The following is a 144179-nucleotide window of genomic DNA, read 5'->3' as shown; positions in this document are numbered from 1 at the left end:
CCAGTCCATGATGGAGAAGGCGGATCCGGAGTCTACCTCCATCTTGCACGGAGACCCCTCTGCTAGCAGCGTCACGTGGAACTTGGTGGTCCCCTCGTCGCTTGTGTGAGCAATGGTGGTGGTCTGGTGCACCGTTCTGTTTCGGGGATATTCCTCCTCCCCGCGCCGGGACTGGTTTGAGGACCGTTTGGATGTCCTCTGGTTATCTTTGCGATTTTCCCGGAATCGCGGTCTGGGCGGCTCCGGGGCTGGGTCTGTGGCTCTGCAGGCCTCGGCGATGTGGCCCCTCTTCAGGCATCGGCGGCAGGTCGCGTCCCTCCATCTGCAGGTCGCTCTGGGGTGGTCGCCTCTGCAGCTGCCGCATCGCTCTCCGCGGTCGCCATGCGGTGGGGTTTCCCGCCTGGGAGGGCGGGACACCTTGTGGACGGCCATTTCCTCATCAGACTCGGATTGAGTGGTTGCCTCGTCCGATGAGGTTGGGCCCGACTTGTGGATCTTATGGATCCCTCTTGCTTTTACCATTGCAGCGGCTGCTTGTTCGGACGTTTCCGCCGCTGTTGCCTCGTCGAGGACGTCTTTAAGCAGAATCTTCTTCCTGCTGAGGAATTTCTTCTGCAGCCCCACATCTCGCATTCCAAACACAATGCGGTCCCGGATGGCATTGTCCACATTGTCGAACTCACAGTTGGCAGCGAGTTGGCGGAGCGCTGCCACGAATTCTTTGATTGATTCACCTTCCCGCTGGTTTCTTTGCTGGAAGGTGAACCTGTTTGCGATGGGGGTGCCTGTAGGTGCATAGTGCTCCTGTAAGACGTCCTGCAGGTCATTCCAGGACATCTCCTCGATGTCCCTAGGTGCCACGAGGTCCATCGCCATCTCTAAGACGTCCGATCCGCAATGAGCCAGGAAGAGGGCTCTTTTCCTCTCATCATCGAGGTTCTGGTATCCATTGCCTCGCAGGAACTGCCGGAATCGGACCATGTATGACCTCCACTTCTCCCGGGATGAGTCGAACGGGTTCAGCGCGGTCATCGGGGCTTGCGGGGTAGCCATTCTGGAATTCGCTGTGGTGAGGTGACTTCAGCTCTTTGGGCGATCGTGCCGTGAGTCTTTCTCAGGTTCTCTTCTCTAGTCCTTCGTCGCCAGTGTTAGATCAGGCGCAGGAACAGAAGACGTGACCAGCTCGATACATGTAACAACTTTATTTACATAGTAACAAGTAAAAGAAGACTGCCGGCGCGCTGCCGGAGCTCTCCTTATATTCGCTCCCGGCAGACGCACCGCCCCTAGACAGGGATTCAAATCTCCCGCCCGATGGCTGGCAGCCAATCAGGGCGGATGCCCTTATATGGACATAACAGTGCTTATCTCCGTTTCAAAGCCAAAGAGCCAGCGTTGTCTGAAGACGTCTCCGTGATCATGTGGCTGGCATGACTCAATGCCAAAGGTGCACGGAATGCTGTTACCTTCCCACCAAAGGTGGTCCCTATTTTTCTACTTGGCAAGATAGGTGGGTGGCAAATAAATTTAACACATAAATAAAAATAAATAAATAAATACTGCATTGAAACAAAAGTAGGCAAATAGGAAGAGAAAAAAATGAACTTACATATTGACCTATGACCACAATTCAGCCCAACATTTATGTTGCTGAGTGAGACATTGGTTAAGTAAGTTTTGCCCCATTTTATGTTTTATGTTAAGTTTTGCCATAGTTGTTAAGTGAATCACTGAAGTTGTTGTTAGTAACATGGTTGTTATATAAATCTGGCTTCACCATTGACTTTGCTTGCTGAAAGGTCACATAAGGTGATCACATGACCCTGGGACGCTGCAACTGTCATAAATAGGAACCAGTTGTGAAGTATCCAAATTCTGATCATGTTGACCATAGGGATGCTGCAACAGTCATAAGTATGAAAAATCATCATAAGTCATTTTTTTCAGTGCTGTTGTAACTTTGAACAGTCACTAAATGAACTATTGTAAGTCGAGGACTACCTGTATAGGATCATATTTTAAACTGGCGGTATTCTGTCAGTTCTATTCAGTTCAGGCAAACCGGTAGCGGCAGCTTCAGGAGGCTCCGCCCACCCGCCCGGACGTCATCACATCCCATTTTTGACACACTGCGCATGCGTGCGCTCACATTTGCGAATGGGTAGCAAAGGTAAGTGAATAACAGCTCTGATTTTAAGACTGTTTACCTCACAGTTTTTTAAAAAAACTGATTTTTTTTTTTTACTAAAGGCAAGCTTTTATTGGATTATTTAATTGCCAAAGGCACATCTTTGAATACAGATTGTGGAAAATATGATCCAAAGTTCTTGTTCTTAAGGTAAAATATGCTACAATTGTCCCATTTTCTGCAAGGAAAGCAGAAAGCAAGGAATGCTTTCTCTTTCTGCCTATTGCATATTTATTCTGGATGCAGATATATAAATAACAGTAACTATGGGAAATAGAATTCACAGCTGGATTCTAAAGGTGGTCGTTACATGTTTACATGTAAGGTGGTCGTTACAATCTATTTTCAAGCTGGAGAGACAATTTCAGCATAGAATAAGAGAATAACAGAATTGGAAGGGATCTTGGAGGTCTTCTAGATCAACTCTCTGCTTGAATAGGAGACTTTATATTACTCCATGCAAATGGCTGTCCAATCTCTTCTTGAAAACATCCAGTGATGGAACACCCACAATTTCTGGAGGCAAGTTGTTCCACTGATTAATTGTTCTCACTGTTGTAAATTTCTCCTTAGGTTGGATCTCTCTTTAATAATCTTCCAGCCATTACTTCTTGTCCTCCCCTAAGGTTGTTTGGAAAATAACTCAACCGCCTCTTCTCTGTGAGAGCACCTTAAGCACTGGAAGACTGCTATCATGTCATCCCTAGTCCTCCTCTTCATTAGACTAGACATGCCTAACTTCTTCAACTGTTCATCATAAGGTTTATCCTCCAGACCTCTTATCATTTTGTTGCTCTTCTCTGCACTCTTTCTAAGGTCTCAGCATCCTTTTTGTATCATGAGCAGAACTGGACGCAGTATTCAGTTTAGTATTCAGGTGTGGTCTCATGAGTGCATTATAAAGTGGCACTATCAGTTCTTGTGATCTTGATACTATCCCTTCGTTGACGCAGCTAGGACTGTGTTTGTTGTTTTGGCAACAGCAGCATACTGCTGGCTCATACTTAAGTGGTGGTCTACTAGGACACCCAGATCCCTCTCTCAGTTAGGACTGTTGAGCAAGGCACTACCTATTCTATACTTGTGCATTTGGTTTTTCTTGACTAAGTATCGGACCTTACTTTTCTCACCAGTGAATTGCATTTTGTTGGATAAACCCCTGTGTTCAAATCCGTTGAGATTTTCTGAATCTTGAGTTTATCTTCCAAGTATTAGCCATCCCTCCTTAGCTTGGTATCAATTTGATGATATGGATAACATGGAGGAGAAATGTACCAAACCTAAAGAAGTAAATTTAGATTCAAGGTTTCTGCATGGGCGGGTCTAAGGAGCAAGATGGCAGAAGTGACTGAACAGTCAGATCCAGTGGTGAGTTGCCCCCGGTTCAGACCGGTTCTATAGAACCGGTAGTAAAACCGGTGGGAGGCTCCGCCCACTGACCCTGACATCATCAGAAGTGATCTGCGCATGCGCAGAAGCGCGATCCCGTTGCGAACCGGTAGTAAAGGTAAGTAGAACCCACCCCTAGTCAGATCCCTAACTCTTTTTATGCTCATTGGGCATGCAGTGGACATGAAAAGGGGGTGGGGCTTCTGTTGCACAGTCACAATTTTAGTTTTTTGGACCCCTCAAAGACACCTCTAGATAATTCTAGATTCTCTCCAGTAAAAATATTAAAATCTTTGTTATTTATTTGCTCATATGCCTTTGTCCTTTCATTTAGCAACAGTATCATAATAGTTGCAGATATGATAGAAAATTTCCATTTGCATGTAGAGGCTAAGACAGCAGGCCTCATTGTATGATTACTCCATTGTCTATGCTTTATAATGATACTGTATCAGACGTTCTAGAGAACTCATTGAATATACTTTTCAGAATTATGATGTAGAGAAAATCGTGATTTTTTTTCCAGTGAGGGCTCATCTACCAAGTTGTTAATTCAATTAATTTCACTGTCCCGCCCCCACACACAAAAAAGCAGCAGAGTTTATTGACTAAAATGAATAAAAGATGAGACAAATGCAAGATTCAAATCTGAGCTTTGTACTTAGATTAAATTAAATTAAATTAGATACTGATTTACATTTCTGCCCAGTCAAAAAAGTAACTGCATTGCCTTAAAAATACCCACCTACCCTCCTTTTCAAGGCAAATGTGAAAATGAGTTTGGACAAATCCATTTGATCCACCTAGTGATTCTTGGAGAAAGGCTGAGAGACAGGCGGGAGATAAAAGAGAGTTTTCACTCTATTCCTATTTCAACCTTGACTGGAGCATAATGGATGTTGTCAGCTGTGCCACTGACAGAGCTTGTGCTTAGCTACTGCCAGTTTTTTGTTTTAAATGCTTGTTAGCAAAGCATGTGCCTGGGAATAATCTTGAAGGTTTAAATAATGGTCAAATATCTGAAAGGGGGAAAAAAATGTATGGCTTGCCTTCCAATGCTGTCTATATGCTGGTTTTTAAAGTGCCATATTTTGGGCAGATTTAAATAGATCATCAACAAATTTGGTGAAGTTTGGAAGGACATGAGATAAATCAAGTTTCAGCAACCTCAAATTTTTCATTTTTACTATATGATTAACAGGATGTTTAGAAAAGAATGGCAGGATGTTAAAGCTATTATAATATACACATTGTGCACCTCACAACCTCATTTCAATGACAGCACAATTACTGTTAACGCTGGTTTTTCTTCTTCTGACAGAAAAGTAATTTTTTTGTTGCTGACATGATAAGAGTAGAGGAGCAGGATAATTGTCTACTTATCCAAGCTTCTATGTATTATAATCATTTTATAATTCATGGGAAAGCTTGCTGTTAATCCTTCTGGCAAGGCCATAAATGAAACAACAGAGCCATCTTCTGGTGAAAGATAAAATTGGGGGTGGAGATAATCCCTGTTTGCTAATGGTAGTAGGATATATTATACAAAAAAATAGCTCTCTGAAGAAGTCTATAGCAATGGCCCGCAAACTTTTTGGGCATCAGGGAGTGGCTCCGTGGGGAGAGTTTTTTCCGCGGACCGGTGGGGGCGTGGTTTTGTGTGCTGCCTGAATCCCATGGATGGGGCTTCACTTCTTTGCACAGCCCAGTTTCTGGCACACCACAGACCAGTGCTGGCATGGGCTGTGGGTTGGAGACCCCAGGCTTATAGAATTGTAAGCCACCCAGACCAATTAACTGAGATGGGCAGCTATAGAAATTGAATAAATAATAAATAAATAATGCTGAGAAGGGTTGGAGGAAAGAGAATAAGTCAACCCTAACAAGCGGATGGGCTGAATTATACAGCTGTCAGTTGGAGACAGTTGGAAGACTTGATGACCCAATTGTAAACAGATCTTCCTGAAGCTAATCTGTCTATGATGTGGTTGCTAATGGTCAACACCGACTAGAGCTGTGTTGGCGAACCTATGACACATGTGCCACAGGTGACACGCAGAGCCCTTTTTGCGAGGACATGAGCCATCACCGCAGCTCAGCTCCACCACACATGCATGTATGCCTCCTGCCAGCCAGCTGATTTTTGGGTCTCTGTGGTGCATGCATCGGGGTGGGGGTTGTGCACGCATGCACAGGGCTGTGCGTGCATGCGCATAGGTGGGGGAGCACAGGGGGTCGTGCATGCATGGGGATGGCAGGGGTCGCGTGCACGCGTGCACAAATGCATGCATGCACAGGGGGTTGGGCATGCAGGGGAGTTGGGTGCACATTGTATTATGGATATGGGTGCGGGCGCACGCTAGCACATGCACGCAGGCACACTTTTAGCATGCAACGACAAAAAGCTTAGCCATCACTGGACTAGAGGGTACATAATTAATCAAAAACAATGGAGTTAACAATTGTAAGTTGGCTTTGGTTCTACATTTTGCCTGACAGGGACTGGCACAGCTGATGCAAGTATGCTACTGTTATATTAAGGTTTGAGTAGGATCGACTTCAAGCTGGGTAACAAACCAAAAATATCTTTAATATCTGGGACATACTTTACATTTTTGTCAGGGTTAAAGAGAAAAATACATAGATAGTTTTTGAAAACTCAAGAGTTCCAAACAATTTTCTGGTAATCGGATAGTTGATGAAATCTATTAACAGGAGTATTTTTTTTGGCTTCAGCTTTCACAAGCAGATTTAAACTTGCATTTGCTCTTTACACAATGAAAATATAGTTCACTATCAGCACAAATAGAGGAAAATAGTAATTTACTCTTGCTTTTGAATTTGTGGCTTGCATATATTTGGGATTTACATATAACATTAAGGTTATATATACATCATCAATGGTGTCCTTTCTAATCTTTGTAATTAATGTGATACAAGTGACCTGGTGAAAGATGTTTTTAACATGTGAAAATTATTTTTTTTTATAATGGTTGCATACATTTGGAATCTTTAACTTCCAGGGATATCTACCAGGGAAGAGGTTAAAAATTTCAAGATGGCAGCCACTGCCATATAATCAAAGCCTTGCCTTTTTTAAAAATATCAAATATATAATATTTGTAAATAATAAATGATTTGAACTTCAATTGTGTGGCTGGGGCTTTCATCCTGGCTATCCCTGTTGACACCCCAATCAATTTGCATAGTGTTCCATAAGGTTCATTCCAGATCTAACCCATGATGTCCTTTCATGTTCTATCTCTGAATTCATCTTTATTATCCTGGGAATTATAACAACATCTGAAAATCCACAGATTCCCCAATCTGATCATATCTTCTCCTCCCTTTCTGTAGGCAGAGGCAACTTGTATCTCACAAATGGTCTGCCCTCATCCGGCACACATTGATTGTGCAGCAAGAATTCTGAAGCAAAACAGCTTGATTTTAGTGGCACAATTTTAAGCTTGATGGGGTATTTGGAGGTGTAGGGATGGAATTGTGGGAGCAGTTTACTTTCCAAAGACTCTTTCCCATCTTTCTTCTCCAAAATGGGCTGAAAATTTATCTCCATACTATCCTCATAATATCTTGAGACAGCTCCTGCGATCCTCTGGAAGAACATGAGGCCAAATTGTGGCATTCTTTCTTCAAATGTTGCCAACCCCTCCCAAATGCAATGAATCTTAAACAGCCCACAATAATGTTCCTCAGAAAGAAGTGCCTGCATATTCATTCCACTAAAGAGAGAAGGGGGGAAAAACTGCACGTCTGATGTATAAGCTTAGGCAAGTCACTTTCTCTATTTCTATTTAATCTGACTATCAATAACTGCTTAAAAGAAGGTGTTTATAGCATGCCTTGCTTCCGTAAGATACTAGACTGCCATTCTTGAAGTATCATTTGTGTGTGTGTGTGTGTGTGTGTGTGTGTGTGTGTGAGAGAGAGAGAGAGAGAGAGAGAGAGAGACAGAGACAGAGACAGAGACAGAGACAGAGACAGAGACAGAGACAGACAGAGAGGCAGAAAGACGGACAGAGAGACAGACAGAGAGCACGCATTCTTCTGGAATAGAAGCATCTATCCATCCATCTGTCTCTGCTTCTCTCACACGGATGCATAATATTATCAGATATGTTTTCTCAATTTTTTGTCTATTCTGGCATATTTTTTACTATATAGAAGTTCATTTAAATCCCAGAAGTAGGATTTGTAACAAAAAATCATAGAAATAAATCAACATATCAGACAATTTTGTCAGTTATTGGACACCAAAGTGGTTTTAATCATGGCAAGTCAACAAATTTAATATGTTTCTAAAATATGATGAGGATTTTTTGCTCTAATGCTTTTGGCCTGATTTGTTTAATTATCCAAATAACACTTTTAAAATATAAATTCAAAAGCAGTTAGAATCAAGCCAGCCTTTCCTGACACAATTTTCATTCTGGAAGGTATATAATTATATGATGTTTTGCTTGCAACTGAAATAGGTGGCAAATTTACAAGTGGAAACTAATTATTAGATAGAGTTAAATAATACCAACCTGAAATAAAGCTTTTTATGACTAATTGCACCTTTTTATATGAAAACAATGTTTTCATTGTTTTCATTGTAAAGGGCTGATAAATGTGGGATGGTAGGAACTAGAAAGAGTATACTACTTACCTTACAAGCTCTATGTTATGCAGAATTTTTCAAAGTCAAATTTTCATAGAATCTGAATATTAACAGTTTTAAGGAATCTTTCATGATTCCTTTATATCCATTAGTCACATCTTTCCCCAACTCAGATGCTATTTCTTGACAATTATTAACCCTGACTGAACTGAACTGAATTGCTGGGATAACAAGGGTTTTTGTCCAATAGCAGGTGGAAACCTGAAGATTTCTAGTGTTCTACATGTCCTTCAGAACACATCAGCTACATCTTTATGCAGTGCCATGACACAAATGCCAGTTAGTTTTTCTTAAACCACCTGAGAAAGTAGCATCAAATTCCTGCTAAATGAAAAACAAACTGTTAGATCAGGCGCAGGGAAAGAAGACGTGACCAGCTCGATACATTTAGTAACTTTATTGCAACAGTAACAAGACTGGGGCTGCGCTGCCGGAGCTCTCCTTATATTCGCTCCGGTAGACGCACCGCCCCTAAGACAGCTATTCAAACTTCCCGCCCGAGGCTTGCAGCCAATCCGGACGGATGTCCTTATAAGGACATAACACTCCTCCTCCTAGTTCTTAGTCTGCCCATCAATCACGTAATCGCGCAGGTACGTGGGACGTCGAGAAGTCCTAGATGACCTGCGCAGTCCCATTCTGGTTTGGCCGTCTTCTTGGACGGAGGGAGTTCCTGCGTCTCCCGGTCCCCTCCCGGGAACCGGGCAGGATCCGGCTGTCGAGTGCGTGGGCTGGGTCCCCGTGCCTCCGGCCGGGTCTTGAACCTCCGCCCGCTGGCGATGCTGGTCTTCTTCCCTGCCTGGGTTGTGGATTACTTGCCGCTGGCTGTCGTCACCGACCGGTACGGAACTACTGAACCCCGGTAAGTCTCTAATGTCCCATTTGTCTTTCACCGGTTCGGTGGTGGCTGGTTCCGGTCGGGGGTTCGGGTCTCGCGGCTTCATCTGGTTCTGGTCCCGGTGTCCCTCAGTTGAGGCCAGTGCCCTCCCATGGTGACTGCTGGGACGTGGTGTTCTTGTCCGACCTCGCCGGGGTGGTGCTGGCCTCCTCCTCAGGGGTGGTGTAGGCCCTCTCCACTGGGATGGCATCCCCCGGGTGGTTGATGATGTCTGCTGCCGTCGTATTGGAGTTGGTCGTCCCTGTCGGGTTGGTGCAGGCCTCCCTCGCGGGGGTGGTGTAGGCCCTCCTCGCAGGGTTGGTTTGTGTCTTGTCTGGGGTGTGGTTGGTCTGCCTGGTAGGGTCGCTGTAGGTCTCCCTCCCTGGTGGATTGGGCGCCGACCTTGCTGGGGTGACATGAAACTCCCGCTGTGGTCAGATACCGGTCTACTGGCTCTTTTTGGTGGAGGTCTCCCCTCTCTGGGTGTTGTTGACCGACCTCCCCGGGGCGTTGTGGGATGTGGCTGACCTCTGGGTTCCGGTCTACTGTCCCACGGTCGCAGGTTGAGAGGTCTCTGGTCCCGGAGTGTCGCCGGCCACCCTCCCTGAGGGGTTGTGTGGTGCCCCCCATGAATGGTCCCCGGTCTACTCGTGCTGTGTCTCGATCAAGGTTAACACTGGGTGGTGGTGTTCCTGCCTCGTCGGGGTGTGGTAGGCCTACCTCGTCGGGGTGTTTCAGTCCTAACCCATCTGGCTGGGGCAGGCCTACCTCTTCGGGGTGTTGCAGGCCTACCTCATCGGGCTGGTTTTCCCCCACTCCTTTCCACCTCTTCCGGAGCTGGTCGATGTGACGTCTACAGACCTGTCCATCTTCCAGCTCTACCCGTTAGGACTTTGGGCCGGTTGTGCTCTCGATCTTCCCCTTCAGCCATTTCGGAAAGCCGTGAAAATTCAAGGCAAAAACCGGATCTCCTATGGCGAAGGTGCGAAGTTGGCGGCTGGCGGTTGCAGGTACCTCTGAGTCGTATTGAGGGTGCAGTCTGTCCAGTGGTGACCGGAGTCTTCTGCCCATCAACAGCTCCGCCGGGCATTTTCTTGTGGTGGCATGCGGGGTGATGTATTGGGTGAGGAGGAAGTTGTCAATCTGCTCCTGCCAATCACCCGTGCCCATTTTGGTGAGTGCTTCCTTGGTGAGCCTTACCATCCATTCCGCCTGCCCATTTCCCGCCAGCCTGTAAGGTGCTGAAAGGGCATGGCGTATGCCCAGTCCAGCCAGGAATGCCTCCATGGCCAAGGACGTGAATTGGGGCCCGTTGTCGGAAACCAACATGTCCGGCAGCCCATGGGTAGCGAAGAGTCAGTGTAGAGCCCGGATCGTCGCTTCGGTTGTGATAGATGCCATGGGTACCACCTCGAGCCACTTGGAGAAGGCATCGACGACGATGAGTAGGTGGCGCCCCTGCATTGGACCCGCAAAGTCGATGTGGATCCTAGACCAGGGGCTGCTGGGGGTCTCCCACTTCGTCGGGGTGGCGCTGAACGTACTTCTTGGCACGGGTCACATCTGGAGACCCATTCCTCGATGTCTCTGTCCAGTGATGGCCACCAGACGTAACTCCGTGCCAGGGCTTTCATGCGGACGATGCCAGGGTGACCGTTGTGCAACATTTCTAGCATTCTTTGTTGCAGAGTGCTGGGAATCAGCACTCTGTCTACCCATAGTAAACAGCCTCTCATGGTGGACAGCTCCTTTTGCTTTCTAGCGAAGGGGCTGAATTTCTCTTCTGCCTTCTCCGTCGGCCACCCTCTGAGGATCCAGGACTTGACTTGGTGGAGTGTGGGGTCCTTTTGTGTGTGGACGGCCACGTCTGCAGATGTGACTGGGCAGCTGTTGTCGTTGTCGATGTGGAAGAGGTCAAGCGTGGGAGCTGGGTCTTCCACTGGGTCTTTGGATGGGCATCTGCTCAGCTCGTCGGCATTCCCAATGGACGTGCCTGGCTGGTGCACAAGCCTGTATGAGTAGCTGGCTAGGAAGATGGCCCATCTTGTCATTTGCGGGGACATGAAGGTCGGGGTTGGTTGGTCACCTGCGAGGAGCCCCAGCAGCGGTTTGTGGTTGGTCATTATGGTGAAGCTCCTCCCGTAGACGTACTCATGGAATCGTCTGACTCCTGCGACGATAGCCAGAGCCTCTTTGTCCAGCTGGCTGTAATTGCGTTCCGCGCTGGACATCGTCTTGGAGAAGTATGCTATAGGGGCTTCTGAGCCATTCAGTAGTTCATGGCTGAGTACTGCTCCAATCCCGTATGGTGATGCGTCGCAGGTGAGCTTGATTGTATTGTATGAGGACGCTTTTGGATGTTAAAAGTCCTTTGATGGCCCGGAATGCTGCTTCCTCCTCTTGGTCCCACTTCCAGGAAGCCGCTTTCCCCAGTAGGTGGTGAGTGGCTCAGCAATCGTGGTTTTCTGTTTGAGGAATATGGCATAGAAGTTGAGCAATCCAAGGAATGCCTGAAGCTCTGTTTTGTTTTTTGGGCTGGGAGCTTCATGGATAGCTTTAACTTTTGATTCGGTGGGGTGGATGCCTGTGCCATCTATGAGATAGCCCAGGAACTCGACCTCCTGGACCCCTAAGATGCATTTATCTCTCCTGACTCTCAAACCCTTGGCCTTAAAGCTCTGCAGGACAAACCTGAGTCTTTCAAGGAGTTGGGCTTTGGAATCTCTGGAAATTAGTACATCATCGAAGTACGGCACCACCCCTGGAACGCCTTGAAGAAGGCGTTCCATCATTGATTGAAAAATTCCTGGGGCAGCGCTGACTCCAAATTGGAGACAGTTACATTTGAATGCCCCCCTGTGAGTAACGATCGTTTGGGCCTCTGCCATTTTTTCGTCCACTGGCAGCTGCTGGTAAGCCTGGGCCAGGTCCAGTTTAGCAAAAATTGAGCCAGTTCCTAGGGAATGCAGCAGATGCTGCACCACTGGGACTGGGTATGCGCTCTGCAGCAATGCCTTATTGATGGTACACTTATAGTCGGCGCAGATGTGCACAGATCCATCATGCTTCATTGGGGTCACAATGGGGGTTTCCCATGAAGCATGATCGAAAGGTTCCAGAACGCCTTGGGTGATCAGCTTATCTAGCTGAGCATCTACTTTTGGCCACAAGGCAAATGGAACCCGGCGGGGCTTCAGCCTAATTGGGGTGATTCCCTTGTCCAGATTAAAGGATATTGGCTTTCCCACAAATCTACCAAGCTTACCATCGAAGACTTCCTGGAACTCTTCGATGAGGTTGTTGAGTTCGTCCTTCTGAATCTGGTGGATGCCTCCCATTGATAGCCCTAGTGGTTTGAACTACTCCACTCCCAGCAGGTTCGGGCGGCTGTGTTCCATGACAGTGATGGGAAGGTTGCCTTGGAATTGCTTGAACTTGATGCGGAGCGTGGTTCTGCCCAGGACACCGATGGGATTCCCGCTGAAGTCCATTAGCCTTGACCGCAAGGGCTTCAACTGGTTCTTCTCACAGGCTGGCTTCAGGCATTTCAGTTACTGCCAGTCCATAATGGAATAGATGGAGCCTGAATCTACTTCCATTGTGCACGGTGACCCCTCTGCCAGCAGTGTCACATTAACTTTAGTGGCACCGTCGTCACTTGTGTGAGCGATTGTGGTTTGGTGCACCGTTCCGCTGCGAGGGTATTCCTCGTCTCTGCGCCTGGACTAGTGCGAAGACCGTTTGGATGTCCTCTGGGTATCTTTGCAATTTTCGCGGAACCTTGGCCTGGGTGGTTCGGGAGCTGGATCTGCTGCTCTGCAGGCCTCGGCTATGTGTCCCCTCTTCAAGCAGCGACGGCAGGTTGCGTCCCTCCATCTGCAGTTTGCTCTGGGGTGGTCACCTTTGCAGCTGCCGCAGCGTTCCCCCCAGTCGCCATGTTGGGGATTTTCTCGCCTGGGGGGACAGGAAACCTTGTGTATGGCCATTTCCTCATCAGATTCGGATGGCGTGGCAGAGTCATCTGAGGAATTTGGGCCTGACTTGTGGATCTTGTGGATCCCCCTCGCCTTCACCATTGTGGCAGCTGCTTTCTCGGATGTCTCAGCGGCTGTGGCTTCTTCAAGGACTTCCTTGAGTGGGATAGTCTTGCGGCTCAGGAACTTCTTCTGGAGACCCACATCCCGCATCCCGAAGACAATGCGGTCTCGGATGGCGTTATCAATGTTGTCAAATTCGCAGTTGGCAGCGATTTGACGAAGTGCGGCCACGAACTCTTTGATGGATTCACCTTCCCGTTGATTCCTCTGCTGGAAGGTGAATCTGTTTGCAATCGGGGTGCCTGTGGGTGCATAGTGTTCCTGCAGGACTTCCTGCAGATCACTCCAGGACATCTCCTCAATATCTCTGGGCGCCACGAGGTTGATGGCCATCTCTAGAACGTCAGAACTGCAGTGGGCCAGGAACAGGGCTCTCTTGCGCTCGTCGTCGAGGTTTTGGGAGCCATTTCCTTGGAGGAATTGCCGGAATCTGACCATATACGACCTCCATTTCTCTCTTGCCGGGTCGAATGGGTTCAGTGAAGCGATCAGTGCTTGCGGGGTTGCCATTCTATAGGATGCCGCGGTTGGGTGACTTCAGCTCGGTTAAGGTGATCGTGCCACGCGGTCTTGCTCAGGTTCTCTTCTCTAGTCCTTCGTCACCAGTGTTAGATCAGGCGCAGGGAAAGAAGACGTGACCAGCTCGATACATTTAGTAACTTTATTGCAACAGTAACAAGACTGGGGCTGCGCTGCCGGAGCTCTCCTTATATTCGCTCCGGCAGACGCACCGCCCCTAAGACAGCTATTTAAACTTCCCGCCCGAGGCTTGCAGCCAATCCGGACGGATGTCCTTATAAGGACATAACACAAACATATGAAGGAAGACCAAATAAATTAAGAAGGGGGAAATCAAGAAACTTGTGATTGAATGGAGTTGATGAATTTCTCAAAAAGTCTTCTTTTATTTTAGTCAAGGATGAGACTTAAAAATACAACACAATTAGTAAAAACAGGAAAAAGACAAAAGAATTAGTGGAATAAATTATAATAATTTGTGCAGAGGTAGATCAAGCACTGGGTGCTCCTGGAGTTAAATCACAACTTTATGACAGTTACAATTGACTAAAATTTAGACATCTTCTAAATTTTTCTGTAAACGTAAAAAAAGGTAAATCTAACAAAACTTCTCATCAGCCCAACCTAAGTTAATAGCCTAAAAAGGACAACTCAGCTAGATGTGGAAACCTGTTTCAATTGTCCAGTCTGAACATGGACAATCTTCCTTCCAGTAGATACCAGAGCACTGGGTCTCACTAGCTGAAACATTGTGCATAAGACAAGAAAGATGCTATTTAGGTAAAAAAAAGATCCATTTAAAGACTGCCATTGCAATAATGGCTGTGCTCCCTTCTCTCTACAAGTTTAAGAGCAAGATTTGGTGCTTCATCTTTAGGATAGGTCCTTTAGACGTAATATCATTGCGTTAGGCATAATAGTTCAAATCTAAGACTTTTCTTTCTTTTAACAGAATAGAATAAAATTCTTTATTGGCCCAGTGTGATTTGACACACAAGGAATTTGTCTTTGGTGCATATGCTCTCAGTGTACATTAAAAAAAATACATTCATCAAGAATAATAAGATATAACACTTAGTGATAGTCATAGGTTACTAATAAGCAATCAAATCATACTAGGAAATAAAACAATATAAATAAGTGGTGGGCTTCAAATAATTTAACAACTGGTTCTCTGCCCTAATGACCGGCTGGGTAGGCGTGGCTGGGTGGTCATGTGACTGAGTGGGCGTGGCCAACTTGATGTCATTCATGTCGAGTGGTGCTTGGCCTCGCCCTGCCTCTCGTGACCATGGGGATGCTGCAACGGTCATAAGTGTGAAAAATAGTCATAAATCGCTTTTTTCAGTGCCATTGTAACTTTGAATGGTCACTAAATGAACTGTTATAAATCATGAATTACCTGTAGAAAAATACAAAAAGCTTCTTTGCTTGCAAAAAGCTGCCTAAATACCAATCATTAGATTAAAAATGGAGGAATACATACTGAAGATCAATGAGTCACAGCTGTCATGGAAAGCTAAACCATTCTGTCTGAATACCTTCCTTTTCCTCAGCAATACCTGCAAGCCAGAGTTACAAATCAGGCAGGTGCCAGAACACGATGAGGAATTAAAATACTTAAAATACAGCCAACTCTTGCTCATAGAGGTCATTTAAGCTCTCCAGAAAGTGGGTGGGCATATTTGGGCTACAAAATGCTGAGCTAAAGAGACAAATTAACAAATTGACATCTTGAGTGAGGGCTAACCACATTCTGCCTTTGTTCAGACCTTGCTGCAGGGAATTTTTGCCTATGAATATAGCTTATCTATTTCTTTATCTCTTAAGTGCTGACATCTTCTGTGGGCTATGAAGGAAGGTGGGGGCTGCTTTCTCCCTCTAATAAAAGATGTTTCTCCATTTCTCATTCAGGGAAATATATTCTTCCTTTTTAATATTTCTCAACATATTTCATTTTTCTGGGAGAGGGGTGAGTGCTAACTTTCTACAACTGGTGCCATGTTACTATTCCATATTATCATGAGAGCAAACTGTAACAAATTGGAAGGAGGATCCACTTATTATCAATGAGCAATCTTGTAGCTTGGCCACTCTGAAGCAATGCAAGAGATGCCTGTCCAAAAGGTGTTTTTTCAAGAGGCAAGTGGACTTTCTAAAACCAACCTGGAAGCCAAAATGGTCTGCAGGGGGCACCACACAAGCCCCCCCATGCCCCATTTTGGGTCTGGAAAGCCTTCTGCACCAACCTGCACCCCCGCACATGTGCCCTGCCCCCGCGCATGCGCGCACATGTCCCCTGCATACACCCTGCCCCCCACGCTTGCGTGGCAGAGACCCAAAGACCAGCTGGCCAGTGGGAGGTGCGCGTGTGCATGCGTGGTGAAGCTGGGCTGGGGTGATGGCTGGCATGTCCACAGAGAGGGCTCTGCGTGCCACCTGTGGCATGTGTGCTATAGGTTCGCCATCACGAACCTAAGGTAATCATCCAGATTTTTTAAAAAATCACATGCCCTCAGAAAGACAGTAAAAAATCAGATAGAATGCCAAGCTTGCATCTTGCAATCTGCCTCTCAGCCATTTCTTCTATGGCTATGTCAACGCTTCTGTAAATAGCTGTTCAAGCCCCAGGAATAAAAGTACTACAAAAAACTCCGTGTGTGTGTGTGTGTGTGTGTGTGTGTGTGTGTGTGTGTGTGTGTGCAAACTCCGGAGAACCTCAGCTACAGACAGTCTGGGCAGTTTCTGAAAACACTTAAAGCAACAGAGGCAGCAATTAAGAAATACAGGCACACTAGAATCTTTCCTTCCTGCATTCCTTGCAGGATTAGCCCTATAAAGTGGGAGAAGATTTCTTCCAACAATGGTTCTCTGAACTGCTCAGAAAATTAACATATGGTTCCAGAGAACCGGTGTGAACCAGCAGGAGCCCACCACTGATATAAATCATAAAGATACAAGCAACAAGGTTATAGTCATAAGTGGGACAAGATAGATAATAGGAAGGATGAGAAGAATAATAGTAATACAGTCTTAGTAAATAGTTTGACAGTGTTGTGGGAATTAGTTGTTTAGCAGAGTGATGGCATGTGGGGAAAAACTGTCTTTGTGTCTAGTTGTTCTGGTGTGCAATGCCCTATAGCATCGTTTTGAGGGTAGAAGTTGAAACAATTTACGTCCAGGATGTGAGGGGTCTGTAGGTATTTTCACAGCCCTCTTTTTGACTTGTGTAGTATACAGGTCCTGAATGGAAGGCAGGTTAGAAGAATGAAAGAGTGCATAGATTGAGAAGAAAAGTGTTGTGGTCCGCCAGCAGCCTGCGGACCTGGCAGCGGAGTCGGACAGTGAGGAGGCTGGGGAGGACAACGGGCCAGTCCTGGAGTTAGGGGAAGGCCCGGATGAGGGCTCTGCGTCGGAGACAGAGATGGGGCCAGGGCCATCTGGGAACGATGCATGAACTACAGAGCCTCCAGAGGCGGACAGCAGAGAGGCAGAGGAACAGGAGGAGCCTTTTCCTAGTGCACGCATGCTAAGAGCTGCCAGAAGGCAAGAGCAGCTGAAGAAAAAAGGACAACTCGGGAGTAAGGCCAGAAGATGATTGGCCACTCCCATAAGGCTTAAAAGAGCAGCAACGAGCTGTTGGGTTCTTTGTAGAAAAGCAATGTTGATTCCAGTGCTTCTTGTCAGCATCTCTTGAACTTTGTGGGGGGTTTACCAAGAAAAGCCTTTGGCAGGTTGCCAAAAACATCAAAGGTTGGTGATAAAGCCTACAGACTGATTATTAAGAATTTTGTTTTGGACTAAGCTGAGAATGAATTAATTCTCATCTGTTTTAATACAATAAGTTTGTTGAGGACTGAATTGTGTTTGGTAATCACTACTTAGGCCTTGGACACAACAAAAGGAGACGAAACTCATAGTTGAGAAGAGCTGATAAGATCCTCAAAAGAGGTGAGAAGTTTAAAGAATTAAAAGCAATGCAACAATATGTAGTCATGGTTGAAGTAAGAATGATTTGCATGAATAGAGGGGTATGGAAAGAAGCCTCAAAGCCATTGGTATAAACTAGATTTATATTTGTATTTCTTTTCCCATTTCTCATGCTTTAATTTCATTGGCTTACTAGTTCTTACTCCTTTTCTGAGATCTGCTTGGCACTGCATACCCTGAAAGGGAATACAGAAATGGGCATATATGTAGAGACTGTCTTTTAATGGACAACATTGTTCATATATTGACCGACAGCTGGAGGGAGAGAGCAGCCTGAATTCTTTTCATTTTAGCTATATTGTATAGTATCCCAATGGAACCCTGCATTTCTCTTTTTGGGGATCTCTCACACTTCTCAGACCTGAATGCCAAATTCCAAATTGTGTGGTTAGACTATTCATCCATGTGTACTTTATCAGATGCTGTACAGTTGTCCCTATGTCTCACAGTTAGACAGTGTTGTGATCCTGTGCATCAGAAGCAAAAGACAGACTCATTCATAATGTAAATTATTTGGAAAAGCTGTCACATTGCATCAGATCTTCATTCATTCATTTATTTATGAAATTTTCATAGTTGCCCATCTCAGCAAAGGCAACACTGGGCAGCACATAACAAATTGATAAAATCACATAAAAAATGACCAATATAAAAAATATAAAAATCACTTTAAAAAGTAACTATTTTTTTAAAAAAAAACAGACATACAAACCATAGGCAAAGAGAAGATAAAAATAGCCAGTTGGGCAATGGAGCAATCTAAGCATTTAATTTTATTTAGCACGAAGCAATCTATTTAATTTTGTAAATTAAGTGAAAGGATTTTAAAACCACTTGAGGTGTTTGCAAGGGATTATCATGATGCAAACTCAAAAATCCTTGCTAGAACTGTATGACAGGAATGACCCCAGAATGACCTCATATGATAAAGAACTGAATATTTGAAAAATTGATTCATGGTTCATACTCTTAACCATACTGTTAAACTTCTGTAGATGAGTTTTTTAAGGGTCAAGGGAAAAAGAAATGGAAATTGGCTTTAGAGGCTAAAAGATTTTAATAGTCTGAAATATATTCAAATCAGCATGGAAATACAAGCATTGGCAGTTTCCTACTAAGATTTTGAAATTATGGAAATGAATGGATTGGGAATCCAAAGTAAGCAAAATTCAATTGACCAATTTAAATAAGAAATTACACTGAAGTCAGCAATTTATTAATCATCAACAATCCAAGGTATTATATAGTATGGGAAGCTATCATGTAAATAGTATAACTAGGAAATAAATTAGCAACCCCTATGGATTAAAATAAACTCCCATTTAGTCTGCTTAAACACACTTCCAAGTTACATTCACAAAAGCATGATTCCATTAAATGGACTAGGATTAGCAGCATAGTATTGTTCAGATGGTTTAAAAGCAATTAAATGTCTTCAAAAGCAAAAATACAGGTAGTCCTTGACTTAGGACCACAACTGAGGCCAAAATTTCTGTGCTAAGCAAGATAGTTGTTAAGTGAATTTTGCCCCATTTTACAACCCTTTTTGCCACAATTGTTGAGTGAATCACTGCAGTTGTTTAGTTAGTAACACGGTTGTTAAATGAATCTGGCTTCCCCATTGACTTTGCTTATCAGAAATGTTGGAAGAGGTGATCACATGACCCTGGAACATTGCAACCGTCATAAATATGAGTCGGTTGTCAAGTGTCTGAATTTTGACCTCATGACCATGAGCATGTAAATGTATGCCTAGTATGCATATATTGGTTAAAGAGTCTTTTAAAAAATGAAAAAAATCTTTAAATACTGTTCATTATGGACAAACTAGCTTGAAAACAGTAAGGTTTTTACAATCCAAGATAAACTGGGGAAATTGGATAAAATAGCAATTAAATATTCTTCTATAAAAGGTAGGTAGAACATGTGGTGTTATTTAACTGCACTTTTATAAGCTAATTTCAGGAACTGAAGACCCTGGCCAAATTAGCTGTGACAATCTGTTGCAACTGAGAACTTATCTTCTTTTTTATTGCAGTCAAAGAAGTTATACAGGTTGCAAACTCCATGGCATGATATTGCTGCATCAATGTCAAACTGTATCAGTTGTCTTGTGGTAGTGGGGGATTACAATGGGGAATGACATTGAAATTGGCTTTAAATTTAAAATGGTTTATTAGTTTTAAAAAGGTTAATTAGTAACTGCACTATCCAATGCATAACAATCTGAAAGTAAGACTAGTTACATTCAACTGATTTTTTTCTAGCTGTCACTTAAAAAGCAGTGAAACTATATAGTACAAGCCAAGTAGTGTTGGCTTATCCAGCAATTTTCCAATAGGGCTTAGTACTTAATAACCACATTTATTCCAATTTACGGGAATAGGGAATTTCTGAGCAGACTTCTTGTGGATTGCACACTGCTGGTATACCATTATTCTTGGGCCCTTAAAGCAGAGTCTTGTCCTGGGATTCCTGCCAGATTTATCCACATTGCTGAAAAAGATAAAGTTACAAATATTTAAGAATAGGGTGTAGATGATTTGAAGCTTCTAAGGAATTAGGATTAACCATTCAAAGTTTGAACTGGACTCAACCAAAATAAAATATTTTTGGGCGAGAAAGCAATCTGGAAAGCATCTCTGATTGTAGTTGCAGAAATTCTTTATCTCCACCCATGCAAAACTGAAATAAATCCAAACTTTCTGTTGGATTCAGCAAAGATAGTTTAGTCCTAGCTAAGGTCAAAATCTATCCACTGAAACCTTGTGCAACTACCCCGACTTAGAAATATCACTGTCTTTCGGAAATGATTTGCTAGACAATAAAGGATTGAGAAGTATTGAGAAATGCTCAGTGCACCTTAAGAAATTTCTTATATTTTTTTAACATTACAACAATCATTGTTCCAAGGTCCTTTTTCAAAAGGCAACTGGACTGTCTTGGCTTTTCCTTTAAAAACTCACATCTCATCCAAGAAGCTTCTTCAGCTGTCTCAGTCTATGATCTTTTTGTTCAATAACTAAGATTCTGGTTTCAACTATAGTCATGAGACCAGAATCTCAGTTTTTGAACAAAACAATCATTGAGACAGCTGAAGAAGCTTCTTGGATGAGAAGTGAAACATCTTTAAGGAAAAAAACTAATAAAATTCAGTTGCCTTTTGAAAAAACACCTTTGGAACAACCAGGAGCTGCATGATTCAGAATCTCTATAGACAGTTATTACAACAATCATTCTTTCTCAGGCAAGTTTCCCTCACAGGGCTGTTGTGGAGGAAAATGGATGGCAAGAATACTAGGTATTAACTTCCTATAAAAAAGAAGGGGGGGGGATAATCCAACAAATAAATCCTGGCCTGTGGATTCAAATTCCCCAAATCCATTGCTGAGTAATATTTTGGTTAAACTATAATTCACAACAATGGATTTGTATTAACAGCCAATCTTAGGCAGTCTAGAACAGTGGTCCCCAACCCCCGGTCCGCGGACCGGTGCCGGGCCGTGGAGTACCTGGCACCGGGCCGCACAGCGGCCGGGGGACATAAACGCTGCAGCGCAAAGGCTCCTGGGCCGTGCGCAAAAGCTCCTGGGCCGTGCGCAATGGGCCGTGCGCAAAAGCTCCTGGGCCATGCCCCCACCCCTGCGCGCGCTCAGCGGGCCGCGGCGATAAAAAGGTTGGGGACCACTGGTCTAGAATGCCTAATTAGAAACAAATGGCTAATTATTCCCAGAGAAGCAGAGATGTGTTTTTAGTTTTAAACTTTTCTTGAAACTGCTTGATATTTTCTCCAAAGAAAAATATTCCAGCTGGCTTTCCCATTAAGCCAAATTATAGCAACACTATCTTTGGATATGTTTGGAATTCGTTGCAAGTTCTAGAATTAACTTGGCATAGAAAGACGCAAAAGAAAAAGTTTGTAATCTTTTTTTTCCCTTCTCCTTGGCAGCTGACGAGTTTTTTTCATGAGGTTTCCAAGTAGATTTCAGAAAACATTAATATACATGTGTTTTCTCTCTCTTTCTCTCTCTCTCTCTCTCACACACACACACACACACACAATGTATGGAGACTTTTTTATTGGTCATTGCACTCTCATTAACAGAACAATATTGGAAGCCCTGCTCAACCAGGAAAAACTATACCATTTCAGACAAATGGTTGTCCAATCTCTTCTTTTAAAAAACTCCATTATTGGAGCACCCACAACTTCTGGTAGCAAATCAGTCCACTGATTAATTGTTCTAACTCTCAGGAAATTTCTCCTTAGTTCTAATTCAATTCAAGCATAGTTAAGAATTAGTAATATTTCTTGCCCAGATCTGAAAATTTCCTCTCTTCTCTTCTTCCTCTCCCTCTCTCTTCAAGCAACATGATAAATTGTAAACCACTTTGCTTTCCATAAGGGCAATAGCTGTTGGAGTTTCTTGATTTCTATATGCTATTAAACCTGTGTGGATATATTCTAGCAGTATAAGAATAATATATAAGAAGCTTATATTCTTATAAACTAAGAAATGGAAAGCAGATTGGGGAAATGATTTACTTTTTGGAGAATGATTATTTATTATTCTTTTGGAAAAAATTGAACAATGAATTTTTTGAACCAAGTTTCAAAACTATAAATAAAGCAACATTATTTTTTCAAATTTTTATTAAGTTTATCAGATATAAAACACAAAGGAAAATGAAAATAGAGGGCAAATAGGGGAGGGAAAAGGGAAGAGGAGAAAGAAAAGGGAGAAAAAAGAAAGAAAAGAATTGACTTCCAATTTTTTAGTGCAGTAGAATAAGATAACGTTACAGTATCAGTATTTTACTTTTACATAGTAAGATACTGTATACTAGCCATCTCTATAACAAGAAAGCTATCTGATCAGCAAAACCCAAAGTCAAAATTTCATATATATTTTTCATCTCAAGCACAAAATCCAGCAGTGTTGAGGAATTCGCAGAGCAACCCTAGAATAGCAAGGGCGTGCACATGAAAGCAACTGAGAGTAGTTGCGAATAATCACAGCCAACACACAGATACATTGAGTTGTGTTTACTTTTAGGAAATAGTATTAAGACACAGTCCAATAAACAGTCCAGGTCATACACAGATAAAGTAGTAGATAGTTAAACAATAGTCCAGAGATATTCCAATAACAAAGTCTTTTTACCAGTCGTCGTAGTCATACACAATAAACAGTTGCAAACAGTAGCAAACACAGCAAATAGCAATAACGAGCAGTAACATTCAGCAAAGAGCAATAATGCTCAGCAAAGAGCAGCAGAGAGAAACAAACCATGTTTCAAGCTCCCTCTTAAGGACATTGGCTACAGAGCTAACCAATCAGGACACAGTATGATACAATACAGCAATACAGTCTTAAAGCTATATTGAGGTTTTATATATTGCCAACCCAACAAGTTAGGTAATTATCATTTCCTAACAAGCAGTTTCCAAGTGGAAACAAGATTGGACGTGTTATTTTCTTTTATAAAAGCAGCAATTTAGCTACCATGTTTCCCCAAAAATAAGACCCAGTTTTATTTTATTTTCAGCCCCAAAATAAACACCAGGTCTTACTGGTGAGATGTCTTACCCACTTACCTTAGGACCACTACATCCATGCCTCCCATGCCCCAACACCTGTTGCACTGCTGCCCAACTTCTGCGGCTGTTTGCAGCAGCTCACAGCCAGATGCTACATGGCTCGACACACCAATGCCATCACTTGCGGCAGGACATCGTGGGGCTCATCCTCATGGCAGGAAGCTGCATGGTGCATTGTGCCATTGCGTGCATGAGTGATAGCACTGGTGCAATAAGCCTCACAGTGTTCTGCTGCAAGCTGTAGCACCATTGTATTGAGGCTTGTGGCATTCTGCTGTGAGCGGCAGCACTGGTACAATGAGCCAGAGAGCATCCTGCCACACCCGTGCAATGCGCCATGTGGCATCTGGCCATGCAGAAGAAGTAGGGCAGCAGCACAATACGTCCTAAAGTAAGCCAGTGCGGGGTGCATGGGGCAGCTCCACTCCCACACCCCCACCCTAGCTTGATTCTTACATCTGCACTTCACCCCAACTTGTACAACCAGATGGTAGGCGGGGCTTAACTAGGGCTTATTTTTGGAGGAGGTCATATTTTCGGGGAAACACGGTATCTTTGCTAATTCCATCAGATTTTCCAACCAATCATCCATTGTGGGAATTAAAATATATTTCCATTTTTGTGTATAAAGCATTTTTGTTGCGGTCAACATATACAACAACAAAGTTCAATTTTTTAGGTTCTTTGTCCAGTAAGCATAAAAGAAAAATGCTAACAAAGCAACATTATTAACCTTGTCACAATTGGTCCAGGGGTGTTTGCAGGGAGGATTAAAATGAAAAACAAGATGGTGGTTATAACCAGGTGACTATTGTTGTCTTTGTAAAAAAACGTTTACAAAGGATGGGATTTGATTGCTTGGTCATAGTCACCATTAAATTTTTTACGACTTGGATTCTCTTGAATTTGCCTAAATAAAAAAGTTCAAAAATTATTTTACGTTTATGTATGGTATATGAAAACATGGAGGAGAAAACAACTTGGCTACTATGGCTATGGATATTCTTAGTCATCCATAAGAAAGTCCAGTTGCCTCTTGAAAAAACACCTTTGGGACAACTTGGCTACTATGATAACTTGCATAATAAAGAGAATAGTCCTGGGTTGATAGTAGATCAGTATGATCCTATCAGTTGCTGTTCTCTTTGTGTGTTTCTCAATGAAGAAGACAAACTCTAATATTAGTAAACTTGTATCTTTAAATTTCACATATATATAGTAGATTGAAATTCTCACACAAATTGTTATTTTTTGACTAAGTACCATGGTAAGTAGATTTCCAGTAAATCCTTTTTTATAGCTGTTGGATTTTTGTTTTGCAAGCATTTGTGGTCCTATTTCTGAACTGATAGCATCTGATTGTAATGCATCAGATGTAATTTAAATGCCTGGAAGTATTTCCTCTGGGAACAATCATTGTTGAAATAATGTGGATGTTGAGCAATGTTGTTTTTCCTGATAATGAAGCTCTTGGACGAGGAGAAAAATAAATGGAATGTCGCTCAAAACTGTATTCTTTCCTCACTTTTTTCATTCCAGTTAAACAGATTCATATTTTGGTTCTATCTAATGAATTATTTGCAAACAGAAGATTTTGAGTATGGCATAAAGTAAGGAACTCTGGTTTATTTGGATCTCTTTTCTTGCAATGTTGATGTTAGCCTGAGTTACTTTCATATAATGCATGGGTGTCAAACTTGCAGCATCACATTACTGTCATGTGACTTTTGCAATGTTTTTCCCATTCGCAGAGCTGGGGTGGGCATAGCCTGCGCATGACACATCTAATCTGCGGGCCACCAGTTTGCACCCCTGATATAATGGCTTATATGCCTTGTAATGTTTTCATCCATAATCTTCAAGTTTTGTTGGCACTTCAATTTTCAGAAATTATTCTATGTTTTGTTGGGGTTTGTCTAATTTATTATATCGTATTCAATCGTAATCACGTATTCAAATATACAGATAGATGGTTAAAAGTAGTATTGAAGTAAAAGTACTTCAATAAAATGGGAAATATTTAGCTCAATCTGTTTTTAAACTAATATAATCTTCACAGACACAGACAGAAGAAAATGTTTATATTACAAAAGAGTGCATGGCCTAATGTTTTAATAGTTCCAATTTGAAAACAGTGAACAGATACTAACTGAAAACAGACACTAACTTGTGGACTTTAACTCCCAGAATTCCTTGGCTGGCTGGGGAATTCTAGGAGGTTTAAGTCCACAAGTCTTAAAGTTGCCAAGTTTGGAGATCCCTGTTTTATACTTTATGTCTCATCAGCTATAGACATCCAAGTTAATAATAAAGGACTGTGAATGTATAGAGTAAAACATCTGGAGAACATCAAATCTATTCCTGCTTTCACATAGCTAATCTTAGATTAGTAAATTCCAGAAGTGGCATAGAAAGAAAAGATGAAGCAGTAGAGAAATGGTTTTAACTACCTATTCAAGCAAGGAAGAATTCCGAAAGACTTATACGTTGGGTACAGTTAGTAAGCGAAATACTCTGGGCACAAGTATCTTCTAGAATTCTGAAAGTCAGTCAATAAAAAAGGCCAAATGCCTCAAAGTGATTTAGGCATATTCAAGTACTATGCGGTACAGTAAAAGCCAAAACATTAATCGTTGTACAGCAAGTTCTTATGGAAAGACTGAATGGAGCCACAACAAGTTGATTTAAGGAGATATTTAAAATTGGCTCATCATCACACTTGGCCCAAGTTCTTTAGTAGCAGCTTTGTACAATTTCTAAACTCCATGCTTCAGTGCTATAACCACTGGCTTCAAAGACATCAACTTAACTAGTAAGACGTGACTAGTCTTACTGTGCACCAAAAAGGTTAGAAAAATCACTCCATGCATGGAATCAAAACAGTTTTTTTCTGTATATGGACAGAGGTAACATGATTACCTCTGTGGACAGGATCATGGGGAAGCTGAGTGCGACCACGTGTGTACTGGACCCGTGCCCCTCCTGGCTGGTTTATTCAGCTTGGGAGGTGACACGTGACTGGATCCAGGCAGTGATAACTGCTTCCTTGGAGGAGGGAAGCTTTCCTGCCGCCTTGAAGGAGGCGGTGGTTAGGCCCCTCCTCAAGAAACCTGCCTTGGATCCAGCTATTTTGAGTAATTTCCGTCTGGTCTCCAACCTTTGCTTTCTTGTGAAAGTTGTTGAGAGCGTGGTGGCACGTCATCTCCCAGTGGCCCTGGATGAAGCGGAGTACTTTGATCCGTTCCAATCGGGTTTCAGGCCCGGATACAGCATGGAGACGGCATTGGTCGCGCTGGTGGATGATCTCTGGAGGGATCGGGACAAAGGTTACTCCTCTGTTCTGGTCCTATTAGATCTTTCGGTGGCTTTTGATACCATCGACCATGGTATCTTGCTGCGACGCCTCGAGGGGTTGGGAGTGGGAGGCACCGTTTTGTGGTGGTTCTCCTCTTAACTCTTGGGTCGTACGCAAGCGGTGTTGGCAGGGGGGCAGAGGTCGACCATGAGGCCCCTCACTTGTGGGGTGCCCCAGGGGTCGGTCCTTTCGCCCCTTCTGTTCAACATTTATATGAAGCCGCTGGGCGAGATCATCCGTGGTTTCGGGGTGAGGTATCATCAGTATGCTGATGATACCCAGCTTTTTATATCCACCCCGAATCAGCCCAGTGATGCCCTCGATGTGATGTCCCGGTGCCTGGAAGTGGTGCGGGTCTGGATGGGGAGGAACAGGCTTCGACTCAACCCTGCCAAGACCAAGTGGCTGTGGGTACCGGCATCTCAGTCCGATAGAGAGGTTCCATCTTTGGCTATAGGGGGTGAAATTTTGCCCCCTGTAGACAGGGCACGTAACTTGGGTGTCCTCCTGGACTCACGGTTGAGTTTAGAAGATCATATAACAGCCATGACGATTGTGAATTCTAGTCTTGCCTTAAACATGAAAGCCAGTTGGGTGACTTTGGGCCAGGCACTCAATCCAACCTACCATATAGGGGAGTTATGAACAGGGTTAAAGATGTATGTTACCTTGAGTTGACCAAAATAAAAGTGGAATAAAAATGAAATAAATATAATGGTTTAGCATGATTTATATGTGATCTTGCTTACTAATTAACCAGTATAACAGCATGTATGTTGTGCTATTACTATGTATGATGTCACTTATATTTGTGCATTTTATAACACAAGCATATAAGCAAAAAGTGATCATTTGTGCATGTACATATAAGCACAGCAGTTGTTTGATGATGTTATGACACCCAAGTTGTTATTTTGATAACTTTGTGGATTCTTATATCCCCTGTTATTCAACTGAAGCAGGACTTGATATAGTAAGCTGGCTGTGAAGTTTCCAAAGTTTACAACACTGTTATTACTTGATGTGTTATGAATAAGATGTTGAAAGATTTGGCTTGCTCCTTCGTTTGTTGGTTTTGTAACAGTTCCAATAATATAGTGTTTCTCAATCTTGGCAGTTTGAAGATGTGTGGACTTCAACTCCCAGAATTCCTCAGCCATAGTTTATCTGGGTGCTGAAGTCCACACATCTACAAATTGCCGAAGTTGAAAACACCGTACAATACATACAGTAGAATGTCTTTCAAGAACATTTGTATGGACTTGAATATTAGAAATATAGGAGTAGAAGCAACTGTTTCTAAGATATTCTTTACAAAGCTGTACAAAGCTGTCCTTTCCAGATTTAGGACACTTCTACATAGCATCATTTCCCGTTTTTGTTCCTTTCCAGCTGTTTTGGAGCTGAGCGGCTGATGGTCTTTTCACTGCTGCAGACCTTGAAGCACAGAAAGCAGGCAGGAAACAGCATGAAGCGATCAGTATATTTTCTTTGGCTGATCAAAAGGAAAATGCAAAATAAATAAATACATAAAGTAAAAATGTTTACAATGGCTGTAAATATAATGGGTATTTCATTAAACAGATTGCACTACAAAAAACAGAGCAGACTATTGAACAATAATGATTAAAAATATATCTTGTACATTTAACAGTCCTCTGAAAGCATAGAATGTATTAGAAAATACTTTGCGTCATTTTAGAAAACTGTTTCCATGTTTAAAGCAGCTTTCTACAATCCTGAACCTCCAAAACTGCTGGACTACAGTTCTCATTAATCAGCATATCCATTGTTTTAAAATATTTGTTTTATAAGCTTATATTCCAGCAGAGTACATTCATGTTTGCTGGCAAATCAGATAAAGTGTATTGTTTTGGATTAGAGGTTAAGTCCAAATTAGTAGGAATAATACCTTAAAAATCTACCCAGATATTTTCACTATCTTGAAATAGTTTGGTTTTAAGCTTATTTATTCAGAAACAAATCCCACTCTGTTTTATAGGAATTGCTTTTTAATAAATGTGCTTTGGATTATACCATTTTTTTAAAAAAAGGTAAATATTGGAAGTAGAGGGGAAAGGACTGTATCATATAAATCATAATCACACCTTTCAAGGCGTTTTTGCAATAAGCAAGTAGCTTACTGTCATGCTTTAATTTGATAAATTTGTTTAAAATTGAAGAGATCATCACAAAGCAACTTTGAAGTACAACATGCAACTGATTGAAGACATTTGCAATAGGGCAAGAGAATAACTCACTGACTATATCGTAATATTGTATATACAGTATTGTATTTCCAAGTGGCCTAATCCTGATGAAAAGAATTACATAGTCCTCTATTTATGATTGTTTATTTAACAACAGTAGGAAGTTTTGACAATCTTGGAAAAAGTTATTTAAAGCCAGTCCCTAAAGTTACAACCATTGTATGTATTCACTGGTGACATAATCACAATTTGGGTTTTTGGCAACCAGCTAGCATTTACAACAGTTGCAGCATCTTGCTGGCTTCTGACAAAGTCAATCAAGAACCGGAAGCATGATTCATTTAAGAACTAAACTAGCCAGTTTGGTCTAGTGGTTAAGGCTAGAAATCAGGAGACTGTGAGTTCTAGTTCCAATTTGGGCATGGAAGCTGGCTAGGTGACTTTGGACCAATCACTTTTTCTCTCAGCCCAACATACCTCACACGGTTGTTGTTATGGGGAAAATAGGAGGAGGAAGGAGTATTAGGTATGCTCGTTGCCTTGAGTTTATTTATAAAAATAATAAAAATGGAGTACAAAAATCTAAATAAATAAATAAGTTGTATGTTTACTTAACAAAAAATGGTCATAAAATAGGGTCCAGTCACATGAAGAATTTGCTTTACAACTGCAATGATTTACGAAGGAAATTCTGACCTCAGTTGTGGTAGTAAATTGAGGTATATGATTTTTATTTATCATGTAAAGGCTAAGATTTTAAAGGTTAGACATAGATAATTCCTTCCTTCCTTCCTTCCTTATAAATTTAAGGATTTAGATAATTATTTTATCAGACAATAATATTTACTAGTTTTGGCAATTCTTTCAATGATTGCATACGGATCAAAGATGATGTTCTTATATTAATTCAATAATAATGCAGCAAATATTAATTGTAGAGTTGTCAATATGAAGGAAATGAAACCTTGCAAAAAAAAAAAAGAGTTGAGTGCTTTATACCGTAGTAGAATATAAACTTCGGTGGAATCAAATAGTGCGGTCCTCTGCAAATTCCTACCCACCAAATACTTGGCTGTTACTTCTTTATTTCAGTTCTAAATAGACACTAAAGAAGGAATTTCTTAGCTGAGCCCTTGAAAGCCTCTTATATACATTCAATTTGCTTTATCTCAGGTTATGCAGACTAGAAATAACTTGCCTACTTCATTGTTAAAATTGCCTGTTTAACTACCCAGAATGGAATTTATATCTATAATATAAATTGGGTGAATAAATAAATATCACAGTGGTTAAGGTACCAGGCTAGAAACCAGGATACCATAAGTTCTAGTTCTGCCTTAGGCATAGAAGTCAGCTAAAAGACTTTGAACTGGTCACTCTCTCATAGCCCTAGGAAGAAGAAAGTGCAAGGTTGAAATCCAGCAGGGTCTGGAGAACTGGTAGTGGAAAATTTGAGTCGTTCAGAGAACTGGCAAATACCAACTCTGGCTGGTCCCACAGTGGGTGGGAATGGGGATTTTGCAGTATCCTTCCCCTGGAGTGGGGTGGAAGTGCAGATTTTGTAGTATCCTTCCCCTGCCATGCCCAAGCCACGCCCACCAAGCCACACCACGCCCACCATGCCACGCCCACAGAACCGTAGTTAAAAAAATTTGAATTTCACCACTGAGAAAGTGGCAATGTTGTGAAAACTGCAGGGATATATTCATGTAGTCACCATGAGTCAGGATTGACTACTGAGATATGCATACACATATAAATGATGTACATAATATTCTTAGCAGAGAGAAAACTTCAAAAGTTTTTGGAAAGTTCAAAGATCTCAGAAAAATAGAAAGATGGTGCCTTTATATGGTAATGAACATATTGTTTGACAGTCAAATGTAATCCTGTATAGAAAACAAACATTGGTTGTAGTATTTAGACATTTCTGATTTGTTTGATGAGCATTTGGAAATCTCAAAGGACAGCATCAATAACCTTAACTTTAATGCGATTCTTTAAAAGCTAATAGAATGGACTTTTGCCAAGGGAAGAGAAGAAATATTTCTTGTTGAACCATACAGTAAATAAAACTGGATCAAGGTTTGAGGTGTTCCTTAATATTCTTGGGAAAGGAGAGATATATAGCCTCTCCTATATTGATAAACTGAGTGATAAACAGTCAGATTAATTCTGAATTTAACAGCTGCTATATTTGGGTCTTAGACAAATAGTCACTTCTTTACCAATTACTATTCCAGTACAAATGTAGTGGAAGAGCAATATAATTTGTTGTATTTATGCAAAATCTATAATGCAAGGACAAAACTTTGGCCACCTGAAACAGAATTATTACTGTACACTAGAACCTCCGGTCACAACCATAATTCATTCCATAACTTTGGTTGTAACCCTATTTGGTCACGACCTGAACCTAATTTTGGAAACTTGGTGCATACAAAAAAAAAAAAAAATGGTGTGAAAGGGAAAATCGGCCGCGGGAAAAAAATGTGAATTTTTTGGTCGGAACCTGATTTGGTCGTGGTCAGAAACGTTCGTGACCAGAGGTTCTACTGTACTCTGCATTTTTTTACAAGCTATTAGAAATGTAATTCAGCCATAGTTTGAGGCCTACAAGCTTCTTACTCCTATAGCTTTATGTTCCTAAGGCAGGGGTGTCAAACCTGCGGCCCACGGGCTGGATGCATCACTCCCACCCCCAGTTTAGCAAAGGGGGAAAAAAGTCGTGATACATCACATGATGACGTGACAACACGAGTTTGACTCCCCTGTCCTAAGGCCATTTTATGACTAGCTTGCCACTCTATTTTTCAAGCAAGGGGTGTATAAATCAATCTTAGCAAAAATAATGTTAAGTCCTATATTTGAGGGGATGGGGTAAAACAGCACCTGTATTGAATGCACCCCCAGCCTTTACATGGCGCCAAATTTAAAGCAATTCTGACACATAACAATCTGGAGGCAATTCTGGATTGGCCTTCCCAGGGAATAAACTTATTTTCTGCATCACAGCCACATGAAATGATCCAGTTTAAATGTTATTCTATCTTTTGTTCAAAGAAATGATTACCCACTGTGTTTCCTGCCTTATCTATGAACTGTTGCATTTTGGACATATTTAGCATCTGCTGAACTAAGAACAGCTGTGAAAAGCACATTTGGTTCAAGTGTGTTGAGCATGCTTAGAAGATACGTCAGGTCAGAAGTGGTAGAGCAAAGCTCACAGTGCAGATAATAACTCTTATGAATGTTTTAAAATAAGCAGACTACTACTGTTTTAGAAATGTTCTTTCTCCATTATGTAATCTACCTACAAGGTGATTATGTATGTTATGGAGACTCCTTGCCACTTCTGTGATAAGGAATCATTTTCCAACCATTCATACTGGTATTTCAGCTCTACTCAACTGCATTTATTAAAGATATGAGTTGGAGTAAGCATTTTAGAATTGTACATATACAGCACCTTTATGCTATTATTCAAAGCACACACATATATTTTCAGGTGTTCACATATCCTTGAAGAAAGAAGATACTCTCTAATCAACTTAATCATTAAAGTAGTGCTCTTTAAGATAACTCTTAAAGCTGCTGCAATATTTTTCAGATTTCTGTATATTTTAGTAAATAATCAAAAGGTAGTGGATTCATACAATATAAAAAGCATTTCCTTTAGATTATTGCAAACATACATGCCCTAATAAATATCAATAACTTGTTATTCTCTTTGTAAGCAGCCTTGTCTTATAAATGTCTAAATTCAGAGGGATTACACAATAATAACCAATGCTGGATATAAATTTAGATTGCAACTTCAGAGGTTTTGCTCATGCTTCCTGAAACATAATCTTATCTGTTGCAGATAATATATATTTTGTTGCAGAAGAATATGCTACTGATTTCTGTTTTTAGCTCAATACATTACTTAAAATTATAAAAGAAACATATGTGCTAGTAAGTTCACGGAAGGAAAATTGAACAAATGTGGCTTACTCAGCCAATACTTCTTCAGCTTGGTCATAAGAACACAAGTTTTATTACTGTATTGCAGAAAAACACAATTAATTGCCTTTTAAAGCTAGTGCAAGGATTTAACAATGTTTCCTATAAAAGTTATTTTCAACAAGAATGAATTTCATGTACCATTCTCTCTTCTAACAGATAACAAATATATTTCTTACAATGCACCATAATCTGCTTTTTGGAAGCTCACAAAGTTAAATAAGGAGGAAAAACAGCAACAAGGCATGATATACTTTGAATTGATTAAGGTTGTCCTTTACTAAAAACAAAAGAAGTTTTTATTCTCAATTTTCTTCTTCTTTAAAGCTTACATTTCCAGGATCTAGACAGGTTAATAATGTATGTACCATAAAATTTGATGATGAATTTTGATTGTTTACATTTGTCTCACCCAGTTACTGGAAATTCTCTTGGAGATGGTGGTAGGTTAATACCAGAAATTACATGAGTAGAATCTGGATTAAAATCAGTAAAATGAAGGTTCAAATCCTCATTCTGATATGAAGCATATTGACTTTGGACTGGCTACTATCTTTGACCTATCCTATACCATCTCACTTTGAAGATAAAATGTTGTGGGAGAATCATGTATCTGCCTTTTGTTCTAGGGCAGTGTTGTGGCCCGTCAGTGGCCTCTGCAGATTGTAGCTGATTCCGACAACGAGGAGGCTGGTGTGGTGCTGCACCAGCAGCCTGTGCAGCTGGCGCTAGAGTCGGACAGTGAGGAGGCTGGAGAAGATGTGGTGCAGAGGCAGGGATTCAGACAGGGTCTTCAGAACCTCCAGAAGCTCCTTTAAGTGAAGAGGATGAAGAGGAGGAGCCTCTTCTCAATGCACGGGCACACAGAGCTGCCAAAAGGCAGGAATGGCTCCTCAGGAGGAGATCTCCTCGATAATAAGGCTTGGGGCTAATTGGCCACTCCCTTAGCCTATTTAAGGAGAAACGCCGATTGCAGCAAGCTGTAGGGAACAACTTTAGTTCACTCTCCTTCGCGTCTGGATTCTCTGCAAAATTGCTTCTGGGCTTTCTGCCAACCCTAGTAAGACTGATTACCTTATCTTAGAATTCTTGTAGGCTGTTAAGACAGTTTATTAACAGCCTTTGGTTGAAAAAGACTGAGTTATTTGAGTAAAATAAGCTTTGTATAGATTTTGTGTGTGCTGCGTTCTTTGGGGTCCATAGCTGGGGCAGAATAGGCAGGGGTGTCAAACTGGCAGCCCGTGCCAAATGTGTCACGTGCAGGCCACACCCACCCCAGCTCCGCGAAGGGGGAATACGTCACAATACGTCACATGATGGCAACATGACGCCGCAAGTTTGACCCCCATGTTTTAGGGAAATTAACTGATCTTTTCATTTTGAAAAATAGCAATGTTTTTGCCCCTTGCTACTCCTATGTAGCTCTGTTTAGAATCATAGTAAGATAATCCTTGATTTACAACAGTTCATTTAATGACCAAAGTTACAACTGCACTGAAAAAAGTGACTTATGACCATTTTTCTCACTTATGACCCTCACAGCATCCCCATGGTCACATGATTGACATTCAGATGCTTGACAACTGGTTCATATTTATGATGGTTGCAGTGTCCCAGGGTCTTATAAATCACCTTTTGCAACCTTCTGACAAGCAAAGTCAATGGGGAAGCCAGATTCACTTAATAACCATGGCATTAACTTAACAACTGCCATGATTCACTTAACAAATGTGGCAAGAAAAGTTGTAAAATGGGGCAAAACTTACTTAACAAATTTCTCACTTAGCAAAATACACTTTGGGCTCAATTGTGGTCATAAATCGAGGACTACCTGTATTATCTCAGATTTCATTCCAGAAAGATGAAATAATGACACATGAATGATTAGTAGGGCTTTCATAAACCTTTCACAATTCCCAGTTCAGTAATATCCTTCTAATGCAGCAATTATAATCTCCTAAAATGGTTATATAAATTTTTTTCTGGCTTATTTTAAAAGCTATTTTCATGTGTCAAGTATGACATCCAATTAAAGGAAATCCAACTGAGAATTAACTAAGGTGCACTGTTTGGGAATAAAACCATTCAGTGTTTCCCGTCTTTGAGATCCATGCACTATTTCCTGGCACCTGGATAGGAAATGCAATTAAAAAACCAAAGCAACAAGATCCAGATTGGAATGTTTCTAAAGCAAAGTTTGATTCTTTCCCAAAATGTGTTGCAATTGGCATTGCATTTTCTTTTTAAAAATTAGTGTAGAGAACTCTCAAATAAGTCAATATGTGGTTAGTATATACAGTACCATTTTAAATTGCTTTTTAAAAGATTATTTTTATTGGATTGCTTTTCAGCCAGTTTAGGATAAACAAACTAGACCAAGTACAAATGATTATTAAAGTGAATTGTTCAATTTGAGTGAAGATTTTTTGCAGAATCCCCAAAAGGACATGCAAGTCAATCCTTTACTGAAGCAAGTCCAGTTGAGTAAAAGCAGAACCAAAGTAAGTATACAAACACTCAACTATAATCTTAGTTTGGTATCCTAAAAACTAGAACAATGATGAGCTGCCTCACAAAAAAATGGCTACATAGTTGATTAAAGATTGTAAAGAATTTGTAGAACAACTTATCACCTTTCAATGCTTGTGTTGGTTGTCTGCCATTTACCATACATTGTTTTGCAAAACTGGCATGCATTTCAAGTTGAGATCCATCCATTGTAAGTAACTAGATATGCCCAGAGGGCATATTTAACTAAAAGAGAGATCTCTTTCTTCTCAAACCTTGCATAACAAGCAAGCGAGTACTACTGTAACTACAGAGGACTCTACCAAAAGAATTGTCACATTCCACAGGCCAGTAAAATTCCATTGATAGTATCTTGTTCCAAGCCATTTTTGAGAAGTGGTATTTATGAAAAATAACTTCGCTCAATAAATCAAATATAAAAGCTGCATGTCAAACATAGTCTCCTTATTATGTTCAAAACATTAAGAAATGCTTGCTGCTGAGAAACTAGATAAAACATTTCTGTTTATTGTTTATGAAGAACTCTCTGTAATATTCATAAACATAACTGTCTGTTACATTTGTAACATCCTGATTTTCACTAGGTGCTCAAAATGATTTACATCATTTTGGGATGTCTTTTCTGTTCACCCCTGCAACAACACCACATGGTAAATTATGCTGACAGAGCAATTGTCCCAAAGCCCCTCAGCAAGTTCTCATGGCTGCAGGTGGACTTGAACCCAAGTCTAACACTAACCGTAACCCATCCTATTTAACGCTTTAATCCTGGATCTTTGCACCTTTCGCCGTTCCCTAAAGACGTTTTTATTCCAGCAAGCTGGGCTGGCCTAACTCTTTTAAATTGTTTTAATTTTTAAATTGTTTAATTATAGGTCTTAATACGGGTGCTTTTAATTGTGGGCCAAATTAATTTAATTGGATTTTAATACTGTTTTTAAATTTTGTATTTCTTGCGTTTTATCTGTTGGCTGTTCACTGCCCTGAGTCCTTTGGGAGAAGGGCAGTATATAAATATAAACAATAAAATAAAATAAATAATCATGAACATAGGGCTGATGGATGGGATTCTGTTGTGAAACACTATTATGTCTGAAATATCTCAAAACGCCATATACAAGAGGCCAGGGATGGACTGGGTGAACTGAAATGACTTGAGTGAAATGACGGTTCCAATTTTTGGTGGTAACAGTAGATAAGGGATGGAAAGCTGCCCTCCATCATCTTCTTGCCATCAGGTGTGGTGGTAGGTGTCTTATGGGGACCCTGGGGCTATAATGAAAGGCTATAAAGGGGCTATAATGGAAGGCTGAGTCAAAGTTGACTCAGCCTTCCATCCTTTCGAGGACCCGGATTGTGGGGGCAATAAGCTGACTTTGTATAAAAAGAACACCACTTGGGGGTGGCAGAAAGCCCTACTAAGCAGGTATATACAAAAGTATGACGGCTATTGCTTAACGCATTGTAAGCCGCCCTGAGTCTCCGGAGAAAGGCGGCATATAAATCAAACCAATAAATAAATAAGTAAATAAATAAATAATGGGGAGATGCCTACTGATTCTGAACAGAACTATATGCAAAGTGTCACCGTTTTCTCTGCTGGCTCACAATTGGGATTTTCAGGCAAAAGAACCCCTACAATCGAGGGCATGTGGTGCAGGCAGGGAATTGCATCCATGCAAGATTGTCAGGCAGCAAATAACAGCTGTCAAACACGTCGAGGCAGCAAGCCACGACTGTCTGCATGCACACACCCTTTACATACAACCAATGACCCTTTGCAGGAATTCGAGAGGCGCAGCCGTGCGTGGTTGCTTTCAGAGGCTTTCGGCCCCGGAGGGCACGGCCGTCGACGGGTCGCTCTGTTCTTCCTTCAAAAACGTCCCTCCGGGGCCTGCCTCCCTCTTCCTCTGACCTCCATCCTCGCCTCGCTATAGCAGCCAGCCAGTTGTCGGGCGCTGAGGGCGCGGGAAGCACTAGGTGTGTCGCTGGAGCTCCAAAGCCTGCAAACTTTCTCCCTTGATTGGCTCAACGGCACAAGCGACTCCCCCGCGGGGCTCGGCAGAAGCCGCGCTGCCTCCAACAGGAGCGGCGCTCCCTCCTCCGCTACCAGACCGCCCCGCTCCTCTCGGCCAGTCAGAGGGCGCAGCCCCAGGCTCAGCCGCCGCCGCATCATGCAGCCGCCGCCGGCTCCCGCTGCTGCCCTCTTGCTCGTCCTGCTGGCTGCGGACTCCTCGCAGAGTGAGTAGTGGGGCTTCCTCTTCCCCGGGCCGCTTCTTCCCCTTCTTGTCGCCCCCCCACCCACCCACCCGAGGAAGGAAGCCCCTCTCCGCTGCCCTTCCTCGTAGTGGCGGAGGAGTTCGCCCTCTTCCCCTGAATGGATGGGAGACGCGCATTTAAAAAAAACAAACAAACCCCAAAGCCCACGCGGACAATACCGCGTTTGCGTTTCTGTGGGGCCGGGAAAGAGCCCGGCGACAGCCACCTCGGCGCTCCCCGGCGTTTGCCTCATAAGGTCAGGGCGTCCTAAAGCCTTTTTCCCACGGGCGACCAGCCGGCAGCTTCCAAGTCCAGGGCACCTGCCTCGTGGCGCTACTTTTCGGCCAAAGGTTCTCGGTCTCCCCGCTCCCAGACCATTTCCCCCCCCCCTTCCCCCCGGCAGCTTTTCGGCTTTTCTCTCTGCCCGCAAAGCAAAGGGGTCGGTGGCGACCTTCGCCTCCCTTGCTCTTCGGCTTCCGCAGCTTTGTTCTCGGCGGCGGCCGGGCGAGAGGGACGCGGGGGATGTCCTTGTTTTGCGAAGTAAACGGCGGTGGCGCCGCCGCGGCATTGTTTGGTTTCGCTCGTGGCGGGCGCGGAAAATGGTGCGGGGGAAGCCGCGGAGCCGAAGATGGAACCCAGAGCCGGAGGGTTTGCGAGCCGTCCGAGCATGTCACGTAGAGCGGAGTTCGTGACGGTCCCGGAGGACTCTTCGCAAAGGGAAATAGCCCCGCGCGCTTGCCCGGAGGGTGAGGGAGGGAGCCGGCGACTTTGCTGGGGAAGCGCGCGGCCGCGTCGTTCTTCCAAGGGAGCCCGGGATTAATGGCTTCCCCCTTTCCCTCCCCCCCATTTCTTTGGGGGCTCCTCCAGCCGTGGTGTTCTACAAAGGTCGGGAAGAGGCTTCCCAGTTCCTTCGCCAGAGGCACCGACGAGCCTACCAGATCTTCGAGGAGACCAAGCAAGGCCATCTGGAGAGAGAGTGCGTGGAGGAACTCTGCAACCGGGAAGAAGCCCGAGAAGTCTTTGAGAACGACCCTGAGACGGTGAGAAAAGTCCAAAAAAGTGTCGGGGATCATTAAGTTTATTTTTTATTTACTTTTTTTTAAAAAAAGGAAGAAGAATAGTGTGAAGTCATCCTAAAGCATCAGAAGGGGAATGAGGGCGCCAGGTGTTTGCACAGCTGGAGAAGTTGCTTGGAAGAGTCATTATTAGATAAATAACTTAAACCACGCCCTTCTCTTGACAAATGCGTTCTATTTGGATTGTGAAGCCGAGCAAACAAGAGTAGGGAAATGCTGGGAAGGGAGTAGCTTATATGGGGATAAATCAGGATCCCTCTCCTAGAAAGGATCCCTTGGGTGTAGGTGTGTATTTGCACACGTGCTTTCTTTTGTGGACAAGTTAAATCCTACGAAGTACATCTACTAGAATCAGGGTTATTGGATAACTAAGGAGAATTTGCAATTTGCACAGCTCAATTTGAATATTCCTTTTGGTGCCTGTCAGTTCAAATGCCTCCCCTCCATTGATTTTTGCAAGCAAGGTTTTGTTGAATAAATCAGTTGAATAAACAGTATAAAGCCATCTAAGATTATGCTAACTTGGATCAGCTGTGTATTGGTTGATAAATGTAAACAGTCTGAGTTAACACATCATTTTTAAAATGAATCTTTTTAAACAAATTACTGTGTTTAGTGAGTGAATGATAGTTACCTAAATCTATAGCTGTTTCTTGCTAGAAGTCTTAATACTATAAAAGTAACTATAATTTTAAATTAAACAAAACATTTCATTTTATATATTCTAGTTTTCTGATGCTTGCAACATTGGAATGTACTATTCTGGAAAAACTCATTTATAAACAAGGATTATTTGGTGTTAGTTTAGGAAATAAATGTTTTAAGAGAACTAGTGATTTTTGCACATGGTTGTATTCCTGTTAATGATTTGAATGGGGTAGACAGGTTGAGAGTTTTGTAGGTCAAAAGTACTGAGAACGAGAGGAACTTGGATTTTTTCTCTTGGAAGAGTTAATTTTTATATTTAAGGGAAAACGTGTCTTAACATATTCCCTGACTAAGTTCACAGCATGGTGTACTCTTTTTCCAGCATAGTGAATAGTTGCAAAGTAGTAGCAAATTTTGGTTTGTGATATCACTCTTTTGGCCTTTAGCCTCAGATAAAGTCAAGGATATGTTTGGGAAGAACAAAAATGAACATGATGTTCTCCAATTCTCTGTCATTTTCAGTTTATAAACAGCAAACAGCATTGGATATTTAGGTTGTTTACATATATGTTATCATACTTTTCAATTTATAAAGTATTACTCCTTTTAAATATCAATGTTAAATGTGTTCACATTTAATCAATATAGGGTAAGCTTTGCTGAAATAATTTCTTACAAGTTTGCAGCCATGGTTCATTGATGGGTGGAGAATATCCCCCAAAATGAATAACATAATCCAAGGTCACCAGAGAATTAGTTATATATAAAGTTTTAGTAAAACTATTTTTTAAATCCAAAAATGAGCCTGCAGAAAACGTATATGACTAAATTGTATTGTTCCACTGCAAAAAGGGAAGAACTGTTTTATATTCTGCAGTGTCATTTATCTGAAGCTTTACTATGGAATGTTTGGATTTTTCCGTGACAGATTTTTTAAAAAATAAATGCTCTTTTATGTTTGTGCTCTTAATTTCCTCCAGTTTTGAAAAATCTCTCTGAAGTTGTATAGTTTATAAAGATGAATGAAGTGGGGGAAAAAGTAATGGTTTTTTGAGGAAGAAGAAAGGGTGGTGGTAGGGAGAGATAAACTATCTTTCAAATATGGTAGTCATATGTTGATGTAGCATACCTGAAGCAATGGTGATTTCGTCTAATGCAAATAGATCTCTGTTTACATAATGGAATTTCCCTTTGTTCTCCATCTCTTCCTGCCCTGCATTGTATGTCTTCCAGCCATACAAGATTAGCAATAGACGGGTTTCAAACATAAATCAATAGGCCAATAATACTATTCACCTAAAAAGGACTTTGGAATTCCATGAAATTATCACAGCTCTAACTTTGGAGTACTAGATAGGAACTGTCCTTGGAAGGTCACAAAAAATATCAAGATAAAACTGGTGGAAATATTCTGAATTTATTTCCAGTGTCTGGAGATATGTTGCCTCTGAGCTTCGACATTTCATTCATCATTTGAATTTTAATAGCTATTGATAGCTACATTCATAGCAGAAAGATCTATTAAAAACAATAGTAAAATTCTGTTGGTTATCTTCTATAGGTACAATTTATTCCTTTATTATTATTTTAAAAAATAATTAGATACATAGTGTCCTAGACAGCAAAAGTATTACTGGGATGTTTGCAGTATAAGCACTGCAATATCTGAGCAAGTATGGTTATTTCATTTCTCTCAGCTAATCAGGTTTGCGGATGATTTTCAAATGTGGTTTGATAAAGAGATGAGCAATACAATAATTCCTAACATCTCCTGGGAGCCTTCTTTAGTTTCCCTGAAGTCCAACTGATTATCATTACCGTATGGTCAAAAAAAAAGAGCTCACACATTTTATGCTGTCATTAATGGAATAAATTTCAACTGGTCATTGATAACAATAGGAGGAAGTTAATGATCTTCAGTAGATTGCTAGAAGATGGAGAAAGATGAGGTATACATGTGAATATAAATTGCTTTGTGTTCATTTCTAGCTTTGATCTTCCAACATAAATTTATTTATTCCTGCAAGAAACTGAATTGATTCTGTTTGACTGGGCTTATCTTAGTGTTCCCAGGATCTCATTTGGGGTCTAAATTAATATGTAGAAATATATAAGAAATAACAAAAACTTGCGATTCTAATATTGGTCCAGATGCATCAAGTTGTTGGTATTTTTGGAGGATGTAATCTTGTAGCTTTATTTTGTGTCTTGACTCAATACACAGTCTTTCCAGGTATTGTTAAAGAGTTCCAGAGAGATTAGTTAATAACATTGGAATTATAGTTGTGTAACATCTGGAGGTCTGTTCCTCATTCTTGTTTTACAGCACTTAAATGTTCTTATTTTAAAGCAGAAATGGCATTTTTAAAATAATGTAGAATGTTGAGTTTTACTGTATCATACAAACAATATGTACAGGGGTTGAAGAATTTATATTAGTCTATGTGATTGTACAAAGGAGTTTGTTTGTGACTTTAAAATTCTGATGAAAATTTGGAAAAGCTGTGACATATATATTGCAAGTCTGTATATGCCATGTTACATAAATGCACAAGCAGGTGTACACGGCAAATATTAAGGTTCAGGCTATTGGTAAATTTTAAGAGATCACTAGGCAACTTGTGATCCATTGGATCATTCTTTTCATGTATAAAAGAGAACCCTGCTGAAGCCTCTTCCTTTTCCACCTCCCCACCCCCCGCAAGCAGGCATCCAGGTTTTCCCCTCACTGGCCACCATTGTTAAGAGATTTCAAATGTTGGCCTCAGTTCCAAAGCAGCCAATGGCTGCTCACTAGTCAGCCCTTGCCTCCAGTTATTCAGTGCAGAAGCTCAAGGGAGGCGGGAAAAAGGGTAGGGTATACGTCTCCCATCGTCCCTTCTGCTATACAACCCGTGGTTTCTACCAGTAGGAAGTGTAGTCAAAAGGCACGGTAGAGAAGCATCCACAACTTTGCCAAATTTCAATCCCACAGGAGTCATATTTTGGGTACATTCTGTAAGTCAGCCCATTTAAGGTATGTTGAGTCAAAAATTGTTGCTCTGTGATACACCATTTTGCCCAGTTAAAAATTACAAAATATCAAACAGTCACAAGAATTTTCGTAAAGATTTTGATGTGACAAAATATTTTTTTTTTCTGTTGCTTGACACAGAACTTTTAGAGAGCTTTGAGAAGGAACAAGAAAATTTGTTTGATGCAATGCTGAACAAATAACCCATCATTCAAAGTTCTATATTTAGAATTGTCATTTAAAAAGTGCTGAGTAACCTTCTTGTATTATTCAGCATGTACAGTAAATTTATATAAATGCTGAGTTAATTTATATAAGGTTCATGTCCATCCTCAGCCATAGAGATTTACTGGATGGCTTTTGGACCAGTCAGGATCTCTCAGTCCAGCCTGTCTTACTGGGGGGGGGGGGGGGGGGAGGGAGGGGAGGTTGTTCAGAAATAGGAGGGAATGCTATGTATTATTACTATTTTTGCTCCTGAGGAGGAATGTGGAGTGTAGAACTAATAAATAAGTATAATTTTGAGCAGTTTTGGTTGCTTGTAACCTTGTGATGATTAATGATGCTGTCCTTCTGGCACAGATTCGAGGGTTTTTTAATTGGCATTATTTTATATGCTTTGATCCTGCAAAGAAACTAGTTAGGTCTAAAGAAAATAATGCTAAAACAAAGGCTGTCTTAAAAAACGTGATACCCCAGCAAAGGTCTATATAAGGAGTGTGATAGGAGAAATAAAATTTAGGTTGATAAGAGATATGCCTGTAATGATGAAAAATGCTTGAATTTCAGATATTGATTCATTTTAAATAATTTGGCTACAGCTTGTACGCCATGTAATGTTCCGTAGATGTGATTTTTGTGCGTGCCTTTGAGTCAGTGGTGACTCCTGGTGACTGCCTGGACTAGTCCCTGCAATTTTCTTGACAAGATTTTTGGGAGTGGTTTTTTACTGCCTCCTTCGGGAAAGTGATTGGCCCAAGGTCACCTAGCTGGTTTTGTGCCTAAGGCAGGAACAGAACTCATTGCCTTCTGGGTTTTAGCCCAGTGCCTCAACTACTACATCAAACTGCTTATCTTACATGATAATAGCTAGGGAAAATTACAAAATAGAACGTCAACATATGACAACAACCAAAGATGTCTTTTCAGTTAATAAATTTCTCGCACTAAATATATAATTTTTAAAAATATTCAAACAACAGGATTTATATGGTAAAACTATGTTATACAATGGGTTTTGGCCAAATTATAATCCATAATCTATAGGAGGGCCAAGTTCTGATCTTGGAGAAGACATGTGCCAGTATCCATGTAAAATACACCAACACATATGAATATCTATGTGCACACATAACCTCCTTCAGACATATATGCTGCTTCATAGATTTATAAACATGTGTACGCATAGGCATATAACCTCAATCCAAACATGGACACACAGTAATCTTTCCTGGGAGATGGGGGAAGTCTTTCTTTCCCACCAATGATCTTGTATTCTCCTACTTCTCCATTGCCTTTTTTTACTCCTGATTTTTATTATCTACCATGTTCCAACCTCTTTTAGCTACATATTTGCCCTCACATTGTCATCTTCCAAGATTCAATGTCATTGCAACATCGTTGGATGCTTTTCTAGCTTTGCTTATCCTGTAACAGTGTGAATATCTGAGCCAATATAAGCTTCCTTGTTGACAGCACTTCCTGGAATACCCATTTAATTGTGGGTGCGGCATTGCCACTTACTTTGCTCTGAAGTCTCCTGTTCAGGGGAGTGTGTGTTGCCTGAATTCTTTTTGTGAAAAAAACAATAGCATAATAGTACAGAAATCCCAATGAACAAAGGCTTCCTTAGAAGTAGCCCTTCTTATGATATCTGCAGGGCAAGAAGAATAGGATACCTATAATATTATTTATCTGTGCTGAAATGTATGGCATCCAGGTGTCACACTGTTCATGCATTGATATGTATATGTAATATAAAATAAAAAACTTGAAGAGAAAAAAACCCAAAATTTTGGGCTCAATTGGGGTCGTAAGTCTAGGACTACCTATAATAGGAATTACATGTTGGGGAAAAAAGCCAATTTATAGATACATAATCTCTTGATAATCACTTGTATTAAACTATATTTCCCATGACTTTCATCCAAATGGCCATTTTAAATGAGATTTATATGAATTCTAATGCAAAATATGTGGAAAACACCTATATGAAATATATGCTTTGGGGCATATATAACATAGATTAGATCATGAACATAAATTATTGTCTGTACATATACTTCTACTTTTATTCATTGTTATTTATCTAAATTGAAATTATAACCTATGTTCTTATATTAGAATTTAACTCCTGTCTTTTTTACTTGTGCTTAAAATCTATTAGCCTAATTGTAATTGGAAAAAGACACTTTTAGAGTAAGTTACACATTTTTGCACATAACTTCTAATTTGTCTTCATAAATTGGCTACCTTTCTGGTACTCAGGGCACCTCTAACCTATAAATAAACTACCTAATGTTTAATTTATGTTTTGGGAAAAGGACACTTAGTAGATCAGAAATTTAAAAATGAAAAATGTACTTTCTTTAAAACCTTTGGAAACTAAATAGTAAGGTTTATTATTTGTCATCTTGTTTGATTTGATATTTATCCGGCCAAAATAATGGATAATCTTGTAATGTTAAATGTTAATATTTCTGTTACATGTCAGTAAGTATTTGCTTCTGTTAGTGTAAACCGAACAGAAACATTAATTCATTGACCTTCTGAAGCTTGAATAAATGGAAATATATAAGCAAAAAAAGTCTGTTTCTACCTCCAAGTCTTTTTCTTCTTTTTCTGCTAAAATAAATAAGACATGTTTTGATATGCAAAAAAAATCCAAATTAAGTTCTTTGGAAATGATTAAATGGACTAAAGGAAAAGAAGTAATCATGTTAAATACCATAATGTACGCATGTGGAAAATATCCATTCTTTCTTGATTTTTGTGTTTGAGGATGCTGTTGCATCAACTTGTAGCTGTCATGTGTACCATTATATTCTTCACACCATAATTGTCTAGCACCAATTTCTTACCACCATACTATCTAATTTTCTACTCATTTACAGTGTAGCATCTATTAGCATGGCACCCAGTGTTAAGCATTGCAATAGAAACCCTATCATATGCAGATTCACATCGTGAAAATCATTATGTGAAGTTGTAGGCAATTTTTATTGCTAGTGTGATCATCTACCCTTTTATTTCCAAAAGAGAGAAATAAAGGACAAGTTGGGCTTTGAATTTATGAAGACTAACAATTGTTCCATGACCAGTTCTGCATTCCTTAAAGGCATGGACATTTCATATTTTTTGCTTGTTTGGTCTGTTATTTGGAATCATTACTCACATAAGGTGCATTACTTTTAGTACTATCTTCTTTCCTGGGATGTATTCTGGGAGCTGTTATTGATATTGGTGACAGTCTTCAGTAGAATCAGTGATTTGCTCAAAAGTTTGAACTAACAATTAAAAACCCATATTTTAAGGAGGAATTCAACTGTCCTAATGATGATAACATATGCTGACTTAAGGGTTTATAATTCTGCTTTAAAATTGAAACTTTCCTTTACTCTGTTTTCCTATAACTAAGGGAATTGTTCCGGATTTTGCAGCTGGAGAATTAAACATCAAACAGCAAAATGAGAAACTGAATCTTGACTACTCACTTCCTTCCTCCAATATTGCTGTTGTCACCAATGTTTTTGAAACTGCAGTGGATAATTCATAACCTCTGTTTTCAAGCGGGCAGCTCAAGTTTCCTTAATCAGCAGATTTACTGATGAGTAAGCAGTATAAACTTGGATGTTTACTCATGAGTATTCAGCCATTAACCTTCAGTAGTGTGACTCAGGGCTCTATAAAAGCAAAAATGCTTTGTTTAATGGTAATGGGATCGATAGGATGAGCAAACACCTAACACTACAATTCAATTCAAATTGTATTGCTCCATTATTAAACTGTTAGCCTTTATTTTAATCTTAATGTCACTTTAGATCAAATGTGTCTTTCCAATAAATGTTTTTTTTTTCCTCACAGGATTATTTCTACCCGAAATATTTGGGTGAGTTGCAGTTACACCCTATTCATGTATGATAGTGTTGTTTTGTTGCCAGGCACAATCTGTATGAATATTAATCTGCCATAGAGGTCAGTTCTTATATGATCTTTTGCAATGAACCAGGCACCATTCCCCTTCTTTAAAAAAATAAAGAAATCTTGATTTATGAGGCATTTGTCCCCTCCCTCAGGCTCAGCCTGGTCATCTCCTGCATAATATTAGAAAATGGAAGAATCATATTCTAAAATAAAAGTGCAGGTATAGTTATGGATATAAATTATGAATTATGAAATTATGAAGGCGCGGTGGCTCAGTGGCTAAGATGCTGAGCTTGTCGATCGAAAGGTCGGCAGTTCAGCAGTTTGAATCCCTACTACCGCGTAATGGAGTGAGCTCCTGTTACTTGTCCCAGCTTCTGCCAACCTAGCAGTTCGAAATCACGTAAAAAATGCAAGAAGAAAAATAGGGAACACCTTTGGTGGGAAGGTAAAAGCATTCCATGCACATTTGGCATTTAGTCATGCCGGCCACATCACCACAGAGACGTCTTCAGACAGCACTGCTTCTTAGGCTTTGAAACGTAGATGAGCACCACCCCCTTAGAGTCGACTAGCATATATGTGCGAGGGGAACCTTTACTTTTACCTTTATATTTATGGATGTATAGATATATCTATACATATATGAATAATTCAGTAGAAGAGCAAACATGCTGAGTATAGAATGGGAGAGTAGAAATCAGTCCATTTTGGCATATGGATTAATAATACTTTTTGCATTTTCTTTAGACTGTATTCGGGACTATGGGTCACCAGCTGCAAGAAGTCCAAGTTTACATACGTGTGTGCATAGTAAGCATTTTTCATCTTTCTATCTTTTAGGGATTTGTAACATCTCTGTGTGGGTCTAGCATGGGGGAGGATTCGCGCTCCACTCTGCTTTTAATAATTTACAGTATCAAGAGTTTGTATATGATGCTAAATAGTGGTCTAATATTACATGAATGTGCCAAAGTGGATCTTGTATCCCTTATTTTCCCCATTTTCTTTCCCTCACTGGTACTTGCTGCATGCACACACAGTGCTAAACCGTGATTTTAAAACATCTTGCTAAAATTTCAAAAAGGAAAATAAAATATAAATGCAAACAAATAATGTTGTGACTTGGCCTCCGTTTTTAAGTTGAGCATTGCATTTCAGAGGCATCGGATGCTTCTATTTTATTGAGCTTAATATATTTTAGTGTTTAATCTAAGCTATGAACTATTAATTTCTTAACCATGATTTGCAGTTGGATGTTACAGAAGACTATAGCTTAGATCAGTGTTTGTCAACCTTGGCAACTTTAATATCTTTAAGTTGCCAGGGTTGGGAAACAATGGTTTAGATTAACTAGATGTTTTTGGACAACTTGGTGAATCATAATAAAATGCACAGCAGGACCCCTGTGTATAATATTACATTTCAGGACCCTTGTGTATAATATTACTTAAATGTTTGGTTGCTGAAAGGAAAAATTCAAGAACATGATGTACAATGACGGTATGAGCCACAGAAGAGTGCAGAATGTCTTAAATAGCGATTGGTGATTGTGCTAACTGACAGTCTGTATATGTCTCTGTACAAGCAAAGTTGTAAAGCTTGTGTGAAGATAAACCAAGATAGAGTGTCAGGAAAAGACTCATGCCAAGTGGAAATTATACAAGGCAAAAACAGAGTAGACCCATGGGAAGCCAAGGAGGTAATAGCAGAGGAAAAAACTAGGGAAGACACTAGTGAAAGTAAAGTTAAAGGAATCCCCCTTTGTGGAAATTTGGGGCAAAGATGCAGCAAAGAAAAGTTTAAAATCAATTTCAAAATGTAGATGGAAATAGATAATTTATTTCTAAAAGACTCATAATATTTCAAAGTAAATGGTTTTGAGGATGGATTTGAGTTCCCTTGAGTGTCCTTTCGGGATTAAAGAATTCAGAGCCATTGTGAAGATTAAAGGAAAATTGTTTTAAAGAGACAGAAGGGCTTCAGTCCTATGTATACTTAGTTGAAGTATCAAATTGAATTTTGTAGGACATCACTTTGAAAACAAGCACGTGAGCTCAAACTATGATTTATCAGGCAAAATATGAACAGAAAACAAAACAGAGAAATGATACAATAGTTCTATCATAAGTGAATTTTAAGTACTATATTAAAAGAGAAACCGATAGTTAATAATAGATAATTCAATGGAATTCCTTTTTGAAATCAACACACAACACATTTTAGTATTAAAATTTAAGTAGGAAGAGGTTTTTTTTTAAAGTAGAGTTGAAGAAAAAAGATTGGTAATTGTGTAAAACTTTAAAAAGGAAACAAACAACAAAACAATTTAAAGGTATTATTTATAAGGGATGGTACATGCTTCAAAACCATCCCACGGTTCTACAATTGCTGGATACAAAACCATTTTAGTCCAGTGTAGAAATCCCAAATTCAGATTTCTACAAACCTCATAGTGACCTAGGTTGTTCCGCTCTGTCTTTTATCACTTTAGTATTAGCAAAAGCTAATGCTGGTTCTCCTTGCCATTGTTTCACTTACTACGGTTCGAAAGAGTTGAACTCAGAAGGATAAATATATATTAACAACTAGTCTCAAATATTGCAAAGGTAATATGGTTTAGTCTTCTGTGATAATCACAGAAGGAGAATATTTGTAGCATAGGGTTGAAATGAGTGGTCTTTGGTGCTCTCTGACTTTGGTTGTTTTCTTGCAAATGTTTCATTACCCAGACTAGGTAAAATCATCAGTGTTAGTAAGGAGTGGGATTTGTTCTTGGTTTATATTGTCTTGTCAGTGTTGGTGGGGATGGCCTTAGAAGTTCTTTGGTTGAGCTGTGTACTGTTGGCTTGTCTGGCTATTTCTTGGTTGAAGTATTGTTTACTTGATTTTTAGGGTGATGTTAATCTTGGAGTTAATCTATGAACAGCAGAAAAAGGAAACAGAGCATCTATACAACACATTCCAACAAAATGGATATCCCTGCAACTTTATCAAAAAGTACCTGACCAATCAATCCAATACAGCATAACTAACACAAATTCTAAAAAGAATAACATGCCGTACACCAAGAACATCTCAGAAACCACAACAGACTACTACAACCACATAGAATCAGAATAGCACACAAGCTAACTAAAGCCCTTCAAAACATCCCAAGCAAACCAAAAGACCCAGCAGCCCCAGAAGAAGAAAAAACAGGAGTCATCTGTAACATACAGTGTAATGACTGCAACAACCACTATGTGGGAGAAACAGGCAGAAGACTGGCAGAACGCATCCATGAATACCAACTAGTAATCAGAAGACATGATTAAAACTCTTTAATTCCACGACATATGGACAGATTTAAGTATAGTTTCAATTGGGAAACTGACCATCCTAGACCAAGCCAAGTCCAAAAACATCAGGGAATTTCTATAAACCTGGCATTCTGACAGATTAGCCATCAATAGACAAATAGACATAAATAATATCTATAACCTCTGCAAAAAAAGATAATCAAGCCAAAGGAGGAACAAAGAGATCTAAGCACCTATCTAGCAGCAATCAGCACTCAAATGAGCATATATTAACTCCAAGATTAACATCAAACCAACAATCAAGTAAACAATACCCTAGTCAAGAAACTGACAAACAAGCCAACAGTACACAACTCAACCAAAGAACCTCTAAAACCAACCCCACCAATACTGACCAGGAAATATAAACTGAGAGCAAACCCCACTCTTTACTAGCTAGCATTGATATTTGGGTAATGAAATGCCTGCAAGAAAATAAGATCAGAGAGCACCAAAGATCCCTCAATCAGTGAATTGTTGAGAATTGTTGAAAGTGTAGCAAACACTTGTGATGGGAACCTGCAAGGACCATTAAATAAGATGTTGAACAGTGGTTTTCTTCAACAGTTAAAAGGCCATTTCAGTCAGTCTATATTACCTGATTCCTTTATCATAGTTAGATATCATCTCTTGGGTGCATTTCTTCAAGAGGTATTGCGTGGCATCCCCAAATTTTCCTAGTTGTCAGTGAAACACTACTAGATACAAGTGTTATACAATTAAGTTTCTTCATCTGATTTTTTGTTTATGTCAAGATGCAATGAACACCCTAAACTTATCCTAAGACATTATTTATTATGTTGCACATTATAGTTATTTCACCAGTTGTACAGTGCTTCAGATTCAAAGGCAACAAAGGAATTCTTCAGGTAACACCTGTCTACCCATCCGTGGTGAGGTGGTAAATGATAACATGTCCATGCTGACATCATCACACAATATTGCAAATATGTGTATGTATTCAAGACATGAAGATGCAAGTATGTAGTGGTGATATTGGCATGATGACATCTTGTGCATGTTATAATTTCGTATCTACATTTGCCATCTTGCAAGTAGATGCACAAGGATTGCATAGCTTTCCTTTGCAACTGTTGTGTGTTTTCCATGAAAAGACATGTTGGGTTTAAGTAGTTGTAGACAGGTGTTTGTAGTGTACGCTTATGTGCATTTTGAAGTCACCCTTCACCTTTAAATCACAGTGCTATGCAACTCTTCCGTTATTGGCATATGGAGGCCAGGTGGAATATGCAATTCTTATAATGATCTTGTGAGGTAGTTAGGCTGAGAGAATGTGGTTGAATCAATGTGTAGAACTCCTCAGCTTCAATATTCCAAGTGCATCACAGACTACACTGGATTCCATTTAAGATTATACAAATATTATAAATGACCCCCACCCATTCCCAACTCATGCTAAATATTTGTATGGTCATGTGAATCCATTCTGAATTGTCCCTTGATCCCAAAGCTGATTACTGAGAAACAAATCTTCATATTTGTGGGCAAGTGCTACTGATACATTTTGGAATATATTTCCCTGTAATTGAAGAAGTTAGAAAGCGCTGTAGAAGCATTATGTAATTAAGCATGGGACAGCCAGATTTTCAATAGAATGATCAGGAAGTTGTGTGTTTTAATATGTGAATAATTGCTAGGCTTTTCCAGTATTTTTGTTCATGGAGGACATTGAACATAATATTCAAGAGCCTAGTATGATGAACTTGATACAGGTTTGCTTATTATGATGATTATTTCCATCTGAAGAATAAACCGTATCAAATGTTTCTGATGCATTGTCTGAGCATAGTAGAGAAAAAGCAGTAAGGCAACTGGGCATGGTGTTTCTGTAACAGTCCTCTCATTTTCCACTTTTCTGGCTCTTTCTTTACAAAATTTTATAGGCAGAAATATTATTTGAAACTTGTCCTTATATGAGACTGAAAAACAGAACCAAAAGGATATTTGAAAGACAAAGCATATCTAAAAATTATAAAATAAAATGTATAATATTTATACTGCGTGTCCTGCTTTTCCCAAATGTTCAATTGCTTCACGTGTTTTGGTAATCTTAACAACATCCTGCAAAGATTTTCCTTTGAAAACACTCTTGGGAAGGCTATATTCTTGAAAGGTGGATTAGAATAGAACAGAAAAGAACAGAATTAAAGCCATGCTCAGTTGCCTTAGGCAAGCTGCTATCTCAGTCAGTTCCAGAAGTGGGTGTCTTACTTACAGAGCTTCAAACATAACAGCTTGCCCATGGCACTGTTGTAATTTCCTGGATCCTTTTGAATTTAAATGAGAAAAATAGCAAAATGCATCTTTAATATTTAGATAATGAAAAGAGAAACACTGAAAGTCTGACTTGGACTTTATAATAACATAAAGATGAGAACTGCTTATTTACATGTAGAAAATGTATCCTGTCTGCTGTGTATAGTGGGGTTCAAGTAAGTACTAGTTTTTTCTTAGATAGAATTGGCACTAGAAATTAGTGTTTTTTTTTTTAATGTACTTTTTCCTCTTTAGGCTGCATTACAATTAATGTAATAATTTGGGATATTCTCTAATGTAATTATTCCATCACCAGTCTATATTTTGTTAATATTGATACTTGGGTACATAATTCACTAAAAGAGAAAGCAAATAATAGCTGTTACTATAAAATTAATTGTGTTTATTGACTTCATCTCCTCCTTGAAACGTGAACACTAAGCAACAATAAGCAATGTGGAAATGTACTGCATAATATAACATGATAGTTATCAGGAAAAAAATCATTCTTTTTTCCCCAGTAGTTGGTTTGCCTGCAGAGCAAAAATATCAAATGCATCAAAAAATTGAGAGCCCCATCAGACCTGTTCTCATATCGAGTATGAGAATAACAGTTACATTAGCAGGAAAAATGTATCTGAAACTTTAACACGTTTACTGTCCCCTTATATAGTGTTTCTCAGACTTAGCAATTTAAAAATATGTGGGCTTCAGAATTCCCCAACTGGTATTACAATTCCTAAATTATTATGGTTGAGAAACACTGCTCTTTTACAAGAGCAGTGTGAATTTGCCAAGTCATCAATATAAGGCAAGTCCACCATTGATCTATTGTTTTCTACAAAAAAACAAAAACCTCAGCAACTACAGAAATAAAATTCTACCTGCCAAGCAAGAATTTTCAGGCAGGGTTTTTAAATGGTATTTTCTTGGTGAGTGTAATCTATAATGGGGTCACAGGAATGGGTTTATGTATACGTCTGATTCACCTTCACAATGTTAGATGTTCTTCTATTCAGTTTTTGCCAGTTTCTTTTTCATGAGCTTGCTTACTTCAGAAAGAGAGACAGGACAATGAATTTTGTTAACATTGCCTTTATGTTAGCTTTTATTAGTACTAAGCATTTATATTGACCTTATCAAGCAATACTATTTCTAGGTTTCAAGATAAAAATATTGTAGGTATGTCTGATCTTGGCAGAGGGTACTTACCATTCTTAATTATGAGTTTTGCCTTGCTCAACATCAGAATGTTTTGCTATGATAAAAGAATAAGGACTCCAACTCTGATGAGACTTGGGGAATATAAACGATCATCTTCTTTGAGGTAGCCTTATGATAGTTGAGAACAAAAGGAATTTTTTGGGGAAAAAGTCTAAATAGCCATTCTAATGTTCAATTTGTTAACCTTACTCATCAGGCAATCACCATGTAGAAGTAAAAAATAAAATGTTGGGATAGCTCTATGTGTGCAGACATAATGGTATGTGAGAACAACACTGGGAAACAAGGGGAACAGATGCTACCTAAAGAACAATCAAGATTGGGCGGGGAGATCATGCATCTGAATAATGGTCAGAGAAAGAAACATAGAAAGGATTCACCCTAACATATCAAGCAGTGAGAGGTGTGTACTTTCAGACTTGCAAGACTCTGTTAATATACATCGACAATAAAGTAGAATTAGCTCATTTTGTTGTGTTTCCTGTCTGGTCTACTTGGGAGGTTGTCAGCAATATTGCTCTTGTGTTCTAGATTATGGCTTTCCTTCCCTTTAGAAAAACACAGAAAACATTAGAATGAATAGTTGCATATAGAACGTTTTCTTCTTAGTACATGTTACTTGTGTACCTTGCCACATGCAGTCAGGAGTCCATTGGTTCCCAAATAGCATGACCAAATACATGGTTAGAGATGTGACATTCTTGTCATTATTAGAATAATTTATGTGAACAATTGAATAAAAATATTTATTGTGGCTTTTAGGACAGAGAAAATGACTGCATTTTCAGGCATACTAAAAGTGCTTTTTTCCAAAAGGCAACTGGATTTCGTTTTTTCCTTGAAGACGTTTTACTTTCTTATCCAAGAAGCTTCTTCCGCTCTGAAGAAGACATTTTCGGGCATCATTATTGATAAAGAATTTCCTAAGCAATTTTACCTCAGCTTTTGTCTTTCTTTTTCTGTCTGCCATGCCTATCAGCCCAATCTTTATTATGGTCATAGATCAGCATAGGGAGGGTGGAATATAAACAGTTGATCATTTTAAAAGCTTAAAAATATATATAAAATTCCTTACAGTTTTATTGTTTGGTATATAGGATATGTAAGAATTAGCTAGTTCGTTTAAGAAAGATCATGGTGCACTATATATTTTGTGCATTAACCTGTTTTAGCATATGTTTGTAAATGATTTGTTCAGATCTGTGTTACCATATATTTATGCATGCTGTACATGCAGTCATGAGTGAGAAAAGGGTCCTTTTAGGTATCTATGTAGGAACTTGGGAATCACTGGATTTATATATATGTGTGTGTGTGTGTATGCGTATGTATATATACGTATATGTGTATTCATATTTAGTGGGCTAATCTGCACCTCTGTGAAATATACACACTTTTTGCAAAAAGAGTCACTGAGTGTCCTGTGTTAAGTCTCATTCTCTTTTGTTTATTGAGTATAACATTTAATTGGCATGTACGTATGTATAGAGTTCATGCTGAACCCCTATACAAACAATATGTATCATAGTTTCAGGGTGTTCTGGGAAGGTAGCAACTGCAAGTGTGTTGATGTTTTTCTCTTGCCTAAAATTAACAATTGTAGTCTCAGGACTTTTTTTTTTTGGAGTGGGAAAAAAAGCAATCGGAGAACAGTTTCTCAGAAAGCTGATTTCAAAGTTAGAATGAGGAAGGTAAATTGAGAAATACTTTCCATTCTTTAAAAAGAAAAAAAAAAACCACAATGATCTCCAGAACAAAACTTCCTTTGCTTTAGTGAGTTATACCTTTTCTGTAACTGGGCATATGGCCTAGAAAATAACATTATACAATGATGCAATTCCACCAATGTTATTCCTCCTTATAAAAAAGAATATAATGCCTTCTCAGGGTTAGTTTGAAGAGTAATACCAATCTCATTGTTCTGAACAATATGAGTCAAGGATAAACATTTTACGAGGTTTGTTTTCTGGCCTAGATTTACCAGACCAATGTTCTCCTAACCCGTGTCACAGAGATGGTACTATAAAATGTGAAGATCTGAAAGGTGGATACCTTTGCCACTGTAAGAGAGGTTGGGAAGGCGAGACATGTGATAAAGGTAAGCCTAGATCTGAGCGGCTGGTATGGATAGTTCTCAATTTACAACCACAATTGAATCTAAAATTTATGTTGCTAAGGGAGACAGTTGTTAAGTGAGTTTTGCCCCATTTTACGACCTTTGTTACCATAGTTGTTAAGTGAATCACTGCAGTTGTTAAGTTAGCAACACAGTTGTTAAGTGAATCTGGCTTCCCCATTGACTTTGCATGTCAGAAGGTTTCAAATGGCGATCACATGAACTCGGGACATTGCAACCATCATAAATGTGAGTCAGTTGCCAAGCATCTGAATTTTGATCACATGATTTGGGGATGCTGCAACAATCATAAGTGGGAAAAACAGTCATAAGTCACTTTTTTCAATGCCATTATAACTTTGAATGTCACTAAACAAACTTGTAAATTGAGGACTACCTTTACTCCTATAATTCTGACTTTTGGATGAAGAAAAATATAGTTTATTTACAGAATGTGGATTTTTTTTACATAAAAGTTTCAATTTTTGGAATCTCCAGCTGGAGATTAAGAGAGTAATTCTAGGAAATCTTACTGCTGATGACAAGAGAGACTGTAATTAGCAAATAGATCAATGGGCCCATTAATATAGAATAACCAAAGACTTGATTGAAAGAGATTCTGCGTAGATTATTGCTCTGGTCAGCCTAAAAACTTAACCCAGTATAGGAAGACGCTTGTGAATAACTGCGTAAATAAATAAATTTGTACATTGTAAACTGAAAATCAAACCAGAAATGATAAAATCTTGAATATACAACATGTGGAATTTAATGAAATGATACATATAAAGAGATCAATGTCTTGTTTCACATTCTTCTGTTGGAGTTTGTTTGGAAACTGAAACAATCTTTTTCCATTTCTAGATATTAATGAATGTGCAGATCACAATGGCGGATGTAAACAGATCTGTTATAACAAGCCAGGCAGCTATCACTGCTCATGTTACATTGGCTATGCTCTTATGAGTGACAATAAATCATGCAAAGGTAAGCTATGAAATAGACAAGAATAATATGAAATCCACCTTTGGCATTATATGAACTAGCCTGTTTTGAATCTAATCTAATCTCATCAGCTGCAGTTCTTTTTTCCTGCTTCCTCTTTCTCCTTTTTGGTGTTCATGCCAACCCCTAGTTTGCCAGTTCAAACACTGTGGCAAGTTATGATTGCTGGATCTTTTGACATGTTCTATCAACAACACTTTATGAGAAGGTTACTGCACCAATTCTATAAGAGCGAGTGAAAGCTACATACCGCTGCTGAGAATCTATTGTTCCAATTTATATAAAAGGGTAGATATCTTGATGAAAGAAAAAAATGGCATGTCAAGGATTAAAATGTTTATTGTGGATATGTTCTAAGTGAATTTATGAGCCAGCAATCAATTATTCTAACCCAGATAAAATTTATAAACCACATTAACCCTGAGCTACTTGCTATCTTTATTAGCATAAATAATTCTGAAGGCTAAACTGAACAGTTGCTATTGCTTCTGACTTTCTCACAACTGCGGTTTAAGATTTCAATAGGAACAGCCAGGAATGCATGCCTAAGCATGTCTGCAGTCATACCACAGAATGATCCAACCCCATAGCAAAAGAGTGATTCACAAAGGATTGGCATATTATGCCAAAATGCTCCAGCCAACTGGCTCCTTCTGGAGCTAAAAAGCAATATTTGGCAAAGTAGAATATAGTTTTTCTTAGTTTTCTTATATTGCATTGTATTAGAGAATGACCTAGGATATACAAGAAATGTGCAGTCACCTGAGAGAAAAATAATCTCTAGAGAGTTTACTCGTCTCAGAAATGTTCTGATGACAAGTGGCCAATAACAATGGATATGTTTTTCGTAATTTAAATTATAGTGCTTCAGCCTGTTGAACAGAATGTTAATGTTCTGCACACTGGAAGTCAGTAAAGAATAAAATTACAATAATGTTGCCTGGACAGAGATTGTGGAGGGGAGAGAGAGAAGGTTAAAGGAAGAAAAGAGCTGTACAGTAGCGGCAAACACTTCCTAACTGAAGCTGTTGCTGAGAAACCACATTCTACAAAGGCTGAGATATCTGCTTGAGGCACCATTTTGTTTTGGGGCATCATTCCAGCTTTTGGAACTTGAAGTATTTGCAAGACACTACATGACAATTTTTGGGGGGTTTCACATTTTCTTTTGATCATACCTCATAAGGGCTATTTTATCAGCAAGTTAAGCAGAGTTGGCTGGATAGTTCCAGGAAGGATTGCAACCTTGCATTATGGATGGTGTCTACCTTTGGTTCCATGTAATCTTCATTAGTGTCACCTACTGATAAATATCCCCCTGTGAGACAATTTATTGCGATGTTTCTCAACTTGGCGGCTTTAAGATGTGTGGACTTCAACTCCCAGAATTCCTTAGCCAGTAATTTTATTTATTTTTATCCCACCTTTATTATTTTTACAAATAATTCAAGGTGGCAAACACACATTTCTCCTCCTATTTGCCCACAACAACAACCTTTTGAGGTGGGTTGACTAAGTCACCTAGCTGGTTTTCATGTCTAAGTCAGGACTAGAACTCCTGGTCTCCTGCTTTCTAGCCTGGTTCCTTAATGACTAGACCAAATTAGCTCTCAGTAATGTTGAAGTCCATACATCTTAAAGTTGCCAAACACTGGGTTATTGAATAAGTAATGACGCAACTGTAGACATTCCTGGAAGATACTGATTATCTACATCAGGGATGTCAAACTCACAGGCCGGATGCGTCACGTGCTGGCCCCGCCCCCACCCAGTTTAGCGAAGGGGAAAAAAGTCCCGATATGTCACATGACGCCGCCATGACGACTTGAGTTTGATAACCCTGATCTACATCTATTTTAATTTTGTTTTACAATGAGAAGCAGCATGCCAACATTTTAAAAATAAAACAAAGAAATAGCAATTTCTCATAATGTCAGCAAGCATAATTGCAATTCCAATACATCTGGAAAATGCCTAGATGGGGAGGGAGCTGTAAACATATTTTATAACTCATTTGTGGAAAAGCAGCTGACAAAGGAGATTAAAATGGGCAAACAGAGTAGAGAAAGAGTTAGGCATTAAGGTTGTGCAGCACTTTGGAAATAGTTTAGAAAATGTTCCTCACAACATGTGGGGCATGAACATTCTAGTATCTGTCTGTAGCTCATGAAAGTAGCCAAGTCCTTTACTGGAATCATGCATAAAATTTGCAGACAGATGCTATGGTTGCATCCCCATTCCTTAAATTACCTTTTATTAATTCTGAAGTCTGGGTCCTCGTTTTACCAATGTCGGAAGGATGGAAGTTGAGTCAACCTTGAGCTGATCAGGATAAAAGTCCTGGCAGTGGGAAGAATTAGCCTGCAATGCAGCATTCTAGCCACTGCGCCACCATGGCTCAGTGTATGCTAAAACAAGAAAAATAGAGTGAAGAATGAAAAATTGTGAAAGGAATATGTTTCTGAATGCAAAACTGAATGATGAGTATAAAAAGAAGTATAAGGTATAGGTAGTATTTGACTTATGGCCACTATTGAGCCCAAAATTTTCATTGCTAAGCAAGGCAGTTGTTAACTGAGTTTTGCCACACCTTACAACTTTTTTGCCACAGTTGTTAAGTAAATCCTGCAGTCGCTAAGCAAATCTGACTTCCCCCAGCTTTCTTGTTGTAAACTGGCTGGGAAGGTTATAAATAGTGGTCACATGACCCTAGGAGAGTGCAACTGTCATAAAACATTCAAGCACCTGAATTTTAATCACATGACCATGGGAATGCTGCAGGGGTCATAAATGTGAAAACTGGTCATAAGTCACTTTTTTCAATGCCATTGCAACTTTGAACAGTCACTAAAGGATTAGTTGTAAGTCATGGACTACCTGTATGAGGATGTAGTTTCTCATAGAGTGAGAATGAATGAAAATCAGAATTCCTCAACCAATAGATGAGAGCAGAGTGAACGAACGGTTCAAAAGGAAGGTGAAGGCAGAGAAAGTCATGGTAAGATAAAGTTGATGACATCCTCAGAACCTAATTTAAGAAAACAAACGGCAGAATATGAAGCAGAGGAAGAATCTGTCAGAAGCAAAGAGAATATGAAATGATGTTGGTATAAACTAGTGTCGGTTATATTTCTTCTCTTTTTCTTCTCTGATGCCTTTAATTTCTTTTGGTTTACTCCTTTTCTATGCTGTGCATAACATTGCTTAACCTAAAAGAGAATGGCATGGTGGGTATGTATGGATGCAGCTATATACTATTCTGCATGAAATTTGCTATGTACAGACTAGTTGTTGAAAAATGGGTGGTGCCACATGCTACTATCTACACTGCAAGATTTGACTGTGTATCCTCCATTCATTACATTAGATGCCTCATTTTCATAATGCAGAAACAAATTCAAATGTGCATGTAAACATGATCTATACAGCATGTTCCATTAAGGCAGGGGTGTCAAACTCGATTTCATTGAGGGTCGCATCAGGGTTGTGTTGGCCTTGGGGACTGGGGTGGGCATGGCCAGGGTGGGCGTGGCCATCTTAAGATCACTCGTGTTGGGGGCGCCTGTGGTGGCCTGAGCGCCCTGCCAGCGAAAAAGGGATTCCTGAGCTCTGTTTTCAGCCGTGACTGCCTCCTGCAACCTTCTGCCAGTGAAAACAGAGCTCAGGGAATGGCCACGTGTGCCCCCCCCGGCCCCATTTTCACTGGCAGAGGCACTACGGGCTGGTCCTTCGCTGTTTCCAGGGCAGCCCCGCGGGCCAGATCTAAGCACCCCACAGGCCAGATCTGGCCCCCGGGCCTTGAGTTTTACACCCCTGCATTAAGGGAACTATGGACAAAACCCTCATTGTTGACTGAGAGAAGCTTTTCCCAGCCAAACAGCTTCGTAATTTCCTATCCTGTGATCCTTTTTGTCTCAAAACCCTGACCCTCTTCTAACATTGCTATCACACTTTTTCCTGTGATTCTCCTCCTCTCTGTTCCCATCTCCAGAGTTTTCTCCATTTTTAATAATTTTACAGCATTTACCCAGAAGTGCTGTATGTTTTGCAAAATAGCAGTCTTTTTTTTTTATGGGGAGGCTGAAGTGATTTCCTAATTCCATCATGCAGTTATAACAAAAGAAAGAGAATGAGGTAGGTCTGTGAAACATTGTTGATACTCTGATTATTATTGTTGATTATGTTTACTTTTTGCTCTTTTCCAGATATTGATGAATGTGCTGCAACAGCAGGGATCTGTGGAGAAGCTCAATGTAAAAACGTAATAAGCTCTTACACATGTGTTTGTGATATTGGTTACACTTACGATGAGGCCACAAAGACCTGCAAAGGTTAGTAGGTAGAATTAAATATCATCATGAGAATTCTTACCCTTGATGTATGCTGTTGCCTTCCCACTTTGCTTTAAATTTCCTATATACCTCTAGATGGCAAGTGGGTATTGAAAAATAAGCAGATGTATTGAATCAGACTTGATGCTTTGAATGAAGACTGTATCAAGCATTATGATAATATTTTTAGAAGAATAATTTTTAAAAGGTACAATAAATGTATTGTCTAGCATTGATGATGTTACCTAGTTTGGGTAATGTATTGTCTACAAGAAAACAACCAAGCTCAGATCCCTCAATTCAATCCTGAACTACAAATATTGCTTAACGCATTGTAAGCCGCCCTGAGTCTCCGGAGAAGGGCAGCATATAAATCAAATTTTTTAAAAAATATTCTTTTTTAAATGTATTATCATCCAATTTATTTTAAAAAATCATTTGATGATTAGAAAATTCAATGCAGGTTTATACTAAAATTTTCTGCAAATCACTATTTTCTTTATTTGCTTTTGGATGTCAGCATTGAGAGAGCCCAACTTTCTCAAACAAAAGCATTCTTAGGTAGAAAATGGACTGCTCTGGTTAATGATTATTTTACTTAATCTGCTACCACTTTAGCTTTTCTGATATTGTAGTTCAGCAATTTTAACTGAAGAGTTAAACTGTTTTAATAGAGCACAGAATAAAAATGGGAGAAACTTGATTGATTAGACAGCATCCCTATAGCAGGGGTGAAATCCAAGAGGTTCTAACAGGTTCTGGAGAACCGGTAGCGGAAATTTTGAGGTGTTCAGAGAACCAGCAAATACCACCTCTGGCTGGCCCCAGAGTGGGTGGGAATGGAGATTTTGCAATATCCTTCGCCCAGGAGGGGAGGGAATGGAGATTTTGCAATATCCTTCCCCTGCCACGCCCACCAAGCCACTCCCACAGAACCGGTACGGAAAAATTTTGGATTTCACCCCTGCCCTATAGGATTCCTGAACAGTTGAAAGGTCTGTTAAAATTGAATAGATAAGATGCTCATCTGTAAGTGACTGGTGTTCTCCAATCATATTAATGCCAACATCAAATGGGGGAAAACCAGTGTTGCATAGACTTCCAGCAAATAAACTGAGTGGCAAAATTTGATGGGTATCTAATGCCCAGAGTTGATGACTTCTCAGATGGCCTAGGTAGAGCCAGGTATTTTTCACCTTCGGACTTAACTAAAGGATATTGGCAAATTCCACTGGAACACTATTCAAACGAGAAAATAGCATTTGCTACTCCACAAATTCTCTTTCAATTAAGAGAATGTCACTTAATCTACATAGGGCACCCATTACTTTCCAGTGTCTAGCAAACAAGATTTTATGAGGTCAAGGGAAAGGATATGCTGCTTATCTAGGTGATATCTTCATATATATAGTACTGTGCAAAACTTTTGGGCAGTTGTGCAAAAATGCTGTAAATTAAGAATGCTTTCAGAAATAGAAGTGCTAATAGTTTAGGATGGTCACATCAAATATTGATTTGATTTGGATTTCTCTTCTTTCATTTACTTTCCATTTTGTTAATTGATAAAAACAAACTATTCAAACTTCTCTTTCTGAAAGCATTCTTAATTTACAACATTTTTGCACAACTGCCGAACACTGTTGCACACTACTGTATATCAAGACCTGGGAAGAACATCTACAACATTTAAGGTTAGTAATTGATAATTTAGGAAAACCTGGCCTAGCCTGGCCTATTCCAGAGAAGTGCCATCTGGGATATCAGGAAACCTGATATAACGGTTTCATGGTTGAAAAGGAAGAAGTAAAACCAGAATATAGAAAGTTTGAAACCCTGAAACAAGCAGAAGCCCCTAAAACAAAGAAAAGTTTGATCTGGCAGCATGTTATTAAAGGTTCATACCTCATTTTTCTACTGTAACTCAACCCCTCACAGACCTAACAAGAAACCAACGCTCAAAGATAAAGTTTCTAAAGAACACCGGGAAGTATTTGGAAAAATAAAAGACACATTGTGTGAGAAACCAGAAACCAGGACAGAATTTTCCCCAACCCTCTTTGTTCTAGAAATAGACATAACTAACATAGGCTTACGCGCCATGCCACCCAAACTTTTGAAGGAATGGACCACTCTATGGTCTACCTCTCCAAGAAGCCCCTCCCCTCAAAATCAAAAAATATAACACCATTGAAAAAGAAGCCTATGCACTAAAATGGGCAATCAATGCTCTGCATACCTATTTGTGGGGTCAGGAATTCACCATTATAACTGACCACACTTGCCTGGCTGCAACAAATGAGACATGCCAATTCATGGTTAAACTGATGGTATCTTACATTACAACTTTACTGCTTCAATATCATACATTGAGCAGGACAGCAAAATGTCACCATGTCTTCCTATTGTGGTATAAGAAAAACACAGAAATGGCATTATCTTCATGAAAATTAAAAAAAAAAATCAAAGGTATTGATTATTTTTGGTAACTTTAGGGGTGAGATGGGGTAGGGGGAGAAGCTGCCCAGAAATGGAACGCAATGCCGAACTAAGTTTTCTAGAAAGAATAACATGTTGTATTTTTCTTTATGGTTGCTACAACTGTTTTAAAATATATTTAAAGCAAACACAAGAACTTAATTTTCTGCTTTTCTTTTTATTGGTGTTTTATAGATGTGGATGAATGTGAGCAGAACTTCTGTGAGCAAACGTGTGTTAATTCGCAAGGAAGTTATACTTGTCACTGCAACGGAAAAGGCGGAGTTAAACTTTCCAGTGATATGAATACTTGTGAGGTAATATTTTAATACTTCTGTTCTGTAGGCAGAAACACACAAATGGAGCCTCATGCTTATGAGATAGCAGTGTACAAAGTGAAAAGTTTAACTCATTTCCTTCACTTGAGTCTGGAGAAGAATATATTATAACATTATGTTTATATAATAATACAAATTATAATACAAAATGGAGCATTGCCTATCATGAATAGGGAAGATGCATACTTAAAACTTTGGTTCCCAGTTCCATTCATACAGCATGTGTTGCTTGTTTTCTTGCCAAATGAAATTTCAGATAAAAACTTATGGGTTGCCTTTGATTTACAACTGGTTGTTTAATTGCTGTACAAAGATACGACAGATTTAAAAAAGATGTTTTATTGCCTGTAAAGCAATTCTAGTTGTTGTAAAAGGTTGCTTTACCCCCCCCATCCCCCCTGTCACATGATTACATTGGCAACCAGCTCATATTTATGGTTGATTGCCAAGTATCCCATGATTATATAGAGAGGGGAAATCCTTCAGTGGGCTTCAAGAACAGATCTCAGATCCTGAAGATTCACTAGCTTCCTAACACTAGAAAGCTAGTGAACGCCAGCATTCTGAAGGCTAGAAAGTTTTCTGGGAAGGCTAGTGAATGTGATTGCTCTCACATTTGTTCAGGAGGCCCTTTTTTCAAATTGTGCAGTTTGGAGAAGGAGTCTTCCAATGATGAAGAGAATGGGGCCCACTTGCAGGATGGTGCAAGGTGGTTAATCGGTGGTTCATATAAACTCGGCGTGCCTACAGCTGCAGAAAAAGGCAATTTAATGACCCACACAATCAGTTAATGGCAACTGGGAGAACTAGGATTGCAGTCATTGAGTGAAACGGTGACAAGGTGTCTCATTTGAATCTCTGCTCAATGGTTGAGATTCCAATTTCAATTGTGGTTGTAAGTCCAGGATTACCTACACAAAGTTGCTCTCCGTCATGAGATTTGTTTTTTGCCCATTGTACTAGTGTTTTCCTATTAACAATAGCTCTTTGGGTCTTTTCTGCCTGACACTATTCAACCTTTTTCACCAGAGATCCATTAAATGGGTGTCAACCCTGACAATGGGCTTATTTTATGGTCTTCTACATCAGAAAGATGTGTTATATGAATAACAAAATAATAATATACAGGTAGTCCTTGGTTTACAAACACTAGTTCAGCAACTATTCAAACTTGCAACAGGCTGAATGAGTAGTACTTACTTCTGTCATTGCAGTGACTCATAGTTACATGGTTGCCATTTGTGACTTTTCCCCCCAAATGTGCCACAAAGAATTAATGGGGAAGCAAGCAGGTGGTTGCAAATGGTGATCATGTCACATTCTTGCTTAATAACCCATAATGATTTCACTTGGCAACCAGGACTGCCAGAATTGCCATCACTAAGTGGTGTGATCACATGACATCTAAGTAGGGAAAAGATGGCTCCTGTGGAGGCGTTCACAGGATGTTTTGGACACATCAGTCATAGCCAGATGGAGCTGGATGCCCTGATTTACTATATCTGTTTTTCAGGACACTACAAAATCACTGAATGCTCTAAATATAATTCTTACATACACACACAAACACAAACATCTTTGTAATTGTTGACCTCAATCTGAGCAGAGTGTTTTGAAAAAAACTTTTTTCCCCTCCCCCAGGATATTTTGCCTTGTGTACCATTTGCTACTGCAAAAAGCATTAAATCTCTCTATCTTGGAAGAATTTTTAGTGCAACACCTGTCATCAAAGCAGCTTTTAAAAGGACACAACCCACAAGGTGAGAATTGCTTTTTAAAAGCAATTTAAATAATAATTATTTTCCCTCTTAAAGGCAATTGATTTACCTTTCTTTGCAATTAAGTTGTGTCATCCTGGGCTGGAATTCTAAGACTTACTAAGGACCAATTGCCTAGTGATGTTAAGATCTGAATAACAATTACAATTGTGTTCTTATTTTATGTCACTGGAGTCCTTACAGGAGTTCTTAAATAGGCCAAGATGGGTAATCTTTGGGCTGTAGACCATTTGTGGTATTAGATTTCTCCAGAGTATCTGGGATTCAAATTTGGGGACTTGGGATTTTAAGGGCTATAGTAGGTCTTAGGTCTTCCTGCATGTCTTGAACTCCTCCCAGATAAGGAGCTTTCCATTTTAAGGCAGGGGTTGAAGGGTTAAAATACTGATTCTGTCTCTTATGTATGGGTATTAACTTTGCTAGTTGATGGCATAAAACATTATACTTTGAACATTAACTTTGACCTTTGTAGGTTCTAGGTACTTCTTTCCATCTTTTCTTTTGTGTATATCAGAATCTAACTATATGAAACTAACAAATACCAGAAGACCTCTTTACAAACTCTTTCTGTATGTAACACACATGACAGAGAAGGGGGAAAAGTACAGTGCATCTGTCTTGGTCTGATATTGTGCACACCATTACCTATATCAGTGGCTTGCAATCCACCGAGTAAAGTTCTTATGAGACAGATGTGAGTAGGTTACAGTGGTGGGTTGCTCCCGGTTCTGTCCGGTTCTTTAGAACCGGTAGTAAAAGCGGCGGGAGGCTCCGCCCACCCACCCAGACGTCATAATTGATGATCTGCGCATGCGGAGAAGCTTCTGCACATGTGCAGAAATGCTCGCATGGGCACGTGCTCCTGTTGTGAACCGATAGTAAAGATAAGTAGAACCCACCCCTGGTAGGTTACCCCATGACTGGAAACCTTACAGTGCATGGTCAGCAATATTTGTGCAAGCTCCCTTTTTGAAGGTTTCCTACAGCAAAAAGTCATTGAAGAAATGTGAGCAGAGGTGTGACTGTTTTGGTGGCAGAAGCAGCAGGGCAGCTTGCTCATATGGTTATAGTTCTTGAAAAAAAAATTAACACATTTGCAGCAATGATAGTACAGTGTGGTGTAGAAGAATTGTTTGCAGAATCAGGAGATGTTGGGAACTCTCTCCGTTTTCAACTCTCTCTCTTGCCTACCAGGCCAACAACTTTCCCAAGAACATGCAACAAGTGTGTTGTTCATTTTCTTGTTTCTTGTTTTCTTATTTCTTAAAATGACATCACAAGTACATTCGCTTAGCAGTCAGTGAATTCTAAGGTTGGGATCATCTAGAATGCAGTTATTGGGGAAGGTATGGTTGTTGATTGAAGTTTCCCATGATATCCTGCCAAGAGTATCATCCTTAAAATATATCAATTTACATATGGAAATAATTGATGCACAGAAAGATATCTAATGAAAGGTAGTCCTTGATTTACAGCCACAACTGAGCCCAAAAGTTCTGTTGCTAATAAAGACAGTTGTTAAGTGAGGTTTGCCCTATTTTACGATCTTTGTTGCCAGAGTTGTTAAATGAATCACTTCAATTGTTCAGTTAGTAATATGATTGTCAAGTGAATCTGGTTTTCCCATTGACTTTGGTAGCCAGAAGACCACAAAAGATGAACATAGGACCCCAGGACGCTGCAATTGTCATAAATATGAACCAGTAGCCAAGCATTCAAATTTTGATTACATGACCATGGGATTAACAATTGTCATTGTGGCTGCCCCAGTTCTCTGGAACCAGTTACCTCCTGAGGTCCGGACCGTCCCCACCCTATTGGCCTTCTTAAAAGTGGTGAAGACCTGGCGTTTCTGGCAGGCCTGGGGCCGTTGATCTCGCTCTTGTGATCCAGCGAGATCCGGCCATGAATGGTGTGAATGAGTTTTAATGTTTTTAATTTTTAAATATTTTTTATAATGATTTTAAATGCATTGTGAGCCGCCCTGAGTCTTCGGAGAGGGGCAGCATACAAATTGAATTAATAAATAATAATAAATTAATAATAAATAAGTTTAAAAAATGGTCACAAGTCACTTTTTTCAGTGCCATTGTAACTTCACAAAGTCACTATAAAATGGCTGTCAGTGGAGGACTACCTGTATATAAACTATGGAGATGAAGAAAATGACCAAATATATGGTACATTACTGTAGGAGAAGGAATAGCAAACTCTGGGGTGGGGTGAAAAGAGGGATCAGCCTAGAATCATTACATGGCCACAGATGGAACTAAGTCCAACCTCCCTGGACTTCCATTGACCCTTATCTAAGCAGGTGCTGACCTTAGTTGAGAAGAAGCATAGCAACAAATCACTTAAATTCGAACATATGTGGACATGTTTTTTTGTGCCTGATAATCACAATGCCAACCCTGATCTTTTGTAGTAGCTGATTTTGAATGTAAATGCCCAATGTATGGGGCTTGCCTGATGATGTCATGTTTTATCATCCCCCAATGATTCTATGGCTGATAGTTTTTTTTTTTTTTAATTAGATGGGGATAGTCTGAAAGTATAAGTGTCTGGAAAATAGACTGTATTCCCTCCGTAACTCTTTTTTTCCTCCTTATTCTTATGTGTCCAGATTTACAGCTGAATTTGATTTTAGAACCTTCGATCCTGAAGGCATCCTTTTTTTTGCTGGAGGCCATAAAGACAAAACCTGGATAGTCTTGGCTTTGCGCAATGGACGGTTGGAGCTGCAACTCAAGTACAATGGAATCGGCCGGGTGACCAGCACTGGTCCAGTCATCAACCATGGCATGTGGCAGACAGTGGGTATAGTACAGGCTTCTATTTTCATGCCTTTAAGTCTCTTTTGCTAGACAAGGTCCATTGGTTTTAGTTGGGTGGTAAACTTTATGCTGTATTGCTGGACTTTTGACTGCTTTTATTACTATACTAGATTTTTTTTAAAAAATATGCTGGTTGGAACTTTTATCCTATTGGCAATTTTATTTGTGATTTTAAACTGTACATCTGTGTAAATATTTTTAAATAAATAATACGATGACCTGTACATTGCCCATAGTAAAAAAATAGAATTATTTATATTTAATAAAATAGAATGTTAGTTTTTAATGTTTAAATATATAACATTCTATATTTCTGCAAGTTTGTGACATCAGCTAACTTTTGTCTCTGCAGCTGTCTTTAGAACTGCAGGTAAATATTGAGGCAGGGTAGAGAAATGTAAACATTGGCAAGTACCAATCTCATTGTACTGTAGTAAATCCTTTTTAGCCAAATAATCAATTTACTTGCAAGAGGGTATATATACTTTCCTTCATAAAATAAATAGCTATGATACTGTTATCAAAGATACCATACCAAAGTCAAAACATATGAATAATTGTAAGAGTTAAAATCCAGTTTAACTCTTCATATGTGGAAGAGCAGGAAAAGTGTAGGTTGATTTGCAATACATAATTTCCAACTAAGATGATTAAGAGTCTTGTAGTCTTGCAATTGTAGATACAGCTGGAAGTTACTGATTATGCAACTGGAATTTGAGGCTGAGATTGCTTTTCTTGGTTTGATGGATGACTTACCGGTATATCAGGGATCCAGGAATGCACCCACCTAGTTCTCTTAGGTTCCCTGGAAGCTTTTAATTCCCTTTAGGATTGGGTCTTGAATTTAATAGTAATTGTGTTTGCTCTTGCCAGGACATATTCAGAAAGTGCCTACATGCCTATGGTGACATGTATCACTGTACAATTTAGAGTGGGTTTTAATTGTAATCTAACATAAAACATTTTATTCCCTTGTCTGTGTTTGAGCCTGATAATGGGCTGGATGTGAGTGGATAAACTGAAATTAGATTCATACAAAATGAATTGATAGGCATTCAGATTCACCCTCTTGTAGATAAAATTGTAGAGTGGTTTGGATAGTTGTCCAAAAGAGCTGGTGTGGAAAAACTGAAAGCTTCTTGATCTCCAGCTGTTTGTGGAATTTCAGATGATAAGGAATCTGTCAATATATGCAAAATCATGGATAACAAGAGCTACTTGTACATATTTCAAAGTTAATTTATTTCCATCTGTGTATGAACTATTCTGTCTTGTATATCTTATACATTTCTCTCAAACAGATAAATTCAAATATGCAGTCTTAACCTCCCATCCACAACAGCTGTACAACAGCTTCTTCTTATCAGCCATTTTCCTAGTTTTCAGATAATTATTTGGGGGAAGATGTGGCTTAGGATAAATCTGGTAAATAAATAGTCAATTTATAGTCAAATGTTAAGTCCCAACAGTATGATTGGAACATGAGAGAAAACTGCATACTGATCATGTTTTGTCTTGTTACTGTTAGCAAATATATGTATATAAAATATTATGAGACTTTCAATTTTAATGTGTCACTTGAAATGTTTCATAGGACCTGCTTTGTTGAGATAAATCAGCTTACCCCTTTTTCCTAGCTTCACTTCTGAAGTTACAATGTTGTCCTACCGAATGAAAAAAATAAAGCTATTTGGCTGTATGTATTTCTAAAGATACGGCTAATTCATAGCCACCATATGACTTGAAAATGGCTCATTGAATAATATTTTTATATGGAATATGATGTGCTTTTTCATATTTCTCTCCTGATCCCTTTGTGATTTTTTTCTGTCAGATATCAGTTGATGAATTGGAAAGAAGTTTAGTTATAAAAGTCAATAAGGATGCAGTTATGAGGATAGCTGTCTCAGGTGATTTGTTTACTCAAGACAGAGGACTTTATCAACTAAATTTGACAGTTGGAGGAGTTCCTTTCAAGATCCATCATCTTATCCATCCTGTAAGTAGGACTGTTCATTGCATGCATTTTATAATCTATGGTAGAGTTGAACAACTGATGGAACAAGGGATAGAGAGACATCTTGGATTCAAATAAGATAAAATAATAATAATAATAAAGTAAGATAAAATATTGTCCATGAGGAAAAAATATAATACATTTTTTTTTAAAAAAAAGCTCATATGACCATAAGAATTTTGACCATAAGAATAAATTTGTGCAGTAGAACACATATTCAGAAGATATGTCAAGCAAGCAAAATTGCTCTCAACATTATAGAAATTGGCTTTTCTGCTGTTCTGATTTTTTTCTTTGTTTTGTATTGTTCACTTATCTATTTTTAGCTGGAAGCTCTAGGGAGGATAGTAAGTCAACATACCTTATGAGCAAGTCTATTTACTCCTCTGCATTCTTTAAGGTTTTTTTCTTTATGCTTTCCTGCTGATAGTGTTTTGCAACTTTTATCCCAGCAGACTTTGTAAAGGTTCAGTGACCTAATTTGCTGACTGTAGGGAATCTAACATTTTATCTTGCTGTGTTATATTTTCTTGAGAAAATTCTGACTGAAAATTAGTTATGATTCATTTCATTTCCATATGTACTCCCTCTGGAAGAATGCAGAATGGTCTATACAAGTCTAATCAAAACAATAAACTGAATAAAATTACAAATAAAATCAATCTCTTTAAAATATAAAAGATAAAGCAGTGTCTGATTTCACAAAAGATGGAAAGACATTTTATAAAATCAGGCTCATAGCAATGAAAAAACACATATTGTTCTTCAAATGGAGAGAGAGTGTATAAAAGTAAAATGGCATCATTGGGAGGAAAAGTGCAACTCTTAGCCTAAGAAATGATATCATGCTGCATTAAAATCTGTTTTCTTACCTTACATGCCTTCCTGTTCATGAATCCTTTCATCAGTCTTCTAACAAACTGTTCTACCAGCTCTACACTCAACCTCTTCACTCATATGGATTCACATTTTCATAGCCTATAGAAGCATAGTATCTCTATGCTTTGTGATACTGCAGCTTCTTATGAACCAATGAAAGCAGCAGGTAGCAAGGTGCCAGGAGGGACCACATAAGCAGCACCTGCCTGCCATAAGCAGCACCCTTTCTACCATTGCCTTTATTTCTTTGGAAGAGGAGTCACCTGCAGCCATGTCTTCAAACCTGCCCAGCTTGGTTGATGCTCAGACATAGATGTTCTCTAACTTAAAGAAATGGAAGAGGAGAAGCTGTAACAGAGAAATGGCTTAGAGTAGAACATTCTTATGTTACCTGTTACATGAAGCAGTTTTGGTTGGCTTATGATAACCAGTCAGTTTCTATCCACATCCTACATTTGTGATGCTATAAGATGTATTAAATTTCACAGAAACCTTTCCCCCATCTACTCTGAAGTTCAAACATGTCATATTTTATCTTCTGATTGTAGGGGAAGTGCTATAACATTTTCTTCCAGTGCTGTTCTCTTTTTTAGATGGGTTGGACTGAGCACAGCATTCCAAATGCTGCTAAACTATAAGCCTACATACATATATATGATCTTTTTTTTTTTTAACAAAAAATGGCCATTGAAATAGCATATCACTACTGTATGTCTTGGCAGTGGTGTTAAACCATGATTGATTAAGCCTATGTTGTTTTATAATACTCATATTTATTGAGTATAAATATAATCAATATATTGAAGAGAGATTTGAGATAATTGAAAAGCATTGTTTTCTAAGTTAAAATATTTGGATAAACCCCATTCCATTTTCATCAGCAGTTCAAAGAATGGTAATTTCCTTTATCTTGTTAGATTAATCCTCGACTAGATGGATGTATGAGGGCTTGGAATTGGCAGGACATGAATATCCAAGATACGGTCCGAGCGAATGATAGGATGCAATGCTTTACAATTGCAGGAAGAGGCTCTTTCTACCCTGGCAAAGGATTTGCCGTGTTTAATCTCAGTTATGGTAAGTACTTGTTCTTAATTATTATAGAAAGTTTTACAAGAAAATTAATGTGTCTTCTAGGCATGGATGAAGAAGAAAAAAATAAGTGTTATTATAATATTTAAATACCGTATTTTCTGGCGTATAAGACGACTTTTTAACACATGAAAATCTTTTCAAAAGTCGGGGGTCATCTTATACTCCAGGTGTCGTTCTCCTGTAACCAGGCAGACCAGCCCGAAAGGCTCTGACGAGCCTTAAATGGCTCTGGCGATCCAACTCTGACGATTCCAGCTTTGCCTGCTAATCAGGCAACTCAGCTGGGATCACCAGAGCCATGTAAAAGAAAAACTTTTTTTCTTTTACATGGCTCTGGCGATCCAAGCTCTGACGATCCCAGCTGAGTTGCCTGCTAATCAGGCAACGTAGCTGGGATCGCCAGAGCCATGTAAAAGGAAAAAAGTTTTCCCCCTCCAGCTTGCTTACCTTAGCTGCTAGTTGCAACGCTTGCCTTGCTTCACTTGCCTGAATTCATTCCATCAGCAAGCCACTCCCTGCCTGCAATCAAGCAGGCAGGGAGTTGTAGACTTCAACTCCCAGAATTCCTCAGCCAGCAAAACAAAGCTGGCTGAGGAATTCTGGGAGTAGAAGTCTACAAATCTTAAAGTTGCCAAGGTTGGAGACCCCTGTTCTATTGGGTAAGTTTTTTTCCCCCTTTGGGAGCTTTAAAAAAAATAGTTAATTGGGTTTTTTTTAGTTGTTCTTTTTTAGATCTAGCCATTTAAAGTTTAGGAAATTTTAAATTTAGTTTTCATATAAAAATAAAATAAAATAATATTTGTGCAGCTTTCTGAGATTTAGTGTGTTTCTGTAGTGTTTCACTCTAACTACACAAACACACAAAAACTCACAAAGCTGTATGTGGAATTTTGTGTGTGTAAAGTGTGAAAGTTGTTTTTTTGGGGGGCTTTTTGTGGCGCTGTGAGGTTCCTGCTTGTTGCAGGGGCCATTTTGGGTCTAACACAGCTGCTTTTACATTGTGGATGAGCCAGTTGATGTTTTTTAATTTTTAGTTGGTGTGTGTTGGAAGAGGGGTAGTCTTATACGGCGAGTATAGCCCAAACCCTATATTTTAACAGGAAGTCGGGGGTTGTCTTATACACCCAGTCGTCTTATACGCCGGAAAATACGGTAACTCTGAAAAAACTAAACTGTTACAAAGAATATTGAGTATATGTATAATGCATGATCTAATAGCTTTTAAGTAAAGCCATGCAAAGTATATATAAGGTGATTTACTTTGGCTGGTTGCAATGTGGTATGCTTCTTTTCCTGCCTATATAACCTTGTCAGACAATGCATGGCATGAGTTATTACTTAGGAGAGAAAATTTACCAGGGCCTGAAATGTAATTGTCATTTTCCTTATCACATCTGATAATGTTGAATGGATTCAGATTTCATTGTTATTTACCTTCCCAATGATAGATAGACATCTTTTAAAGCTGAATAATATACATACCTATTACAAGTGCAATTCAGATCTTCTTTGACCAGCACCATTGTTTTTAATTTTAATATTATGTGCTGATAGAAAGTAAAGAGATGCTGAGAAACAGGGTGGATTTGGTTTAAATCAAGTTGATTTAAATCACAATTTAAATCATGATTTAAATCACTAGTAAAAAGGCTTGATTTAAATCAACTCTATTTAAATCATAATTTTTAAAGAGCAACTGTCATCTCTGCTACTCCTTTGACCCACTGTTGACTCACCGATAGTCCCAGTGTTGCAGAATATACAGCCTCATGCTACATAACTAAGTTCCATTTCATGCTGAATAAACTAAATTATTTATGTATCTTAAATAGAAAACTATCTTACGATAGATTTTTACCCCAAAAGTTTTTTATTAAAATAAATTCGATAAAAATAAAAAAAATCCGATTTAAATCAAAAAAATCCGGTTTTTTTATTTTTTTAAAAAAATCATTGATTTTTATCCACCCTGCTGAGAAAAGAGTATACATTTATTTTCTTTTTTTTTTAATCTAATTTAGCAGCATACATTACATCAGGCACCAAATTTTTATATTGGCTTTCCGAATCATTTAGTGTAACGTTTATCTTTAAATGAACTGGTTTGAAACTCTTTTCTTTCTCTGCCCTAGTTTTACTGGGTTTTTAAACTCCTTCAGGATTCTTTGCTATGAAAAATGGTAAATAAATATCTCACATAAACAGATAAAAATAAGATATAGAAGTACAAAAAGCCATCAAGCTTTCTATACTATGTTTCCCTGAAAATAAGACCCATCCGAAAACAAGACATAGCCTGATTTTTTGGGTGGGCCTAATATAAGACCTACCCCAAAAATAAGCCAGGGGGATGGATGTGGCCCACCAACCTCTTGGTGCAGCACAGATACCTGTAAGTCAGAGCACGGAGGCGGGGGAAGGGAGAGACAGACGATCCAGACATGCTGCGCGGCTACCTGGCTCACAGAAGGTTTGTGCAGCATCACCAGCAGCAGGCAGAGGCATGGAGGGTGGGAGACAGGCAATCCGGAAATACTGCACAGCTGCCTGGGTCACGGGAGGCTTGCAGGACGCTTGTGCAGCACCACTGGCAGCAGGCAGAAGCACTGGGGAGGGGGAAACAGGTGATCCGGACGTGCTGCACAGCTGCCTGGCTCACAGGAGGCTTGTGTGGCGCTACCGGCAGCAGGCAGAGGCAGAGGCAAGGGAGGACGCAGGCGATCACATATCACCCACTCTATCCCACTGTCTCTCGGCTTGCCTGCGGCCGCACCAAAATCATCTGCCTTCCCCGTGCCTCTGCCCTCCTGCTGCCAGTTGTATGATGCCACACAAGCCTCCTGTGAACCAGGCTGCTGTGCAGCACATCCTGATCCCTCCGCCCCCCCCCCCCCACGTGCCTCTGCCTCCACCTGCTGCCGGTGGTGCTGCACAAGCGTCCCATGAGCCTTCCATGAGCCAGGCAACTGCGCAACACATCCAAATCACCTCTCCCCCCCACACTTAAAAAAAAAAAAAGACCTACAGAAAATAAGCCTGAGTGAAAATAAAGAAAATAAGACTGGGTCTTATTTTTGGGAAAACACAGTATTACATATGTAACTCTGTGCTGCGATAAAATACAACTGAAAATAGCTTTATTTCTTTGTTTTAGTTTCTTTCGATTAGAAACCCAGAATTAATTCCTGCAGCTCAAGATATTGGATGATTAGGGACCCTAAAGACCCAGCAGATTGACCAGGTTCTTACAATCCAGATGTCTTGATGATTAAAAAGTATAATCTTGACTTTAACTAGTCAAAGCAATCACAGTGCTTTTAATGAATTTAACAAAAGAGCTGTTAAAAGGATGGAAATATTATTATAATATAACATAGCAACATAACATAACAATATACATCCGAAGAAGTTGTGATAATGGCCACTTATTCTTACCATGAGTAAGAAACCTTACTTACTGTTTGATTATTTGAAGTGTTAAAAATTGTAGGGTATGCACTTAGCCTTCTGTTTCTCTTTCTATAGCTTATCCATTTGATATCAATGAAACCAGGAAGCAGTGGGAAGTAAAAGTAAATCTTTTAATTCGTCCAGCCACAGATACTGGGGTGCTCTTTGCTCTTGTTAGCAATAAAGCAGTCCCTTTGTCAGTGGCTCTGGTTGACTACCATTCCACAAAGAAGCTTAAGCAACAGGTAAACACACAAATACATATTGAAATACTTCATGCATACAACAAGGAGAAACTTTTAAATTATTAAAACAGTTCTGTAAATACTAATTCATATTAATAAATGCATTGTGTTGTGATTAACTATAAAACTATATTTTCAAAGATTTCTGGGAAGTGGGAATAGACTACTTTAGAATAGTTGCCCACTGCAATATATATGTCATAATAACATCTTCAGTGTTTAATATTTTTCAAAAATATAGTAGGTCAATATTTCATTAACAAACTTTTTCTTTATTTCCTTGCTGTACAGTTTATTATCCTGGCAGTGAAGGACACTGTAGTTTGCAGGCTGGCAGTAAGCATTTGTGACAAACAAGAGCACTTGGTGGACATCTCCATCAGCAATAATCAGATAGTTCTGACCATGGATGGGATTGCAGGACAGAACGAACTAAGCCAGGCACAACTGGAAGATAATCTCTCTGTTTTAGATAATTACCTACAGTCATCTATAAAGACCTATGTGGGAGGACTGCCAGGTGAGTGTTAAATGCTACATCTAGAAGGCATATAATCTGCTCATTGATAGAATAGGGATCAACAAGGTGGCCTGTGAAAATTGGGTCTTTTGCATCTTTTCTGTGTGACTGCCTCAAGAACAAACCTTATTGACTTGTTTGCTTTTAAACACATTACAGCATCTAGGTTATATCCTTTGGGAAGTTAAGTAAATGAAGCACAACTAAATTTGATTTTGTTCTGAGGAAAAAATATATACCTCATGCTATCTCAGGCCTGGTTTTAATAAAGTCTCAAAGAAATAATTGAAATGAATGTAATATAACATACAATATAACATACATTGTTCATGGAAGAGCAAATAATTTTCCCTTGAATGTTTGTCCATTATATTAGAACTGATTATTTCTCTTCAAGGCTAGCTACTTTTTTGTATAATTCTAATACATGAATTAAGCCACATCAGATCATTTGGGATGCAGAGACTGTTATTCAGCTGCAATTAAATTTATTCCACCAGCAAACATTATAATCTTCTTTGGTCAAGTTATTTACAGGAAATAGTCCAGGAGTCTATTACAATTGCTGGATGTGCAGAGGTCATAAAAATACCACTCCTGATGCTTAGAGATGCTTTCATATGGATGTCATCAAATAATCAGTAGCTTCCACCACTGTCAATTTTTTTCAGTAGATATGTGATTATTTGGGATATCTTATATAATGACTCAGAATTCTGAAATAGTTTACACAGAATTTTCAAAATCCATATGTGTTTATGGTTCCTGTAAACATTTGGATTAAGGCACTACATTGATTACATTTGGTGACTCTTAGAGCTATGCAACCTTTTGGTGCAAACTGAGGAAAGGTCCTAAGGAAGGACATGGCTGCTTTAAAGAGAATTTCTGTTATGGTTTTTATTTTATTTTTATTATTTTTTCCATTATCATATACTTGGTCTATTCATTATCATTTATTATTTTCATTGTTTTATTAGGGTTCATAGCACTGTCTGCCAAATGTTGAGACTAGATTTGGCATTTTTGTTTGTTGAGTCCTTTCCGGTGACCTGGGTTAGGCAGAGGTAGATGTTTGATGGTGTTGAAGGTATCATCAGAGGATGTAAGCTATTCTGAGTAAAATCACTTTTGCAATTGAGTGATGGTGAATTTGTCAGTGCCGATGGTGTTCAAGAGGGTGTTCCACCTGAGCAGAAAAAAACCTGCCCAAACAGCAGAGGAATAAAAAATCAATTTTTAATTGACAAGATGATTCTGGAAAACTGGAAGAAAGGAAGACCAACTTCAATGTTGCATGGCTTGGTTACAGGAAGGCATTCGACTCTCTGCCACATGATTGGTTAATCGTGTCTAGAAATTACCAGAGGCAGTAGAAATATTGAAAGGTTTATGCAAAGATAGATGGCATAATGGAGAACACAGTTGCTAGTCAATTGTGATAGACTGGGAGAAATTAACATCAAGAGAAGAATCTTTCAAGGAAACTCAATATCACCACTATGGTTTGTCATTCCACTGATTCCTCTGTCAACAATACTGAATAACTCAGGACACAGCTATCAAACATCAGAAACATCTGCCAGGCTATCCCACATCCTTTACAAGGGCTATTTGAAGCTATATGGGAAAACACCATTATTATTACTGTTGCTGTTGTATTGGTGGTGGTGATGCTGCAAAATAAATATCAGTTTTGCTCAGTGGTGGGCTGTAATCAGTTTAACAATTGATTCTGTGAATGTGTACTTTGCTTTGTGCATGCATGCACCGTATGCACAGGTGCACAGTGTTCAAAATGCAGCAATTTGAAGCTCAGCTGCTTACCTTCTATGGCAGCCCTGGTAAGTAGAACAGCGGAAGCATGGAAATCAGCTGTGCTGCGCGAATCAGCTGAGCCAGAAAGAAGGAAATATAGGACAGGATAGGATGGGGGCAGGTGGGTGGGGCCAGCTGATAGTTGGAACTACTGGTTCACTAGAACCAGTCTGAACCAGCAGCAGCCCACCACTGGCTTTGCTTCAGGATTGCTCTTGTACAACAACAGATTAAGTGACAGAAAAGTCAACTTGTCAAATTGCAGACATTTTCTTATAGTTACATAAAAGTAAAGTACATTCCACCGATTCTTACTGAAGGCCCAGTTGTATTTTTTAGTACAGGGGTCTCCAACCCCCAGTCCATGGATTGGCACCAGTCTGTGGCATGCCAAAAACCAGCTCATGCAAACAAGCAAAGCCCCATCCGCGGTATGCAGGCAACATGCGAAACCATATTTCTTCTGGTCTGCAGAAAAATCGCTCTACGGAATTGGTCCCTGGAGCCCAAAAGGTTGAGGGCTGCTGTTTTAGTATATGTGAAGTATATGATCAGTGAACGTAGGAATATGTCATGGGCTCATTCATTTCCCTTGCTGCACATAGTTATTAGCAGTGATCAAGCCTGTAGTAAAAGTCTGTCCATATGATCCTGTTAGATTAAATTTAGATTATTGAGCTAAATATAGATTTATCTCTGCATTTTCAAATGGGTACTAAAGAGGCACTGTGTGTATGTCTGTATCTGTGGGAGCCAGCTCTTGGAAAGAAAAGGTTTATATGGATAACACATAAATATAAGAGGATAGAGAGGGAGTAATTGTTAGAGTTAGTGCAAAAAAACAAGGCCCTGGTTCTTAAATACTGTACATATGTCATTCTTGTTAATTAATCATGGATATTTGGATATATGAGACTTATTCAGATAATGTGGCATATTATTTGCTCCTTACTTTTATTTTCTGAGTACTTGAAAAGTTTTTACAGATGCAAGAGTTTAAAGCATTGGTTTGTAGAGGAATCCTGCAGAAGTGGAATGCAAATGTCAGCTGATGTCTGCCTTTCTTTTGTTTTCTGCCCCACCCCATCCAAGCATTAGATTGCTCCGTTGTTTTTTCCCAGCTAGGTAATATCTTCCTGATAAGGGCAAAGTTCTTCTTGATTCTTTCTAGATATCACCCAAGGCCTATTGGAGAAACTACATTCCATATGTTTCAGGGAGAGAAGGGAGGGTGCTATAGATTAGAAAATAATGTTTCATATGAAAAGTATAGTTTTTTTGTACTTTTATACAAGGCATGCGGTGACCTGGTGGGGACGGAAGCAAGTCCGAGGGCTGTGGGGACCCTGAGGGGCAGCAAGCATAGCATGTGGTGTCTCGGGGTGAGGAAAATCTTGGTAGTCCCAAAGCAGGTGGGTCTGGGCCTGCACTGGGCCCCTCCCACTCCAGAGGCACTCCATGCTCCACTTAATGACCTGCATGGTCGTTTGACTTCATCAGGGAGAACAGGGTTGGGGGTCGTTAACCAAGGTGATCCCCCTTAACCATCACAACATGCCCTTTACGGTCATAGGTCGAGGCTAAACCTTAATTGGCAGGTGAGGTCAAGGGAAGCAAATGACAAATGCTTGTGCATACATCATTTTAACAAAAATATGATCTTGCAGTGTTTCTGAGTCCAGCAAGGCAGTGGAGATAAATACACATCCCAGAGATTGATTCTATAATAGAGATGTTCCCATGGGTGTGATTAAAAAAACTCATGATCCTGTAACCAATGGGGGGGGGGAATCAAAGCTATTCCTGTTTGTTATGTGTATTGTGTATTAACCTTTTATCTAAGAGGAGGGGCAAAGCTGGTAAAATAAGAAAATGATATTTTAATCCATTCTACATCAATGCATATACAAAGAGGCAGAACTAGGACCGTGATACTGCATTCATCACCTGGGGAGTTAAGGTTTATTTTAAAAATTAAAGTCAAGATTTTGAAAGTAGAAGTGTTAAGAAAATAGAATTCATTCCAGCATATAAATTCTGGTTCTTCATTTGCAAAGGTGCTTTTTGTGAATACTTCTTTTCATAGCGAGACTCAACTGTTCATACAGCCATTATAAGATACATGAACTACTTACAACATCAAAAAGAACAATTGTTCTCTATATTTTGAAATTAAGAATAATGAGGAGCTTGGTAGTAGTGTTTATTGAAGATGTCTTTCTTTGTTGTTCTTGTTTTAAAAACACCACAGATGTTCCTGTCACTTCAACTCCAGTTACTGCTTCCTACCATGGCTGCATGACGGTGAAAGTTAACAATCAAGCTCTGGATTTAGATGAGGCGCTCCAAAAGACCAATGACATCACCTCTCATTCTTGTCCTCCAGTAGAAACTGGTCAATAGATGCCACTGCAACACACACAGAATTTTTGTATTCAACATATGTGCATTTCAGTTATAAATTATTCAGATTTCCAGCACTGCGTGTATAGTTCCCTTGAACACTGAAGTTATGTAGGATCTACTGTGTTAATTATTGAAATATTTCTTTGCTTGAGAGGATTTAAAATATGTAATATATTTGTAAATAGTTGAGAAGACTAATGTTAATAACCAGAAGTTACAAATTGTTTTCTGAGGTGAGTAGTTGAAAGACAGTTCATGGTCGCTGGTAAATTACTTTGTGTGGACTGAAAGATTAAAAATAATTCTGTATTTTTTTAATGCTGCTTCCTAACTTACAAAATATGAAAAAAATAAAACTTTTTGTTGAATTATATGATGCAAGGACAGCATTTACTGTAGGTGAACATGGGCAGTGAGATTTTAACATTTTCTCCCATTCAAAGCTTAAGCTTAGCAAACGTGTTTTCCTACCTAATTTAGACATACAGTAATAAGTTTGGCTTTGGGTTTTAGAAAAATCTTTCATGGCAAACAGCAATTATGGAGGGAACAAGGAAAATTTAAATCCACATATTCAATAGTAGTTTCCATTCTCCTTTTTTGGTTCCTTTTGCATTTGTCGGAAGTATAATCTGTAATGGAAAATCAAGGCTTGTAAAATAAAATCCTCATACTAATGCTATTCTCACTTTGGTACAGTAGAAACATAGGGGATGCAAAAGCATAGGATGGAGTGCTCTCCTTTTTTCCTTTGGTTTATTCAAGAGGTGGTATGGATTTTAAACCTGTTGTCCTGATTATCTTTGGATAACCAGTTCCTTCAGCTCTTTCTCACAATAAACAAAAGTAAATGTGACTTTATCCAGTAGGATTGGGATCTCCAGAAGAGTGGGAGGATGCCTTGGGAGTTGGGTGGCATAGAAATGCGATAAATTAAATTAAATTAAATTAAATTAAATTAAATTAAATTAAATTAAATTAAATTAAATCACGAAATAGAAAAAGAGTGCTGTTCCAGCAGAAGCAGTGTAGGAACCATTTCCTGAAACTAGATAAGTTCAGTGTTTAAAGGAAGGAGGACCCAGCATTTAAGTTCAATTTCAGCCTCTACAGAGCAGAACATTCTCATCGAGAATGGTTTAAGTCATGTTTTGGATTGTTCAAGTTTAACCCAATGAGCTCCATCCAGCCTGCTTCCAGCTTCTTACATTCTGGGAATAGGGTTCTCCATGCCTCAAGTATTTCTTTTCAGTCTTCCTTTTTTCTTCCCCATGTACCCAGTGGTTTTCTAGACTAACCTGGAATCCAATAAAAGTTAGTAAAACAGATTGGCCATATAAAATCTTAATATGCTACAGATAACTTACCCCATTAAGAAATTAATTTGGGAAAAGTAACAAGCTTGGGCTCTCTTGAATTTTTATATAGCCCATGTCTATCCTGCTGTTCCTAAGTTATTGCATCTGCTTGCTGTTGTTTATTCAGATTATTTGTGTGTTATTTCAGAATACATTTTCTCTGATTGGGAAAGCTATTTGCCCTGGGACTTTTGCCTTACAATCCCAATATAACAGCATTTTTTCAAATTTAGTCCATCAAAAGCTGAAAAAATATAGGAGTAAAGCAATAATATATGTTTTTCTTTAGGGGGGTAGTTACAAAGTAGTATAGTTACATTATGTCACTATAATATTATCAGCAGCTTACTAATTGGATTGCTTGACAAAGTTAGAGAATAGCAGTATTGCACTGGGAAGGAAAGAGGTGACATTTTAGCTTTTGTCAAAACATACATGTATATTTTAGGGATGCAGTGGCTCAGTGGCTAAGACACTGAGCTTGTCAATTGAAAGGTCGAGAGTTCAGTGGTTCAAATCCTAGTGCCGCATAACGGGGTGAGCTCCCGTTACTTGTTCCAGCTTCTGCCAACCTAGCAGTTCGAAAGCATGTAAAAATGCAAGTAGAAAAATAGGGACCACCTCTGGTGGGAAGGTAACAGCGTTCTGTGCGCCTTTGGCATTTAATCATGCCGGCCACATGAGCACGGAGATGTGTTTGGACAGCACTGGTTCTTCGGCTTTGAAACGGAGATGAGCACCGCCCCCTAGAGTTGGGAACGACTAGCACATATGTGCGAGGGGAATCTTTACCTTTACCTTACATGTATATTTGTAGTAATATATATGTAGCCCTCTGATTTATCACCTGATTTTGGATGCCTTCTGAAGTGCTAAAAATATTGGTTATCCTATTTATATCGTCATTTTGTGATGCTATTTTTCCATATATAAGAAGAGGCCCACAAAAACGTTTTTAAAGGATTTTTATTTAGACACATGGCATTTATCCTGCATTCATTCATCTGTTCATGTATTCTCCCTTCATGCACGTACACAGACATGCCCACAAGTATTTATCACTATATTTTTTCCTCCTTTCTCATTGAAAATATAAAGAGCATAACTATGTGATAATATTTTCAACATGATTGGAAAAGCTACTGTGATTGAGACCATAAGCCCTGTAGCTAAGCTCCAATTGAGCTTGAAATTTCATCATTTAGAGAATAGGAATTACTAATTCTACTAAATCTGCCACTTTTCTACTTTGCTGGTGTTCTAGAATTTCTGTCTCCTAATTTGCTCTCGGATGATGTAGATCTGGAACAGAGATGTGAAACTAGGAAATTCAATCTTTTGAAAGAATGACCTGGCTCAAATTTCAGTTATTATTTAAGCTGTTAGGTGTACAAGATAACGAACTTTTCTAGTTTTTTCATTATCTGCAAATATAATACACAATGTCACACACACTGAGCTATCCTTCAGCTGGTTGGGTTGATTTTAGCCATCTCTTAACACTGCCTATAGTATTTCATGTATGTTTGAAGACGTATCACTCTGTACTCTGTAATAGATAGGAAGCTAAGTACTGTCACCAAAGTGCTAACAAGTTGTTATGGTTGAGTTTTTCTTCTTACAGACATTTTGCCCCAAATCTAGTTTTTTTGTTTTTTTAGGCTTGTTACATTGGAGCAAGTATCATACAAAATACCCCACACATTATATGGGTTCCTGTCTAGTTCCAAGCAGATTCCAAGACTTTTATTAATCATCTTACTTTAGGAGCTACACTACTGAAATTTCTTTTCCCAGGACTACGCCCTGTCTAGGAATGGAAGTTTCCCTTTATATTGGTTTGTTCAGTGTGGTCAGAAATATCTTAAAGCACAAAATTATTTATTTATAAAATAGTTTTAATTGTCCCAAATTACTTCATTCTAAAAATATTTCCACTGCCCTTTCATGCAACGGAATTGTTACTCAGCTAAAAATTAAAGCAGATACTTTAAAGCAGTGGTCAACAACTGGTGGTCCGTGGACCAATGGTGGTCCGTGAGAAAATTTTGGTGGTCTGCAGAAAAATTATTTCATTTTTTATATTGCATTAAATCAGGGGTCCTCAAACTATGGCCCCTGGGCCGGATATGTGCAGTGAACATTTGTGTTGCTGCAGAGAGTCTTTGGGGTCTTTTTGTGTGGGTTGGAGGGGGGCAGAAATTCCGACTTGGGGTCTGGTGCGGGGCTTTGGACCAAGGCTGGAGGGAAGTGCTGCTGGTGGCAAAGAGCTGGAGGACCGTGTTCCAGTGGGACTGCCTCATGGCCTGGAACTGGCTGACCATCTCAGCCCACTGAGCGTCCAGGCGCCAGTACCTCGCCTTGTACTCGTGCAGGTCTTCCCTCTGCTTAGAAAGCCTATGCTCGTAGTCCTCAGTGAGGTGTTTCTGCTGAACCTTCTTCTCGGCCAGATCCAATTTGAACTGAGCCAGCTATTTTGACAACTCTTTCTTGTGATGGCTGCTTAGCTCCAACAACTGCTTCCTGTTGGGGCTCTAAGGAGCCCAGGCGGGCAGGTGAGGAGTGGCTGGGAGGGGAGGGGCGAGTAGAGGCCAGTGAGGCACACCTTGATGCAAGTGACATCAAGTTGGCCATGACCACCCAGTCACGCCCATCCAGCCGATCATTAGGCAGATCATATTAGTGGTCCAAGGGATTTAAAATTATGAATTTAGTGGTCCCTGAGGTCCGAAAGGTTGGTGACCCCTGCTTTAAAGAACAAATCTCAGAATCCTCATTATACTAGATCAAGCATGTTTAGAACTAATAGAATATTTGTAGTTCACGGTTGAAATGAGCAGTCCTTACTTCTCTCTGAGCTTGGTTGTTTTCTAGCAATCAAGAAAAACAACATTTTCTTGTTTATAAATATTCTTGGCTGTAATGAATTATATAAGGTTCAGAATTGACTGGATATCATAGATCAGTTTTTCTCAACTTTGTAAACTTTCAGATGTGTGGACTTTAACTCCCAGAATTCCTTAGCCAAGTGGCTGTGGAATTCTGGAAGTTGATGTCCACACATCATAAAGTTCATAAGGTTGAGAAACACTGTCAGATGATAAGTGTTTTTTAAGCTTTAAAATATGTGTTTAAATTATGGTGCGAAGTTGTTATGCAAATTTTTTTTAAAAAAGTGACAAGCATATATCTCTCCTCATTTAGCCTGTTCAGAGAAATGTTATTAGATTATAAATATATAATAATATAGGAAGAATGGCTGGTAATACTGACTATAGGATATTTGGGGAATATAATACATTTATTTGTTCTGATTTTAAGTAATTTTTTCCCCAAGACCAATCCTTTTTATTTCAGATTGTGCATATATTTTCTCTGTTTGTTGTGGATAATGGAATAAAAGAGGATTTTGCAAGCCCTAATAATCTTCTAGGAGAGTTGTACCGGTTAAGGCATTGGGCTGGAAACTGGGAGACTGTGAATTCTAGTTTGGCTCAGGCACGAAGCCTGCTCGGTCATCAAGAGCCAGTTGGTTTTTCTCAGCCCTAGGAAATGGCAAACCACTTCTGAAAAAAAAAACCTTTCCCAGAAAACTGCAGGAACTTGTCCAGGAAGTTTCTGAGAATCGGACATAATTGACTGGAAGACAACAAAACCCTACTATTGCTGTATCTCCCATGGCCTTCTGAGACTTTGACAACATGAGTGTTTTTAAGCTAGGAACAGGCAATGGAGAGAAAGAACTCTGTCCAGCCTTTTTGGAACAATTGGTGAACCCCAAATCCTCCTCTTTCCCAACAGATTCCTTTTACAATGCCCTTTCTTCTGCCCAATTATTAATTGGCTGAACCTGCAGTTTGCAGAAAGCAATAACTTTATTTAAGTCCTAGACAGCACAAACTATTCAGACAAGGAGAACAAATCCAAATATTTAAAATATAGTCCATATTTCAATATAGTACCGTAGGGTGGGAAGGGGAAGAACCTAGATCATACTAGATTAGATTATTTATCCCTCCATTTGATAAAATGCATACCCTGAAAATATGAAAAATATGTACATAATATTTTATTGTAAAATAACTACCACAATCTTTTGGAAGACATCTTTACCCAAAAGAAGATACTGAATAAGCAGAAAAACAGAGAGACATCTCTGATGACCCTAACACAGTTGGCTATATATATATGCTCAGAAATAGTTAGGTAAATTTTCACTGGAGATAAAATAAATCACCAAATTGTTGATTTTACATAATAAAATGAAAAGATCAATAAACCTTGCATTCCTATAGAAAAGATGGATGGGGGTTGTTTGAGAGTTAAACCACATATGAAACAAATGTGTATCTGAATTGCTAACCTATGTGAGTGACTGTAGGGATATTATTTTAGTTTTGACTAACCTTATTTATTATTATACCTGATCCTGAATACAACTCAATATGGTTCTGCCTCAGGAAAATTGGGCAGTTTGGTTTGGTCCACATTTTAAAGGAAAAGTAACTGAATGCCTATCTCAGATTGCATTATAATTTTGGGATTCTGCTCTTCTCAGGATATTGTAATACAAATCTCAGGTCACCAATTGCATACAAATATATAGGAAAAACACAAATGACAGTTACTGAAAGATCCATATGAAAATAAATGCCATTTTTCTGGCAGATTTGATTAATTATGAGTGTTTAATAGAAGTTATATGAGATGTAGAGCAGTTTAAGGATTTTCCTTAGTAAATAAGAGTTAAGTCATACTATTTTTAAAACATTATCTTAAATTTAACCAGACATAAATCTCAAATGCAATTAATTGTGACTCTGCCAGAGAAGATATCTTTGTTGGGGTGAAAAAGAAATCACTTGATATTGCTAATTGTAGCCAATTGACATTGATTTCATGAATTATTTGCTTACATTTATGCTGCCCATTTTCCATTCTGACACTGAGATTTAAAATGGTGAAATACAATGCCACACAAAATGACATTAATGAATGGAAGCTAACCTAGTCAGCACACATTGTTCTCACTGCCAAAGCTATTTTACTTTTCAAAAACAGGTGGATAATAATCTATTGGCTATGGTACGTACGGTGGAGGCTTTTCACCTGACAAGTAATAGGCTGGTGTGTATAATGGAGGAGCATTAGGAGGCACCCCATGGTTACAGCTGGCCTGAGAAGGTGGCTGGGGGTCATCAGCTAAAGATACATCAGTAGACGAAGATGTTGGGAAATTGCCGGTAGGCTGCACCAAGACAAAGAAAAAGCTTGCAATGAAGCTTAAGTGTAAAACAGTAAATGTTTGTTGATAAACTTCATAATTTCTAAGCCCCAAATTCTGGATTTGCCACTGCAAAGTTTTACACGCACACATGCACTTGACCTACTTCAACCTACATCATTCTCAAGCCTAAACCATAATGTTTTTTTTTTAATTTATTTTGGTGTAGTGATGATATAAGAATCCAGCCAAACAAAAGGAAGAATTGAGACACATTTATATATAACGAACCACAGTTTGAAAATACTTTTTAAGTGGGTAACTCTTTGGTTATTTTAATTATATCTTGTTGTGATATTTAAATCCAGAATCCCAAGCTTCTGGTTAGTTTAGTCCTTGGCCCAATTCTTTGTCTGTTGCCAGAAGCAATAAAGCAAACAAACAAGCTTGTGCTTATCTGCAGGATTGACTCTGCTTGTTCTTGCTTTGTCCAAGGACCATTGGTAAAGTAACTCTTGGCTTAACACAATCTGTAAACATTGTCTGTGTTAGCTTTCAATATCAACAAAACTCTGATTTATCTGCTTTGTTTTGATTCTTTGTCTGCACAAACCCATTTCTGTTGACCTTATAAATCAGTGTTTATCAAAAGTGGCAACTTTTAAGATGTGAGGACTTCAGTTCCTAGAATTACCAGCCAGTCTATTCAAATTATTAAGCTTGAGAAATGCTAATATAAATGTTAAGCTGTGGTAGCAATAGATATTCCTCCTAACACACACACACGAAAATATGCTCTTTTGTCCACTTGGTATTCATCGCACAGGCTTGGATTAGAGTAGCCAATATGCACCCATAGATTCACACACAAAATTCCCCATTATAAAAGCAATCCAGGATGGCAGTGTGAATGCCAGATGTATTGGCACACCTCGTGTACTCTACCTGAAGGGGCAGATGATAGGAAGGATAATGAGGAACAGAAGCTGCTGAAGGACAAAATCCAGCATATGTCAAGATCTGCTGAGCAGGATTGTAAAGGATCTGTGGTGGCGGAGCAGAGCTGAAGGCAATTTGGGAAACAGGCACCTGCAATGGCAAGAGATGAATCAATTTTACTTCCTCTCCAAGTCTGATTTCAATGCTGAATACTTTTTCCCTTGATACATTAATCACCCCTCCCCAAATAATATGCCATTCCATTTGTATAGATGGGCAAATGAAAGCTTTTTAAAAAGAGAAATCAATCTTTTTTTTACCTCGTTTAAAAGTCCACTGTTTTGGCAACAAGCCTGTTTTTATTTGGAGCTTGTAAAATGAGCTAGCAAGTTCTCTTTTCTAAGGCTGGAAGAATCCATACAACACTACAGGGCAGCAAAGTGTTAGAGCAAAACTAGATAGCTTTAAGATTGGGAGGGGAATTCTGAAGTCCACCATCGTAAGGCTGCCAAGGTTGAGGAACAATGAGCTAGAGGGTTCTTTAGGCCAACATCTAGCAGAAAAATTCTGTTTCCTTCAGTTGTCTTTTGAACGTTTGTTTCTAGTATAATCCAGTTTTTTGTATTCTATTCATTCGGACAAGAAGAAACATTCTTTTAAGACAATGCTTCAAGCATAGGTTAGGGAATTGCAACTGCAGTATTCCAGGTTAACTATAGTAGCCGTCAGACTTGGATATTACACGGGGGCGGGGGGATTTGGCAGTTGCTTTCTGCCAAGAGTAGATTTTTATATAAAAAGTCCAACTCAGCACTGCATGACTGCTTTAAGTTGCCTTTCTTTCAGTTGCCTAGCAAATCTTGATTTGTGTCTCCTAAACAATCATTTATTTCCCGGCCCCGTTTGCAAATATAAATACTTAATAAAATAAAATTGTCCACATTAATTAACATGAGCAGTTAGTATAACACTGTCAAACTTTTAAATAAAAGTGAAGTCTGATCACTCAGTATGCAATGCCAACCAAAAGTTCCAAGATTATCCTAACTACATCCCACCATCCATGTTAATTACATTGTTGGCACAGTCCATTCTAAAAAATAGCAACCCAGGCATATTCCATGGAGGATAAAACTTTATGACCAGCAGAGAATTATGATGCAATCTTAAATTTGATTAGAATTGCATGTAAAACTGCCAAGAGGAAGATCAGAAGTTTTATATATTAATAAAACTTAATATATATTAATATATACAAGTATATATTAATCTTTTCTGCTCTTTTCCATTCTTTTCATTTTTCTATGCCCATTTGTATTGGTCTTTTCTTTTTCACATTTACTTCACTATATGTTTGAATGTATTTCTTATTGTACATGCAACTTTTTTTAATAAAAGTCTTTTAATAAAAGCTATTTTTAAAAAATATGACGAGCAGAGAACACATTATAAATTATAGCATATGTATACAAAGATGACAGCTGGATAGAAGTCTGTAGTAGATTTCAAATTCCAAATGCTGCACAGCCCTATTAGACAATGGCATGTGCTTATTACAATTCCTTAGAATTATTTCTTTAAAAAAGGCAATGCCCCAAAGCACTAAAAATGTTGGAGTTTTTCAAAGAAACTGAAGTGAAGAATATTTAGTGCAGTTTCAATTGATAAGTCACTAGTATATTAAATAAAAATAGATTTAGTCTATCTGAGCTGCAAAAAAATCTGGACATCCATAAAAGGCAGCAAACCAACAGAGAAAACTCTAATTTTCCACTATGTAGGATGCATTAAGATTTTGGCAACTCAGATATGATAGTCCTATTCAAGGTAAAACAGAGGAATGCTTTCTCAATTGCATGAAATCTAGATAAGCAGCTTTGTGAGATTTAACTAAGATGATTAGGTGAAAATTATTGTAAACAGAAAAACCTAGGAATTGTAAACATACTGCAGCAAGCTAGGTTATTTTAATCAAGCAAGGAAGCTGACATTTGTTTTTCATTTTGAATTTTTTTTCATTTTACAGTTCCTGAACTAATTACATTGCCACATTCTCAGTTTGCTAACTGAACCATAAATTCTTCTGGGGAAAATGAGCTGTAAGGACCTTTGCTATACATGAGATATATTGGAATCTACTGATTCCCCAATGCATAGACATTGTAAATTCAAGGTCTCGACCAGCAATATGTTGCCATTCAGAGGCTAAGCTAGGACCACTCTCCCCAGTGCACTAGGAAGCTTAGTGGCTAACTTTGGGCTGCTGCCTAGATCTCCCCACAATCAACCTTCTGGGGTTGAGTTAAAGTTGGAGGGAAGATATAATATAAATCTAATGCACTGTCTTGTACCTGACCTGTTTTTTCATACCCTGCCCTCCCAGCAGAGACTGCTTAAACAAGCTAATGCTTTCTAACCAGCTTTTCTTTACAGGATAGCATTTCCCTAAAAAATGCTAAGCGCAAGACACTCAGCTCTGAAAACCTTAATTAGTTGAATAGACTCCCCCCCCACACTTTGTGCTGCTATCTGAAATGGACAAGACCCTAGTCAGTTTCACACTAATGCTTTCTTTGGCCTCCTAAGCTACTCACAGAAAACAACCAGGCAAAGGACAGCAGTAGCACATTGCTTTCAAGGTGTATTCCTCACTATGTGCCTGCTTACTCTCTTGTAATCCCTTTCTCTCCAATGAATGTACAAACTAATTGTCTTCTTATTAATTATCCCAGCCCTGGGATGAGCATTAGAAAGGAAGGAGAAGTGGGGGTGGGGATGGGGTGGCTATATGCTTTGTCCCTTTACACAGTTTCTTTGTGATTTGAATTCCAGAAACCTTCTCTTCCATTTGGGCTCACTTGACTGTTTGGGGTCAAATCCTTGACCTCAAATGCTGTGAGTATATTCAGGAAAAATTATTATTAAACTTTTTTTTCAAGATTTATTATTGTCCTGACATGTCCCTTAATGTTTTCATTCTTAGTTATCCATCCTGCAAATTCTAAATTAAGCACTGATGCAGAGATTAATGGCAATACATATGCAGCATCTCTAGGCTGTCATAAAATGACAAGACTTATCTCAAATTGTACTTTTTCATTAGTCAAATTATAAGTGATACTATTAGCTATTTAATCAGTGACAGACAGAAAGTGAATCTTGCTTCAGTTGGTTTTGGTTTCATGCCAATTAATCAGATCTATGAAGTATCCCATAAAACCTGTCCTTAGAAATTGTTTTTATGCATCCAGAACACAAGGAAGTGACTCAAAAAGGTAATGTCCTTGAAGAAAGTAATGGCCAATCACATAGACATTGTTGACAAAAAAACTATATGAACACAGCAGTGGTGGGTTGCCCCTGGTTCGGACCGGTTTGCAAGAACCGGTAGTAAAACCAGTGGAAGGCTCCGCCCACCAACCCGGACATCATCAGGAAGCTTCTGCGCATGTGTGGCCCCATTGTGAACCGGTAGTAAAGGTAAGTAGAACCCACCCCTGGAACACAGTCTATCCATGGTCACCAGGATTAGATTTTAAAGTGGATTTATATTTAGAGTCCCTCCAGGACACTATAAGGTAATTCTGAGCTGTGAGAACATACCATCAGCAACTATTTAATTCAAACACATATTTTTCCTTGGTCACTTCAGCCGTCCCAGGAAAACAGGCCTCTAAGGAGGGACGTATAAGTATAAATTTAGGACATCCATTTATACTCTGGGTTCAAGTCCAAAGTACTGCTTATTTGTATTTTATTTTGCCAGGACAACATTAACATGCTAGCATGGATTAATGTCCATTAATAGCAGGCAAGACTTACCACATCTTTAAAGGCTCCAAGTATGGCTGCTGTGATTATGCCAAGGAACAAACCAATGATGTTTAAGATGGTGGATGACCAAAGCAATCGATAGAGGTGAACCACATCCTGGCAGCTGCTCACTCCAAGGAATTCATAATAGCTGGTAGAGTGTTCTGAGCTGGAAACAGGATATCAGAGCTTTAACACCTGATGGAAAGCTATATGGTGCCATTCCAACTTTGTCCCTTCTCTCTTATAGTATTTCTTCCTTTGAAATCACATCTATCAGAATGTATTAACTCTTTCTTTTCCTGCCCCCTTCCCCTTAACAATAACTGTCTGGGTAAATTGGCAAGATTAAAAACTCTAGCAAGGTGCTGGTATTAAGAATGTGAAAACATTTGTATTTTTAAGGAGGAATACCATGTTTTCCCGAAAATAAGACCCTGTCTTATTTTTTTTTTTTCAGCAAAAAAGGCACCAGTTCTTATTTTCGGGGGATGTCATCCACTGACTAACCTCACTTGCGTGCGTCAACCCCGGCCTCCTTTTCTCTGTCAGAGGTCTTCAGGAACTTCTTCTGTGGCCAGTAAGGCTTTCCTGAAGGCCTCTGCGGCTAATAACAGAGCTCTGAATCAATCCGGAGCTTTGTATCAGCTACAGAGGCTTTCAGGAAAGTCTTGCTAGCCTTGCCGGTTGCAGAAGAAATGGGCTGGTGAGGCAGGTGTCAGGGTGTGTAGGCCTGGCTACAACTGTCCAAAGGTAAGTAGTAGGGCAGCTCCACTCCCCCATCCCCACCCTAGCTTAATTTTTACCCGAGCATTTTCGAGTGGGTGGGATCTTAATTAGGGCTTATTTTTGGGGGGGTAGGGCTTATATTGGGCACATGTGTAAAAATCAAGCTAGGACTTACTTTCAGGGTAGTCTGAACAGGGTACATTTTAGAACAGGGTACATTTTTTTTAAAAAAGTCCATATTTTACACTGGGAAACATTGTATAGTTAAATCCTTGTTACCATTATGTTCTTCTGGCCTCTTTTCTGGATGACGGGAATGCGCTTTACCCAGGGCTGTCTTTGAAGAGCATTTGGAAGTTTCAGCTGGTTCAGAATGCAGCAGTGCGAGTAGTAAATGCTGCCAGTTATTCAGTACATGGACCCCAATACTCTGTGAACTACAGTGGTTGCCAATGTGCTTCCAGGTGTTATTCAAGGTACTGGTTGTCACTTTTAAACCTCTTTGTGGATTGGGACTGGGTTGTTTGAGGAACCATCTCTCCTCAATTGTTTCTATTCATCTGATCCGGTCAGGCAGGATGGACCTGCTTCAGCTCTCATTGAATAGAGGATGCTAGTTGGTGAGCCTAGAAGACACATCTTTTCTGGGGTTGCATCCAGGAGATGAGGATGGCCCCAGCCCTGCTGGCCTCTCTGAATGCTCTGAAGACATGTTTCTATGCCTGGGGTTTACAGGGTGCAGGGATCAGCGTATTGGTTATGCTCGTGATTTTAGTTCGTGTTGCTCAAACACTGTGTATTTTGCCTTTTGTAAGGTTTATAATTGTTTTTGTTTTATTCTAACTTTGTTCGCTCCCCTGAGTAATTTAGTGGCCATGTATATTGGATAAGTAAATAAATGTATAAACTATTATTGTAACAAAAATGTTACAATACAAGGGAATTCTTACTTACACTTACTTACTTACTTACTTACTTACTTACTTACTTACTTACCGTATTTTTCGGGCTATAAAACACTCCAGATTATAAGACGCCTCTAGCTTTTGGGGAGGAAAACAAGAAAAAAAAATCTGCCTCTGCCTTCCATCAATTTGCCTCCTTGCAGCAAACAGGAAACAGCCTGGTCAGCTTCAGCACAGCCTGATTTAGCACAGGTAGCTGATTGGCGGTTGGATCTGCCAGAATACTACAAATCAGCTGTTCCAGGCTGTGGGGATGGCTGCACCCATCAACACGGTCACCACCCATCACCGCTGCCACCTATCCCCGCCTCCACACATCCCATTTTGCCCTCCGCGTGTCCCATTTTTGGCCTCTGCGCGTCCCATTTTCATCCTGTTCCAGGCAATCACTGCCGCTGCCACCTATCCCCACCACCTGGAACAGACCAAAAATGGGAAGCGTGGAGACAGAAAATAGGGCACGTGGAGGGAGAAAATGGCATGTGCGGAGGCGGCGATGGGTGGCGGCAATCTCCGCAGCCTGGAACAGCTGATCGGTGGTATTCTGGGAGGTAGATCCAACTGCCAATCAGCTGCTCGTGCTAAATCAGGCTGTGCTGAAGCTGACCAGGGTGTTTGCTGTTTGTTGCAAAGGGGCAAATTGCTGGGAGGCAGAGGCCGAAGGGTGGTGGCTGGCGGGTGGGCAGGGCTTTGGCAACATTTACTCTATAAGACGCACAGACATTTCCACCCACTTTTTTGGGGGGGGAGTGTGTCTTATAGTCTGAAAAATACGGTACTTATTTATTTATATTATTTGTTCATGTCTTTATTATTTTTACAAATAACTCAAAGTGACAAATATATCCAACACACTTTCTTCCTTCTATTTTCCCAGCAACCCTGAGAAGTGGATTGGGCCCAAAAGCACTCAGTTGATTTTGGTGGCTAAGAAGGAACTTTAATTCATAGTCTCCTGCTCTCTAGCCTGGTGCCTTATGAAAGATGGGAATGAACAACTCTAAAAACCAGATATGGTGAAATGCATCAACTTAATTTTATTTTCACCCAATCTAGAAAACTCCTGAAAATAATGCAATTAATTAATGCAATTAATACAATTAATAAATGGCAATTAAGGTGTAATACCATATCCTGATGACTTGTTAAAAATCTTATAAGGGATTTTTGTGAAAAGTAATCCATTATTTTTAAAATCTGAAATCATTACCTCTATATTTCATGAACAATTTTAAGTTCATCCTTGAGATTAATGTTTTAAGACATGCCTCATAAATAAGGTTCAGGGGATAGGAGGGTTTAAACATGGTGTATCTATGCTTTTAGTTGTTACCTACCTATTAACAAGTATTTGACTACAAGTGCAAAAATAAATGAATGATACTATTAAACAAGGCATTTGTTTGAAAAGGACTATGATTACAGAGCAAGAAGAGAGGATAAGTCTTAATAAAGAACCTGAATGGGGCTCATCCATTCAGTTGATGTCCTTGGGCCAAATTTTATTTCTCCTTGGAGTCTATCAAAAACCTTATAAATCCAGGGTTAGGTTAGGATTAGGATTAAGTAGGCAGTGGCAGTGGCTTCTCTTTTTCTCATGAGCACTTACTACTGTCAAATATCTGAGTTGAGACTTAGGAATTAGGAATCTATCTATCTATGTATCTATCTATGTATCTATCCATCCATCCATCCATCCATCCATCCATCCATCCATCCATCCGTGGGATTCAAATAATTTAACAACTGGTTCTCTGCTCTAATGACCAGCTTGGTAGGCGTGGCTGGGTGGTCATGTGACTAGGTGGTCATGGCCAGGGTGGGCGTGACACAGAACTCATGTGGTGCTAAGGCAGGATTTCCCTGAGACCCTCCCTCATTCTCATTATACAGGTAATCCTCCAGCTACAAATATAATAGAGCCTGCCAATTACATTTGTAATCTGAGTATTCGTTTGATTGAATCAATCACATTAAATGAACATGACCACTCCCTGTTTTCCCCAATGCATTTGTTAATCAAATGCGCAGGTCTTTAAATGCACATGAGATATCTCAGGCTAAGGAACAGCATGTGGGGCCTATTGCTGGAGCAGACCATCCAAGGCATCCCCCAATCCACTGAGATACCTGAGGTCCCCACAATTGCTTCCCCCACCCCATCCTGCCCTGCTGGGTCTCCACAGACTGCTTTGCTAGCATCTCAGATTCCACTTACTGCTCCCCACCCCATTTCCCATGGATTACTTACTTTTTGAAAATCTCGAGGTCCAGAAGAGGCTGACCCACTGGCAGAGAAGCCAAAGTGTTTTATTCAGATGATGGCAAAGCTGTAAGAATGTGAAATCTAACGAAAACATTTTCACCAACTTCTGAGTAAAAGACTTTTGCTTGGAGCCAACTTCAGGGATTGAGGTAGCAACAGCAGCCAACCAACGAGCAGCTTGCTTCCTTTGGGGCTCCCCTTGAAGAGCACTCGGAGGCTCCAACTGGTCCAGAATACGGCCACGCGGGTAATTATGGGTACAACTCATTGCGCCCATGTAACACCTCTCCTGCACGAGCTGCACTGGCTCCCAGTGGTCTTCTGGGTGTGATTCAAGGTGTTAGTTACCACCTTTAAACCGCTCCATGGCTCAGGACCTGGGTACTTAGAGACCGCCTTCTGGCACCATAGCCTCCCACCGACCAGTTCGCTTCCACAGAGAAGGACTCCTCAGGGTGCCGCCGTCGGCCAAATTATGTCAACTGGCGGCACCCAGGGGGAGAGCCTCCTCTGTGGGAGCCCCTACCATTTGGAATGAACTGCCCCCGGACATACTCAAGATCTCTGATCTCCGAGTTTTCCGCTGTGCTCTTAAGACCCTGCTCTTCCGACAGACAGACAGTGCTAGCTTCATAATTGATTTTTAAATTCGGAGTTCTTAAATTTTTTGGGTTTTTTAGCTAATTTTGGCCTTAAATGTAATACTTTTAAGAATTTTTAAATTTAAATTGTGATATTTGTATTGTGTTTTACCTGGCTGTATACCGCCCCGAGTCCCTCGGGAGAGGGGTGGTATAGAAATAAAATTATCCTTATCCTTATCCTTTGTCTCATTGGGCTGTACTACAAGGCCCTTGTTGATTGGCTGCCATGCCCCAATCCTTGAAGCTGTTCATTCGAACTAGCCAGTCAGCAGCAAGCAGACTGGGCCCAAACTTGGCAGAGAAGCCGAAGTCTTTTATTCAGTTGAGAAAAGTTGCTTTCCTTACATTTCGTGTTCTTACAGCTTTACTGGCTTCTGAATAAAAGACTTTGGTTTCTCTGCCATGTGGGTCAGTCTCTTCTGCAGCTCTTCAAAAAATAAGTACAGTAAAGCCATGGCAAATGGGGTGGGGAGGGCTGGATCGGCCCCAGGGACCCTCCATTCAACCTGTAACAAGCCGGGGGAGGCCTAGGGAAGCTCAAATGGGGCCTGGGACGGCTGGATCAGGCCCAGGGACCCTCCATTTTGGCCCATAACAGGCCGGGGGAGCCCTTGGAAGGCCCTGTAACAGGCCGTTCACGCCGGCAAAGAGGCGAAGGAAGGCTCACCAGGCAGGCAGGTAGCTGGGCCACATGGGAGGCAGCAGAGAATGGTGAAGGAAGGCTCGGAAGGGAGCTGGGCTGCGTGGAAGGCCAGTGTGAAGGCAGGCAGATGGGCTGGGCTGTGGGGGCCACGTGGTCAAGGTAAGTGAGCTAGCGAGCGAGCCAGAGAACAGCAGCTGCTATGTTGGACCAAGGCAGGCAAGGTGACATAAAGAGTGACTGGGAGGGGAGGGGTGGACGGGGCAGGGCCAGCCAGTGGTGTGATTAGCCGGTTCTCCGAACTGCGCAAAAATTTAACAACCGGTTTGCTTGAACCAGTCTGAACCGGCTATATACCACCTCGGTATCAATCTATCTATCTATCTATCTATCTATCTATCTATCTATCTATCTATCTATCATCTCTCTTTCTCTCTCTCTCACTCGCTTGCTCGCTAGCAAATTTATATGGCCATACATTTCACAAAAAGTTACTCTGGGCAACATACAACAAAGTTCCCTTCTCCCCCTCCACAGCTACCCTGTGATAGGGTTGATCTAAGGCAGTGGTCCTCAACCTTTCTGGCTCCATGGACGTAGCTCCTATGCATGTGCAAATGAAACTTCATTGTGCATGTGCAAATGAAGCCCGCCACTTGAGTGGTCCAGTTCCCAATGGGCCATGAACTGCTACCGTCCATGGATCAGGGGTTGGGATCTCTAACCCTGGTCTAAGAGATACTTACTTTTCACAGTTATATAAATCACAGCAGTAACAGGTGTTACTTTTCACTTTCAGCTGGCATTTGTTATTTAAGGCATAACAGGTCACCTGTAAAGAGAAGGCAACTGATAATTATTAGTGCCACCCATTGTGCCAGATTATTGCTGAACCTCTTCTTATATGGATGAGCAACCAGGAGCCACTGGAAGATTAGAAAAAAAGTACTGCCAAATTTGCTTTCAGGCTGCTTGAATAGGGTTGCACTTCACCAGAACAGAAAGGCCTTCACTGAAATTCCAAAGAAATTGCCCCAAAGAAATTCCTTCCTCGTCCCACCAGGTAATATCCTTCCAAGATGAGCAAACCTAGCTAGGCTAGTCACCAGGGCCTCACTAATGTATCACATATAACTGATGAAAAGGCAGGGTGGAGGACAATCTGGATTCTTAGATGATTTTCCTGTTTCTCTCTGGTTGAACTGTAACTCCCCAACATGTTTGCATGGATGGCTGCTACTGTCCCTGAGGACATAATTTATAATATTTACCAACAGCATGGCAATGCCGAGAACATGTAGAAGAGGCTGTTAATAGGTGAGTGTGTTTTTGAGATATTCTTGTATCTTGGTGACTGCCTGGGCTAGTCTCTGCAGTTTCCTTGGCAAGATTGCAGAAGCGGTTTGCTATTACCTCCTTCTTAGGAATGAGAGACAAGACTAGAATTCACAGCCCCTGTTTCTAGCCTGATGCCTTAACTCAGCATTTGTCATTCTTAGCAATTCTAAAATGACTGGTTTTCAACTTCCAGAATTCTTGGTTGCTAAGGTTGAGAAATACTGTCTTAAGACTACACCAAACTGACTGTCGATGAATAAAGGTGTTCTAAGATATTTTATATATCTGTATGATATACTGAGGATAAGGGAACTTTGATCCACTGAAATCTGTGTGATAATAAGCTATCTAGGAAAAGGTTGGGCTCCCAATTATTGAACTATTGAATGCTAAATTGCCATCTTTTAGGGATGCTTTCAGCTGGATCTTGCCTTGACAGGGCTTGGCCCATTCAATTCGAAGAGCCGATGCCATTAAGTAATTTATTATCATGTACCCTTGTTTTTTAGGAAGGAAAAAAATGATAGGAAGAATGAAAACTATAATATTTTATTTCACAACTCAGATATAATAATCAGCAATGCTGGCCAGACAATCCTAAACCCCAGAGATGTTTCATAGATGGAGCAAGGATGCAGCTAAGAACCTTGTTGGTGGGAGAAACAATAGGAAAGAAATGAGGAAGGAGGAGAATTTACAGCTTCTGGTTGTTGTTTTTAAGTCACCTGATTTCAATCAGTGGGAAGGGATAAATGTAGCCTAGCTCTGAGCTGCTCTGAGATGCCTATTTTCTTTGATCCATTGTTTTTACATTAGTTTTCAACTCTGGAAAACCTAGCCTCATCAGTAAAGGTGGTTTAAAGCACCCTGTTATTAACACAGCTGCCTGCAATTTACTGCTGGTTCGAATCTCTCCAAGGCTCAAGGTTGACTCAGCCTTCCATCCTTTCTAAGGTAGGTTAAATGAGGACCCAGTTTGTGGGGGCAATAAGCTGACTTTGTATAAATATACAAAAGGATGAAGGCTATTGCTTAACGCACTGTAAGCCGCCCTGAGTCTCCGGAGAAGGGCGGCATATAAATCAAATTAAAAAAAAAAAAAAAAAAAAAGGGAAAGATAATCATTTTTCCAGGAATGGAATCCTCCCCCCTCCTCATTTTTTCCTAGAATTGATCCAAGATTGGAAGTAGTCTCTGTTTTCTGAAACATGATTGGGAAGCAGCAATTGTTTTCAGAGCAATAAGATTTCATTTCATTTTTCATTGTTGTTTCAGATTTGGATTAGGTTCCTTCTTCATTTGATAGAAATTCAGCTGGGCTCCTACTGAGGTTACCCTTGTAAGGTCTAAAGTTTTGCTATTATTAAGTATTATGATTCCTGTAAGTCCCAAGAAACAAAAAGAACATGCAATGGTGCATATCTGGAGCTTTGCAATATGCATTATTTGCATTTTCAGTTCTGCTTTATTTGCTTTCTATTATCTCCTTCTACAATCCCCATTTTGCAACACTAGCTTTGAAAACAGCACATTTCACAGACACTGCAAAATCAATTCTGTGTGACAATTCTGTGAGGCTAATAGACTAAGACAGATGTGCAAAACCTCAAATTCCACATGAAAAATTAATAACATAAATGAATTGCACAGGGATGAGCAAATTAGAATGAATCTATGTAATTGCTTTTCAAAGATGCCAGGACTGTCTGCAAGCTATAGTTAAAAAAAAAAAAAGGCAAGATGGTAGTTGTGATGTCCAGACAAGGCACAGAAAAACTGATAATGCATTCATCAGATTGTTGGAGCCACCATCTTGATTTTTATTTATTTATTTATTTTTTGGCAATCCTGCATGTTTTAGAGTGTGAGAAAATTATGAGCAATGATGGTGAATCTTCAAATATGTCCTGAGAATTGATGTCAGAGTTCAGGGCTCCTGAGACAAAAGCCACTTGGCTGTCCAGCCAAAATGGGTAGGAATGTAAGGAAAATTGTCAATTTTCAGGATGGCAGATACTGTTCATTGCACTGGTTTCCATATTTGCTGGGTAATTAAGCATGGAACAAAAAACTGCCTGAATAAGTAAAAATCCTAAAACTGCTAGAGATCAAAGTTGCTTTGAACAGGGGCCAGTGAAGCATCTTGTAGAGGAGAGGCAAATGGTGAACCTTGAGGTATTTGTAAAAAGAATAAAGGCAAAATACAAGCAAACAAACTTCAGAAGCAGGGTGCAGCCAGAGCATAAAGCATCAATATATATATATATAGAATTCCCTTGCTTTTGCCAATAGTAGCAGAAGCAGAATGTGTTGTTCAAAGTAGCTGAAAAATATGCAAACATGTTAAAGGTAAACGTTCCCCTCGCACATATATGCTAGTCGTTCCTGACTCTAGGGGGCAGTGCTCATTTCCGTTTCAAAGCCGAAGAGCCAGCGCTGTCTGAAGACGTCTCCGTGGTCATGTGGCTCACCTGACTAAACGCCGAAGGCGCACGGAACGCTGTTACCTTCCCACCAAAGATGGTTGCTATTTTTCTACTTGCATTTTTTACATGCTTTCAAACTGCTAGGTTGGCAGAATAATAATAATTTAGAAATTCTAAATTTGCCGGACTTGAACATTTTGACTCTACAAAAAACCACCTTACTCAGAACAGCTTACATCCTCCGACGATACCTTAACAGTTCCTAGGTCCTTGGTTAGGACTCGAGCTGCTGAGCTATTAACCAGCCTCAAAGGCTGTGAATCTCACTAAAGATTAACTAATAATAATAATAATAATAATAATAATAATAATAATAATAATTACTACTACTACTACTACTACTACTACTACTACTACTTTATTGTCATTGTACCTGTATACACAGTATACCAATACAATGAAATTCACTTAACATCCAAAGAAGCTGGGACAAGTAACGGGAGCTCACACCGTTACGCAGTGCTAGGGATTCGAACCACTGAACTGCCGACCTTTCTGATTGACAAGCTCCGTGTCCCCCGTAAACATGTTAAAGAGGCCTTAATTTTATTTCTCAGAAAACAGCAGTTCATTGAATAAGTTAAGTTTAGATTCTCTCTTGGGGTTGTATCCCCACACACACACACACACACACACATCCTATTTTTGTTTTGTTTACGCGGATGCTCTTTTTATTCAATAGGCTGGAAGTATATGCTGCCAAAACAAAACAACAACAAAAAACTCCTGAGAGTAACAGGAACCAAAATGTTACTTCAGCCCCAGGATTATGCCTGAGTGCGCCTGTCTTTGGCTGAAGACCAGAAGAACTCCAGATACAATCTGCAGACATTCTTGAATTTTGTCAGGTTATTACAATTAAAAGTTGAAGTTTGGAGGCCAATATAAATCATCAGCAATTAAGGTAACTTGGGTACATCTGACCGAATGTCATTCCGCACAAACATCCGCAGGAAAAGAGCAATGGCATTTTCCAACAAATCATTTATGTAACAAGAATGGAATGAACTTCTGTTCCAAAGCAAATATTCTTGCCACACATACAATAGCATTTCTTTGCTGCCAAAATACAGAAAATAAACCTCCAGCGAGTGCTGAGATTAAAAAACAGTCACCTTGTAAGTCACCTTTCCATGTACTGTACAAAGCTAGATCTTAATCTAACAATAATAGCTTACCTCTGTCTGGTAGGCATCAAATAAGTATCCAATTCCACTTGTATAATACTGGCACCTTTTAGTATACAAAGGCCTGGGTTCCTAGAAGAAGGAAAAGAAGAAAAATAAAGAATTAAAAATGTGCTTTAAGTTACAATCAGTGATGGGATTCAAGTAATTTAACAACCGGTTCTCTGCCCTAATGATTTCTCCCCAAAACCAGTTTGCCAAACTGCTCAGAAAGTTAACAACCGTTTCTCCCAAAGTGGTGCGAACTGGCTGAATCCCACCACTGGTTACAATACAGATCTATCTTTACTTCTCCTCTGCAGCTAAGCTCTGGGAGGTTTTAAGTGACATCCAGATACAATCCAGATAATTTTGAACTTTGTCAACTATTTCCTCTTCAGCATACACTGATTTGCTTGGATATTAATTATAGCATTGACTCAATTTAACAGAACAGAATAACAAGAGTTGGAAGGGGCCTTGGAGGTCTTCTAGTCCAACCCCCTGCTCAAGCAAGAGACCTTATACCATTCTGGACAAGTGACTGTCCAATCTCTTCTTAAAAGCCTCCAGTTTGGTCAGGAAATTCTATTTTTGGAAAATAAGTGTGTGCATGTCTAAAACAGAAGTAAAACGGATCATGCATTAATGTTTGGAATACATATTTAGATCAGATTTCTGAATCTAGAAAAGAAAGGAATAGTTTTAAGATGACTGTTCTATGCCACTACTACTTAATGGCATAATGAATTGGTTCATTACCCTTCTCCCTTCTCAAATTCTTCCAAATCTCTGGAGCAGTTCTGAGGGTGGTTTGACACAGGAGGGGCAGGAATTAAGAATTCTTCTCATTGACAGAGTAGCATCCGAGAAGAGAAAAATACCATGGAATCTGCCCTCAAGTTATTTTTCTGAAATGTTTGGTGGTTTGAAATCTTCCCTTAAGCCCTTTGGGAATTAGTAGTGTTTTAATCTATGTAAGATAACATCTCTTATGCTATGACATCAAGGGAACTTTAAATTTTATAGAAACCATTACCTGCCAAAGCAGATAAAAAAACCCCAAAAGGTTAGTTTCTGCTTTTGGCCCACCACAGAAAGATAGCAAGCTCTCAATGTTGAATTTTTACATTCTCGTTATTTGTTTCTGAGCATGCCAATCTTCTCTATCACAGTGCTTTTCAACTCACAAAACATGATGAGGGTGTACAACACATTCTTAAGGTAGCAGTCTGGTAAAATCTAGAGTACAATTATATAAATTTCCCTATTACCAAGTTATTTTGGAAGACCTGATCTTATGCATCAGAACTAACACTGACCCCTTTTTTGGCTTTGGGAAATTGTAGAAGACTAATCAAATATGTTAGAAATCTATGATTACTGAAACTTAAATCTATAGTCAACATAACAGATGCCAATTAAAGAAAACAGTTAACAATACCAGATGTAATTGCATCGTAGCTGTTTTTGTTATACCACTATTATGCCTTGGAGTGTTGACTGAGATATTTTAATGTTTACAAAGCAAAAATATAAAACTACAGCAATTATAAAAGAAGTGAGATAAAATAGAAATAAACCTAACCGCATCATATACGAAAGCCAAACTTTAAAGTGCTCGATTATCAATGTCTATTATTAGTTATTCTATTTTATTTTGGTTTAATAGATTCTTAGTTTTTGAATTATAAAAATGAAATCTCTTCACATTGAAAATGAAGTTATGATACTATATTAAGTAACCATAAATATCTCTATGTCCTTGAATGGAATTAGGCTTGGCTAAGAAACAAAACCTGACATGGCCATTGTTTTAATGGCTTAAAGAGTAGATGGTTCAGTTCAGTCTTTGAGTGACAAACAAGTTTCACCTCAGATTCCTTGGAAGAATCACTGTGTAGTTTCCATGAACATTTCTAATTATGAAAAAATATACATGGGTGTGTAACAGTGATGGGTTTCAAAAATTTTTACTACCAGTTCTGTGGGTGTGGCTTGGTGGGCATGGCATGGCTTGGTGGGCGTGGCAGGGGAAGGATACTGCAAAATCCTCATTTCCTCCCGATCAGCTGGGACTTGGGAGGCAGAGAATAGATGGGGGCAGAGCCAGTCAGAATTTTTACCACCGGTTTTCCAAACTACTCAAAAAAAAAAAATTTTTTTTTTTAATTTGATTTATATGCCGCCCTTCTCTGGAGACTCAGGGCGGCTTACAATACGTTAAGCAATAGCCTTCATACTTTTGTATATTTTATACAAAGTCATCTTATTGCCCCCACAAACTGGGTCCTCATTTCACCTACCTTAGAAAGGATGGAAGGCTGAGTCAACCTTGAGCCTTGGAGAGATTCGAACCAGCAGAAATTGCAGGCAGCTGTGTTAATAACAGGGTGCATAAACCACTGTACTATCAAGGCTCTAATTTCCACTACCGGTTCTCCAGAACTGGTCAGAACCTGATGAAACCCACCTCTGGTGTGTAAGTCCTCAGTGCCTTTTATTTAGAAAGTGATTCTTTCATATTTCAGATTTGTTGTGTGATATTAAAAACACGGACAGGTTTTTAACAGGAACACTGTAATTTCCATGCAGTTTGGTAGACAACTTCCATGAATATGATATTGGGCATTTCCTTTGTAAAATATCGGAGAGCAAGATTTGGATGTTCAGAACATACAAAGAAATTGAGAGAAACAAAGAAACAGGATACAATCATTGACTAAATTATATGGAAATGAATGCAACGTGGCATTAACCATGTTGTGTATAGTTATGCAAAAAGCATGATGAAAGATCATAGAGTTAAATTCAAGCTTAAAGATAAAAACAGACATGCTCTACCAGAGCCACAATGGATGATGGAACTAAAGTTGATTTACACCATCGAGAATTAAGACTCTCACTGTTCATAAAGCATATTCTGTTCAACTTCTCAAACTACATTGCACGTTTGAGACATGTGACAGTTATTCTCACATGACAGGTGTGGTCAGCCACAAATATTAGTGTTCCAGAAGCCAAATGGATGAAATTACTCCTTACTACCCACTTTGGCTCTTGTTTGTCCCTTTTACTCAGTAAATTCACACCCTTCCAAAGATTGAGTAATTGGGCCGAGGATTCTTAAAGTACTTTAATCAACAACTACTATTGCTGACAAAAGAAAGGCTTTATGTGTGTCAATATTATTACAACTTTGATAATTCCTTCCAGATATTCCAGTTAATCTCTGGGCTTCCTAGTGTCTGTCCCTTTTTAGGCTATGTGTGCAAAAAATAGATTGGTAGATCTGCTGGCACAATATGGGACATTACAGTGGGTGTTTAGCTCCCAGATAAGCACCATTCTACTACTAATAGCACCTGCTAACCTGAAGACTTCAGCTACTAAGGCTGCTGCATGGTCAAGTTGCTATTATTGCCACATCAGCTCCAAAATTAGCCAATTTAATTCTTTTTATATACATAAAACTCAAGTTTTTAACCTATTTAATTTCAGTCTGAACAGGACATAACATTTTAAAACTATGTTGCATATTAGAGCATGTGTGCCCTCTAGAGGAAGTAACAGGACCTGCTGGGCAAAAAACCAAGGAAGAGATCAGAAAACGCAAATTGACTAGCTGCTCTACACACTTTTATTCTTGCAGACTTTAGCCATTGCTACCTTGTGGCAAAGACCATCCTGCTATTTTATCCATTTTTTAGATGCCATCATTTTAACACATATACCTTGGGCAGAGACCCTTAAAATGCTGAGAGATTTTCTCATTTAGTTTTGACCCTATACATTTTAATTTGACTTCTTAAGTATGAATATGCTTTTGGGGTACATATTCCAGGCACAGACTCTTTGAGCCTAGGTGTGTGAGAAAATCAACATGAAATTATACTTCAATCTATCAAGTAACAATAATGCGCAATAGCTACAGTCTGTTAATTAAAATACATTTGATAGAAAGTGAAACATCTACATCTGTAAACATCATTTCAGTGTTATTTTGCTGGTTATAAAATATAAAAACCAGGTCAGGATTAAATCAAAGAATAATACTGAAATTGAGATGAAAGAGTCTAGTAATTTAGATACTTTGGTTTAATTGATACAAGATTTAATTTTTCATATCTCGTAAACAGTGAATATATATACAATTTGCAATGCTTTATCTGTATATTTTAGCATTAAATATGGTAATATATTATGCACCAAAAATAATCTAGTACTTTTCATACAGAACTATATAAAGCTCCATTCTTTTTCAGATTGTAGACAGTTAGCACCTACCCCTATCCTAGAAGAATGAAATATTTTAGGAAATATTAAAAAGGCAGAATATTATATTTCCCCTAAAGGAGAAAGAGAAATTTTAAGGAGACAGAAACTCAGAGCCACAGTTCCCTGCCCCCAAGCAGATAGTAAGATGAGGCCAGCTTTTAAAATTGCAGATTTTCTAATCCATTCAAGACAGGATATTTTGAACAAGGCAGAATGGTAGGGTCAGCCCTCACTCAAGATCCAAACCAGGAAAGCCATTAAGACACAATAGGAATGGCCCAACACCCTTTCAGAACACAAGCCTCTTCATTTCATCACCCAGCAGGCTTCAAAGTTGATTCAGACAAACTGACCCCACATGGTCACATGGAAGTCTGACTACAGCAATCAATAGAATACATGCTCTTGCCACAGAAACAGGAAGCTCAAGGGCAAGGCCCAAGAGAGGGTATAAATAACTCTCAGTCTCCACTCCATGTGGTCAGCTGCCCAGGACTTCAAACCCATGTGATCCTGCCCCTCAATAAATCATCTTTCCAATCAGCCTCCATGTTTCCAGTGTCTTTCTCCCCACTTGGAACTGAACCAGATGGATATTTCTTCCAACAAGATCAAGGGTGAAGCATCATAGCTCTAAAATTGCATGTCACCTGGGCTTAATTTCAAACCTTCAGTTCAGGTTTCTGGTAAGAGTAGTTTCCTCTTCCATTGCTTGCTGTTTGAGGAAAATGAAAGGCAATATCTTCATTTCAGAGTGAAGAAAAAAATGACTTTATCCCTGAGATAATGGTATCCCCCATTTTGTGTTAATTTTAAGAGTATCCACATTTTGGCTGAAGGAAGGAATGTTGCACTTGAAAGAAAGAAGCTCCCCAATTTCTGCCTAGATGATGATGGTTCTAGAAAATACTTTAATGGACATCACCTGCATCATGCATGGAATTTTACACACAGTCCAAGTGACATTATCTTCTACTGGTAGTTTTCCTGTGCTCTCCATAGCTTCTGTTTCCATTTCTTAAGGAAGAAGAAATACTGCAACAGCTGCACTGGCTTTGATTAGCATCACCAGGACGTCATTAGGAAGGTAGAACTTTCAGATTTTAAACATTCTGATCCCCTTTGTCTTCCAGTTATAAATTGCAATTTACAGTCTGTTTGTATTAACTTGTCCATTGTCTAAGCAAAGGCCAACGTTCTTGCTTGTTAATGATTGCCTATTTTTAATTGGAATGCTGGGCTTCGCACTTAATAGCTGCTTTCATTTAGGCGAAAGGAAGCTAGTAAAAAGTACCGCCTACTTCAAGATAGGTTATGAATCAAAGCAAAAGAACAGTCAACATCCCACACAGTTTTTACATTTAAACTAGAGAACATTCTGCTTTAAAACTTAATCTATCCCCAATAAAATAGAATGAACAAAGCAGACTAAATATTTTAAAGAAAAATTACATTTGCAGTTTGAAATACTGTTACTGGTAAATTAACTCAGTTAATGTTTTTAAAAGCTACCGTTGCTCAGATTAATGACTCACTAAGAAAAGAAATATTAAAAATAATTTACAAGGATTTTGTATTATCAGCACCAGTAAAAACGAGAAAATACATGGAACATTTTCCTTTAAAGCAATTTGCTAATTCAATTGATACGGGTTATATATTATTTAAATTAATCTTCCTACTACCTTATTATTTATGAAGGAAATTGTACCTTTAGACAAAGGTACAATTTAGACAAAGGTAGGAAAAGTGATAACACTTTTTTTTCCTGAAGCCATTGGCTTTTCTAAAATATATTAATAGGTTAAAGAAAGAATGGGCATGGGATAAACAAGCTAGATAAAACCTGATTTTTAAAAACATTTTTTCCTAAAACAAAATCACCAATTAGCATGATGCCTGCACTTCACTGACTCAAATTTCCATTTTGTTTTATGCTGCAGATCAGGGCTGTCCATACTTGGTCATTTTAAGACCTGTGAACTTCAACTCCCAGAATTCCCCAGTCAACAGTTTAGGAACCTGTTGGGGTGCTGTGAAAAAATCACTGAGACAACTGACAGCAATGTGAACTAAGAAATTTTGGGAACCCTTACAAGAGATGTTGTAGAAAAGGGTGGGTGGGAGTTATTTATGGACACTTGCTATTATTGCAAAATAAATCCACCAGATGGCAACATAATATTCTCTCATTCTTATAAAGAACAAACTTTTAAGAAGGGTTTTGTACTGATTGCAGCACATTAAAATTCTGGACAGTTAAAAAGTAACTCATTCTGATTACTATTGGTTAAAGAAAGAACTCTAATAGGCTTTACTAGTTTTCATGTGCAAATCTGTAGTTTTGCAGCAAACAAATACATTTTATTTTATTATAAAAAGGGGCTACAAAGTTTCAATAACCAGACTCACTTATATTTTGACAAATTCATGTAATCAGAAGATTATTGATAGAAGAGAATACTTGCAGCTCAGGGTTGTACTGTGGGATCCTTTGTGGCTTCATTATCAAACAAGGTAATAAATATCATTAGTGGTAGATTGCACTCCCTTCTAGCACTGATAATGTTATCTAGTTTGGTAATGAAATGTCTGCAAAAAAAACACCAAGCACAGAGAGCACCTATGACCCCACAATCACAAGATTATTGTTTGAATGGGGAAATGCCATATTCTAGTGTAGCGAATTAAGCCATTTAGATCTTTTTAGGCCTGAAAGAAGCAAGGATGCACAAGATACTTCCAAGTGGCAGGCAATATGAAGATTCTTGGAATCAATAAAACTGCAGTACAGGTAGTCCTCAACTTACAACCACAATTGAACCCAAAATTGATGTTGCTAAGTGAGAAATCTGCTCACTGAGTTTTGCCGGTTTTACAACTTTTCTTGCCATATTTGTTAAGTGAATCACTGCAGTAGTTAATGTCAGATGTAAATGCCTTATTCTCTAATGTGTAAATAATGTATATATGGAACATCAGGGGTTAACTTATTCTTTGGACTTTAATGTATTCATAATTTACCACTCCCATTCCTGGCTCCACCCCTTGTATATAAAAGGAGCCATCCTCCCCATTTTCCTTGCTTCTATCTTGAATATTCAGCGAATATAGAATGCCTATTATGATTAAAGAGAGATATATTTAAATCTATAACTTCTATTATCTTTATTGAGTCTGATCCTGAAAATATTGCAACAAGCTGGTAGCAGAGGATGGTTAATTGACTCAATAAGTAATTAAAAATGTCCAAGAAAGATAGGCCCAACACCAGGGTCTACAGCAAAGAAATAGAAACTGATCAAGAGATGATTAACGAATCCACTAATGCGATTTCGAGAGAATCCGAAGAATACACCACTGAAGAAGAAGAACTGATGAGTGAAAACAACGACCAGGAAGAAATTGAGATAGAAAATAACGAACTCAGGTCAGAGATATTAAAGATACTAAAAAGCCAAAAGAATGATGAAAGCCTCATCGCGGACCTCCAGGAGATGCTGAGGAACAGCGGAGCAGCGAGAGAGAAAAACGTCATTAAAGAAAAACCCAAAGATCAAAAAACTGTGAGTGAAATGACTACTGAGAAAATAGTTGTAAAAAAGAAAAGATGTGACCTCGCGCGAAATTTTGAACGGCAGCCATCTTGGTTTCAACGAACTTCAAAAGAGAGTGAAGCAGAGCCAATCAAAACGCCCAGTTCAAAATTTCTGGCGCGAAAAACGCTATCAGACGAAGAAAGTGAAAAAGAAGTCTCAAACTCTTCAGATGAACCAAAATCAGAAAGTGAAGACGATTTAACAAAGTCTCAAGTAAAGTCAGCAATGAAAACGCTTTTTGCTGCTTTTGGGCCAAGATTGAAAATCTCAAAGACATCAACGAAGAAGCAAGAAATCAAACCGACAACTCAAGACCTGCACGCTCCCATCCTGACTTCGAAAACGACGACACCCGAGCCCAGAGAGCCATGCCGATTACGTCCTACACCGCAGACAGAATCGAGTGCCAGCGCACACAAGAGAAAGAGAAGAACCGTCGCCATCACCAAAGCCCCAAAAACCGAGCCAGAGACCGACTCATCTGAAGAGGAGCGGATCGAGAGAGCTGAAATGGAGAGAACCTTCCACAACGGCGCCAAAGAAGAAATGAGCAACGCGCATGTGCAAAACTTCGTAGACGGCCCCGAAAGACTTGAACTGGCCAGAGAACCGCGCAGACTCGTTACAAGCATCCCAATGCCGTTCTGTAATTTCCTGCACTTGAGAGACCACGGACTGCCTCAGGTTGTAAGTAATGGACAAAATAATGTGGGGAACTTACCCAGTGACTTCCCAAAACTTAGAGTTGATGGCATTAATTTACAAGAGTGGTACCAACAGCTTCAGGTTATTTTTATGAAAGAAAATTTACTATTCTTTATAACTAGTCCTCCAAGAAGACCTTGGACTTTAAAAATAGACTGTTTACATCATAGAGCATTTTTCATAATAATTTCTAGCGTGTCTCCTGCAATGTATCATAGCATCAAACCAAACCTAACTGTATCAGAAATAATTCAATGCATGTTTAATCTATTTCACAGCGATAGCGTAGCCACAACCACAAGAATGTCTAAGGATTTCTTTTCTTCTAGAGTGAAACCAGGGGTTTCTATAAGTGAACATTTGATAAATCTAAACAAAATAAGAGCTGAGCTGCAATTGAGGGGGGAAGTGATTTCAGATCAAACTATGAAAAGTGTTATTATCAATTCACTTGATCCATCATGGGATAGCTTTATGTCACACTTAGATACCATTAATTTGGGATATTTATCAATAGAAAGTCTATCTAACAAATTGATAGCAGAAGACAATTCAAGAAAAAATCGTTCCAGTAACCAAACAGAACACAAATCTTTTAGGAAAGTAGTCTTTCAAGATAAATATAATGAGGCCTTTAGATGCCACAATTGTGGATCCAGGGAACACAGTAGAAGAGACTGTCCCAAAGTCCCAAGGGAGAGACATAGGCCAGAATATAGGAGCAAATACAATTACAGACAATCCTCCACAGATAGACACAAATATAGAAGTCCACCAAACTACAGAGAAAGTAGAGGGGGTAGAGAAAATTCAAAAGAGAGAAAATCTGGGTCACTAAATGGGCTAAATAAACAAGACAGCACCAAAACACAACAAGATGAGAACAATAATTGGCTTATTGATTCTGGTGCAACAAATCACACCACTAACAACAAAAGTATATTATCTTCATTTACAGAAGATAAGTTTGTGATAAAGGTAGCTAATCAAGAAAAGGTTCAAGTATTAGGCAGAGGAAATGTGACCTTGCCTGGTTTAGGGAAAATAGAGGGGGTATTATTAATCCCAGAAATACCTCACAACATACTAAGTGCTATAAAACTAAGCAGAGAATCTGACATCAATATAGTTTTCTCAAAGGGGAAAGCAACTATAGAAAAGAACAAAACAAATGTAGGCACTGTGATGATAAAAGGGGGTCTACCCTATCTGATAACCAAAGAAAGATGGTTACATAACATTGATTCAAATATGGAAGATTGTATTGAAGCAGATGATGAAAATGTCAGTAACAGTGACAATGATGAATGTAAAATAACTCATGATAACAAAAATACACACAATGAGAAGAAACCAAAAATAGGTAAACCAATTCATGATGAGTGTGCTCACATCTTACATAGGAAGTTAGGACATGCAAGCTTTCCTGTAGTACAAAAAATGACTGAACACGCAGAAGGTGTAAAAATAAAAAATTGTGAAAATTATTTAGAATGCTCAGTATGTAAATCCACCAAACTAAAAACCAGTCCCAGACCAAAAAAATCTAACAGATCAACTAACAATATTTTTGATTTGGTACATATGGACTTAGTTGGTCCATTAACTCCATCAATTACCTATAGAAAACGTTACTTCCTAACAATAGTGGATGATTACAGTCGCTATGGTTTTGTTTACACATTAAAGCACAAGGATGAAACCTTTCAGAAATTTAAGGAATTCTACAAACGCATAGAAACACAACATAATATCAGAATAAAACAAATTATGACAGATAGGGGATGTGAATTCATGTCTAAAGAATTCTCCCAATGGTTAAAGGACAGAGGGATGCTACATTTCACGTCCAATCCATTTTCTGCATTTCAAAATGGAATTGCAGAGAGAAAGAACTCCACACTACAAACCATGATTAGATGCACATTAGAGGATGCTGGTTTAGGCAAACAATTTTGGTCAGAAGCCTTACATTATTCAAATTACACTCAAAATAGAACATGGTCCAGTATTGTGAATAAGACACCATATGAGGTGATGTACAATAGAAAACCTAAATTAGCACACATGCACATATTTGGAGTTACTGCAGACGTGCACATACCTAAACAATTGAGGAGAAAGGGAGAAAACGTATCCAGGAGATTAAGATTCATGGGATACGAAACTGGAACCAAAGGGTACAGATTCATCGATAATAATAACAAATTTATAGTATCCAGAACAGCTGTGTTTCATGAGCAGGCCAATTGGTCTAAGTTGCACCTTAATGAAATTTTTCCTAATAAAAGCAAAGATAATATATCTTACGAGGAAGGAACAACAGAAAATCAAAATATTAACAAAAGTAAGAACAAAACCAAAACTTGGACAAATAGTCAGCATAAAATAAAGACAGACACATTAACAAAAAAGGAAGCCAGATATTTGCATGACAACCATAGCAAACCTGAAAGAAATATTAGAAATAATAGAAACCAAATACCAAATAAATACAAAGATTATATTATGCATATGGATGGAGAACAAATAACACCTAATACATATGAGGAAGTATTGAAACTTCCCCGTGAAGAAAGAGAAAAATGGGAACTAGCTATGGAAAAAGAAATGAAAAGTTTACAAGGATTAAATGTATTCACACCTGCGATCGCACCTAAGGATAAAACAATTATAGGTACCAGATGGATTTATAAAATTAAGAATTTAGAAGGAGGTAATAACTTATACAAGGCCAGACTAGTTGCACAAGGTTATGCACAAAAATATCCAGAAGACTATACTGACACATATTCACCCACAGTGAGAACAGAGAGTGTCAAAACAGCTCTTGTAGTAGCATCTGCACTCAATCTAGACGTGTTTCAATATGACATACAGACTGCATACTTACATGCGAAATTAGATAAGGAAATATATGTGAGAGCACCACACAGTCAATACACTAATAAGAACGAAATTTGGTTATTAAATAAGAGTCTGTACGGATTGAAGCAATCTGGCAAAAGATGGTACGATTGTTTGGTAAAAGTACTAAAGACCATGGATTTCAACGCCACCACTGCTGATAACTGTTTCTTTGTAAAAAAGAGTAATGATCATATTGAATTTGTATTAATTTATGTGGATGATATTTTATATATTGGAAAGCATAAAGAGAGCAGGGAAATCTTTGTAAATAAGTTAAACGAACACTTCTCATTGAAATCACTAGGTAGAGTGAATAAATACCTTGGTGTACAAATTAACAAAACAAAAAGGGGATTCAAACTTACTCAGAAAGATAAAATCATTGAACTCCTAAACAAATGTAACTTAAATAATGCCAAAACATGTGACACACCTATGCAAACTGATTTTCTTAGAAACAATGATGAATCTTCCCCTGAGTTTAAAGACAACACATTTTACAGATCAGTTATAGGTTCACTCCTTTATATATCTAATTGGACTAGGCCAGATATTGCATTACCTCTCAATTTATTGTCAAGATATGTTAGCAAACCAACCTTGTATCATTGGGAAGCTGTCAAAAGAATTTTAAGATATCTAAAAAGTACATTAGATTTTTGTTTAATATTGGAACCCAATAATGACAAAGAACCAAAAATTACTTGTTATGCTGATGCAGATTGGGCTGGTGATACATCATGCAGAAAGAGTACCTCTGGTTATGTTTTTCTATTGAACGATTGTCCAGTTTACTGGTATACTGGTAAACAAGAACTGGTAGCCACTTCTACCACAGAAGCGGAATATGTTTGCTTGTCTAAAGCTGCAAATAACCTTGTATGGTTCAATGATTTGATCACAGATGTTTGGAAGAAACCTACTTTACCATTTATTATGCATGAAGACAATAAAGCGGCCATTGAAATATCTAGATCCGATGCAATTGGACAAAGGTCCAGGCATATTGATATAAAATTTAAGCACGTGAGACAACTATCTCAAGACGGATTCATCAAAGCAATACATTGTGATACTTCTGAACAATTAGCTGACATATTAACAAAACCCTTACCTTCTAAACAACACAAATATTTAACTTCTAAATTATATGTATTATATTGTCCTGAATCTGAATGTAACTGGTGTTGTATAACGAACCGGCATTTAGAGGGGGATTTGTCAGATGTAAATGCCTTATTCTCTAATGTGTAAATAATGTATATATGGAACATCAGGGGTTAACTTATTCTTTGGACTTTAATGTATTCATAATTTACCACTCCCATTCCTGGCTCCACCCCTTGTATATAAAAGGAGCCATCCTCCCCATTTTCCTTGCTTCTATCTTGAATATTCAGCGAATATAGAATGCCTATTATGATTAAAGAGAGATATATTTAAATCTATAACTTCTATTATCTTTATTGAGTCTGATCCTGAAAATATTGCAACAGTTAAATTAGTAACACCGTTGGTAAGTGAAACTGGCTTTCATATTGACTTTGCTTGTCAGAAGGTCACAAAAGATGCTCACATGACTCTGGAACCCTTCAACTGTCATAAATATGAGTCAACTGTCAAACATCCAAATGTAAATCATGTGACCATGGGGATGCTGCAATGGTTGTAAGTATGAAAAATGGTCATGTCACTACTTTCAGTGCTGTTGTAACTTCGAATGGCCACTAAACGAACTTCTGTAAGTCAAGGACTACCTGTATAAAGTGTGCATCTCATCATTCCTGCTTGCTGATTCAACAAACAGTATCAAGAGTCCTAGCCACTATTCCCTCTCTAAGATAGCCACACTACAATTTCTTTGGTCCGTTGGTTGCAATCAGTAATTAATGGGATCTGCATTAAACAGTGCTGCATTGGTTCAGAACAGTTCACACTGTAGCTTCATGGTCCATGTTAGTGAGTGATGAGAGACCCACTCATCTCAGCATCTGCTCAGGAAGGGAAAGGGATAGAAGCTCTTGCTGGGAAAAGCAAGTCGCGATATGTCATGTGATGACAATGCCACAAGTTTGAGACCCCTGGTTTAGAGTTTTCTGCCTGAGCAGGGGGTTGGACTAGAAGACCTCCAAGGTCCCTTCCAACTCTGTTATTCTGTGTACCAGACTATGCATTTTATTTTATTTTTTTAAAAATGTGTCGGTATGGTTTTTTTTTTTTTTTAATTTGATTTATATGCCGCCCTTCTCCGGAGACTCAGGGCGGCTTACAGTGCGTTAAGCAATAGCCTTCATACTTTTGTATATTTGTACAAAGTCAGCTTATTGCCCCCACAAACTGGGTCCTCATTTAACCTACCTTAGAAAGGATGGAAGGCTAAGTCAACCTTGAGCCTGGTAAGATTCGAACTTGCAGTAATTGCAGGCAGTGTGTTAATAACAGGGTGCATTAAACCACTGTACTACCAAGGCTCAGGCTTTCCTTCTTTTCTAACCAAACTGTCTGTCAGTTTTATCTTGTACCCAAGTAACAAGCAAGAGGTAGTTGAGACAGATGACCAGCCCTAATCGCTGATGAATGTTGTATGTGAAATTATAAATAGGGTCAGATTAATCTTTTTGTCTCAGCTGTACAATGTGAAAGAAATATCATGCCTAGATGCCTAGATTTAGAGACCTCATTGCAGGTATTTGGGGATGAAATAAAAGCATATATTATTCAAAAGAAAATGGCGGTGGTCATTGACCTCCATAGTTTCTATAAAAATATATTGCCCTAATAATGTGTGAATGAAAGCAAACATTGAAAGTGGGGTACAGCTTCACGTGAGGCCCTGAAAATGCAGTATAATCTGAGGTTTGGGTGTTTAAGTACTGCTTTTTCTTAATTTGGGGCATTGTGTGGTGTGTTCTATTAAGAGAGAGAAAAAGATTGAGAGATCAGTACTGTTGTCACTGGTTAATGCCAAAAATAGTATCAGAGTACAAACAGTAATTTTGCTTGTAGAAATGTAAATTTCATACCGTAAAAATTAATTTAGGTTTTACAGACTGATCAATAAGAATGCAAAACAGTGGTTTCCTAGCAGAGATTTCATTCTGCAAATGCTTGCCCAACTTGCAAAAACAGTGTTGCTGTCCCACAAACCATGGTTTGTCAGGGGCCAAATCCTTGGATGCAGAATACTGATTCAGGCCTGGGGGAAGCAACTACAACAACTAATGAACCCTTCCCAAGTCCACTGCAGTGGGCAAGCAACAGTAAGTAAACTTTGTGTGGATTGCGGTGCCTTACCTAAACGGACGCCTCTCCAATGATTTTTTTTTTATGTTGAAATATGATAACCTCAGCTACTAACCCCTGATTCAGCAGATCACATTGTTTTTTCTGCAGTAGCAGAAATAGAGAGGTTGTACGTCCTTATTTGAGATCATTAATGAATGGTGGAGGCCTATAACTGCATACCTACCTATTGATTCTTTTGGGGATACGCATCTTTACACAAAAGGAATATGAAGTAGAAGGCAGAAGAAACAGAAGGCAGGGATAACTGCAAAAGATCTAACCAAATTTAATTTATATGAATACCCGTAGAAAGTAAAGAAGATGACCTTGAGGGAACTAAGCCAAATTCATTTCCAGAGTGAGGAGACAAAGAGTCAAGCCCAACACAATCTGAGGGGAGGAGAAAATACTTCAGATAGATACTTCCTTCATTTCACAGGAGTGTAAGATAGGAGGAGTAAAGATTCTGTCGCAAAATTCTGTTTCAATAATCCATCCCAATAAAAGTACAAGTAGTCTTCAGTTAACAACCATTTCTTTAGAGACTGTTTGACAGTGCCAAGCAAGAATCCATACTGCTGATCTTTGAAGTTGGGGGTTGCCTCCGCATCCTTGCAGTCACATGACTGCAATTCAGACAAGCAGTCCACAATTACATTGCAGCCTCTTGCAGTCATGTGATTGCCATTTGTGATCTCTGCTGCTGACTTCTGACAAACTGTTTTAATGGGGAAGCCAGTAGGATGTTGTAAGGGGGTGATCATGTGACTCTGTATCAGAGGTGGGTTTCAGCAGGTTCTGACCAGTTCTGGAGAACCAGTAAGTACTACCTTTGACTGGCTCCGCCACTTCTATTCTCTGCTTCCCGAATCCCAGCTGATCGGGACGAAATGGGGATTTTGCAGTAACCTTCCCCTGCCACCCCCACCAAGCCACACCCAGAAAACTGTAGTAGTAACTACAGTAAAAAAAAATTGAAACCCACCACTGCTCTGCACCCAACGACAGCCTAACAATTGCAATTAGAAGTGCCAGAACTGCTCACAAGCACAATGACGTGACATTGTACTTTATGACTGTTGCTAAGCAACGGAATTCTTGGCCTCTGTTACCACTGTTACCACTGTTAACTGAGGACCACAGTAGTTTTACACTTCTCTGGAGTCTCTTTCCTGGCCTGTTTTACATTGGAGCTGATTTTGCTTTTTACTTCTCATGTCTTGCCCAATCACAACTTTTTCAGTCTTCCTTTTGATTTCCACCCACCCATTCATATTTTTTACATAAAAGCAAAACTAAATTGTTACAGACTCAATGGGGCCTTCTTCAACAAACAGGCCTTGGCAGCCCTAGGACATGTCAGCACTTGAAACTGCTCCCGTGTTATGCTTATGCCAACCTATTATTAAACCAGCTTAAGAAAATCCTGTTCAGACTGAAACATTGTGGCAATGGCTTGCAAACTATTCAGTTCAACTACAGACCTCACTTTGGGACTGCTGGGTTTTCCCATTTTTCTGTTTTATAAAGTAGCCACCTTACTTCCTGTTGGGTGACAGTTGTGGAGGAATCTTACCAGATATACAATATGCATGTGTATATGAATATACCAGTGGTGGGATTCAAATTTTTTTACTACTGGTTCTGTGGGCGTGGCTTGGTGGGCGTGGTATGGCTTGGTGGACATGGCTTGGTGGGCATGGCAGGGGAAGGATACTGTAAAATCTCCATTCCCTCCCCACTCCAGGGGAAGGTTACTGCAAAATTCCCATTTCCTCCCAATCAGCTGGGACTCGGAAGGCAGAGAATAGATGGGGGCAGGGCCAGTCAGAGGTGGTATTTACTGGTTCTCCAAACTACACAAAATTTCCGCTACTGGTTCTTCAGAACTAGTCAGAACCTGCTGAATATCACCTCTGGAATATACTCATGCATATCTTTATAGACAAAGTTAAACTGAATTTATACATATAAAATTAAAGCATCAACATACGTGTACATGCAGTTTTTTTAAATATCACTTCTTATTGTGAAATCTATAATAACTCAGCTATTATATTTATCATGTATACAGAAGGTTTCTGGTCCAAGATATGTCAGAAACTTTTTTTTTCCTTTTCCTGAGCTTCCTATTTTTCCCAGTGATTTTTTTTTCTCTTACCAAGTTCCTCCAAATGAGCAACCTTCCATTTACAAAGTAAGAGTTACAATCTTTGTGCTATTCCGTGGGAAGGGTAACTCTGAAAGATATAAAGGACTATACGAAGCATTGAATCAGTTTGAAGGTGTATTTCTGTGCTTGTAAAGTAGGCAACTGCTGGGGTTCACTTGCAACAAATGGACAGGAACATGACATAACGTGGAAAGGCGTATTTGGGAAGTGGAGCAGAAATGTATACCCTGAGGTAACTCTGATGATGGGTTGGGGATTAAAGGAATGTCCCTTTATGCTTTCCAGAAGTGGTTATTGGTCTGTTTTGGTAATGGAGGGATCAGCCGGCGCACATAAGCCTTTAGGTTTTGGAAAGAATTATATCCTTATATCTCTTATTCCTTGACCCTGTTTGAGTAAAAACCTATAATGAAGAAATTAAACCAGCATCCCACCTGGTTTACTCCTTGCCTTTTTTATTTATTAAACATTTATTTATTTTATTTTTTATTTTATTCGATTTATATGCCGCCCTATCTCCCAATGGACTCAGGGCGGCTCACAATAATAAAAACACAAACCACAATACAAAATAAAATCTAAAATCTAAAAAATTTACAATTTAACTCTTAAAACCCCCCATCAGACCAGGTCAAGCGATTTAAAAAGCCAAGTTTTTAATTCACGACGGAAGGTGCGAAGGTCAGGCGCTAATCGGAGCTCCAAGGGAAGTTGATTCCAGAGGGTGGGCGCACCCACCGAGAAGGCTCTACCCCTGGGGGCCACTGGCCGGCACTGTCTAGCCGACGGCACCCTGAGCAGGTACTCTCTATGGGCGCGGACCGGGCGATGGGATATCGTTGCTGGCTGTAGGTGATCCGCCAAATATCCTGGGCCTAAGCCATGTAGGGCTTTATAGGTTATCACCAGTACCTTGAATCTCACCCGGAGGGCAACCGGTAACCAATGCAAGCCGCGCAGGAGGGGTGTAACATGGGAGTATCGGGATTCTCCCATCACAACCCGCGCGGCTGTATTTTTTACCAGCTGAAGCCTATTTATGCATATTTGTTCTAGTATAAAATTTACAATGAAACACTTCTGTGCTATTCATTCATTTATAAAATAACTGACTGTTTAAATATTGCAATACAATATTCTCTACTCAAATTCTCATTCATTCAAGCTATTAAATGCCTTCCCTCCTGGCTTAGTTTACCCTCTTTAATTTCTTTGGAAGTTCATATTACCTTTACCTTCTATTCTGCCTCTCTCACAGCAGCAGTGAAGTTTTCCATATATGTTTCCAACGGCATAATAAATGCATAGTATAGTTCTATGTGAGCTGTTCTCCATTTCATTGGCTACCCAATTATACATTTATTAATTATTGAAGAAGTATCACTTGAAAGTTTTATCTCTTTTCTTTTAAGGAGGGCAATGCTGGGTGCAGAAGAGAAATTGTTTTGTTTTGTTTGTTCTGCAAGGGTATCTGTTTGCAGCATGTAAGGCCCAGTGTCGCTGCTATGTAACAATATACGTGAAAACAACATAATTCATGTATAATAGGTTCCTGTAATTTTCCTTTTTATCTGCACTAACATCATTACATGCTACTTTCAGCTGTATTTGTTTCATCCGATTCAGGCATTTCAGTTGTTTTTAAAGGTGAACGGTGGGTTCAAATACACAGATGCTTGATGGGAATAAAAACAAATTACAAGTACTATAATTCTGAAATAAAACAGGAATACATTAAACCAAGCCACCTTTACATCCATTTCTAATTTTTTAAGTGCTTTTCTTAAGTGGAGTGTTTTTCTTCTGAACTGGACAAATCATTGTATAGACATAGATATAGGCAAAGATACATGCAGATATTTCCTTTCTGCTATTTATTTATCAAGTTATGCCGTCTTTGACCGTAAAAAGGATTTCCTTCTAATTCATCATCTTTAAAAAACAAAACAAAACAAAAGCAGCTATCACTGAGATGAAAAGATACTAAATTTATATTATTCCTGATGTTCTTTTAAAAAATCAAGGAAAATATATTTTTCTGTGCTTAAAATAGGGATATACTGGCAAAAGTGGAGAGTGCTGGCATTTTTCATTCCAGCTCTTGCTAAAGAAATCACAGTAAAGTGCCAAGTTATGTCTGGCCCCAAGGTTAAAGGCGTTCATGGTTCATTTGACATTAGCAATCCATTATATACCTTTTTTAAAAAATTGGGTTCTGTGGACCCCTAGGGTTTAGTGAAGATTTGAATGGGATCTGCAGGACTAAAAGAGGGGGGGAAACTCTCTGAAAATGATGAAGGGTTTTTCTCCCTTAGTCCTTAATGGAAAAGTCTCCACAAGAGGAGAAAAAAATTCTATAAAGGATTAAAGAAAAACTGTCTATAAGTGACTAAGATGAAAAACAAAAAAACAAAAAAATTCTCTTTAAGGAACGGATAATTTTTCTCCTTTAGTTCTTTGCACAGAATTTTTTTTCTTAAACACTGAGGCACAGCAGAATGTCAGCTTCCATTCAAAAGCCCATCCCTCTTGGTCAGACATTCTGAGGGGAATTTTTAAAAATATTTTTTTGTTGAATAATTTTTTTACAAAGTTAAAAAGATAAATACAAGCCAATATACAGAAAAAAGGAAAAGAAAGTGTTAAAGCAATAAAAAGGAAAAAAAAGGAAACAGAAAACAGAAAAAAGTTAAAAAAACAACTTCCAATCTTCTCTACTGAAGTTATAAATATATATAAAGCCATGTCTCCCCTTCAAAATTATATACATAATTTTGCCTCACATATGCCTCTTTCTAGTGTTAAACAAAGGAACTGGAGGTCTACTGTAAGAAAATCAGTGTTCTGCCATGGTATAAGCAGCTCTTTTTCCTTCCAGCTCCAACTATTCATTTCATGGTATGTGTGATGAGGTTTCCTTTTGATAAAGGTATACAAGTGGAACTATAGGGGCAGAAAATATACTGCTCAAAAAAATAAAGGGAACACAAACAGAAGACATCCGAGATCTGAATGAATGAAATAGCCTTATTAAATACTTTGTTCTTTACATACAGTAGTTTATACACGGCTCAAACAACTAAAGGGAACACAAAACTACTGTATGTAACGAACAAAGTATTTAATAAGGCTATTTCATTCATTCAGATCTCGGATGTCTTCTACTTGTGTTCCCTTTATTTTTTTGAGCAGTGTATATAGCTCTGTTTTGTTTATCTCTAAACTGCACAATATCTAAGCAGAGTTTCTCTGGAATCTCAAGCATCCATTTCTATTACAATTCAAGACAAACATGGAAAGTGACACACTAAGGTATTCATGATCCTAATGGAGATTTTTTTTTTTTAATGGTATGAAGAGCAACTCCAAATGAGGTGATTCCATTTGCTCCCACTGATTGTATAATCTGGTTTATATCATTGGTCAAGCAAATAAATCCTAAACTCTTATCAAGGCTACACGTGGAGACCAGGTAACTTATACAAATTCAAGCAAGGATTGCCGAGAGAGGCATCTAGTGCAATGCATTCCAGCAAGACAACTATGGTTGCAGATGGGTGTGATTTATCTGGACAGTATTGAATTGGGTGGAGGCTGAATGGCAAACAATCAAAAGCAAGGAACCATGTTTGTTGTGTTGGATCAGCAAAGGAAGTACGTTTCAGATGCCTTTAATATTTGAAAATCACCATTAATAGTTAAAGAGATACCCTAAGTCAGTGATGGCTAACCTTTTTGCCATCGCATGCCAGGATTGGGGGGGCGCGGGGGAGGTTTGCACGCACATGTTCCCACACCCATAATTCTATGCGTCCCACCCTGCACATGCACGCATAACCTCCCTCTGCTCCTGGCACGCAATGGCCTGGTAGGCCCATTTTTTTTTCTCACCTGGCTCCAGATCCTCTCTATGCATCTGGGTAGGGCTCAAACAGCCTTCCCCACCCCCCTCAGGCCCTCCAGAGGCAGGAAACAGCCTGTTGCCTTCTTCTGGTGGGCCCAGAAGGCCCGAAAATTAGCTGGCCGGCGCGTGCATATGCGCCAGAGCTAAGCTGGCATGCCCACTGCTATGGCTACGTGTGCCACCTGTGGCACACGTGCCATAGGTTTGCCATCACAGGCCTAAGTATTCAGAATCAAAAATCTATGTCTGCCTTACTGGGCCAGTTACCCTTCAGTCTCAGTGGACATCGGCTCTGTTTTAATGAATCATTAAGAAACTCCTCACATTGTTTCTCCTCATGCAAAGCCACCAAATTACTCACCCTGAAGCAGTGGTGAAATCCATTTTTTTTTATTACCGGTTCTGTGGGTGTGGCTTGGTGGGTGTGGCAGGGGAAGGATACTGCAAAATCTCCATTCCCACCCCACTCTGGAACCACCAGAGGTGGTATTTGCTGGTTCTCCAAACTATTCAAAATTTCCACTACTGGTTCTCCAGAACCTGTCAGAACCTGCTGGATTTCACCCCTGCTTTGAAGGTGTTCTTAAACGGCATTTAGAAGATTTTCATCAGTTGCTTTTCATTTCCCCATACCTGTCCCATTGGTTATTTTTGAACTGAGGTTCTGATCCTCACTGTTTGCTTTAGGCTTGGAGGTATCCACAGAACATGGCAAAATAAATAAATAAGTCAAGATGGCAGCGGGGTGGGAGTGATCAAAGCTCTATTTTTTATATATCCAACCCACTTGAAAAACAGGCAAACTAACTAAACAGGAAAAACAGGAAACTAACATTCTTGCGACTTGTCCACGTGAAAAAAAAACCTGCTTTATATTTATATATCAATGTTGCAATGGAGTCAAGTGTCCTATCAATTAGATGCCACTGCTTGGGAGTAAGCGCCAATCAGCTTAATGTGACTATTTTTAAGTAAACCTAAATAGGAAAGATAAAACTGCAGATTTCTTATAAATAGCCTCTATGAAGGTCTAATTAGCTAAATGTCTAGATCTGCATCACCGCATGAAGGAAGTTATTGGTTACACAGGTTGCATAAGGAGTTTAATGTTATCAAGAAGGAAGAATACACAAAAGCAAAGAATACACATACTTACTATATGACGTGCTGCAAACACACCATCAACGATTGCACAACAAAAAGCTGCTACCACTCCAAAGCTGATGAACACGATAGATGCTATCAGCTACAAAGAGAAATGTTGATTTAAATTAAGTGCTTCATGCTTGCATTGGAAGTCAATTATGAAGAATTAGAAAACGCATCTGTACTTTTAAAAATATGTTTGACCATTCAATTTATATGGAAAAATCAGGGAAATTATGAAGTAGAATTGCTTGCACATGCTATAAACGTTGAACACATATGTTGTGCTGTGCAACACATGTAAAAATGTCCCTTTATGTGATAAAACAGTTGCCTCTTAAAAACAGCACCTTTGGGACAACCATGACCTGGATGACTGAGAATCTCCATAGAGTTTAGACACATGGCAAAGAATCAAAACAAAGTAGTTTAGATATGATTATGTGGTATCTACCACTCCATCCTACAGACAGGAGACCATAATTTTTAATGCTTCCCTCTGTAGAAATGTGGCTGCATGGAGAATACTGTACTAAGGACAGTAACTGGAACAGATTGTCTGAAGGGTGTGTGATTTATTTAATTAAAATGCATGTTATCTGAATTAATGCAGCCTATTTTATTCTTCACGAAATATCTTGGTTGTGAAGTGATATGCTTTATTTTTTTTCCTAAAGATTCCTAAAAAAATCTTCCTAAAGAAAAAAGACTTTCCTAAAGATGCTTCATTTTATAATATTGAATGCCTTTTGCTTATAAAAGGTTTTCTATCATAACCTTCAATCTCGGGTTAGTCTACCCAGATAACGCCTCCATTCATTTGTACAAAGCGTCTCAATATTTGCATAGCTAGATTTTATGAAGGGAAACAGTATAGTTCTCAAAGAGTCCCCTGGGTTGAGAAGCAAAAAAACAAACAAATAAACAATAACCAAACACTGAAGGGTATTTGTAAACTGGAGTTCCCTGCCTTCTGCTTGAGCTGGTACCATTATCAGACTGTTTACAAGTGGCAGGTAGACTCATAATAATCATTTAATGTACTGTAATATTTTGCCCTATCTTTTAGGGAACGAAGGGCACTGAAATGCCACCCCCACATATACAGCAAAAATCAAATACATTGTGTCTTGCCTGGTTGCCCCTCTGCAGCTATTAAGGTAGGTTATCATTGCAATAGGCACCTAGACATACAATTTATGCTTTATTCTCTCCAAAGGTTGGTGCCACAAAAAGAGCATGGGTGTAATTGAGACTTCACTCAAGAAATGTCTCATTACAGGATAGGATTATATCACAGGTACTGGATGTTCATTATTCATTTATATCTATTTGAGCTGCAGCACTTACAATGATTACAATGGATTTCTAATGAGAAAAGGCTTTGCAATTACCTAGCTGCAATTCACCTCTTATGGAGGATATTTTTAATTATTTTTTCCTGCAAAGCCTCAAAGCATCCTGTTCATCCAGAGTAACCAAAATTATGGAAAAAGTTATTATTCAAGTGAATTCTAATAAATATCTTGAAAATATTTCAACAAAATTAACTAGCCTGAATATATCTAAAAATGGCATTGAAAGAGAATATCCTTAGATGGTTGTTGAAAGAAGGATCAAAGAAAAGTCAAATCTACTCATTTAGCATAATTAAACAACTCTGATTTTGGTATTCAGAGAGATTCAGAAGAGTCTAGACATAGAAAATGCTTTTATCCCCTTGAATTTATATATCTTCATCAAGATAATCTTCTCTACTTTCTACAGTGGGTCATTCTCCAGTAGATTCACAGCTGAAAGAAAACCTTGAAGATCTTCCCAATCTTTCATTGCACTGGCTCTTGTTGAGCTGAGAAAGACCACAATAAAAACTGTGATTTCTGTAAACAGTTATTGTGGTCCTCAAAGTTAAGCCTTTCACTTGGAAGAGACTTAAAGATAACAAGCATTAAATTATCTGCGATGGTCTTGAATCATCATATTCAACTTTAGCAATTTCCAAATACCATATTACCCATCAATATGTTTTAGGTTAGGAAACTAATGAGATTCACCTACCAAATATTACATCTGATAGAATAAAATTGCATGTGCATCTTAAAAATGGTATAATGAAAGCTGTGTAATTGCATGGCCATCGTTTAACAACAGCAAAGATAAGAAGTACAAGTCCTCCAATCTTCCATTTATGAAAAGCATCAATACTCCAGGATAATGCTGCTATTTCTTCTTAAATTTTCCATTTTCACTTGTATCAAAGCAACCTTTTCAACAGATAGCTCTTTATCAAATGCAGCTATATCCCATCAAGGAATGGTCTGCAAGTTTTTCAATCATTGGTACACATCAGGCAAAATTAAAGCAAAAAAAAGGGAAGGGAAAGATTTTGGAAGGAAAAAAATGTCTATTATTAACTATGAAATTTACACTTAATCTTAAAGCAAGTAGCATATGCTATTATGACAACCACTTTCCTAGTCTAATTGGATAGACTGATATCAGTCTATCAGGTTCTGTTCTCAAGCTGAACTAGGACTGTCCCAAGAGCTGGTCTGTTTAACATGTTGCTACTTATAAAAAAGACCTTCCCCATCCCCATCACATATTGATTTAACCATCACAACATTGACTTTGAAAGATGCTCTGCATGTTCAGAGCATACAAGCATTCTAGGAATTATTTATTTATTTATTTATTTATTTATTTATTTATTTATTTATTTGATTTGATTTGATTTGATTTGATTTGATTTGATTTGATTTGATTTGATTTGATTTGATTTGATTTGATTTGATTTCTATACCGCTCTACACCCGAAGGACTCAGGGCGGTGCACAGCCAAACAATAAAACACATACATACAATTATATAATATGATGTGTCCAAAGCGCCAATCTCTTATTTCAGTAACAATTAAACTTAGGCAACAAAGGTAGTAGAATCCTAACTATAACTCTAATTCTTCCTCATAGTTGTAGAACCCCAGGTTATTATACAAATGGAATCTAGTGAGAAGAAGCTAGAAGAAAGAAACAGCATTAGCATTATTGTATTTATTAAATGTGCATAGTACCCGATTCTCAATGACTCTGGGTGTTAACAAATGGATTTCACCTATAGTACTTGGAAACCGCTTCTGGACTTTGTGCTTGAGGTGGAAAAAAAATGAAACTTTGATTTTTGGTTTTACTGATTAGATAGATTTGTTGTTATAGAAATGGTGAAGTTTATACTATTATGTAAAAGTAAAAAGTTGAGGTTTGATGTTACTGTTTTATTCTACTGCACCAGAGGGAGTCGGAAGTCAATGCCTTTTTTCTTTTTTCCCTTCTGTTCCACACTTCTCCTTTCCTCTTTCCCTCCTTTATTTTTCCTACTGTTTGCTTTTGTATTTTTGTATTTTATATTATAAACAAATGAAAACTGTAAATAAAACATACCTTAAAATGCAAATTTAAAAAATATACAAAAAATAATAATAATAGAAAAATAAACCTTGTCTCTGCGCAGTAAAAAAAAAAAACTTTAAAAAAAAGGATTTCACTACCACAAAATAAAGTGAGGCTTAAACTGAGTTTTAAAAAGAAATCAGACACATGAAATCATGCCTCATAATGAAGATAACTAAACACCTAGGCAAGACAGTTAAATTGTAAATCAGAATATGCTGTATCTGGTTGAACTATAGGCTTATGCCTCACAAAAGAAACATGAACAAAATAGACAATAATAACATTAAGCTCTAAAGAAGATTTTAATGAGTAGTGCTTATCTTGAGTGCTTCATTTAGTCTTTCTTTCATTATCCATTTTGTACTTTACTAGTCATACTGTTACCACAGCATGTATTACACAAATTGACTATGGATTGAATGCTTATAAAATTACGGAGATATGTTGAAAGAAACAGAATGAAAAACAGACTACCAGATCAATGTTCTGATTTTTAAATCACACTGTTTATTATTTGCTTACCATTTGCTTTCGATTTTCAACCAGATGGAGCCCAATAATCCCTAGGAAGGATCCAAAGCCAAGCTATGGCAAAAAGCAAATCCACAAAAAAACAGGACAAGTTAGCTACATTTATAAGATGTCATTAATTTTAAATAAAAAGAAAAGAAGAATGAAAAGTGCCATTCCAGGTAAGTTGAGAACCTGCTTCACATATATAGTATTATCTATAAGACTTTTCATAAAAGAGGTTGCAATTAAAAAGATTATCAAGAGTCTAACAAGCTTCCAGGAAACACACAAAATGGATTAGCTTAGGAGACATCATTTATAACTTAAAATGGGTTCAGTAAATGTTTATCTGTCTGTCTATTTATCTCTCTATCTCTTTATCTCTCTATCTCTTTATCTATCTATCCATCCATCCATCCATCCATCCATCCATCCATCCATTCAACTATATATAATAAGTATGGTGACAAATAAATGTAATTTAGGAAAAGAAAGGAGAAGAGGAAATAGCATTTCTTTGAGAAATAGAATTGAAAAGAAAAAACTGGCCCATGAATAAAATAGGTTATTTTTATTCATTCAATGGATAGGCCTTGTCTATTTATAGCATAAAGCTATGGATATCATAATTAAAATTAACCAAATTTTCTATGGCAATTGGGGATTTAAATGCTGGGGTCTATGGTCATTTTGAGCACTTCTTCTCTATAATGGTCCATGCTATGCATCGATGTTTCCTTGTTTATTTCCTTGCTTAGTTGCAGCAGATCTCATGACTCAACATGGTTCTTTCATAGAAGCTGGACTTCTTTGGAATACATTGCTTGGGTGGCAATGGAAGGACTTGTTCTATTTTGGGCTTCATGGCTCATATTAGCTGTACCATTCTGTGTAGAGTTTTGATGATTCTGCTAGAAGAATATTAGTGCGGCCTGAAACTCACTCAGGATAATCAGAATAGCAGTCAACAGATAGTGGTGGCATTCATCAGCACAACTGAATGCTGCAAGACGTAGCATTAGAATCTAACAGTGGTATTGAGAAGTCCTTCCTCCAACATTACAGAAGAGCCATGGCTAGCAGGGAAGCCATTCTGAGCCACATAGCATGAACATAGAAGCTCCCTCCATCACTAGTAAAATTGGCTGCTCTGAAGACAACCTGCTGCCAGGAGGAAATGACATGGAGCCTTGCATCCTGAGTGACCCAGTTAAATCCTCTTAAGCAGAGTGGGCAAACACAGGGACATTGCACAGAAGTTCTAACCCTAACCTGACAAAAGAAAACATGAAATTGGTAGATGTAATCAAATGGTAAAGTACCAAGATCAGATAGTTGGGTCAAGAAGCACATTTTTATTTTCTCTCTAAAACACTCATGCACCAGTAGTGGTTGCTCCCGGTTCGCACGAACCGGTAGTAAAAAATTTAAGTAGTTTGGAGAATCGGTAATAACATTGGCTGACCACTTGCTTATCCCACCCACCTCATCAGAGGCTTTTTTTTTTTTTACTTTTAAAAGCATTTTTTCTACAATCTCTTCGGCTGAAAAAATGCTTTTAAAAGTTTTTTAAAAAGCCTCTGATGATCACGTGGCTCAGCTGGAATCTTCAGAGGCTTCTGAAAACATTTTTTCTGCATCCTCTTCGGCCAAGGAGGTTGTAGGAAAAAAAATCCCTTTAAAAGCCTCTGGCAATCCCAACAGATTTACCTGATCGTCAGAGGCTTCTAAAAGCATTTTTTCTGCAACCTCTTAAGGTTGTAGAAATAATGCTTTTAAAAGTAAAAAAAAAAAAAGTTGGCCAGGCCTACCCAGTCACATTACCCCCAAACCACACCCACAAAATAAGCCACGCCCACAGAACCAGTAGTAAAAAAATTTAGAACCCATCCCTGATGCACACAGGCACACACACACACATACACACAAAACATGGAGCCCAGTGCACATTCCCAGGACAGGAAAATGATCACCAGAATGCTGCCATGGAAGAAAGTATTTTTAAAGGAATCCCTTCATGGATTATTCTCGCTCCCAGATTCACAAGGAGGGTTTACCTGGCCTAAAAAAAATAGTTGAGCAGACACCCAAAAGAGTACTTGGGTCAAAATATTGATGAATTTGGTCAGGCCGCCAAAACTGGATAGAAGCATTCCCAATCATGTTTCCCATCAAGTCCTATATACTGTATCTTGCCCCAAACTAGTGTTTTCAATATAAGGAATGAATTTTCCCATTATTTCATGCTTTTTTCCTTCTTTTGAGTCATACTGATAACCATATGCAATCTTCTAGGCAACGTGTTTGGAAATGGTTTGTAGTTCTTTTTCCTAGGACTAAGAGAAGATGACTAAAGTTACCTAGCTGACTTCCATGACTGAGGCAGGACTAGAACTCAGATTTTTCTACTGCCATACTTTCCAGTGCCATAACTCAACTCAACAATAACTCAACTCAAGCCAAAGAGACTTGGCTCTTTCATACCTACATCCACACTTTCTATTAAGTTAAACTTGGTTGAACTAGGTTTATCGTTAAATTGCACAAAACCTGCATAGGGCAGATATATAGATAGGTTTCAACCAGTGGTGAAATGTAAAATTTGTTACTACCGGTTCTGTGGGCATGGCTTGAGGGGGGGAATGTGACTGACTTGGGGGGGGCGTGGCCAACTTTTTTAAAAAAAAAACTTTTAAAACCATTTTTTCTACAACCTCTTTGGCCGAAGAGGTTGTAAAAAAATGCTTTTAAAAGGCTCTGAGGATCAGGCAACTCAGCTGGGATCGTCAGAGGCTTTTAAAAGCATTTTTTCTACAACCTCTTCAGCTGAAGAGGTTGTAGAAAAAAATGCTTTTAAAAGCCTCTGGCAATCCCAGCTGAGCCGCACGATCATTAGAGGTTTTTTTTTTTACTTTTAAAAGCATTTTTTCGGCCGAAGAGGTTGTAGTAAAAATGCTTTTAAAAATAAAAAAAAAGCCTCTGATGATTGAGCGGCTCAGTTGGGCATTGGGGGGGGCAGGGATTTTTGCTACTGGTCCTCCGAACCATTCACCGCCATCACTACCTGATCAGGTAATCCGGTCTGAACTGGGAGCATTTCACCCCTAGTTTCAACATATGACCACAATTGGAACTAGAATTTCAATCATAAGTGAAGCCAGACCCAATTTTTCTGACTATTTTTACATTTTTGGTCCCTTATTTGATGCACTGTGAATATTGGAAAAACTAAAATGCAGGGGGTTGGTAGACTTACTATTATTCCTGGATAATAGCCTCCCACAGTTACATTTTCAGTTCTTGTGGTTGCTGCAAGGCCTATGGTCAGTATGAAAACAGACACTACCAAAAGGGCAACTGTGAACCAAAGAGATGTTTTCTTTCTTTTTGTGAAGTGCTCTGTGAAAAAACACACATTGTAAATGCATATTAAAAATATACTAATCTCAAAGGAGAGGAGAGTTAGCTTCATTCATATGCAACCCTCTTAACAAGAAACCTTATGTCAAACTTCTTAGATAGTCTTAGCTTAGAAACAGCAAGTTCTAATTAGAAATATCTTATCTCTGAAATTAGGTTCCTACATGAAAGGAAATTAGATTAGATTAGGAGGCCTTTTTCTGCTGAAGGCTGACTTCCCTTGATAGTTGAGTCAGTTACTGTACTGAGCTGTCCAATAGCCCACTTGGGGAATTCTGGGAATTGAAGTCCATATATTTTAAAGTTCCCAAAATTGGGAAACACTACACTAGATGATGCAAAGGAAATATGAAACACTCCAATCCTCTACTAGTGACTGTCTTGATTTTGCTGTCTACTTGACACTGCTAAGCAGGGTGAAATCATTCTTTTTCTGCCATCCCTTTCATTTCTCCCTCCCTCCTCCACCTTCTCTGTCTTTCTTTCTTGGATCTCTTCTTTCTGAAGCAAGAAGCTGCTGGAAAACAGAAAGATGATTTTGCCCTAAGCCTGAACCAACCTAAATGACTTCTGAAATTAGATTGAGAATCAGACCTTGGACAGTTCTATTCCAGGACACATTATGTAATACAAGATATCTGTGATTTCATTTCCTCCCCCTTATTTTTTGTGCTGAAATCATACAGAATGTAAACTGGAAGAGTGTCATAATGCCAGAGGTGAGCTAATACTTTCCTTGTTTCCTAAGATACATGATTCCTCTAAATCTGCTTTTTATCTGAAAGAGAGAAACATCTAAGGATGTTTCACATCACAAATAGGCTTTTCTTCCAGTGATCATAAACCAATGGCTCTAGGTATAGTGAATCAAGGGCAGATTTTTAATTTTTAAAACAGTATTTCATTAAAAACAAGAGAAAGAAAGCATGCATAACAAAGTTTCTGGGGTTCTTTCCAGCCCGATTATCAGCAGTGGCCATAGAAGGTGTCTGTTTTCTTCTCTGTAGTGAAGTAATTGTGTTGCATCTGTGTGTACAGATGTTCGACTTACAACCATAATGGAGCCTGGAATTTCCATTGTAAGTTGTAAGTTGAGGCACCTACATGATTGACCTGATTTTATGACCTTTCTGCTTAAATGAATGCCATGGTCATAAAGTGAGTCAAGTGAAGTATTTTTTGCCAGAAAGCAGTTGAAATTGCATCATGTGAACGCAGAATGCTACAACCAGTCATAAAGGCGAGCTAGTTGCCAACCACCCAAAATGTGGTTCTGTGACTTTGTCTCTCTGCATGTGTGTTGCCATTGGCAGTCCAGAGCAGAGTTGTATGCAATTTCTGGTGTGTGTGTGTGTGTGTCATAAGTAGGTACCTACTAGCACCCACTACCCATCTATGGTTTCCATATGGATGTATTAGGCAAATGGATTTCCTTGCCAAGTCCTAATCCTACTCATTTTCAAAGTCTGTTTTCTATTGCTGACTCCTTCCTCTCCAGGAAATTTAGTCTCATCTTGTCCAATTTGTTGAGAATTATTCCACTGCTAGATAAATAGACAGAGTATTGATGGACAGATATTCTTCACATATTTTTCCAAAATTCTTTTAGTTTGGAAGTAATTAAAATATGATGATGCCCAGAAAACCCAAGATAGTTGGATAGAGAGGAAAGCATGATTCACAGGTTTTATATAAGTGAGTTAATTTTCAGACCCTTGAGGCAAACATAGTTTTAACTGTTAAGAAGCATTAGAAAGGAATACGTTTTTAAAAATAACAATATTTGACATTTTAAACTTGCAACCTTATGCAAACTTTCTTTGGAAAAAAGGACCCACTGTGTCACTAGGACTTACTTCTCAACAAACAGAAAAGATTGTGTTGCAAATACTTATTATCAGAGTATTAGCATTTAGAGTGTGAAAGGAAGCCATTTAAGCATTACATCCGGGTGTACAGATTAAATTTGTCTTCATTCTTTCTTTAAAACTGGGGTGGGGGGGAAACAGTTGGGGTGGCAGATTAAACAAAATTATGGCCAGGGAGGTCTTTAAACCCTCTATGTTTATCATTTTAAATATGTAAAATGTTAGAAATCCACAGATGTATAAATAATAAAACTATTATCAGGTTAGTTTAGGTTATTTGAGAGACTGAAAAGAATTTAAGAAAGGTTAACAGCCTACCCACTGCTCCTTTCCTATTATAATATCCTTTTCCAAGCTGTTTTTCCTCTCTACGTAAATACTACTAGAAAATTACTGCTTACATTTACATGGGATATTTAGTTTGGCTCTTACAAAAGTAGAATTTCACATAAGGAAAAGCAGGAATTCTGGTGATAAACAAACATTGTGATATATTCTCCTTAGAAACTTTTAGCATGCTTCCTCTTATACAAGATTTTCAACTAATGCTGTTACCAAAAGTTGGCATTTTCTTCAAAAGTCTGAGAAAACTGAAACTAAATTCCGAAGCAACAAAAATTTGTTCAGATTTCAGGTGAAATCCTTCACACATTAAAGATAAAATAACCATGCTGAAAACAAAAGCTGACCTTTCCTTTTCCTCTCTGATCTTTCCTTTTCCTAGATCAATACTTTTCCCTGCAAATTACCACATTCATATTCTGGTTACATCCATGAAGATTCTTAGTCCATTATAGTTCGCAAGACTGGCTTTATATAATTATAAAACAAGTATGTTTGCAAGTTCTCAAAAATGAGCAAAATATCTACTATCAGAGGTTGTGATGAATTGTTGTTAATTGTTGCTGATTTTGAAAGATATGGAAAGAAAAGATGATTCATTCTATGGTGATGAGTTAAATAATCAATGGCCTGTTTATTCCCAATTGACTTTTGCAATAAATGCACAATGAATTTCTTGGAATGCAGGTAGTTTAGGTTTTATTATATAGTTGCATTGATACCTTACTATTGATTTCCCACAGATAGGGGCACCTGACCGCTTCCTATGGATTAATGTATCACTAAAGTAAATGCAGCACCTGTGTGTAGCTTTCTTCTTGTACAGTATGAGCCCAAATGCATGTTCCTCTTCTTATCGTTTCTGAATTGCTTTGATTGCAGGTCTTTTTTGAGATTTTTTTTCCCCACTCAAAAGTGGGATAAGATCTAAATCTCTAGACCAGAGATTTACAAATCTCAAAGAAGAGAAAGGCAAGGCCAACACAATCTGCAGTGCATAGTAGCGATGCCAGGTCCATCTGCAAGTTTCCTCCTTTGGGGTTATGCAAAATTGCAATGCCTGTCCGTATCAAAGAGACAAAGCTTTCATCACAACCTAAAATAATGTTACTTTTGACAATCTGACACCCTCTTCCCAACAGATGTCCATGCAAATTCAGATGATTTCATGCCTGATTTGTATTCATGTGTGTATAAAAAAAAACTTGAAACTGAAATGTAATATTCCTGATGCTCAGGGTTATCTCACACAAGAGGAACTTTTATGCAGAAGCCCACATCACAGCTATCCTACAAATGCAAGAAATAGACAGAGGTTTAGGTAACCAGTACACTTCTATGCTTCATAGGAAAGGATAGGAAATGTCATAAATTAAGGTAAAAGTGTACAGTACACCCAGCTAAGTGTCATGCTTCAAAGCCACTGGAGACAAGTATGAGCAGGATGTGCCTAATCTTTTCTTTCTGGACAATTTACTGGCTTCAAATTCCCTGCGTTTGCAAATTGGGCACTTTTTCTTGAAGGGAAGAAAAAACAACAACGGGGAGGAAATAATTTAAAGAAAAGATTGACCAGAACTCCCCTTTCTTTTTGTTGATGTTCTTGTTGATGACCTGTTCCTCTTTTTGCACCTCTGAGCTGATGGAAATGGAGAGAGAGAGGTGAGAGCAAAGGTGAATGCAGTGAGGCTGAAAAAACTCAAAATGGCAGCCACGGTATGCAGTAAAAGACATTGCCATTTTTTAATGGGTGGGGTTTCAATTACATGGCTGTGGCTGCTATCTTGACTTTTTGTGGGTCCTTTTCTGTGACAGCCCTGGATAAGGTAAAGGCTTACCTTACCTAGCTAATTGTTATTTTAATGAGTCTCCACGTATAAGAGATAAAGAAACTTTCTGTCTACTTTTTTCCTCCTACTCAAGATGTAGCTTAGACAGAGTGAGAATTTTCTATCCTCTATATTTCTTCATCAATCTAGTTTATACTTTAAGTGCAATGAATGTCTGCTAACATTCACCAACAGTGGAGCTAACCTCATATTACGCATCCAAGACAACTATATTTTGAACTCCTATATTAATGGGATGTTGTGCTTTTTAATTACGCATCATTCTTCAAACAAGGGCTCCTGTTGAATTTAGACCTCTGAACGCTGCCCTTTATAAATTGTCTTTGAACCAACAGAAAGCACTCAATGAGGCAGAAACCAAACAAAATACAGACGCCCACACCAAATTAAAGCACAATTAAAAAGTAATTAAAACACATTGAAACTCAGTGATAAAGATTGCAACAAAACAATCTAAACATTCTTTGGTCAAGACCCCAACTTTTCCAAAGTGAGCTTGAGCGAAGCTTAAAGTACCACAAAATTCAGCTTCTTCTATTTTTCTTTGTTATTCTGTGCTTACATTTTAAGTGCTGCAGTCCCAAAGACTGCTATAGAGATAGACCAGCAGCAAAGTTTGACATGTCTGTTCAGGCATGTATTTTCATATCAGATTCAAATCCTAATTTTCAAACTCATAGTCAAAACAAATTAACAAAGAAAAGAATGTTGTGGGTCATGTAAATATTTCCATGGCAAATCATCTCTTTTGAGTAAACATGCACAAGATGTGCAAAAAATAGAAAATACAGAAAATACATTTTATGAAATACAGTCAGTAGGACATGCAGTAGTGAAAATCAGCCAGTTCTATCCTGCTCAGGAGAACCGGTAGCACTGGTGGCGGGAGGTTCCGTCCACCCGCCCGGACATCATCACATCCTGTTTTTGACCCTCTGTGCATGCGCTCACATTTGCAAACCGGTAGCGAAGGTAAATGGATTTCACCCCTGAGGTCATTTGTTATAAAAAGCTATCCTAGTGGGGCATATCAAACTCAATTCCATTGAAAATAGTGGTGTTTAATCGCTAATGGTACAACTAGGCAGTAAAGTTTTTAAAATAATTTTGTTTTTACCAATATTACACATTAAATAACAAATGTATGGTAGTAAAATAAATCATATAATCTGAATTTTCTAAGAGCAAATTATTAATGATTACCATCATTTTGCTTCTTTATTGTCTGTAGATTGTTTAAAGCTGCTTTTATTTTAACAAATCACAGAGGTAAATGAAGTGGTAACAATTGCTACCTCTAATTAGGTGCTTAACTTACCCAAAAGGCAGAAACTAATAACCAGGTTTTGCTTCAAACCTCAATTCAATAATCTCTATAAATGTGAGTTCTTGGTTTATTAACAATGTACATAATAGAATTGTCTCTTGTATATGATGCCTCTTTGCTTCTTGAATTTTAAGATTAAAAAACACTAATTTGATTTTGTTGCTATGATTATATTGCTTTGGGGTCCATTGTTGGACTAATAAACGGTTGAATAATGGTTTAAAATAACAAGGTTCAAATAACATCAATATTTTTAATGACTAAAGACAAATGACTTTCACAGAAAGAGTATTTTATGTTAAAAAAAAAATTCCCTTTTGTAATAGACGTAGTGTTAATTCAGTAACCACTCCACAATAAAGTAATTGAGACACTACTTTGCAAAGACACATTATATTAGCTACAAGGAGTATTTATTTGGAAAACCACTTAAAGAGCAAGTTTGGTGAGGTGGTTAAGACAGGGAGATCGTAAATTATCCAAGATTCAGGCATGAATAAGTAAAATTGAATTAAAAAGTTTAATTCAAAGTATGTTTTCCTATTCATTTTTACTAATCTTATTATTTCTAAAAAGCAATATCATTATCATTGAGGGAAAAAATATCAACCACATTATCCAAATGGTATTGTGAGGTTATACAGGTAGTCCTTAATTACAACAGCTCATTTAGTGACCATTTGAAATTACAACAGCACTGAAAAAAGTGATTTATGACCATTTTTCACACACCATTGCAGCAGCCCCCATGATCACATGATCAAAATTCAGATGTTTGGCAACTGACTCATATTTATGACGGTTGCAGTATCCTGGGATCATGCAATCACTTTTTGCAACCTTCAGTCAAGCAAAGTCAATGGAGAAGCCAGATTCACTTAACAAATGTGTTATTAACTAAACAACTGCAGTGATTCACTTAATAACTATGGCAAGAAAGGGGGCAAAATTCACTTAACTGTCTCACTTAGCAACAGAAATTTTGGGCTCAGTTGTGGTCATAAATCAAGGACTGCCTGTATTGTAAGAGAATATTAAAAATAAGTTCTCCTTGACTCCTGGTAACTTCACAGATATGTCAATGTAGCCATTTGACAAGAGTCCAAAATGGTTTGCCATTGCTTTCTCCTAATACTTTTTTTAAAATTTCCTAGCCAACAATCCTCAATTTCCCATCTAAGTACCAACCACATCTGACATTGGCTAGGTGTTAACCTAAGTTGACCATATGCTTCCACCTATAAACATGTAAATCTAACATATTATGAAGCAAAAAAATAATAATTTTACATATAGTGCAATTCTGCAGTAACTGCTTTCTAATTCTTCTCACATTTCTCCCTCTCGCAAGCAGAATAATGCTCCATTTTAAAGCATACTTCATTGGAAATAAGTTCTCTGAAAACCACTGGTATCTATTTCCATATGCCTAATTTCAAAATTAAGGTAATTTGGGAGGAAATTCCATTATTATCAGTACAATTATAATTATACAAAGATTATCTGACTGAAGACTGAATTTAACTGGAGGTTTTCCAAAGAGAATCTTTATATTCCCAAAAAGAATACTTTATGTCTGTTCTTTTCTCTTTTAGATTCTCATAATGTTAGACATTGTGGGTCATATTATTTTATTGCCATCTAACATGGTAATAAGAAAGTAAGATTCCACTAAACATGAAGCAATTTAAGTAAATAAACTAATAAATATGCCACATGATCTTTTAGGATGATTATTTTATTCTACAAGAGATACAGCAGGATCTAACTGCAGGTAGTCCTGAATTTATGACAGGTTGATTAGTGACTGTTCGAAGTTATGACGAACAGAAAATATCCCCAGGATATTTATGACCTGGTTCTAAAATTCCACTGGCTGCTGTCCCCCCCAGAGTCATGTGATCACATTTTGAGCTGTTGGCAAGCAGCCAACATTTACAGTTGTTTGCAGTGTCCATGGTCAATGTTTTTGTGAAAACTAGTTCAGCAAAACTAGCCCATATTGGACAGTGGGTTTGTTTAAAGCCCACCACACAAAAGGTTGTAAAATCAGGTTGGTCATGTTGCTTTGTGTCACAATGTATGACAGCAATGGGCAGGCTTCATTACGGTTGTCATTTGAAAACCACTTGTATCTATTTGAAATACCAATTGAAAAAAAGGAAGAAGCTTTACTCCTTATAAATGGGTTTTAAAGTTGTTAACTATAGCTGGGTTATGTTTTTCTTTCTAAAAAAATAAATAATTATGAACTGTCTACTGATGCCTTTTCTGCTAGAAATACACTTTCTACATAGTGTGAGATAATACTAAACAAATAGCAAAGATGCATTCTGCATAAGATTCAAATATTTCTTGGTTACATCATACTGAAATTCTTAATACAGTCTTGTGATTTCTTATTCTTTCTATTGAAAACACCACTCTGTCTAGATAAGGTGTTAGTTATCACCTTTAAAGCGCTCCATGGCTTAGGACCTGAGTACCTACGAGACCGTCTTTTGCCACCAATAGCCTCCCACCGACCAGTTCGTTCTCACAGGGAGGGACTACTCAGGGTACCGTCAGTCAAATTATGCCGACTGGCGACTCCCAGGGGGAGGGCCTTCTCTGTGAGGGCTCCAACCCTTTGGAATGAACTGCCCCCTGAGATACGAAATATCCTTGATCTCCGTGCTTTCCGATGTGCCCTCAAAACCCTGATGTTCCAACAGGCGGGGCTAAACATATGAACATGTGAATGTTTTTAAAATGTTATCTAATTTTAGGTTCTATTTAATTGGGCCAAACTATGTTATAATAATAATTTTAATTAGCAATTTTATGATGTTTGTGTATCTATATTTTTCTTGACTGTACACCACCTTGAGTCCTACGGGAGAAAGTCAGTATAGAAATAAAATAAATAAATAAATAAATAAATAAATAAATAAACAAACAAACAAACAAACAAACAAACAAACAAACAAACAAACAAATACTTTGTCCTCAATAGTGTGAGTGAATTCATAAGATGGAAATTATTGTGTAAACACCGTTCAGGTACAACCTGGTTTTCATTTCCAGCAGCAAGACAAGAGGCTATCTCTCCTCCAGTAAAAGTGTGGAAGACTGTTAGATGTTACAATGTGTGTGTGTCTTATTTTCAAACAATGAAAATTCTGATTCTGTAATTTTAATTTTTGCTCAATTAATTTAAATCAGAGTTGTGACCTATTTCTTTAGTTGTTCATTTCCAGTCCTGCTTGTTGCTACATAGTTCTGACATGGATATATGAAGTTCATCATACAACATCCTTAGGTATTTTTATTACTGTTCTTAAAGATTTAATCTTCAAATCGATTCACAATTCACCAGTTTGGGACTGGTAAAAATTTAACAATTCAAATCCTAACCAAAAACCTAAGAGCTGTTAAGGCAGCATCTGAGTATATAGGCAGTTTTTCCATATATCTAGGCAGCCCTTTGGGTATTGCTTCAAGTATTGGTACAAGCATTTCTTCCTCCATAATTGCTCAATTTCAATCTGAAAATCTGAAAACAATATTTTGTTATTTTTTCTAGCTGTTTCTCCTCAATTCGTGCATCACCTGGTATTGCAATTATCAATGCACCAGACTTTTTTCTTTTCCATAATAGTGATGTCAGGCATGTTGTGGGCCAGATGTCTGTATATTGTATGGCATTGTTACATTAGCCAGGAGAGCACAATTCTATTGCAGAGTAGTACTTTGGCTGTTAAGTTACCAGCTCTGCTGTAGGAAACGCTTCCACACTTTCTAAGGTGCGTCATAGAAGGGCAAGCTGGCTTCGTACCAGAAAGAAAGGTGAGCAGCTCTTTCTGCAGCATCATTCAAGGGCCCCACTCCCCGAAGCCATCTTGCAAATGGGTGCCACAATTGGAAAGGTTCAGAGCCTGGATGAATATGACTGTCTGCATGGTGCACCAAGTTGTCTCCCCACTGAAGTGGTACCTATTTATCTACTTGCATAAAACATGCTATTGAACTGTTAAGTGGACAGATGCTGAATGATGGAAGCTCATCCTGCCACACAATGTTAGTCATGAAGCCACTTAGCCATTGTGCCTCTATCCATAGATAGCTGACACATGACTTAGAAGGCTATTCCCATGCTTTTTGTCTGAATGCTATGCACTTCTGTTAAATATATATCTGGGGCTTCATCTAAGTTTAGAAAAGTGGACACCATTTGCTATATAGGGAGCTGCAGCTGGATAGAGATGAATTCATTGTTCTTTCAATGAATTCTTTTTCTGGTAATGAATGGCCAGTCTTAGCGGTAACCCATGAACTCCTCTGTAACTAAGAGATGAAATAAACAGACAAAAAGATAGATTGACAGACAGATATATAAATGTTAGATGGATGATAGATAGATAGATAGATAGATAGATAGATAGATAGATAGATAGAGATAGATGATATACAGACAGACAGACAGACATAGATGATATAGACAGATAATCATCATGAGTAAAAAGTATGAACTATCTTTTTACTGTAAAAGATGCCTGAAATCTGAAAGTTTTTCAAACTTGATCAGAATAATCAGGCATTTAACCATTTCACAATATTCAATGAAAGACTAATGAATAGCAAAGAAGCAAAATCCTTAAGCATTGAAGACCTTAGCTTGAAAGCTGTTCTAATATGGGAAAGCTAATATCTAGCTTTCCCAAATTTATCATACTGATTGCTCATGATAACCAACAAGGTTTCTTCACAAAGTCTAGACACTTTTTTAAAATACTTGTATTTCTTTAACCATCTAAGCAGCTGACATCCGAAACTGCAGGAGGACCACAAGGAATGATCTCTGAAGATATATTTTTCTTTATATACATATTTTGAGATGAGGTTTATGTACCTGGCTTTTCATGACAGAGCTCACAGTCTGGTGTCATGATCTTTGAGTAGAAGGAAAGAGACATATCTTTGGCAGGGCAGCTGATAAGCAAGACTTCTCAAACTCTGATCAATGAAACAACTCCAAAAGTTAAGAAACCACTGGATACTGAAATAATTGAGATGGAGGCAATAACAAAACCATCTTTGTGGGAGGGGGGTGTATGATATTAAGGGGGGGGATTTATGAGACCTCCTTAAAATGAAACGGAACTTAAAAAGTGCAGCCTTACTATTGGTAATAGGCTGCCTGCAAATACTTGCAAGTTAAGGTAAATTAGGGTCCAACTTGTCGCTCACCTTCTGAACACGTATCTCGTGGTCGTGTGAATTCGCTTCGGGAGTGGGTGGCTGGGGGGAGAACCCGAGAGCGTCTTTGAATACTTTCTGGACTGTCGCTGGCTCAGGGGGAGGCGAGGAGTGGAGAGGAGGAGGGAAGGGTCCACGGTGTGTAAGAACTCACATAAGCGACCCCAGAAGGAAACAACTCCGCATACTAACGCCCTCGCCCCTTAAAACTGTTTCCCCGTCAAAAGCAACGGGGTTTTTGAACCCCTCCATCTGAGGAAGGTTTCGAGGGGGGCGCCCCGAAACCTGAAACCCGCGAGGAAATGGCCCTCCGGGCTCTGCACTTACCTGCGGGGTCCAGCATGGCTAAAGGCTCGGTAGAGGCAGGGGCAACGGAAGGCTGCATCCGCCCAGCGACGGTGGGACCCGGCCGGCAGGATGCAGAGAGCCCGTTCCCCGGGCATTGACCGACCGGTCCTGTGAAGATAAGGCGGGAGTCGCAGGAGGCAGGACAGAGGAGGCGCCGCCGGAGCCCGAGGGAGGAGCGAAGGTGGCCTTTCGAGGTGACCGAGGGCGACCCGGGGCCTCTTCGGAGCAAAGGCTCCGCTCCAGCGTCGGCCAGCAGAAAGAGGAGCATCTGCCCTCGCCCTCAACCGAAGGCAGCCCCTGCTTCCTTCCCACAGGTGCAAGAATAGAGACGGAGCGTTTGAGGGGTTGGGTGTGTGTGGCGAGACAGCAGAAAAGCGGGAAGGGGCTGCAAGCTACAATTAATGCCAGACGCAGAGAAAAGGTTTGGGGGGGGGACGGGAAATTTAGGGGGCTAATCCTTTCATTATCGCACTTTTATCAAATCCTCCAAAACACTTAAAAGCCAGCCGAAAGAAGACAAAACAGACCAGCAAACCCATGAGAATCTTTGATCTGGGCAGCAGGAAATACCTTTACCAACAGAGTATCTTCACTTCAACACCCAAACTTCTCTGAAGCCTGTCCCCATCATATATACATACATACATACATACATACATACATACATACATACATACATACATACATACATACATAAACAAACAAACAAACAAACAAACAAACTTTATTGTCATTGTATGTGTATGCACAGTATGTTGTATGTGTATACAACAGTATTGTATGTGTAACACAGCATGTTTTGGCATAGGGGTGACTCTACCAAAAACCTCATTGGTAGAAACTTTCTACTAACCCTTTGAGCAAAAGTTTATATTTGCCAACTTCTCAGCCAGTGAGTGATTTGTGTCTCTTTCTCTCTGTGCATTGTTGGAATCAGAGTGGACTCTCGGCAGGTGACTGGACAAATCCTTGCAATATTCTTGGCAAACATTTCTGAAGCAGTTTGCCCTTGCCTTCTTCCTAGGATTCCTATAGGCAGAGGAAATGGCCCAAGGTCATACAGTTGACTTCATGCTTAAGGCAGGACTGGAATTCATGATCTCTTGGTTTCTAGTCTGGTACCTTAACCATTGCACCAAACTGTCAACCCTGAAGCTGGCCTGGCGGAAGCTATCTTAAAGCTTCAGTGCTGCCACACTGGAGCTGAGGGATAGGGAGAGGGGATTAGAGATAGCTGGGGTTGTATAGTCAAAATAAAATACTTTCTCTTGGAGGAGGAGCTGCACTCCCTGACTGGGAGGTATACTACCAAGCAGCAGTACTATCGTGGGTCAAAGATTGGATAGAATTAAAGGACTCTAGAATTTTAACAATTGAGGGACACGAACTCCAAACTGGCTGGCACTCCTTTATGTGGGATGAGAAATACAAAACACATTCATATTTTAAAAGACACACAATAAGGAACTCATTATTACAAATTTGGCTTAAAATTAAAAAACAACATTATATGAAGATACCAA

The 144179-nt window shown here is 38.9% G+C and overlaps 2 protein-coding genes across 2 annotated transcripts; one reads left to right on the top strand and one right to left on the bottom strand.

Moving 5' to 3' along the window:
* The first annotated feature begins 37616 nt into the window (after positions 1 to 37616).
* Positions 37617 to 81063, top strand: GAS6 (growth arrest specific 6). The gene is made up of 15 exons (XM_070942816.1): positions 37617 to 37683; positions 38569 to 38741; positions 46522 to 46546; positions 47332 to 47394; positions 55399 to 55521; positions 56404 to 56526; positions 60750 to 60875; positions 63546 to 63667; positions 65330 to 65448; positions 68090 to 68279; positions 70135 to 70299; positions 72114 to 72273; positions 75817 to 75986; positions 76278 to 76506; positions 80576 to 81063. The coding sequence occupies exons 1-15, from the start codon at positions 37617 to 37619 to the stop codon at positions 80725 to 80727; spliced, it is 2007 nt and encodes a 668-aa protein (XP_070798917.1). The 3' UTR covers positions 80728 to 81063.
* A 6105-nt stretch (positions 81064 to 87168) lies between these two features.
* On the bottom strand, positions 87169 to 142693 carry TMEM255B (transmembrane protein 255B). The gene is made up of 9 exons (XM_070943402.1): positions 142636 to 142693; positions 131520 to 131662; positions 128273 to 128335; positions 124309 to 124398; positions 102311 to 102391; positions 98055 to 98140; positions 92074 to 92233; positions 88258 to 88401; positions 87169 to 87336 (listed from the first exon to the last, which is right to left on the bottom strand). Exons 1-9 carry the CDS (start codon positions 142691 to 142693, stop codon positions 87169 to 87171), a joined length of 993 nt encoding a protein of 330 aa, XP_070799503.1.
* Between the last annotated feature and the right edge of the window lie 1486 nt (positions 142694 to 144179).

Source organism: Pituophis catenifer, unplaced genomic scaffold (genome assembly GCF_029215685.1).
Source record: "Pituophis catenifer annectens isolate HBS135680 unplaced genomic scaffold, rPitCat1.0.hap2 SCAF_4, whole genome shotgun sequence".
Classification (NCBI taxonomy): Eukaryota; Metazoa; Chordata; class Lepidosauria; order Squamata; family Colubridae; genus Pituophis; species Pituophis catenifer.
The sequence above is the reverse complement of the archived record's forward strand: the minus strand, read 5'-3'. Positions and strand labels throughout refer to the sequence as shown.

Excerpts from the sequence above, each read along its gene's own strand:
- TMEM255B (XM_070943402.1), bottom strand. The coding sequence starts at position 142,693 with ATGCAGCCTTCCGTTGCCCCTGCCTCTACCGAGCCTTTAGCCATGCTG. Across the intron at positions 102,392-124,308 it reads TGTTTGCAGCACGTCATATA|GAACCCAGGCCTTTGTATAC; the intron begins GTAAGTATGTGT and ends TCCTTCTTCTAG. Across the intron at positions 98,141-102,310 it reads TTGATGCCTACCAGACAGAG|GTGACCTGTTATGCCTTAAA; the intron begins GTAAGCTATTAT and ends TTCTCTTTACAG.
- GAS6 (XM_070942816.1), top strand. The coding sequence starts at position 37,617 with ATGCAGCCGCCGCCGGCTCCCGCTGCTGCCCTCTTGCTCGTCCTGCTG. Across the intron at positions 37,684-38,568 it reads GGCTGCGGACTCCTCGCAGA|CCGTGGTGTTCTACAAAGGT; the intron begins GTGAGTAGTGGG and ends GGGCTCCTCCAG. Across the intron at positions 65,449-68,089 it reads AAAAGGACACAACCCACAAG|ATTTACAGCTGAATTTGATT; the intron begins GTGAGAATTGCT and ends TTATGTGTCCAG.